The sequence below is a fragment of the Phalacrocorax aristotelis genome, chromosome 4 (genome assembly GCF_949628215.1).
Source record: "Phalacrocorax aristotelis chromosome 4, bGulAri2.1, whole genome shotgun sequence".
Classification (NCBI taxonomy): Eukaryota; Metazoa; Chordata; class Aves; order Suliformes; family Phalacrocoracidae; genus Phalacrocorax; species Phalacrocorax aristotelis.
In genome coordinates, this window is record NC_134279.1 from 58920908 (window position 1) to 59042803 (window position 121896).

The 121896-nt window shown below is 40.2% G+C and overlaps 1 protein-coding gene across 5 annotated transcripts; it reads right to left on the reverse strand.

Moving 5' to 3' along the window:
• Window positions 1-3022: 3022 nt before the first annotated feature.
• On the reverse strand, window positions 3023-118744 carry TBC1D1 (TBC1 domain family member 1). Of its 5 annotated transcripts, none has more exons than XM_075091678.1 (22): window positions 118503-118744; window positions 110373-110888; window positions 68368-68901; window positions 65237-65326; window positions 61388-61492; window positions 60643-60775; window positions 59065-59156; window positions 57338-57448; window positions 54610-54738; window positions 52471-52557; window positions 50476-50765; window positions 48609-48737; window positions 46124-46243; window positions 44787-44926; window positions 29297-29482; window positions 25380-25541; window positions 22409-22567; window positions 15295-15539; window positions 14691-14850; window positions 10234-10403; window positions 7200-7370; window positions 3023-5105 (listed from the first exon to the last, which is right to left on the reverse strand). In XM_075091678.1, the coding sequence occupies exons 2-22, from the start codon at window positions 110787-110789 to the stop codon at window positions 4905-4907; spliced, it is 3831 nt and encodes a 1276-aa protein (XP_074947779.1). In that variant the 5' UTR covers window positions 110790-110888; window positions 118503-118744; the 3' UTR covers window positions 3023-4904. The 5 variants fall into 5 exon arrangements, with proteins under 5 accessions (XP_074947779.1, XP_074947780.1, XP_074947784.1 ...); XM_075091679.1 differs by lacking the exon at window positions 118503-118744 and adding an exon at window positions 118050-118214; XM_075091683.1 differs by lacking the exons at window positions 110373-110888; window positions 118503-118744 and adding an exon at window positions 87182-87457.
• Between the last annotated feature and the right edge of the window lie 3152 nt (window positions 118745-121896).

The window sequence follows — 121896 nt, forward strand, 5'->3', positions numbered from 1 at the left end:
GTGTGGCCATTGTGTTGGAGGTCCCTAAGCAAGCTCTAAGAGAACTGGCTTGCTTGCTTGCTCAGTGAAGAGCAGTGGCATGCAGAGACACTTAAACAAGCTCTGACTAGCCCAGCACTGGAATCAGAAGCAATGTAGACACGTAACGTAAGCTGTGCTATGGGGTTGTGTGCTGGGGAGCAGCAAGGGCAGGCACTGCTCTGAAGGGGAAAGTGAGCCAGGAGCTGAGGGTGACAGGCGGGCAGGCAAGGGGGGCAGCTTACTGACAAGGGGGCTGTCCTACAATACCCAAAAAGGACAAGCAAGGCAGGTCAACAGTCCAGGTCGGCAGACAAGGCCATGGTGGTGAGGCAGGTCTGAGGTCAAGCCAGGAAGCAAAGTCCGTTGGTGAGGATCAACAAGGGTACATGGCCAGACACAAGTGTGGCTGCAGCACAGCTCAGGCAGGGACCGAGCACAAGAGCCTCAACTTAAATGCAGCTCCTAAGAGATGGTGGCAGCACATGGCATCTAGCTCTTTGCTGAACGGCTGCAAGGCCAGCAGGGATTGAAGCCAGAAGCCACTGGAGGCCAGAAGTGCCTCGCAGCTAGATGTCTGCATTACCTAAGTTGCAGTATCTAATCAAGCAGCCAAACCCCAAGGAGAGAGGGGAATGCACCGAGGGCGCTGACACTATCCCAGCTGATTTGGCTAAGAAGTGGCGGTGTGCTCTGCCATGTTGACATAGCAGGCTGTTCCATTATTGTGGAATTGCACCAGCTCTTGTGGTGGACTTGAAGCCAAAAGAACTGGATTCAGCTGCTTGCTCCACTGAACGATGAAGATCACAAAAGAGAAAAAGCAATAGCTACGTTGTCCTTTTTGCTCTACAAATATTACTGTCTTTCATTCAGAGTCCTACTAGCTGCAGCTTCATGACTTTGTCCTGAGTAATCGCAACTCTTATCAAAGATTACCATGTTTGAAAAAAAAATCCCAAGAAGATTGGTGATGCTATACTACAATCCTTGCTACTCCGGATTGCTGGCACTGTACCTACTCCAGCATATCAAGCAAGAGCTAGAGGGTGCCAGGTACCTGCAGAGGAGGTACCTGCTAAGGAGACAATATGCTTTAGTAGGACTGAGAGAGTTACCATTGGGAGGTATAGCTGCCAGGAAAGGACAAGGTTCCAGTGACTGTGCTTCCTATTTTACATTGTTTTGGCAGAGCGTTGCAGGACTAGTGAGTACCCGTTACAGACCTTCTGGAATGATCTTTCAGTCAGCCAGCAAGACAGTTTGACCATGACTTAGAAGATTTGGATTTCAGTGCCAGCAATCAGTGAGAAGCTGAAATATTTGGTGCAAGTCATTGAACTTCTCTGTGACTCAATTATCACTCTGTACAAGGGAAGACCTGTAATATGTGCCTTTATGAAAGTGCTTTGACCTTCCCACATGATAGGCACTGTATCATCATTCTCAGATTCTGTATTAAGTAATGATCTCTGGAAATAGACAACAGGGCAAAATATAAAAGTATATCTAACAGCCAAAAGCGTAGGGAGTCACAGGTACCTACCACAAACTACCACTTGCACTAGTCAGAAAAAACAAACCAGAGCCAGGTGACGGCGGCACACCACAGCGGGTCCTCCAGCCACGCAGCTGCTGTTCACTGCTATGGTTTTAGAGGAGCTCTGCCTTTTTCATCTTGCACATGCCAACATTAGTTCTTACCACATTTCAGGCTAACCCTCTCTGGATTACTGCATCAACGTCATTCACTAGCATGCTCACACTGCGCACTTTGCTGCCTTTGTCATGCACCTTTGGAAGCCTAGGCTGCGCATACAAGTGAACTCCTTCCTTCCTTTTTCACTGTTTTTTGTTTGCTTCAAAAAGTAAGCATCACTGCTGCGGATTTTTAGCTGTAGAAGTGAGATGCAGAAAATTTTGATTATTTCAACTTGGCTTTTCCAGGAGTGGTTCATTCAGGATTCCTGCTGAGGGCCGGTATATGGATTTGCAGGTTTGGGGTTTTTTTCTTGTTTTGTTTTTTTTTTTCTCCCAGAACATTCTCTGAATCAGAAATTACTGTTCATATGGAAGACAGTATATGATGATAATTGCTGGTACTCAGACAACAGGAGATCTCATTTTACATATCCTTAAGGATGCTCAGCTAGAGTGTAGCTGGAGAAGGATGCAAGTACCTGCGACTAGCTCTAGGGTCTATTACTTTTTTCTCATACTTCTGAAGGGAAAAGCCCCAAGCTTTTCCAATGTTGGGAACTGGGTAAGTGATATTACCTTCCCCCAAACTCCTCCAGTTTGGCCCCTTGAACTGGAGAGGCCTGATGACAAAAATCGGCACAGTGTGGGGAAAGACATACTGGAGTGACGTACCATGCAAGTGCAAGCAGCAGAAATTCTTAGATCAACTACTTCATTCATGTTCAGACCCTGGACCAGTGGATGGCACGATCCCTCACTTTGCCAGGTATTTACACACGTAACAAAATTGTATTAATTTGCATATGTACAAATAGAAAATTCATTTGTTCCCACAGAAAATTCAACCCCCTGGTACAATGAAGTAGTTACATCTATATAACCCCAAAAGCAAAAAGTCGCTTCTTATCTATTTACCACATATGTGCATTCTGAGAACAGTGACTTTAGTTCTTATCTAGGTGCACGCACTTCTGGAATTACACAAATTCTCAGTAAAAGGCTTTGGACTAGAAGTAGCCCTCCACTTGTATTGGCAGCGAAGCAAAACATCGCAAAAAGGAATGTGTCCCTGGAGTCATGTGGAACATACTTCACCTTGGCCAACCCATGTAGATGCAGGTCCCAAGATCACAGCTGGATCCTTAGCATGTTTAGAGGAGTCTGAGGACTAAGAGTTTTCATTAATAACCACTGTAGATGGTACTGTACTTTCAGGAAAAGTCTCGTCTTACACGGTTCTGAACTGTTACCCCACCAACTATATTTTTGCTTTTAAAAGTCAAAAAATGTACAGACATAGACGTAAGCATAGATTATTATTTTATTATTGCTCTTGTTAAAAAGTCAGTGTATGAATTATGGCACTATGCTGTAAAAATGCTATATTACTGAGTGCTCTAACAGTACGAGGTCCATTATGACAGGATTTTAAATGTGAAGCATGAAATATGGATTTCCAAATAAAAAAACAAGCCTAAGAGGTAAATGGATTAATAACAACTGATTTATCTGGAATTTCAATACTAAATGCATTCAGAGTGGATTTGCAAGAACCAGACATATTCAAGACACGACAGAGTCAAACAAAGCTTCTAGAAATTGAAGAGTAAATTCTCTTTTTCTTTTTGCTCTACATGGAGGTATTTGTTTTGCACAGTGGATGAATGTTACAGCTCTCCTATTAAACTACAACCACAACGTATCAGGAGGATTTGCATGAGACAGGAAAAAGTAAAACAAAACCTCTTCTACATGGCCAGTCAGAAAAAAACCTGTGTGCTTTGATACTTCAAAAATAAAAACATCAATTTAAGAAAAAAAAGAAAAAACCCACCCCAAACCAAAAATCACTCTCCTGGGTGAATCTCCACCATAACAAAATACCAATGCCTATTAACTCTGTGCTTGGGGACTGAACAAAACTATGGCACTGTTCGTAATTCTGAAGCAAACCCAAAAAACTGGATATCCATGGATACTGTTGCACTTTAACTGGCCTGAAAACTACTTTCACTGTATTAAGGAAAGTGAGATTTTTTTTTCCACATGTGCAATCTGACTCAAAAGATGCATTGTAAAAATAGTGGTGTCCTAAATCAAACTGCCATACCCTTTACAAAACAGTTTAAGCATATCTGGCACAACATGAAGGTCTTGAAATACCTCCACTACTTCAGAAAAACTCTTAAAGAATAAGATTTCCCAGAGGATGGGTGGGCACAGAGTACCAAATAAAAGCAAAAAAAAAAAACAAAAGACAGCGGGCATTAGTTTCCCAGCAAAAGGATGTCTTACATCACACAGCAGATCAGAAATAAATAAGATGAAACTTGAAGCGTCTGAATATAAATCCTTAGATGATGTTGCAAGAGTCACAGGCTTCACCAAGCCAATGTCAGTGTATTTTGTTAAGCATAATGCAGTTACTATATACAGTATGTTTATCAGATAATGCCAACTAACAATAGACTAAATTAACAGTTGTGAAACAAAAAATGTATTAAAGCAACATACTTATAAAAACAGATGGCAACCCCCCCCAATTATGCATAGTTACATATGATGAAGTCCAGCTCTCTGGAGTCCAATGGACTGATACCTTCAAGCGTCAGGAAGCAGTTTTCTGAAGCGTAAACAACATAATTAACAGAACCCAGTCAAGCTGCAGGGGAACTACACTGCCAAAAATATCTCAAGTCCAATCACAAGACTCTCTGTAAATGTTACCACCACATAGCTGCAATGGGGCAGTCATCCGTTCAAAGGTTTTACACTGCCATATTTCTTCAAAGGACCTTCTAAAGGATGTGCTATTTAACATGGTGGTGATCTGCACACAAACAAAATATGTGACGAACAGAAAGCACTTAGGTTTAGAAGCACTTAAGGAAGAATCCATGACATCTTCACAGTGTTGTGTATGATGGCACACACTCTTTTCTCCTGCTTATTATTATGTGGCATCTTACACGTTCATCGTATTTCTACATACTAAGAAGAGCGAGCCTTCTCCCCGAGAAACCAGCTTCTGATATGGGAAGCCACTATGCCAGTATCTTGCTTTGCTACAATGAGGCATGTACAATGAAGGTGACAATGTCAAATCCCCATGGATCATGACAAAAAGACCCAGTTCTTCCCTTTGTTTCTTGCTCAGCTTCTCTGCTCCATTACAAGTCTGAATGTCAGTCAGCATCCATGTGTTCTTGTCTAGTAAGTAGAGGCTTCCCATCTGTATCATCAATCTTTTTCCGCATCTCTTCCACTGCTTTCAGCAAAGTTGCTCGCTCCTGCTCAAGAGTAAGAATGGACTGCTTCAATTTGCCTTCATTGGTCAATAAAAGCTCTACTGTCGCTTCAAGATTTTGGATCTTTCCATTAGCCACCTTTCAAAGTAATAAGAACAGAGGAGGGGAAGGAAAGAAGGGGGGGGGGGAAGAAAATCCATTAATAACTGAAACCAATTTTAAAGTATTTTTTGAGACACACTAATAAATATAAAATACTTTCCAAATAATGAAAAATTGCAAAGGTAAATGCAAATATGAACGTTTAGATCTGTGTACTTTAGACTACAACTATGGTTTTGCCTAATAACAAGAAACTTCCCTCTCTCAACTTGATTGCTTTGATTAGTTCACAATTAAACTCAGAATATAATGCAAAGTAATGACACTAGAAAGTTACTAAGTCTGCAAATTATATACCGAAGAGCTGCAGGTTAAGATAAGCCTCTGTACGGATCAGTAGGGAGACAATTTTGGCCAGCCATATTTGTTGAATTCCACGTGCTTTGCAAAGCAAAGACATTCGAGCCTGTCAGCTGCATCCTCCTTTCATCTCAACATTGATACCAACAAATGCCAAATTCGGAGGCAAAGGGGGAGGAGGCGATTTAGTGCAATATGCAAATGGACAACACATCTTGAAAAATTCCTAAAATTCTCCTTCGAAAGGCTGCATATATGGGCATTCTACTTCGTGGCGACGCAAACTATTAGGTCATTCAAACTCATCACAAGAGATCTGTAGCTGAAGTACTTAAACAAAAGCAGAGATCTGTTTGGAAGTCTCAGCACTGGGTAACAATTGGAGACAAGAGCACCGGATGGCCTTGGCTTTCAGGGAAGTATTTGCCTTTCTCATGAGCTCCCTGCCCTTCGTGTAATTACAGTAGGTTAAACAGTTCAGCCTTTGCAGCCAAATTAATGACAAACCATGACCCACATTGTTTGGTGATGCATTCTCCTCCCATAAGCAATGGGTCACCTTTCACCATAGGAAATGAAGGCTGATGAAGCCCACCTCCAAGACAAAGGGATTGCTCCAACACTACCAACAGTTAAGTTCCCCATTATGATGTTAGGTGCTGACTTGCCAGCACTCAGGTGGAGATGGGCTTTGTAAAAAACTGCTTAGGGGCTGCAAAGTCTTCACGGGCAGTAGGGGTTAGAAGATCCCCTGATGCAGCTATCTATAGGACATCGTATCTTGATTCTCATCCCAGAAATCCCTCTCCCCCATGCTACATTCAACAATTTTCTTGCCCATGTGCCTGAAGTTTTATGAAAATATCTTGCAGGGAGTATCTCTTCTGACTCCTCTAACACTCATCTTAGACACAGGTTCAGATCTCACAGGATCAGAATTTACAGCTTACGCAAATTTTTTTAGGAGAGGCAATGTAAATCTGCACGGTTGGCTAGCTTTAGTCATGATACAGGACCAATGGCTGAGAAACCTGAACTCCTTCCCCCCCTAATATCTTACAAAGTCTATGTCTTTAACAATAATCAAGAGGCTTGAAGTGTCTGCTTCCTACCCTTGAAGTCCTTTTCTCCATCAAACTATAACAAATATACCATAAAAAAGCAGCCAGTAAGCTAACTTCTTGAACAGTTAAGTGAAGAATAACCCCTACAGAGACCAGGTGTACTGCCTCTGAAAGAGCTGCAGACTGAACAGGCACTAAGCATATATTAGAAATTACTATTTCACATTTTGTCTAAATAATCTGGATAACAGTTTTAAAAAAATCTTGTAAGAAGGTGTATTTCTTTACAAACAACATATTCCATATCTAATGTATCTCTAAGTTGTGACACTGGCATTAGCTTTCCCATTTGTAATAGACCAGTATTCCTGCTGTAATAGAGCAGTGTCTGAAAACGTAAAAATGAAGTTGAGAAAGCACTTTGTGTATTTGTAGTTATCTTCTACAGGTGTGATTTTCATTACAAGGGAAGAGACAGTGTGATGATTCAACTTTTCACTAATTGAAAACACATGCTCTATCCATGCCCCTATCAGAATTTCTTCTGCATTTAAACTTTAAAGGCTAAACTAAATAAAATTGAAGTGGTTATGCTTTAAACTCACTAGACCAAATGCCAGTCTGTCCTGTGCCTTGGTGGAGGACAGTCTTTTCTGAAAAGGTGGATAAATTATAATAGTAATTAAATATGAAATAGAAATTGTACCTGCAGTTCTTCCAGGAGATCAAAGTTTTGTTTGCGCAAGCTGCTGTTTGCCTTTTCTAATTTATCCAGTCTCTGATTGTCATTTAAAGATGAATCTATAAGCTCATCCTGAAGCACATGATATTCAACTTCGTAAGCTTGCAACTGCTTAGCAATGTCCATTTCAAACACCTGTTGTACATAAAAATATTATTAGGTGCTGTGCAGATCAAAAACATAGCTCATTCAATGCTCTAAAAATCTATGGATCTAGACTTAGATACCTAATCACTGCATTCAAGAAATGGACTTAATTTTTTGCATTCACATTTCATATTCCAGAAATGGCAAGACTGAGGCAGTAGAGTACCATATACTAACACTGGATCTACTTAAAAACTTTGCTACTGATTGGCTGCCTGACTTTAGCAAAACCACTTGCACTAAAGTTTTCAAGAACTGTAGACTTTGTAGGCTGTTCCCTTTTTTAGATTTCAAATTTAATGCATGTCAGTTTGGCATAAACCCTTCTAGACGTACTTGGAATTAGATGTCACTTTAGAAAAGTGTGGTCCAAGCCCATGTGCCACATGTACAAATGGAGGGCTAAGTAGGATGAAAGCTTTAAAAGAAAAACAGTAAACATGGCTAGGTTTATTTATGATTCTGTGGTACTCCTAGAGACTGAAAGAAAATTAAATAATCCATCCTTACCCTAACACACTTAATGGAAACATTATGTAATGTCAAAGCAGATTTCTATTATTGTTAACTATGAATCACCAAAATGAGTGCTCAGTTTTATATATGAATATTAAGAAAACCTTTTATTTTAAAAGCTGATAAATAAATTGAGGTGCACAGAGTGACCCACAGGAAAACTACTATTGTATTTTCTTTTTTCTAGGTTTTGGGAAAATTATTCAGGAAATATGTTTCCAATGTCCCTCAGCTAGTTATCTCCACTGAAAGCAGCAAAGAAGGTGGTAAATTAAAAGGACAAGCATGCCAATCACAGATCACAGTAGAAACAAAAATTGATTTAAAAATGCATCTGGAAAATAGCCCAAGAATAGAAGTTCAAGGTTTATTCTTTATTTTTAAACGTCTTGTACTGTATTCCTTTTGGAAATGAATCAAATATCAAATTCTATTTTAAATACCTGTTGAAATAGCAAGAATTATTTCCTATTTTATTTATCTGCTTTGTCTACAAAACTTTAACTGTCGGTTATAGCTAAAGAAAACATCAGTTTATGAGATGTTTCTGACATCTGTTACATATGCTATTAAAAATTCTCTCATAATTGTATAGTAGCAGAACCACACATACTGAGTATCTAAGTACAGAATGCTGAACTACAATTTTAGTCTGAGTTTGGTTACACATATAGAGGTTTCATTTTCTGTAGATCTGAGCATTTCTGGAGAACACACACTTGAAAATTCAATAAAACAAATGGTGCAATTCAGCAGGGCAGAATGCTAGTTTCTCTCACGACCTCTGCCGCTTCTAGCCTCTGTGCTTTTGGGAAGGAAGGGAAATCCCTGCTGTCATACCCAGAGTATCAAATCTGAAAGGGGGCAAACATGAGGCAAATCAAAAGCTTGACTTGAAAACTAGCTAACTGAAGGCACGTTGGGGCATGCAAACCAAAGGCCGTGCTGCAGAAGGCGTGAGGAGGATGGGCATTAGCCCAGGAGCTGTGTGTGGACTGCATGGCTGGTCAAACAGCTGCTCTCTTCAAAGGCGGCTCTGATCAAAGCAGGGGAAGTGCTCTCCCTTCAACTCACTTCTACCTGCCCACTTTAAATTTAGAGCAGTCACAGCGGCCTAAACAGAGTATCTCTCCCTCCTTCTGCTCAAAGCCAATGGTTTTCTGCAAGTCCCTTAAGCACTGCAAGTCTCTGCAGAGCTGTGCACTCCAGGTCTTCAGCCTGGCAGATAACATATGATCCCCTTTAACCCCCAGAAATCATTTGCTTTCCTTCCCCTCACACAGGCTTTCTAGTTCTCCCCTCCCTCCTTTGATAGTAAGCACTAGAAGCAATTTTTCTGATCCTAATTTGAGCGCATGTTCCCTGGGACCTTTGCTGCCAGGGAGGCCCTTGCAAGCACTCTGCAGTGTACTGCGCTGCTGCCTGCTTTCTTTATCAAGCCACAGGCTTTGCAGATCTCCTGCAGCCCTTGGTGAGTGGCAGGCATTTGCAGTTCTGGACAGCACATCCCCCTTGTTTTGGATGACCAAAGGCCTTCAGAAAAACAGGCTAAAACCTGTCTTCTATTTGCCTGCTGCAAACTAGATCACAAGTGTAACAGTTAGGGCTTCTAAACAGCCACACCTTAACTGCAATAATTTGTGATTTTTTTTTTTCAAATTCCATGGTTATTTTCTGGAGCCTTCTGCTAGCTTAGCAATATTGCATAATTTTCCTGTCTGCCATTTTGAAAGAGTGTACTGAAGATTCCCAGTTTTTGCTGTCTAGAGTCACGGCTCACTGCAAGAGACTGCACTGCCCCACGTACTCGTGGCAGAAATACAAAGGCACTGTTGTAACACACTGAACCAGCACCATAAAAGCCTGTACAAAGCCAGTGTAGGGAGGCTTCTAATTTCATTAAGTAAGGTCAACATTTGTGAGGCTCTTCTAATTTTGCTTCTGAAATGAAACTTGGAGAGCCAGATTCTTTGGAGACGGGAATACTCAGAAGGCTTTTGGCACACATTGCTGCTTTTTTTTGTGGAATGCACTGCATATGGACTGTAATATTGCTGCCAGTAACAGTGTTGCACACACACAAAAAAAAAACCAAACAAAAGTAAACTAATTTTCATTAAAGGCTTGATAAAGTGACCATAACCAACATGTAGATGTATGAATACAGAGGTGCAATACAAGTCGTGCTTCCAAAAGTTTTCAACATCTTCAGAACTACAATAACAGAATTCTCAGCTTGAAGTAACACAATACACTGTCGTGATTTTTCTGTCAAGAACTTGTTAAAAAGAGCTATTCCTTTGCATACTACTCATATGTTCAGGTTATTTCATACCTGACTAATGGTCTTTTCCATCTGTACCAAACCCAAGTTAGGGAGAGTGCTTTTAATAAAATCAACAATAGTTTCTAGGTTCTCATGCTGCAGAATCAAGGGCTTGTGGCTTCCTAAAAGGCTTAAAGCCACTTTAAATATAGCCTCTGATCCTTGAAGAAAGAGCATATCTGTGAAAACAAAGAAAAAAAACAGAGTACATCAAGCATGCACATCTTTTGACAAGAATATTAAAACAGTAAAACATCCAAGGACAACAACATCTCACAGGAGCAATCTGGAGGCTAGATACATTGTGCCAGACACATGCTTTTGTTACTGTGGCTATGGCTTTAGAAGTTTTGTAGGATCAAGATTACTACTGTGAATAGCACACTTGACTAACACAATCAATTATTAATTTGTTTAGTGAGTTTTCATCCAAAAAAATCCAATTCATATTTAAGCTAAATACACAATAAACCAGGTAGTCAAATTTGTCAGTGTTGCCACTTTCTGTCCATGTAATAGTTTTGTGGGTTTTTTTCTTCCGAGATATTTATGGGAATCTGAATTTGAATAGAATTCTAATGCCAATGCCATTTAAAAATCCTAATACAACAAGCAAAATCTACACCTGAAGGCACAACAAGATCTGAAGTTCTGTTCTTTTCTCATCTGGTAGAGAAAGGTACAAAATCTCAGTTAATACAACATTGAGCACATGAGGCTAAATGTGCACTTTCCAGCAGCCTCAAGTTTCATGTGCATGTGCTTATTTTTAGTATGTGCCTCAACCACTTATGTTAATATTCTAATAACTACATTAGTAAGTACCCTGAAACCTTAATAATACAGCTTAAGCATTAGTACTGCAGGTGGCCCTGCAATGACAGCACCTGGCGTACATTCAAGCACACTGAAACCACAGCTTATAGTGACCTTTCAATGCAACTTCCTTTCTTTTCTTTTCCTTTACAAATTGCCTATGTCTTTATAGAGGAAAGAAATAGAAGACTGCAATGAAAGCATCAGACAAGAAACCCATCTTCATAAACAGCGTAGCCCTGCATTTGACTTTTCTGCTACTGTAACTCAGAATCTCGTCCTGGTTTTATTGAGGGACTCGCTACAGGCAAAAGCATCTAACATATGAAACAATACTGATCGAGGTAGAAAAGGAAGAGAAGATACTGTGGTTTTATCCATATTTCCTAAATATGCTTTCATTTTTGAAGGGCTTCTCTCTTTTTTCTTTCCCTTCTTTGTATTTGAAGCTGTGAATGAAGTCACAATCACTTATGAAGTAGCACACTGACACCAAATAAATAGTACATCTTAATGATAAAATAAAAGAAAGAAGAATGGGGAGGGCGGGAGAGAGAGATAGAGAACCACCACACAATAAGGGAACAGCTACTAGCAAAACCACAGGTATCTCTGATGCAGTAAAGAACATATGAAAACACTGTCTAACTGCCTTTCTTAGTAAAAGCAACGCCTCTTTCCAAATTTGTATAAGAATGAAATTCCCCCTTGCGCTCTTCTGCCTGTAATGTGAAGCCATAACTCATTTCACTTCTCTTTCTCTCTGAGAAAGAAAAGCACAAGTAATAACTAACCATAAATCTTGCACTTTGCTGCCATTTGTCCTAAAAGTGGTGTAAAATTTTTTAACTCTGATTCAGTGTTAAGTCCAAAGGCATGAATGATTGAAAAGTGGCAAGAGAGAAGGCATCTGCCTCAATTCTCTATTGATACTGAAAACTATGGGAAAGTGCTTGGTAGGGAAAGCTCTACATTAGGACAGGAAATGCTGAAGAACAGCTAGGAAACACAAAGTGAAAAAAACCAGAGCTGAAAATAACGCATACTTGTGATTCAGCACCTGCCCCATAAAAACATGTAGATTAACTCAAGGTGACCTATAAATTGTTAATGAATGTGTGTATGAGCTGAGCTGGTAATATAAGGCTATTTTAAATGAGAGAGGGATTTCAGCAAGTACTTAAACAAAGACCTGTTTGTTATCCACTCCCCACACTTCCCGTTAAGTGGGCTGCTAGCCAACGACAGTACAGTGAAGGTACCCAAATTAATGTCAGCATGACTGGCAGCCTACAGGATTAAAAACAAAAAATAATCAAGTTTTATCTACAATCTTGAAACAAAATAAACACTATTCTACCAAGTCTAGTCCACTAATAAGTAAATAGGGGTATAAAGAACACATCTTTGTTAATGCTGTACTTTCATTAGATCATGTTCAGGAGAAGGGTTGAAAATTTGGACAGATAATTAAAAAGTTAAAAAGAGTTTGCTATTTGACTCATAAAACAGTCTTCGGGTTAACCTCTTTCTAACTTACTTCTTTTACATATTACTTGTAAAATGCTTGCAGAAAGTTCACTCGGTGGAAATCTAAAGGAAGTAGTCTGTAACAATTATATTATTAAATAGAAGTGGGGCTTCAAATATCAAGGGTTCAGTGGTAACATGGTAGAAAATGGCAGTGCAACCTTACAGTCTTAGTAACCTCAGATGAGTTACTTCAACATTAAAAGGCAACATTCTTTCATCCCAAAGGTTCTAACAGTGAGCAGTGAAAATGTACGTATGTTCTGCAAAAGTGTGTGAACACATGGGTCAGAACCGATCAGATCCTTACTTGCCATGCTGCTGATGACAGCTGCTAGCAAAGTGACAGCTCTAGTCTTTTTTTAGGTTTATAGTTGTGTTTCAGTCTTCAGCATGGGTGAAGATGAGATTTTACTTTCTAATGTAAAAGTATGTCCAATGTTTTCAATTTATAGTTCCAGTAAACACTGTTTCAAGGAAATTACTAAATACTCTGAAACACTAAAAATTGAAAGTATTGGTCATGTTCAACTTTCTCTCTAAAAAAAAAAAAATCCATGATTTTTAAGAGGTGACAGTTTCAGTACCACATGCTTTTCTGTTCTTGACCTAAAATCAGTCCTGTGAAGATCATGCATCTGCCTTCTATTCTAATGTAAAAATATTTGCTTTCTAAAGCCCTACAATCCTTCAATGACAGATAAAATACTAATCTGTGTATTAAGGCAGAAATCCAAATATACTGGATACACAAAGCACTTTTATACCCTCTCTTCAATCAATTGTCCAACTCAAACTCTTCTTATCATGTACAATACCATGAATAATTAAGAATAATTGAAAGGTGAACTGATAATAAACTCAGTATATGACACTCGCATACAGCACTTGATTTAATTTCTACAGATTATGTTTCTCAGCTGGATATTTGTTAATGTACATTAGCCTACTTTGAACTGTTCGGAGTGGGGGGGGAAAGCTATTTTCCCTGGAGTTAAGATGCTAATCACAGGGCAAGTAGCTCTACTTAGCTATACACCATCCTTTCCACTGTGGTTTCTTCTAGCACTGCTTTTGGCATGTCCTTAGACATGTACATGTCCTGTACATGTACAGGATTCTTATTGGTTCTTCTTGGAATCTATATTCATTATTTGTTATTGTGGTAGATGAGACTATAATTTTTTAGGTCAGGAAACTGTCAACACTAATACCCTAATAAATAATTGCTTCAATACATTTCTTAAGTGAGACTAAGGAAAATTAAAATAGCTCTCATTAGAAGAAAGGAATCAGGGAGGGAAGCTCCAATCCACTCTCCTCATCATGGATGATCCAGTACTACATAATAGAATTGAAAAAACAAACAACTGAAAATGAAATAAAGCATCTTCTTAGATATCAAACAATTTATCTATGAAATATACATCCATAAGATAGCATCAATGTAAATCCTTCATTGGAATTTAATTAAAAAAGAGAGCTTTACTTCTGTAGATTCTAAAAACAGGTAACAGAAGCAACTTTAGAGCCTAAACCCCTTATGCTTCCAAATATTTTGGGAAAATTAGAGTATCAGTCAGGCTGAAATTGTAAGGATAGGAACACTAGTTTAAAAGCCCTATGTTTCTGCAGACTAAACCTGTGATTAAAGTGCAAGGGCCATCTCTGTGTGTGTTTTAAAATCATAACCTTCAAAATAATTTTCCACTGACACTGTTGGAGACAATGATAATGGTGTAAATGTATGTATTTCTCAGATGATGCCTTGTTGCATATCTTTTCAGTTTGAAACTAATTGTCCATGTTGAAGTGCCGTTGTCACAACACCATGCATTCATACCCTCTCTACAAGTGGTTACAGGGTGGGAAAAGGTAACAACGAGGATGAAAAGACAGGACAGTTTGGGACTGTCATATGCTTTCCTCCTCTCCTTCCATGTTACTGTAAATACTACATGCTCCGTAAGATGACTTCTGTTGTTCTTCTGTTCATCAATAGTAAGTAAAATACTTCTCCTGGGTATCTGAAACAGGTTGGATAATAATGCTGTTCCTAATAATAGGATTCCAAATACAAGACTTCAAAAAGAACAGATAGAAATTTTATGAAGAATTACCAAACACTCTGGCTACAAATCCGAGGGGAAACTGGGAGGCAAACATGGTGAGAAACCAGGGAGCAGCATAGAGGCTGGGGCCAATCTCATGTTCCTCTAGGTGGTTATAGAGATCTCGATGGTAGTCATGAAGTAGTCGAGACAGTTGATACATCTGGATCTGCATGGAATAAGAATGAAGAGACTAAAGACAAACATGTTTTAACACTCACAGCAGCAAAGTTCATGCTCCACACTATTATTAGAAACAGTGAAAGTTGCTTGTCAATTTATGTTTGGATGGAATTATGTGAAGAAAAGACATACTCAGAAGCCACCTAAAAGACCCAGGATAGGTCATCTGTGAGCCTATGACAGGCTCATTTGCAGGGTTATTTGAACCTCACACAACACGTAACAGAATTCTTCCTATTTATGGTTTTCACAGTTTCCCCGTTCGTCTTTTTATTCAAACTATTGCATTTAAGATGATGTATTTTTTTCCCAGATTATCCTTCCCCATTTTTGAGAACTGAGTTCAAGCCCAGGTTTTGACAATGTTATCTATATTGCATTATTATATTTTAGCATTAGCATCCTTTTGTTAGAAAAATTGAAATCCTACCTGTAAAATTGTCATGTCAGGACGATATTGTTTTCTCAGGCCCATGTCAAACATGAGAAACTTTAGCATTTTAAAAGCATCTTCTTCACTCATATGAAGTAGTAGAACTCCTGCTACAAAACTAAGGCCCTGGCAATATCCTACTTCCTGATCCAGAAGTGAATAGGCCTTCAAAATATTGTAGAGTGACAGCTGCCCAGCTCCCAGCTGCGCTGAGAAGTACGGATGTGTTGGAAATGTGCGCCCTGTGAAAACAACTAAAGTTAGCAACTTAAACTAAAAATTAAACAAAAAACCCCTTGCCATGTTATCAAATTAAATAGTCTTTCAAAAAGGTAGATTCTTTTGAATGGTAGATTCTGAGTCAACCCACAGGAAGACTGTAAGAAAGTTAATAATATAAAAATTGACTCATACTCTAGTACTCTTTTCTTACAGTAGCTGCAAAATTAATTTAGAAATTATCAGGGGGGTGGGGACAGTCTGTTGTTTAGAACAGTTGAGTAACTGGCTCTTAAGACTGGCCCTTGATCAGTTTGTTATAGGACTTACAGGAGCTGGCTGCCTATGATAGTGGGAGACTTGATTCAGCAGCTTGATGAGTCACCCAGTCATCTTTCCTTGATTAGAAAGTGTTAGCTTTTAGACAACGATTAGGATCCAGGCACAGACTTAGAACATCTGAGCTCTCTGGGTTGGGGCCCCTTCCCTTTCTCTTCTTGTCTTTTTTCCCAGTAAATGTGTCTTTTGTCACCTCCCTCCTTGCCTTGGTCCCTCCCAGTCTTATGGGTCTTTCCTCCTTTCCTGCAGCATGAAGTGCAGACTCTTCCATGAGATGATCCAGTTCACTAACCTGGCAGAAAAATCCCCTTTTACATGGGGTTAGTTGTTCTGCCCTGGCGCTCAGCTGTGTCAGCTCCAGGAGGGGCCGCATGAGCACCAGCACAAGTGACAAGTGCTTGGAGAGTGGGAGTCAGTGGTCGGAAAAAGCTTTCTTGTGGTAGCAAGGGGCTTTGGATCTATTCCCCACATCTCTTTAAATCCCAGCCTAAGGTAAACTATACTAATTGTAGAGCTGTAGGAGCACAACCTTTCCAGTCCTTCAGTTCTAGAATGAGATGACAAATTCCACCCCAGACTGGCTTATCTGTAAACTTTCATACAGAGCTAGGACCCACATGTCCTTAAGCCAAACCAATCCAACTAAGTAACTTACACAATCAATTTGACCCAAAATATTTACTAAGTAAAACCTCAATTTGTCTTTTCCTTCTGCAGCCCTTAAAATATCAAGAATTGTATAGCTATATATGTGCTATGATATATGCTATATACATGTTATATGAGAGTGCAGCTAGCAGAGGCAACCAACAGACACAGCACTTTGCACAGCAGTTTCTGGGCTTTGCTTCTTTGAGCTCCTGAGCATCTGGATACTTTGTCCAGGACCACCAGGGGACTGGCAGGTAAGGCTGAGGCTGTCATAAGGGTAGATCTGGCCACCTCTAACCGACCCTTGTCAGGTGCCCTTGATGACAGGATACCTGTAGCCTTAGTTCTAGCTGATCCCTGATTAGGGAGGGTCATTAATGACCTGGGCAATGGGGCATAGTGCACCCTCAGGAAGTTTGCAAATGATACAAAGCTGGGAGGTGTGGCTGATACACCTGAGGGTTGTGCTGCCATCCAGAGGGGCCTCAACAGGCTGGAGAAATGGGCTGACAGGAACTTCATGAAGTTGGTGCATCTCTCCTATGAAGAAAGGCTGAGAGACCTGGGACTGTTCAACCTGGAGAAGAAAAGGCTCAGGGGAATCTTATCAATGTGCAGAAATACCCAGTGGGAGGGAATGAAGAAGAGTTCATAGAATCATTAAGGTTGGAAAACACCTCTAAGATCACCAAGTCCAACCATCAACCCAACACCACCGTACCTCCTAAACCATGTCTATATGTTTTTTGAACACCTCCAGGGATGGTAACTCAACAACTTCCCTGAGCAGCCTGTTCAAATCCCTGAGAACCCTTTCAGTGAAGTAATTTTTCCTAATATCCAGTCTAAATCTCCCCTGGCACAGCTTGAGGCCATTTCTTCTCATTCTATTGCTTGTTACTTGGGAGAAGAGGCTGACACCCACCTCATTACAACCTCCTTTCAGGTAGTTATAGAGAGAAATAAGGTCTCCCCTCAGCCTCCTCTTCTCCATACTGAACAACCCCAGTTCCCTCAGCTGCTCCTCATCAGACTTTTCTCCAGAGCTTTCACCAGCTTTGTTGCCCTTCTCTGGACACGCTTCAGCACCTCGATGTCCTTGTACAGAGGGGCCCAAAACTGAACAGAGTACTTGAGGTGCGGCCTCACCAGTGCCGAGTACAGGGGCACAATCACTGCCCTGCTCCTGCTGGCCACACTATTCCTGATACAAGCCAGGATGCTGTTGGCCTTCTTGGCCACCTGGGCACACTGCTGGCTCTTCTCAGTAGTGCCCACTGACAGGATAAGAGGCAATGGGCACAAACTGAAATACAGGAAATTCCAGCTAACATAAGAGAAAGATCTTTTTTATTATTATTGTAAGGGTGGCCAGACACTGACACAGGCTACCCAGAGAGGTCGTGGAGTCTGTGGACATATCCAAAACCTGTGAGAACGTAGTCCAGGACAACGTGCTTTAGAAGGCCCTGCTTTGAGTAGGGGGGGTTGGACCAGATGATCTCAAGAGCTCCTTTCCAAACTCTACCACTCTGTGAATCTGTAAACAGAGACATTAAAGGCGCCACTTCTACAGATTCTTTTAAAAAACATTTCCAAAAGGGAGTATTTTCATTTCTAGGAAAAAACCCTCCCCCTATCACATTTCCCCTGTGAAATACCTCAACAGAGAAGAAATTTGAGTACTACTTTTGTTCTAGTATTAAGTGGAGCTTGTTTTTCAGTTATGCACTTGATAAATACTGCCCCACCCTTTAGCTACTGGAATGCTGCTATACTGCCAGATAATATCGGAGCTCCTGTTTCAAGAAGACAAAGCCCGGGACAGAGACCTTCTGATATCTGGTAGCTGCTCTAGCCTGTCACATGGGACACTGGCATTTGTTCCTGATCAATTCTCCCCTGGCCAGGCTGTCACAGTTGAACGTTACAGAAGAAATATTTCTAGCTTCCAAATGAGAAGGAGCTTGTGTTCCTTTGCAAAGGAATCCTCTGCCTGAATGACCAGTTATTACAGCATAATCTAAAGGTGGACCTGTACTGCCTCACTCACACAGCAAGGCTCCTTTCATACAAGTCATGAAGAAAAGTTACAAGCTGAGCAAAAATAAAAATGCAAAGAAGTTCTAAAAACACTCAATGGAGGAGGAACAGAACTGCTGAACTCACAAGCTGACTTTTTTCTGAGAGCCCTGGTGATGACTTAACTAAGAATTTTAGCTTTTACTTAGGAGCAAACAACTCCTGGCATTGCTGAAAAGAGACTCTAAATGAACTGATACCTCAAGAGTGCCAGAATGAGAAAGTAAGTACCTACGACTTTATTTTGAAATGTAATAAAACAAAACATAATTTTCAACTGCGTTCAGCAAACACTCAGTGACGACCACAGTGGTTTCTTACACTGATAGCATCTGGAAGTCAGTTTACCCTACATTACTGGGAGAAGAAATCATTTACTGGACATTACTTTGGTGTTCAGGACCTGAAATCCCCAGTGACTGCAGTGGTTGTGCAGGTCGAGCTACAAAAGGAAAGACACAAAAAAGCCCTCAGGGAATCGTGGCTTTGTTCTTGTCCATGTAATGAAATCGAACTGTGACACAAACTGGGCCAGGAAAGCGGCTGCTGTACCTTACCTCTGCATCCAGATACACACTGCTGTCCTCGTTCTCAGGAAGCACTATTTACAGCTAAAGATGCATCGATTTGTCTAAGTGTGAGCAATACTATTACAGATTTAGCTCATACTGTGTTAGCAAAACCTCTTTAGCTCAATTTGGGAAAGCTTTTTTAAATATTAAAACCACATGTTGCAAGAACATAGGTTTTTCTCTCAAGGGAGAAGTGCATGCTTTCAGAAGGATCCTTGAAGAATTAAGAGAAAATGCTTCTGATAGCCTGAAGGAACACAAGTCAGATCACGCAAATTCCTTCTAGCTGCCTATCCAGTTATGCTGTCTGTTACTGTGCAGCACTACTCTATTTCAATGTGAATCACTAGGAAACTAGGAAGCCCTCAGCTTCCTAATTTCATCTTACTGAAATAATAGGGCCCAGTCCTTCCCTCATTAGTGGCTAGCAAATAGCTCCCCAGCAAAAACAACACTTTGCATGAAAACCACCATGAAGTTACCAATTTGCCAACACATACAGTCATTTGTTTCTACAGGCAGAGCACATGGCTAAGATGAGAAAGTATGTGTGTGCAGAACCAGGCAGAAAATATGAACAGTTTGCTGAGCCAGCAACCCCCAGTCTGCTGTGTGAGCCAAGCAAACTCTGACTGTGCTCTTTACTGTCCAGGAACTGTCCCATTCCTCTTCCCTCTGCTGAACATGTTCAATTCACTAACCCAGCACTAACCCCTTCCAGTGAGGCGCTTCAGTGCAACAGAACCCCAACGGTCATTGCCAGGGGGTATCAAGAGCCGATATGCTGACTTGACTGATAGGTACTTGCTTGCTGCACATCAATGTGTCTCTCAAAAACGAAAGACTCCTTCTGGTGCTGTGCAACCAGAGAAATTCCTAGCATTGGTGTGACAGAGTCTGGAAGGAAACAATTTGCCTACATTGCAACTGCCTACTCCCAGCTGGCATTATGGCTCCTTGGAGTGTTGCTTTCCCAGTGCCAAGTCAAAACCTGGCAGGGCTGTCAGGCAGAGGAAAGTGAAGGTGGCATCAACCATCACCTCCCCACCTCAGCTCAAACCAGTTTCTGCAGAAACATGCCTGTTCCACCAGATTCTTGTTTTCTATGCACTGTCTTGATATTTTGACTCACTTTACCAAGTGTTGCAAAAAAGGAGAAAATATTCTCATTTACCATATAAACCTCAGGCCACGATCTAAACTTGACAAATTTTCAGTTTAGTACCCACTGAAGAGAGTGTGCACATTGAGTTAGTAAGAAATAGGTCCCCCTGGGGAGCTCTGGGTATAGCTGATCCCTCATCAGTCAATTCTTCCACGTGGAAGAAAGGGGGTAGAGCCTTTCATTTGCAATGAAAAACACTCAGATACTCTTTGAGTAGTTATAAATAGCAGAAGTATGATGGGACAACTCTGTACTACTTCTTACAGAAAAGACATAAGTGCAAATAATACAATAGGTATTATTCATATCAAACCAAGTACAGATTTTTCCATAAATTTTTACCATTCTATCATGTAACATTTGGTTACTTGCAGTGCATAACATTTGGTTACTTGCAGTGCATAACTTTCCCAATGAAGTTTTTCATCGCAAACTCATTCAATCAAACTCAGTGATTATGGATTTATGAATATAAATTGCCTCACAACTCCTCAGACCCAAACCACAAACCCCACAACACAAGCCTGTTTTAAGTTCTGCCATGCCCTGGAAGACATTATTAATTTTTTTCCTTTATTAGGAAAGAGCTTAATGAACACTGAGTTCATTGTGGGATTATCCCACACACAAGAGCTGCAGTCCTCTTGGAAAACACCAGCTCCTGGTTTCTCAGACTTAACAAACTGATTTAAAATATCCAAGGGAGGAGAAAACAATATCTTAAAAAAATACCCACAACTGTATCTTTATGAGCCTAATCTGTATATCATCTGTAAAAACTTCCAATTCAGCCATGTATCAGTGAGGTGTTATAAACTTGCGTCAGATGGCTTACATTCACACACAAATACTTTCACTTGGGGGCAGGACTGGAGAGAGAAGTACCAAAAGTACCTCTGTGAGGTCTACGAAACAAAAGGCTGACTTGTGGGGGCTTTTGAGTTGGAGAGTTCGCTGGTACTGATACAGACCTTAACAAAACCATCTGGGAGCAGCAGCAACCAGAGACAGTAAGAGTGTTTAATCCTGATCCATATCTTACAGAGCATACTGACTTTTGGTCTTATTAAATGTTCCTGAGTTTCGTTTTCGGCTTAGTCTAGCAGTGGCAGGAGTCAATCAGTGACAGATAATCTCACACAAGGGAACCAAAAGTGATAAAGGAAGAGGACCAGGAAGAGTAAAAGGAAGGGTTAATAATGTCATAATTTTTCTGATGTATATGAAGACTGCTCTTTTACAATGATCTGGAGCGGTCTCTGCTCCTGCCCTAAAACAATAACTTTGTTCCATTTAGATCTTCTTTCTCATGTTTCATTCCAATACTAGGAAAAAACTTTTGAGCTTTGAACAACATATGTGAGGGGAAAATGGAAAAATCTACTCAAGAAGACCAAAAGCCTGTCTGAAGCCCACCTACCAGTCACTTCAAATTTAAGAGCCTTGATTCCTAAATTCTTTCTACCAAACTCAGTGGACTATAGTATATGTGCTTCCACAGACCAATTCACTGTCCCTAAATCAGGAGCCAGCTACTGCTTAAAAATAGGCAGTGTGAATAACCTGCCTTAAAAAGAGCCTTTTTATTATTAAAAAGAGCTTCTTTCATAATTGTTTTAATACAAGCAAAAATACCAACCGCTCACAACTACGCATTTAAAAAAGAAAAAAGCAAAAAGCAAAACTTCTGCATTATTTCAAGTCAAGTGTCAAATACTGGACATCAGGAACGATTAGCACATGATTCAACAGTCTGCACTTAAATATTGACTTCCTTTCTTGACAATTTGTGTTCCACAGGCCTGTGGAGTTCACTGTCAATATCTGAAATGCAGATGCATTACAGTTACATTCAGCAACCTCTTTTACCACACATTGCAACGGAGTGCTGCGCTTGAAAAGCAGATTTTGCATTTTCCTGATGGTGTCAAGTAATAGTTCTCATCTACACCAAATTAAAGGCAGTTCTTGCCAACAACCTATTAAATGGTGAGAGGCTTTTTCTGTGTTATTTTCTTTTATTTAATTCTCTTCCAGAGATCATAAAACTCTTTCTTTAATTCCAGAGCACTATGGTACTTACCTAGGTCAATAAGTATTGCATGCTGCTGGGAGGTTAGTTGTTTAAGGAGCTCTTTATAAGGTGTGTCCTTTGGCTGTTGTTTACTCGGAAACTGATGTTTAAGATGGTATTGCTCTGCTAGAAACTTCCAGATCTCCCCACGGTGGTGACGTGGTACTCCTGAGAGCAGAAAGTAATTAAAACAGTAATTTGTACTCATACTGAGGGTTCAGCTGTAGTTGAGCTAATGGGATTGAAGAACTGAAGATTGATATCTGCTAGATGTGCAAGCAGATCCCTATCTGCTAGATCCATATCTGTTATCCCCAGTAGACCATAGAAGCAGATCAAACTACACTGCTTATACTGCCTCAACCAAAAAAAGACATCAGCACCTTAACAGGAGAGATTTAAGGTAGAAACTGGGTGAGCTGCCTAAGTCTAAGGTTACTACTTATATCCAGTCTGAGAAGTACAGAAGAGGCAGCAAAAATTGCAATACTCATCTCTGAAAAATTTATATGCTTATCTCCCATTTTTTCATGTAAAGTACACAATAAAACACTGCAATAGAACTAATTAACGTTTTTCAGTAATGTAGCACTGACACTGTTGTTAGGAGTACGTTTTAGGAAGGTAGGATGCACATATACCAAAAGTATAAACAAGTATAAATGAGAGGTGTTCCAGAGACTACAACAGAAGGTGGATAATCAGAAAGCAAGTATTGTACCTCTAGTTTTGCTATTGGTTTGCTGAATGACTGGTACATGTAAAAATGTTTTAAAACTTTAATTTCTTTCTTTATAAAAAGGGATGATGCTACCTAACTATTTCACAAAGGTAATGGTAGCCTTCATTTGTATTTATATGCAAAGCTCTGAAAGTAACAGAAAGGTTGTTACATGCATACTTTATTCAGTACAAGACTGCCACTATTAAATAATCTCAAAAGAAATCAATACACTATTCTTTGGGAAAAGTATTCTGTCTAATCCATGATATACTGGATATATTACAGTTTGAAGTAACTTGGAGCTTAAAAGTTTTTGGACTGCTTTTTTTCTTTTGGTATATATGTAACATATGGATGACAACAACAGGAGAAATCAAAATTGACTCAAACATACAACTTACGTGGAAAGATGACAAAACATATTAGAGCAATTTCACTGCCTTCTCTCATATAAGCACAAAAGGAGATTAATTTATCTCTGTAATACTTATTTTTACCACACCACCATAGTCCAGAGACAATTGCTTGAAAATTAAGTGCCAGTAGAAACATATAATATTTGAATCCACATCAAAAGTGTATTTAGGGAATGTTTCTGTAAATTACTTTAGGGAGCTTAAATCCAATCATGTCTCCAACATGAAACAGCAAGGGAAAGTGCTGTTTCAGACACTGAATGAGCCAAGTTCTCCTCTTCAGATACACATCTAAAATCCGATTAGCCTCAGTGAAGTTGAATGTGCCGCATAGGGTAGAACTGGCTTAATACTGCACATTTACTGCTGCAAAATTACAAGTTAATTAAAACTCCCTTTAAGGAAATAGTCCAATATTAAGTTTATCTCTGTATGCTGCATTGTACATGTATAATAAATTATTCAGTTTACTAGATATTTAAACATCTACTACAGCATACATTACAGGTCAACACTATAAATTTGTTACCCTAATTTAAGTGCCGTGCTTATAGAAACCTGCATTTCTTTCCTGTTTGCCCAGCTTACTGAAGTTATTTTAATGGTTTTGGTCTAAAGTAGAACTTACTAAACTCAATTTTTCATTTCTGCATATGTATGAAATTTGACACCACTCTAAGTACTCTGACACAACTGTGCTCTAGAGAGCAGAGCATAGCAATAGCATCAAGAGCTAGGGATAACTTCCCCATCTACTGGCTACTTGTATGTGCTTCTTATTAGCAATCCACTAAGCAGGGACTTGCTTATTTATTTATTTATTTTGCATCATTCCAGTTTTTTAAGTTTTATTTTGAACTCTAACACAGACCAGCATCACTAGACTATCAAAAGAAACCATGTTTTTCTCATGCCCAAATACTGCCTGGACAGAGCCCTTTACCTACACAAATGGAAGGAAACTTGTGATAATGAGCTTTCCTTACTCTGCAGAGCTTTGTGCTTGGGGCACTAGATACTGTTAGAAATCTAGACTTACCCAGTTGTCTTAAATGGACAATTTACTTGGTTGAGTAATTGCATATAGGTAGGTGTACTATTTAAAATATTAAACTTCTGCTAGTAGTGAATTCTTTACACTTCCTTATTGCAGAGAACTAGAAAGAGTTCCTTGGAGTAGCCGTCTTCACCATCAGCTACATACAGCACTCAGCGTAAGACCTTTGGGTCCAACCATGGCACAAATAACATTAAGTAATAACCCAATTTCTTAGAGCATTACTTCTGATGCGGTGGAGAGAGGGGCTGGTTGCTTAGCCCTGCAGTTGTGAGGAAGACCGTAAGTGGTGTTTGAACTCAGAATAAAAGGTAGTTCTACAGGGATATCCATGTATACTGTTTGTATGCACACATACTACCCAGGCTGGAACAGAGAATTTCAAGATAACAGTGCAGACAGTTTCTTCAGTTATTTACATGGTCATTTCTTTGGCATTATCCAGGCTTTTTTCCTTAATTATAACTTTTAATTTATAAAATCAGATTGCAACAACTGTAATACATTGAGGTACTGTACAACTGTCTTGTAAGGACAAACGTTGTTCAAAAATGAATACCAAGTACTGTAACACCAGTAAAACAGTTGTAACTGCCGCTGAAAGGGACTGTTACTGGCATACGCATAACCGTGAAGATACCGAACACTGTTACTTTACTCAGCAACCTGAGGAACAGCTCTAGTGAGAATCTGCTTACAAGGAGTGGTTAAGAGGTCACCCTGCTCCTTTTCTAATACAATTTACATGCATTTCAACAGCTCAAAATAACAAACTGTTCTTACCTTGCCCAACAGCAGAGTGTATTTTTTCCACATCAAATTTAATCTTTGACCTCCCAGGTGCACTCAACATTTTTTCCCAAATCAAAGTTACATCTTTTAAGCATGGTGTGATTTCTTCATAGTCAAGTTTCAGACGTCTGCTCTGCAGATTGTTTTCTGAAGCTAGGAAGTGATATAACAAATACAGCAGTTCATATTCTTTCTTATTTGTAAAATGGATTAATTTAACTTAGAACTTCATTGTGCAAGCCACATAAAATTATACCCTATTAATTCTGAAACATTTCATGTCTAAATTTTTGTTATTGCAAGGTGTTTTTTTGGGTTTTGTTTGTTTGGTTTTTTTAAGATATTATATGCAATATTAACTCTGTTTGGCCTGTTAATTTAAGTTCCTTACAGCTAGTCAACTCTTAAATCTGAAGAAACATCAGAGATGATGACTAATGAAATAAACCCAAGATTCTCCTAATGGGATTTTTCAATTTTCCAGCTCTTAAAAAAATTAGTGCAGAAGACCTACACCAAATAAAAATACAAAACCAATATACTAATCTTTAATGCATACAGTTCCATAATATTAATAACAAAGTAAAAATTTACTTTAAAGGTGATCATTCACATGTCCATTTTTTTAGACTACATAAAATGGAAAGGTCAATTATAGAAAATTTCAGAACCTGGAACACAAAAAGGACTGTAAACATTCTACGTACATGAGGCTCTCAAAGTCTCCACTGAAGAAATCATAACTCAGTCTTAAATAAGACATTTTAGATCATCAGAGCTCCTGAAGCACAGATGCACTGTAGTATTGGTGATTTTCTCAGCATTCACATAAACTAAATAATAAAGCACCTTTTGGGACAGTGGATGAATTTGTGCAGGTCACAAAATCAGAAAAACAGAAGCAGTCTTTCAGCTCAGATGGAAAAAAAGAGTGCAGTGTAGATGAGATAGATGGCAGACATCTATTCCTAAAAAAGGCATGAAACGCTGAAAGAAAATGCTGTAGGGAAACCAAGAGAGCTACAAAGAGAGCACTAAGGACTGACACGGACTGTGGTATGTCTATGGGGAGTTTAACAAAACAGGTATTTCAACTTTTTAACTGGGCTGTAATGTGGCTGAGGCTCAATGAACCTAGTTCCAGAACAGAAGTCAGCAGCTCTATACTTCCAAAAATGAGCAGAGCACAGGTTCAAAAGAAATGAAGGACTGAAAAGGTTCTATAGCATTAAACAAAAATTCAGAAATACTTCTCCTCAATAACACCTGTCGAGCAAATTACAAATAACACAATTTGGAGCCATGTTTATGAAACAGTATATCATGAACTGACTATGATTTTTGATTAAGTTGCCATGATGTACTCACAGTACTTCATTGTTATGATGATGCATTACTGTAATGCTAACAAGATACTCTCATTTTGAGGACATTCTGCCATATATCATAAGCTTACTGCTACTTTTGATGATTTCATAGCATGAACTCACAAAATCACACTTCTATGTGTTACAGTCTTGAGACAATCTACGTGGAAAAGATGTTATGTTTTGTTAGTTTTACTCTCCATTGTTTGTATGTTCAACTTGTTTATACAAATTTACTAAACAGTTAAAAATCACCTGAAATCTACATGGCCCATAATGACACTAAAATAGCCAACACACTAAGCTCATCTTGTTCTGAGACCTGCATCTGCCATAAAGGTTTTTTAGGTTATAAAATTCTGAGAGTCACAAAGGGTTAGCTTGTCCTCTACTCCCATTGGCTAAAACAAGATTCTAGATTTTAAAAATGGAAAAAGAAAATAACTCTTTGTATTTGGGAAGTGTCCACCTTACCTCCTAATCCTGTAGTTGCTTTCACATGTGAATGATTTCATTCAGTGAAGTTATTCATGTGAGTTATGATGTTACCTAAGTTTTTGCAAGATCTGGACCTCATGGTATTTCATTTTGACATTTTCTAATTTAGTTTTTGACTTTTCACTTCAAAGTAGTATACTTCATTTTAAAACATGACTTTGGCTACATGTGTACTGACACATGCTTTACGCATCCTAATATAGACAGCTGTACCTTAATTTGACTCCTTAGGGTTTTTTTTATTCCTGGTTTCCTGTTGTTTTTGATTTTTCCCTGTAGATTATATTCAGCGCGTAACCATAGAACCATGTAATTACAAGCACTGATGGGTTTATTGGAGCCATGCATCGGCACTGAAAGTGATTCTGTCGATCTAAACTGTCAACTTCCTCACATTTTCTTCAGGTCAAATACAACACATTTATGTACTAGAGCACTAAAAAATCCTTAAAACACAGATGTTATTGTATGAATATTACTAAAAATGGCATTTATGTTTCAGCTTATACAAAACAAAGTCAGAGAACTCTTTCAATGTTCCACCTTTTGCAAACAAGTGTTTCCTGGTGCTTGGCAACTCTTCAGTCTTTTCAGATTTTTCTGCTTTATTCTTATTTATTATTTATTCTTATTCCACATACAAAAACATTAGAGTGGGAGTGATATGGAAGGACTGAAGAGAGGGTATGCCTTTATCAAGAAGGTATTTTAGATACTGATACAACCCAATTCCTAATATCACACCTAAGCATTATCAGTAAAGATGCAACATACATTGTAATTTTTTTTCAGTATTGAACAGTGGTACTCTGAGAATTATTACCACACATAAAATATGTTTTTACTCCCCAGAGACAGAAGCATCAGAACATGTGGCATTACATTACAGAGCTGTGCTCTCTGCAGCATAGTCGCCCTTTTTTTCAAGTACTGACTCGTCATCTGAGCTCTTCATGCAACAGGTACCTAGGACAACTTCAACTTCCTCACTCCACCGTTCATACTGCACAGCCTGGGTTTTCAGTCATGCCAACACCCATCTCATTCATTCACTAACTAGCTTCAGACACGTTGATCTTAGTGAATTTGTGGTGGTTCTGCAATTGTTTCATTTGGGCAGACAAAATTGGAGCATCTGATTAAACCTGTTAAAATTTTTACGGATATTCATGTCCAAAAATTTCAGCAGCTCGGCCCTTTCTCTACACAGTTCTTCCTGGAAGATAATCCTTCCTCAGTTTTACACAAAGACAAAGAAGGATTGCCATTTTCATGCCAGCTACCTCACCCCTTGAGGATCCAGGTGCCTACTCCCTTCCTGAACACCTAAAATCAGCCAGACAAACATTTCTGTCCTCATCATATCTTCAAAGGAGCAGCTCTCAAGGGCAATCACTTGTAATTCTGCATGCAGCTGCTCGAATAAAGTGTGTATTCTTAATTAGCTCCATTTTATGTGTAAAAATTGTCACCAAAACAGATTTGTTGCAGCTACACATTCAGCCACAGAAAAATTTTGGTTAAGAACAATTCTCCAACTCCAGCAAACTCCAGTTTCTCAAGCTCCTTCTCATTACCCTTCTGACTGATCTAAGTCATTATTACTTCATACAAACCTTGCTTGCAACAACTAGCTCCCTGAGAACTGCAGTTCAACTTCAAGACTGGCTAAATGGAATGTTGCAATAACCAATACTTAGACAATGACCTATGGATGCAAACGTAAAGAATTCAGTTCATGATAATGATTGTGCTGAATTCCTTGTCAGAGCTTCTAGACAACAGACTAAGAAACTCCAGCCATGGTAAAACTAGGAGTACCAATCAAGATCAAGCAAAGAAATAATAAGGTGAAGTGATAAATAAAAAGGTGTAAATTGTAACCTACACTAATGAGAGCTGAGGGAGATGCTGCTAAACTGATTTACCTGTATGTTCCTAAAATGTTTCATTAAGGCTTGGTCAAATCCACTGCCAAGGCCACAGAGCAAACCAAAAACTGAACTTGCATTGCAGTAGGGTGTAATCAAGAACTTGACCAACCTTGTAACTTCTGGTTTTCTTTCTCCATTCTGAGGAGCAGTATCTGCTGAATAATGGCTTTCTTCCACAACTCGCGAAGCTCACGGGGGGTCCGTTTCCTTTCTTCTTTCACTGGCCCAAAGGGGCCATCTTCACACACTGGTTCCAATGGGGATCTCGGTGGAAGTTCTCCCAACTCGGAGTAATCTTTAAGAGAGAGAAGCTTTTGTGAACTACTTAGATTTCATGAATAGGTGAATGAAGGGACACATTTTCAAAGATTGCGTATATATATGCATATGTATCTACATAAATATGCACACATATACATATAGGAGATAGCAATACCAAGCAAGTTTTCCTAAATGACAGTTTCAAGCTGATTTACAAGCTGCTTCTGAATAAGAATCATATGGGCCAAAGCCTGGAACATTTGTTTCAATAACCTGATTAAAACACCGTACTATACACCAAGGCCGTGGCTTGCTAATTACAGCTTTACAAGGACAGAACTAAAAAGGAAAAGACAAGTTTGAGAAATTGCAAAAATACAACTTACAGCTGAAACCTGACATGATTCAAATAGCAGATCAAATCAAATATAGCACCCACATAATTTAAAAAATAATCTCTAAACTGTGTTTAACAAAGAAAACACACCCTTAGCTGCACAAACACACCACCACCTAAGGCCATACAATGGGATGATTACCAGTTCTTAAAGTAAACATGCGGAAGGGGAGACAGGCACCTAAGACATGTTTGCTCTCACTTCTAATTTTTAACCATGTCATAACCTTCTGCACTTTTTCTTTTGGCTTCAGCTGGTCTACCACAAAATGTATCTCTTTGTCAAGCATGCAAGGTAATTCTAAGAAGACTAAAAACACCACAAAAGAAAGTGAACATTAAATAAATCTAGGCAAATTGAAAAATGTTCTTTTTAGAGAAAGGGTAAACAACATTGCTTTTAATCAAGTTCTCAACATAAGAAGCGTAAGTGCTTATACTTTGTATCTTAATGCCTGCTGTAGTATCACTTAATATTATTGTTGCATACAGCTTCTCTGAAGGCTCTATTGTCTTTGATATAACCTGTATCTAGAAAAAAAAAATTACTCGTCACCCTTAAAATGAAGGGTGGTTTTGACCAATCTCTTCCTACCAAATCCCAAACAGAAAGCCATCACAACAGCATTTCTCCTTCAGCCAAACAGAATGGCTGTGAAATGTCTCCCTGAGGATAAGCTGACCAGTTATGCATGTATGCTTTAAAATCAGTGCAACAAAAACCATTCCCCAGACTTTCCAGCCAAGGACAAGCACATCTGTGTGTGCTGTTTCAAACAGCTCCTAGAGAAGGGACACTCCTGAAAGTAATATTCTGCGTGGTAGCTCAGTGGTCCATTTCTTTATCATTGGCTAGCATAGTGATAAAAATTTTGAATTAAACACACGCACACAAATGATCTCATCTCTACAAACAAAATAGGAAGGTTTTCACCCCTTCAAAATCTGCTCAGAAAGCCACCATATATTGACTCACATGGTTCATATTCAGCTATTCTTTTGTTTGTTGAAAGGCACTCACACAACTAAGCTCAGATGGCTAAATAAGAATGGAAATGTTCACAGCTGTTAGCTTCTGCTTTTCTAAGTTTTGTCACTGTCAATCTTTTCCTCTCAAAGAGGCAGAGACAAATAGGGTGGGTCCAAAACCACCTGTTTCCTTATGCAACATTTATTTGTTTGTTACCACAGTTAAATTCAAGGGCTAAAATATACATATAAAAATAAATGCAACATTTTCAGCTAGCAGCACAAATGAAACCTTTAGAAATGTTCACTCTGGATGTAAATGTGGATACCCAGACTTTGGGTATCTACAGCATTTCAGAGGAACTTCACAGGAACATGAATTAGGCAGAGGACAAATATTTGACACTTTAATAGTGATCACCATTTGTTGCAAAGAGAAGTAGGAAACACTGACAGAAGCATTCAAAAATATGTCTGGTTATGAAAAACATCAATACAACTAAAAAATTATATTATATCCCTTAAAAGAAACTGGGAAACATTCATTTAATTTTTTTCTTTACAGGTAAATGGAGAGACTTCCGTGGGCTATGATCTGTAATTATAAATTAGGTTTAGGTTAATGTCATCAGGTAAAGAAGGAACACACACTTGATAATCCTCAACTTGTGCAGACACTTAAAGGAAAATTATTTTGATCTGATTGTTGTTTTTGATGCACACACTATACTGTCAACAATGCTCTGTACATATAGTAGTTTCCAAGTTTTCATGCTGATTTTTCTTAGTGCATATTAAAGAACAGCATAAGGGAAATACTCTTAAGGATAATGCTAGTAGAACCTCATTCATTTGCTTGAATAAAATAATAAACTTGAAAAACTTTCCTTCAGGATGGTATTTTTAATTTTTTTTATTTTCTCTAAGGCTGCATTACATGCATTACATGCCATAAGAAAGAGGAATTAACAAAAATTGTCACTAAACAATAATGCAAAAAGTAAAAGTGATCCAGATAGGTACACCCTTATCCACTGTACACTATCTGTAGTCCATTCACTTCTTATTACATTCTTAGAGCATCCGATATAGAATGCATGTACAACTTGAGGGAAACAAATCTCTTCTCAACTACACATCCTCTCAGTGGTTTATGGATCTCCTTTAGAGTCAGATATGTATTCTGGTTTTATGCATGTATATATGTATGTGTTAGAAAGTAACAGACTATCTACAGAGACAGTTTATGGTTACCCACTTGAAAAAAAAACCAAGCTGCCAAAACACATGCAAGGAAATGCATTAAACACAAAGCAAGAATGAACATATCCAAGACCTAAAATCTTCCTGTTTTCAACATGCATGTTCTACTTTCAGTGCAAATTTTGTGGATTGGTCTTCAAGTACCAACTTCAAAAAACATTACCTTGTAATTTGTTGGAAATATTACTCACTACTTGTCCTCCAGTGATCAAACTTACTGTGGCAACACTTGAACCACTGCAAAGCATTAATTACTCAAGTCCATGGTCCTGCTTCCATTTAAGCTGAAAATTTCTTGTCTATTACTAACCCAACAAGATCAATATTCACAAGAAGAAATTTAACTCACAATGCTTAAGGTGCTACAAATAAATGAGAAAGGTTACAAAATTCTACAGACCGAACAATTATGATTATCAACCCTACCTCTAATTCTTCTGTGGAATAGTCCTAGGCTTGATTTTGCCTTCCAAATGGCAGCTCCTTTTCTATCCTTCCTTTCTTCTTATCACTTGTGGACATTTAACAGAAAGTCTAAAGTCTACTCTGATAAAGTGCAGCACATGCACAACCTGTCTTCCCTTCCATTTCCATGCTGGCATGGAGCAAGATGTATAGAAACTAAAATGAACCTGTTTAACTGCTCAGAGGGCTTGTCTCACGTTTGCAGAGTTGCACCAGCTGTTTGGCTGGTAAAAGAGGTGGGGGAGGTAGAATGCACAGGTAATCCCTCAAAGCAAAGTTAAAAACCTGACGTTTGGTAAGTCAGCACTAACCCATGTCCATGAATAAACAACAAGGTGAACAACAGATATGCCATCCGGCTTCCAGATCCAGAACAGACAAGAGCAGAGAGACTGTAACAAAAACCTGAGTATTTCATTATTATGCACAAATGATTTGGAGGATAGCAGAGAAAGCAAAGATAAATAGTAGAGCAATTCAACTGATCACAACTGGGAGCTCATGTTCCACTGAATCAAAATGCCATGTGTTAAAATCCAAACAATGTGCAGCCTTCAAAATATTTATGAGATTAGTAAGAGCACTTAAGCAGGATCTGAACGCTTCAGCACACACTGAAAGACTGCTTCCCTGTTCATCTGCCAAGCTCGTCAGCTTTTGTTGATTCCTGTTCCATGCTTGACCTGTACTCCTTTCAAATATGTTACTTCCTTCCCATAAGTTCCATATAAAATTCTACCTCCATATATGGTACTTCTACAAGCCTACCACACTTCTACTCTTTGAGGTTCAGCATTGGGCAAGCTGACTCAGTAACTATTATATTTTAATCAACACACAGGTTATTTTCCATTTGAAGTTCATACTTGGACTACCCTTCAGAACTACTCTTCTGCGCAATGCACTTCTACAAGTCTGTGGGTCCAAACTAAGTATTCCTTGAGAAACAGTGTACTCTCCGTGCTCATGAGAAGTCGTGCAAAGTAACAAACTGTAGATGGAAACATTGCACAAATGTACTAGTGCATCCATATGTACCTCAAAAGCACTGCTCTAATGCTCCCACCACTTTTACTACCCAAGAAAAGACAAGACCAATAAGAACAATGGATTAAGATAGAATTTGTACAGCGGATCCATTCATTTATATTCAGCTCTTTGGCTTCATGTGGCAGTGCTTCAATCCTAAGACACAGAGTATCCCTACACTCCAAAAGGATCAACAAATGCATTACACAAAATCCTCATGCACAAACATGACACACAAAACAAAGTACAAAAGATTATGAAGAAAGTATCACAGTATAGTGCTACCAGGGACCACACTAAAGAAAGCTGGTAAATTAAAAGTTGGTGATTGACCGCAGCAGTACTTAGAACAGACAGTATTTGACTGGTAGTGATATAAACAGGAAATTTCATTAGCTCCAGAAGCAGCTATAATTAATATAGAGAATTTGCATGGAGGGGGACCATTAAAGTATTCCAACAGTGAGTTATTAAAATGTTGCCTTAAACCTTAGTTTTAGGAAATTTCATTTGTAATTGACTAGAAAAAAAGTTATCAACAGTTTCTTATTCAATCAATCTCAGTACTAAGCAAGGCTTTCCAAAAACAAAAAGAAAAAAGGAAACCCACTATGAGAAACCACCCACACGAAGTAAAAAAAAAACCAACAGAAGTGACAAACCCACCTAAAAGCCTAAATTTTAAAAACATTCTTTTAGAAGCACTTAGTCTAACCAACCTCAAATACCAAAACCAAGACAACACTCGCCTCGGAGCTAAAAACAGCTATTCTACAGAGAAATCCCTAGAGATATCTGATGCATCCACCCAGATGGAACTGGTAAGGAAAGAGAATTTAGTACAGGCAGTACGTTGCAGAGTGCCCAGACCCTTCTTCTAGTGTAAAGGTAAGTACCTGCACAAGGTGTGCATGGGTTGATGATCTGTTGCATCAGGTGGCTGAGTTACAGGAAACAGTTAAAAGGCTGCACAGTATTAGTGGAGCCAAGGCTGAGATAAACAGATGGTTTCAGAACCATGTTCCTGCAGCAGACACCACTAAGAAGGAGGCACCTTGGACCCTGGTGACCCACAACAGCAGGGCTCCCCTTCAGCCTCTACCCTCCAACATCACTACCAACAACAGATATGAAGCTTTAACAGCTGTAGACACTCATGAGCAAGGTTTGCAAGGTGCAACTGTACCAGCAGCACAGAGTGGGTGTCATAAAAAGAAGAAACAAGTGCTTGTAGTGGGTGACGCTCTGTTAAGAGGCACTGAGGCGCCCATTTGCCAACCTGACGGGGAGTCACAAGAGGTTTGCTCTGCTCCACGAGCTACAATCTGAGACATCACTGAGAGGGTGCCACAACTTGTCAAGAGCACAGATAACTACCCACTATTACTCTTCCATGTGGGCACAAATGACGCTATAAAGCAGTGCCTGGGCAGAACCAAGGAAGACTATAAAGCCCTGGCAGAGCAAGTGAAAAATATTGGTGCTCATCTCCTCCATTTTCCCAGTTGGAGAAAATGGGCAGCCAGTAATTGATTTGCATTATTCATCTACTTCTGGCTACGTGGCTGGCGCCATTGCAAGGGTTTTGGCTTTTATGACAATGGGACATTCCTCAGCAACCATAGCCTGTTAGGGAGGGATGGAATCCACCTGTCTAGAAGGGGCAAGTGAACCTTTGGCAGCAGGCTGGCCAGCTTGGTGAGGCAGACTTTAAACTGAAGGAGTTGGGGGGCGGATTCCTAAGTGGCAATGCTAATGCCATCACATCCAACAGGGAATAAGCCAGGCCAACCAGAGCAGTGATAGAGGTGCCTTAGCTGCCTCACGAGGTGACTATCAGAAGACCAACTGCTTCAAGGTTAAGTAAGGCTATAGTGGATCCTTGTGCACCCCTCCAGGGAAACCTGCGTGCTCAATTCCCTCTCTGAAATGCCTGTACACCAACACATGCAGAATGGGGGATAAACGGGAGGAATTAGAGATCTATGTGCAATCACAGGGCCATGATCTGACTGTAATTACAGAGACATGGTAGGATAGCTCAGATGACTGCAATGCTGTCAAGGATGGCTATATACGTCTTAGGAAAGACAGGCCAGCAAGGCAAGGTGGGGGAGTTGCTCTTTAGGTGAGGGAGCAACTAGAATGTATTGAGCTCTGCCTAGTGGTGGAGGAAGAACAGGTCGAGAGCTTATGGGTAAAAATTAAGGGGCAGGCAAATATGGGTGACACTTGTGGGCATTTGCGACAGGCCACCTCATCAGAAAGAAGAGGTCAGTGAAGCCTTCTACAGACAGCTGGAAGTAGCCTCACAATTACAGGCCCTGGTTCTCATGGGGGACTTCAACCACTCTGGTATTTGCTGGAAAAGCAACATGGTGAGGTGCGCACAATCCAAGAGGTTCCTGCAGAATATTGAGGATAACTTTTTGACACAGGTGGTGGAAGAGTCAAGGAGGGGAAGGCTGCTGCCGGACCTTATACTAACAAACAAGGAAGGGCTGGTTGAGGATGTGAGGGCTGGGGGTAGCCTTGGCTGCAGTGACCATGAGATGGTCGAGTTCAGGATACTGCGTGGTAGAAGCAGGGCAACAAGTAAGATTACAACCCTGGACTTGAGGAGAGCTAGCTTTGGCCTCCCTTGGAGGAATCCCATGGGCTAGGGCTCTAGAAGGTAGGGGAACCCAAGAGAGCTGCACAGTATTCAAGGACCACTTCCTCCAAGTTCAAGATTGGTGCATCCCTAGGAGGAAGAAGTCAAGCAGAAGAGCCAGGAGACCTGCATGGACGAGCAAGGAGCTTCTAGAAAAACTCAAATGGAAGAAGGAGGTTTACAGTATGTAGAAAAAGGGACTGGCCACTTGGGAAGAACACAGGAATGTTGTCAGGATATGCAGAGATGTACCGAGGAAGGCCAAGGCCCACTTGGAACTAAATCTGGCAAAGGATGTCAATGATAAGAAAAGTTTCTTCAAATGCATCAGCAGTAAAAGGAAGACTGGGGATACAGTGGGCCTGCTGCTGCAGGAGGTGGGGGCCCTGGTGACCCAGGATGCAGAGAAGGTGGAGTTACTGAATGTCACCTTTGCTTCAGTCTTTACTGCTAAGGCTGGCCCTTAGGCATCTCAAACCCCAGAAGAGAGAGAAAATCTGGAGAAAGGAAGACTTCCCCTGGGTTGAAGGGGATTGGGTTAGAGATCATTTAGGCAAACTGGATACTCACAAATCCATGGGCCCTGATGGGATGCACCTGTGAGTGCTGAGGGAGCTGGCAGATGTTCTTGCTGAGCCACCCTCCATCTTTGAAAGGTCATGGAGGACAGGAGAGGTGCCCAAAGACTCAAGGAAAGGAAATGTCACTCCAGTCTTCAAAAAGGGCAAGAAAGAGGACGCGGGAAACTATAGGACAGTCAGCTTCACCTCCGTTCCCGGAAAGGTGATGGAACAGTTTATTCTAGAGGTCATCTCCAGGCATGTAGAGGAAAAGAAAGTTAACAGAGGTAGTCAACATGGATACACTAAAGCTAGATCATGCTTGACCAACCTGATAGCCTTCTATGATGGCGTGACTGGCTGGGTCAATGAAGGGAGAGCAGTACATGTTGTTTACTTCAACTTCAGCAAGGCTTTTGACAGTCTCCCGTAACATCCTCACAGTTAGGCTTAGGAAATGTGGGTTAGATGAGTGGACTGTGGGGTGGATTGAGAATTGGCTGAACAGCAGAGCTCAGAGGGTCATGATCAATGGTGCAGAGTCTGGTTGGAGGCCTGTAACTCGCAGTGTTCCCCAGGGGTCTGTGGTAGGTCTAGTCCTGTTCAACATATTCATTAGTGACCTGGACAAAGGGACAGAGCGTATCCTCAGCAAGTTTGCTGACGACACCAAGTTGGGAGGAGTAGCTGATACACTAGAAGGCTGTGCTGCCATCCAGCGAGACCTGGACAGGCTGGAGAGTTGGGCTGAGGGGAACCTGATGAAATTTAACAAAAGCAAGTGTAAGGTCCTGTATCTGGGAACAACCCCATGTACCAGTGCAGGTTGGGGGTTGACCTGCTGGAAAGCAGCTCTGCTGAGAAAGACCTGGGAGTGCTGGTGGACAAGTTGACCATGACCCAGCAATGTGCCCTTGTAGCCAAGAAGGCCAACAATATCCTGGGCTGCATTAAAAGGAGTGTGGCCAGCAGATTGAGAGAGGTTATCCTCCCCCTCTACTCTGCCCTAGTGAGACCGCATTTGGAGTGCTGTGTCCAGTTCTGGGCTCCCCAGTTCAAGGAGGACAGAGAACTACTGGAGAGAGTCTAGTGAAGAGCTATGAAGACAATCAGGGGACTGAAGCATCTCTTTTATGAGAAAAGGCTGAGAGACTTAGGTTTGCTCAGCCTGGAGCAGTGGTGCACAATGACAGGACAAGGGGCAATGGGCATGAGTTGGAACACAGGAAGTTCCAGCTAAACATGAGAAAAAACTTCTTTCCTGTGAGGGTGCCAGAGCAGTGGCACAGGCTGCCCAGGGAGGGTGTGGAGTCTCCTTCCCTGGAGACACTCAAAACCCACCTGGACACAGTCCTGTGCCCCCTGCTCTAGGTGTGCCTGCTCAAGCAGGGGGGTTGGACAAGATGATCTCTGGAGGTCCCTTCCAACCCCTGCCATTCTGTGATAGCAAGATTCATCTTTGACTAGAAACTGCAACACTTCACATAGAAAAGAAGTGCTTGTTTTATTTTTATAGGCAGTTAATAGGGAGGAGGCTCAAATACAATGCATTACCACCATCCTCACTCTGGAGCTGTTTATACATAGCTCCCTAAATGCAGTGTTTACCAGTCACATCTGCTCTCCAGGGTTAAGCAGTCAGGCCAGATATGGTGAGAATGTGGATGGAAGAATTCCATTAAGCATGTTATTTTCTGCATTGCGCTGTTTTCATTTGTTCCATCTTAAACATTACAAAATTCAGCCTAGCAAGCAAACAGGATAATCTTCAGAGTCATAAAAGATTAAGTTGCCCAAAAGAAAGGACTTCTCACAACATCCTTAGTTCTCTTCAGATCTTCCATTCAGGTAGCACAACACCTTCTTTCATTCACGATACAAAATGAAAGAGGAACTTCTATAACCAAGGATATATTATATTCCTATTATTTTTACACATATGCCTGGAATATTTTACTTCATAGCCAAATCTTGTAACATGACCAGGAACCTTCAGTTACCAGAAAGCTTCAGATAGGGAATCACAAGAAGCAACAAGTTCTTCTAGTCTGGCATACAGCTTAAGGCAAAGGCTGAATGAGGAATTCTAGAAAAATTATGTATTTCAATACAGTTAATTAAAATCAACTTTGAGAGATGCTTTAGAGTTTAATTTTTCTTTCAAATCTAAGAGCTTCTTAAAAAGTAATCACTACCTCCAAATTCACTTCATTTACTAATATTATCAAGCCCTGAGAAATTAATGCCCAGATACTTCATTGGGCACAAAAGCTGTTACACATTATATGTGTCACTGCTTATAGCCAAGCTCCTATGCTGCAGATCAAGATTATGAGCATGTATTTGCTCTGAGAGGGATGGAATTGAGTGATCAGTTGTAACCGACTGGCTTTATTACAGCATTTACAAAACTACTAATTAGTTAATAATTTTTTGCTAAAAGAGAACCATTGAAAAAGTATTGGAGAACACATTACAATGGTGGAATAATTTACACCACAAACATTCTAAGTATAAAATGCAAAAGCAACAGTTTACAGTATTTTCAATACTACTAAAAATGATTAAAAAAATGTTTTTTCTTAAATAATGGAGGAGATATCCTCACCACAAAGCACATAAACAGATAGGTAGGTGCTAACTACAGCTGGTTCTAAGAATAACAGTTCTTCAAATCCAAACTTTTCTTCACCATTTAGGATTTAACAGTTTGCTACCTCTGCCTGCCAGAGACTGAAACCTAATTCATTTTCATGAATGAATCAAATTTTTGTTCCTGTACAGAGACAGTTGTTCTTTCTAAAGGAATTTTTTTTCTGCAAGTGAGTTTGTAAAATACATTGTAGTTGTTCTGGCTAAAGTTCCTTTTTCATCTGAATCTATTTTCTGAGTACTGCTAAGCAATACCAAGCATCTTGTTCCTCCAAACTGCAATTTCTTTCACTGTTCAACATGTAACTCCACCCCACTGCCCACCTTAAAACAAATCACCCATTCTCCAACCAAAAACCGACACAGCTGTTTTAAAAAATCTTGCTGTCTACTGCCAACCCACCTCCCGCAGCAGGAAAGCTCATAACAAGCACCATCACCTTCCCACCATTTACTTAAGAAAACTATTCACATCCCCTTTAAATGTAGCACTTGACTTTGCTGGGAGTTTCTGAAAACCTGCAAAACAGTTCTCCCACTATGACCAATTCTGAACAGTCAATATGTGAAAATTGTAGTGAAAACAGTCCACTGCACAGAGATTTGTAGATCCTGAATAAAAGTATGCAAATATTCTGCTGCACTGCAGTGCAAGGTGAAGTTTCATGACCACTCTGCGCTGATCTAAGTGTGTCCTGCTCCTGAGCAGTGTAAGGGCACCCACCCTCAACTTCCAGACACATGTCCCTGCCTGCCTCCCTGTGCCTACTCAAGTGCTTGTGTAATACTGTGAGTGGGACTAGAAAACTGATCCAACTGAAAACTAATCACCGTTTTTGAGTGAGCCTATACTTCAGCTGGTTTAAAATGATCACCAGGTTGTTCCCCTCACTTTTTTACCAGCGAAGCCCTTAACAATTACCAGTCCAACCTTAACGATTCTATGATTCTAAGACAGAGAACTAGGAAGTCCTAAACCATTTGCATAACCACAGAATGTATCTGTTAGAGAGACTCTACAAAAGCATGAAGATCTGGCTGCAAATAAGGTGGGCAGGTATAAAGGTAAAAACCAAAGAACTGAAGAAACGCTTTTATTACTTAAAATGTTTGAGACCGTGAGTGGGAGAGCCAGAGTAAATTTTGTGTAATCGGATACAGAAAACAGGCCAAAAAAGCTTTAGAAAAAGAGATTAATGAAAGCCTTCTTTCAAAAGAAGTATAGTATTGTAACAGATCATGTGATCCATTTTGTAAGTGACCTGTGCTCCTGTTTTTCCATCTCTCCACTTTGCATGATACAACACTCATTCCACCCCCACAAACAAATAAAAAAAAGAAAAATAGCAGAGGACTAGACACTGAGTGTATCTCAAGGTGGTAGTGAGAGAAACGCTGCCCCCCAGTGTTCCACACCACCCGCAGCAGCACAACCATTCCATGGGAAGAGGCAAACAGCAGCAGGTAAAGGTTGGATGTTTGAACTGTAGCTTGCTACAATAGAACTAGCATAATTCAACCGACCAAACCTCCAGCTATGAGCTGGAAAGCCAAGTTCTCTACAGATCATTTCACCTATGCAGAAGATCCTATCCAAATCTCCAAAGTGGAGATCAGCCTCATCTTCAGGCTCACCAGAGATCACCTGGCTGTCCTGCCAGGCAGCAAATTGCATAATGCTTCTCTGATGTGCTTCATCACAAAGTTATGTACAGAACCAGGGGAAAACAGCGGGGAAAGGGGAAAGTGGCAGCACCCACAAGCAAGAGGGGGCTGGAGGAGGGCCTGCACATGGGACATTGCTCCCATAACAACCAAAATTAATGGTTTCCCTGTACCTGAGGCTTTTGTCCCAGAACACTCACTGTGCTTGAGCACAGCTGGACTGAGTCCAGTCCTCGGGCAAGGCAGGAATCTCAACTGGCAAGAAAAAAATGGCTATCTATTTGCAATATATATTTTTTTTAATCTACTGATTTGGGACTGGTTTTCTTTTTACTCCGGAACTAGTAGAAGTGACCACCCTCCTTCACATATGGTAAAACCCTCCTTTTACATAATGGCATCTGCAAAACAAACAGCATGCTCTCTGCCTGGTAATACACGATGCAACCACCAAAGCATACCCGATCACTTCTCTCCAGCTGAGCTGCAGAAAATAAAGTTTTAGCTCAAACTACTTACGAGCATCTCCTAAAGAAGTAAAGGATCCAGAAGTACAAGACAGTGGAACTCAGAGTGCTTTCACCTTCATTTGGGAACTTGGGACACTAGACATCTCTCAAGTTCAGAATCTCGTAAGATTAAGCTCAAAGTTTCTGCAAAGCCTATGTACCAGTTGTCTGGTGTTTTTCTGAGTGTTTGGTTTTTTTAAAAAAAAACCACAAACAACCAAAACCCAACACTTTTAGTAAATACACCTTCATATCCTGTTGTGTTACCCACACAGAGAGTGGCAATGAACATGATGCATCTTGAGATTCAGCTCACCACCTGCCTATAACAAACGGAATCACAAATGTCAGCATCTATATCTTTCTGTGTGTATAAAGCTTAAAGTTGTCTCTATTTCTTGCGACATCTTACACATGCATGTTTACCTACTACATCCCAAAGAAGTTACAGCCACAGTTTCATTTTGTTGACAAAAGACACACATGATCAAAGCAATGCATAGTTCAGGAATACTGGTTGATTTTACGTTCGTTACATTTAATTATGTTGAATGGATTGTTAATGAATGTTAATGATTATGTTTAATACAGCATAATCATAAAGCAGACTATGCTAAGCTTGAAAAACTTGACCATCTCTGACTGACAAAGATCTGGGTCTCTTGGTTGGCTGACTCACTGACTTTTAAAAAAACCCTAGCCTTTTTTCTTACTGCTTTCCTGCAGAGTACCGTGGAGCGGCATGTGGGCTATTGCACTTGAATGGAGAAATTGGTCAGTGGAGTCAGAGCTCCCGTTTCCCTCTCTTCATGCTTTCTTTTGCAGAACATGACAAAGCATGTTATCTTTAATACCATTTCTGCCCTCTGTTTTGGCTGAAATTGATCTTTTGGTGATATATTAGCTGTTTGCATAAATTCTGTTTCCAAAGGAAAACAGACCAAAAAGAGTGAGAAGGGCTTTTTTTTAAAAAAAAAAAAGTACAGGTAACTTACCAAATCAATAAACCCCACTGCATGTGCTGCTTCTCCTTGAGAGAATATCAAAGAAAGAGGAACAAGATGATGCATGATAGATAATTACATTTACATTGGAACTACAGAGGTTACCAAGTTAACTGTGGTGGTGAGTCCAATGTAAGACCATCTATCTGTACAGCAGCTCTCTTAAAGGCTACAGAGACTGGACCGTGAATGAGTATCCTTTACTGCCAGAAACGTTCCAGGAGATGCATGAAAATCCAAATGGAAAAAAACAATCCTTGTTATAAATAACAACACCCCTCCCCAAATCTGAGTTTTCTCCCTCTGTTCATAAATTGAATATGTACATTAGAAGAAAAGCAGAAAATGAAAAAAAAAAAGAATTAAGAAAAAGGCCAGATATTTTAAATTGCTCCTCCTGTTAATAGCACTTCCTGTTTTCCACTTTGGCCACACTCGGTTTCTCCAACTATTCACTTACCCAGCTGTAGGTTGTTAAGATTGTATCTTGCAGATATTATGTCTCAGAGGAAGTGCTTGAATAGGCAATTTAGGGTTATATTTCCTATACAATATGGGAAGGTTTTGTGCTTTCAAGAACAAGTAAGACTATTTCCAGTCACAAAAAGAGGCATCAAACTTGCAAAAACAGTAGCTTCACAGAACAGCTGAGGTTGAACAGCTCCTTCAGATTCCTTGAAGTATAGGACAGCATTTCACATATATGTTTACACAAAATGCTCGAGACCCCTTGTTTTGAAGTACACTAAATTTGAGGCATCTATGCTCATATACAGCTTACCCCATCATCAGTCAAATTAAATTGCAAGCAATACATTAATGACAGAAACACTTTTGTTATGTGCTGTGCCAGTTAATCAACATTTCTCTTTAAGATAAAAAAAGAGTCTCAGTGACATTAAGACGGTTACTTTTTACTACATTTACTATAATGTACTGTTCCCTCCTGTTTCCTTACACTTTTTCTCATTTCACAGAATCACAGAATGGCAGGGGTTAGGAGGGACCTCTGGAGATCATCTTGTCCAACCCCCCTGCTTGAGCAGGCACACCTAGAGCAGGGGGCACAGGAACGCATCCAGGCGGGTTTTGAATGTCTCCAGGGAAGGAGACTCCACACCCTCCCTGGGCAGCCTGTGCCACTGCTCTGGCACCCTCACAGGAAAGAAGTTTTTTCTTGTATTCGGGTAGAACTTCCTGTGTTCCAACTCATGCCCATTGCCCCTTGGCCTGTCATTGGGCACCACTGAAGAGAGTCTTGTCCCATCCTCTCAACACCCGCCCTTCAGACATTGATAAGCATTGATGAGATCCCCCCTCAGTCTTTTCTTCAGGCTGAACAAACTCAAGTCTCTTGGCCTTTCCTCATATGGGAGATGCTTCAGTCCCCTGATCATCTTGGTATTTCTTATACAATGGCCTTAGAGATCAGTCAGGAGGTAGAACTTGCAGAGCTCAAGCTGTGAAATTCAAACTTTAGTGAGGCAGAGACCATTACCTAAAGACACAAGTTTCTCTGAGGCATTCCTGGCCTCAGCATGTGCTGTACTATCAGGCTCACATAAAGTGAGGTGCATAAAATGATGTACCTGCATGGTCATGTGCAGTGACTTTTTTTCTAGTCAGTGGTTCTTTAGCTCTACAGAATTTCAAGAAATAAAATATGAGAACAGTGCATAACTATGGCTCAAGGGGCAAATGTCACAGACTGGAGCAGCACACATGAGGTCAAATTCAGTCTGGTATGGAGTGCACGCTACAGAACTCAACCGAGGTCATAAAAGAAATGTAATTCCTTCTGCTAGGCCTGGATTTTTTTAGTCCATAGTTCTATACTCCAGCATGGAAAGATGGAACAGAAGGATCACTTTTTCTTCAGAGCAATACTTGGTTATATATTTTCCCCAGAACTCATTAAAATAGTGCACGTAAGAATAATTTGTTCTCTGGTTAGTTAATTTGACACAGTTGGGACTACGCTACATACAAAGCTGAAAAATAAAAACTCAACAGCTGATGAACTTGGCATGACCGAAAAGTAGGCGGGAAACTGCAGAGACAGCACAAACAGAGCACTGGGCTAGTATGTCTGCTTGGTACACAAAATAATCCACACTTCAGGGACCACATCCATTAACAACATTCATGGGAGCAAATAAACACAGACTTTACCATCATATCGGCTAGGAGAATCACATGCTTTCTGAGGGGTTGCCACTCGCAGGAATATCTGTTGCCTCCACGAATGCCGTCGAGTCTTTACAGGGCTGTCCGCACCAATGGCCTGCTGGCTGTGTTTGGATTCATAGTCGCTAAAATTGCAGAACACAGAATAGCTTGTGAGTAGGTCACCTGAATCGGCTAGTAACAGTGGCACAGTCTTCAGTGAATACAATAACATAAACCATCAACTAAGAAGTGCAGCGCGCTGTGCACATGCTGGGTCAAGCTCTTAGCATCAGGTAGGTGAAGCATGCTTTGTGGCAGCAGGCTTATACAAGGCCGCAAACATCACTTAGGTTCACCAAAAGGGGCTGGCAGCTCTGTGCAATCTGCTTTCTCCAGTTTTAATTAATTTTCAGCTTTCTTTGTGGCAGTATATTAAACACAATGCATTAAATACACATATACCATAATGTATCTTTACCACCCTGCTATTTAAATGCCACCCACAAAATCCAGAAATTATTCATAGGAGACACAAAGAACTGCTGATGCCTTTTATCAGCACACATCAAGGAGCTTTATAAACATCAACTAAATTTCCAACCTTCTGTGAACTGAGTATGTAATATATTCCTTCAAAATACAGACTTGGAGCAAAACTTTTAACCTTGTGTTCACAAGTCACAGTTTGAAAAAAAGCAACAAACTCAGGAACAGTGTCCAGAAACCTTGGATGTTACTCTTTTGATGTAATCCACGAACTACATAGAGGTTTTTATTCAAAATATTAAATAAAATAGTGAACAGCAATGTTCTTTTCCTATTAAAAATCCCACTAACAACTTTCACCCATTACTTCTTTAAACTATTAACCATTTTATTCCAGCCATTGGCTAAATGGTTGCATGAGTCTCTGTTGAAGCTGAAAGGGATAACTGAACTTCAAATAAGCTCTGGCAGCAACTGCGAGGAGCATTTTACAGGCTATCCTCTCCTTCCAATTTGAGGACACTGACATTGCTTAGGATGAATGAACCCTGTATATTTTCTTAACTGAAAACTGCTAACACAGTCCTTTGGCAGGAATAATACTGGAAGTACATAGATAGAAGTTGCAGGAAGTTACATGACCAGTGCAACATAAAAATGGCTAAGTTCTGCAGTCTTAAGGGGAGAGAAGTCTGGGATAGCTCCATCCTTTTGACAGCAATCACATGCAGAACATATGTAAGTGACTTTTTGCACAAATCAGGTTTTGCAAGTGTGAGAAGCATTTGAAATATTTCAGACAGAGCAACCTTTGAAAATGCAGTTTTTACCTCCAGGCTTTAACAGGACCCTACCTTGTTGTGCTCCTAAAGTCAGAGGTGTTATTTTCATCTACAGGAGCCAGAAATTTTAAGAAATTTGGCACAGAAGAGGAAGAATGAAGCTTTTTCCTTAAGGCAGTACGGTAGGAGATGCTGAGAGTGCAGTTGGGAAAAGTATAGTTTAGCACAAGGAAGTATAAATCCACAGAATAAAAATAATACATACTGCTGAGTTTCAAACAAAAAGCAGCTAAATCCTGAAGGCCTGAATATCAAGGAAACTAAAATCAAAACTGAAACTGCTAACAAAGTGCTACTTTGAAATACATATTTGTTTGGGCAAACTAAAATGTTCCAGTATAAATAAATGTACCTCCAGTAAAGTTGTTATTCTTCGATATATCCCAAGATTTTTAGTGCGTGTTTCAAGTAAATTCCTTTAATCTAATAAGAACTGATGCCAACTTAATCACTGCACATTAATATCAGTTTCAATGACTAAGTTTGGGGGAAAGGTTAGGAAAAGCCGACATTGATAATCATGTGCTAGCAAATGAAAAATAAGACTTTGACAAAAAAACATTTTGTAAAGCATTAACAGCATTCTATTCAGATAAGCTTTGAACTTTCAAGTTAAAAGTTGAGCCTTATGACTGATCATTTAGGATGTGGCTTTACTTATGCAACAGACAGGAGCACTAATCAAATTTCATCAGTCTTCTGGCCAACATAATTCTGCTCTTTCTTTTAAAATAAAAAGCCCTAACATAGTTGGAAGAAGGTTAATAGAAGGAAGTGAGAACAACTCAGATAAGGAAACGTTTCTACATTAAATGAAAACATAGAAAATTATTTAGCTCATGATACTAGAAGACTTTTTCTCAGAAGAGTACACAAAAACACGTGAGTAGGAGAACTTACTCCTGAAAAACTAAGCTTAAGAAAGATGTGCTTCTGACAAACCAGAATGATATATCTGGATGGCATTTAGCACTGTCTCCTGAAAATGTGAATGGGATGGGGGGATACTCTGGAATAATGGCTAGTATGAAATGAAGCTTTTTTTTCTAGCTGGTACTGAGCCTGAAGGAGATAAGGCTGTAGCATGGTGCACCCTGCAAACAGGTTTCACTTCCAATCACATTGTAAATCCATCACATTTACACAGTAATGTCACTTAGAGAATACAATCAACTTGGGCAGTTTGACTTTATTGATTTAAACTCATCAACCCATTTGATATTCTTACTAATTTCAGTTTTCAGTCTTGTTGCTTAGAGGTTCCATACAGTATACGCTTAAATGACAGGGAAAGGAAAGGAGAAGTTGCTACCATGCATGTAGAATCATTACCAAATCTACTTGGAAAATCTGCTTTTGAGAATTTAAACTTCAGGACTCAAGTAAGTCTTATTAAAATGAAGAGTAAAGAGCACATTGTAGACTCACATTTTCTCCCCTGAGCTATGCCTTACTTCTGAGGTGAAGCTAAATTAAGAGAGATGCTAGTTAGTACTCAGCAAATACAACTGAAGGAACTAGTGAAACAAGGTTCTCGGTTGAGTATTTTCTCAGGATCAGAAGAATCAGCACTTCCGGGAAACAGGAAACCTTCACCCAAGAGAACAAAACCAAACAATAAAGAGCAACGGCAACACAAATTGCTTACCAATGGCCAGTGACTGTTGACAATGCTTCCAAGGACATCTGGTCTCATTAGCCTCCTGAGCTAAAATAGCAGTTTTAGCTTAAGAGGTTAAGAACGGGTTTCACAGTTAAGATTTTTAGGGAGCTACTTGTTTCAGGTTCTCAGGGAAATGACAGGTTAATATCCTTTTCTCAACATTCTCCCTATGTATTTTTGTTCTAAGAAAGGAGGCACAGAAAAGTATCATTTGATGTTGCTCAAACTAACCAAGACAAATACATGAGCTGGTGGTTTGGGGTTTTTTGTTTGTTTGTTTATTCTTGGTTTTTGGTTTGGGGAACAGTCGGGGGGTGTGGGAAGGTTTTTTTTGTTTGTGGTTTTTGGTTGTTTGTGGGGGTTTTTGTACCGACTTTCCACGGTCCTGCTATTTCTTGCCTCATTTAGTTACCTTAGTCAATTTGCCTTCAAATGTCCTGCACAAAAGAACATTAATATGTTTCTGTGTTACAATGAACAAAGCAGAACAGAACTGAATGATTCAGGAGGGACAGAGTGAGCTGGATCACAGGTTGTTGGCAACTTATCCCTCACACAATTTAAGCAGTGCTGCTGTCTGCTGCATAACAAGTTGTTTTGGAGCAACTGTATCTGAAGTCATGTGTCTGAAAGAATTCTACTTATTAAAACAAAAAGTTATATAAGTAGCAGCTCTACACTCAGTAGTGGAGCAGTTAAAGAGTTTGCTCTCCCACAAAAACCTATCACCTTTGGTCTACTGTAAATGATTTTAAATATTTACACTACAGAGCTTCATATTTATGGCATGGTAAAACAAACCCTACCCCAAACTACGTATAGGTGCTAGCTCACCTCTTTTGTGCAAAATGCCCACTTTGTTCTCCACTTGAATTATGCCTTAGATACTTTAAAAAGTTGGGCGAAGAGGACGAGGGATTAAGACGAGCTAGAGTATGAGAACGCGCAAGTTGACCAGAAGAACTTTTAGATTCGCCGACAGATGTGTTCAGATCGTACAGTGGGATTCCAACCACAGCAATGGAGTTGAGGTAGCACAAAGAACAAAACAAGGTAAGAGAGGAAAAGGGATGGGGAACGACAAAAAAAAAAAAGTGAAATCCCTTCTCTAATAGTTGAAAGGTACCTGGCATATACAAATAAGCCATTTCCTATGTTTTTCCCAGTTAATGCACTAACTGTAAGAGTCTGAACATTTTAACTCAGTCAGCAAAGTCCCAAATACACACAAGCTTGAGCAAGGTGTTTCAGTGTATGACTGAATTTCAACTCCCCAAAAAACTGTCAGTGACACACCCCTTTTTTCTCCCTCCTATGTGCTTTCCCCTTGGTTTCTATGCTAAAGTCAGACTTTTGTTGAGAGTTCTAATGGATGAGAAGTAAAATGCTATAGGAAGAACTGAATTTAATTACACTTTGGAAACAATTTATGAATTGAGGTAAGCTGTTCAAAAACACTCATAAAACATACAAGACTTGTTAAAAGTCTATCATCCAGTGATTTTTGAGAACTTTTAAGTATACTTTTCTTCTAAGTTTTCCATTTCCCCTGGTTCAGTATATTTGCAATGAAAGGGAAGTGATTTATTTTTAGTTTGAGTTATGTGAGGATCAGGTACCTGCAGGTCTTACTAAAAATTACATGATCAAACCCAAATAGAAGTAGCCAAGGAAATGAAATAGGTACTTAATTTCTAGCTGCATTCCTATAGTAAGATAGGAACTGACTGAACAAGCAGCTACAAGCATCAGGCAACTCTCGTGAAGATAACAGACCAAGAATGCAAGCCCTAAACTGCACTGCAAAAACATTCTAGTATTTTAGAATTAAAAAGGTTCAAAGAAGGGACAAAAAGGCAACCCAGGTTACGTTTCCTTTCAAATATTATAATTCTCTTCTTTTCACTGTCATCACCTATTTCAGGCATGTTCATTTACTGCTCTGCCTCCTGCAGGGAAAAATGAGCTGGAACACATACAGATTTCCTACTGTCTAACTTGTGTAAACATGCAGTTTTGGCAGTACAACAGCAGCCTACAGACAGAAATGTTTCCACAGTAATTGGAAACAGCCAGATAGAGAGAGGGAAAAAAAAAACTGCCATAAAGTTAAGAGGAGACTTAAGAATTGTAGAGGCAGGCTTTTGAAGGAGGATAGCTTGAAGAATATTAGCATGAAGGCAAGCAATAGCTTGTTTTTCTGAGTAAATTCTACATAGGCTCATTGAAAAGCTAGACAGGAGCCTCACCTCTGTCAATGATTAGGCAATTTATGTCAGTTTTTTTTAAGGTCACACATGAATTCACCAACTAGCAAGGTTTTCAGATTCACAAATGCTACTGGATTTTTCTCTAAACAGACAACAAGTAGCAGCCTTTATTTATACTGCTTGCAGAACAAAACAACAAAAATGACTTGCAAAGAAAAATGGCTTGTAAAGAAAATAATCGAACCCCTTAGAAGCAATCCTACGTTGCACTTACACTTAGTTTTGTGACATATACATCTCATGTTTTCTCTCCCCTGTAGTGCACATAGGGCTAAAAGTGTTTTTAAACAGGATACCTACAAACCTCCAAAGAGTGACACACTGCTGCAATACATTTCTTATCCATTGCGAGGACATACCTGGTATACAATTATCATCCCCAAATATGCCCTCAACAAATGAAATCATAGCCTGCTTTTAGTAAGTCTTACTTTCTTTCATGAGGAGTCTCTGTGCTCACTGAGTGATACCTCATAAGTTTCCTCTGGGGAACAGACGGTGATGTTTCAACAGGTACCAGAGATTCCTGGCTTTCTGTTGGCAAATGACTTAGTGTGTTTGCTCGCCTCCGAAAGGTTTGCTGAGGTAACGTAAGAGACTGCTCAATAGAAGAATCATCTGCGTCACTGGAGAGATCACCCGCTGATCCACTGGCCTTTACAGCATTTTCTGTAGGAAGCACAGGAAGTCTGTCTTTCTCCTTTTCACACAATGGTGGTTCCTAGCAGTGCAAAAAATAAGGTTATCAATAATGTGGGTTTAAAATCAGTCTTTGAGGTTGCAGTTCCATGTCAGTATTCACATCCCAGAGATCTGCTTCAAACTTGCACATTTTTATCATCGTAGCTCAAAGAAAGATTTTTTTAACGTGTTATGTCTTTGTTATTAACCATTTAGGTCAACAAATCACAGTCTCCATTTTACAGAGAAAAAATCATTTTGCGAGTAATTGTATTTTACAGTATGTGGCACGCAAGTCAGAAGAAATGGGGTCAGAACAGAATAGATGGGTCAGGTTTGACTAACAGTGAGAGCAATGAAAAGGGTGGCATTTCAGAGTACTGTATATTTAGCACTCCATCTAACAATGTAATATTCCTCGTCTACCTGAAGATTCACACAAAGGACTTTAATCTTATGAGTAGATGCCTATTTCAGTCCAAACCCATGCATCTTCCTTCATTCCTCACCTCATGTGTTTCCTGCAGAGTCAGCTGCTCTTTCAAAAACATAAGCAGAAAGAGCAGACTCTTGATTACCTGAAGTCAGGAATCTGTAGGTGACTAGGCACTACAGCAGAATCAAAAGCTATATCCAAGTCTGCCGAGTGCTGGGCTGCCCCCAGGGAAGAAGAGTGGCTGCTTTTATGCTATTTGTTTACATTGTTTTATTCAGATCAAAACCCTTCTAATCACACAAAGAGGGAAATTAGTCTACTACTACAGTTTTGTGTTTCTTATGAACGCAATCCTGCATTCACAGTAGGTACTTCCAGTGCTGAAACCAACCAGATTAGGATCAGCAGCATGGTAATTATTGTGTTAGTTTTGCTGCACATTATTGCAAGATTCAGATTATGTTATATTATATTTAATTTCACATATATAGACTCACCCATGAGATAGATACACACAGATTTATGTTTAGATACAGTACAAGGCATTTCTAATTCAAATGGAGCCCCAATTGCATGCTGCTCTTTTCTATAGCATGGGGAACAGAATGAAAGGCCTGAAAGCAACTTGAAACTTCTGGGAACAGAAACACAGGTTCACTCTGAGTCCCATCATGTCAAAAAGCATGGAAATCTGCAGTGAAACTCTACAGATAACAGCATCTTACACATAACCATTGTATTGACATGGGACTGCTATTTCTTAACCTGAATCTCTGTTACCAGAGTAAACTGGGAAACTACTTTGTTCAAGTTGTCCCTCAGAGGACTCTCACACATTCTAACACGTTACATATATGAAAAATTATTTGGGTAACCAAGTTGCAAATTCTAAAAAGCTTAAATATTGCTTCAAGCTGGCAGGGGGAAGGAAAGGCGGTAACTGATCCAAGAGGCTGCTGGTAATGAATGCGGCCCCACCACCCTCAGAAGGACTCAGCACAGGAATAGAGACACATGCTATGGATCAGCAAGTGGCATGAGGACTCTTACAGGTAGGAAGAAAAGGACATACCTACCCCCTACTCTGTAATACTGTTTTTACCATACTGTTTGGCTGTTCTGGGATTTATTTCTTTTCACACATAAGTTAGCTTGTCTACTCCCAAAAAGTAATCAAACCAAAATGCAGGATGTTAGAACAGAAAAGTTATATGAGCAGCTGGTAACCACATTTCACATCTGACTAGTTGTTTCAGGGAATATTATCTGAAGTTTCTAAACATGTACATTCACTCCAGGCTTTACTTACTTTTCTTGTGCTGCTTAAGGTATTGGACATGGAGCTGTCCAAATCCACAGCACCAGAACTGTCCAGCGGACCTCTGGCTTTATTGCCCTGCAGAGATAAAGCACACCGGCACTTAAGATTCTAATATATGGGGCATGCCAAAATAGAGATTTGTGTAGCAGAGTCAGAATCTATAATTTTCAAAGACAGTATCAAATTGATTTCCGGAAATGCCTAAAAACAGCCTTTGCCCCCTGTGAGAAACAGAGGCTTCATTCAGGACAGTCGCTGACATTTTCCAAGGATCCTGTGGAATTAAGGAATTCTCGTCAGCAATGATGTGCTTCCCATGATATTTTCATAACCACATACTGCACGCATGTACTGTAACTACTGTTAAAGTACCTCCTGTATTCCCAACAGGAGATTTTCACACTGGATAGTTCTTACCAAGACACAAAGAAATGAGAAGTCTATTACAAGGGACTTAAACCCATGTAAATTCAGTACTCAGCAAAACAATTTCTGGTATTAACATTTCAATGCCTACAAATCAGAAAGCAGAAATATTTTTGTATAATCTGTTCAACCATTTTTTTAAAAAACTTGTTTGGCTCGTGTTTTAATGTAACCAAGAGAAAAATCAAGAAACCTACTGATAGATTCTGATGTGCTAACAGAACTATGGAACTTGTATCTTCCTAACCTTAAATGGTATCATTTTTTTATGTTCTGAAGTTAAGGCTTATGTTCCCTTTGACCTGTTTTTCCAGGTAAAATATAAAATGTTATCTTTACACACAATAGTGAGTATTCTCTCCTTGAAGCTCAGATAAAACGTTTTGCCTCAGATCTGATAAAAATCAAGACTTTCCATCTAATCATCAGCCATGACCATGAAAATGCAACCAATATACAGCTGTGCTTACATAAAGACAGTTTACAACAGTCAGGATAAACTGGCAAAAGCTAGAACCGTAAATACTATAGTTAGTGTAAAAACATTATGTTTCACATACTGAACACCCACAGCAGGATTTTACGGGGGGTGAACTCTAGAAATCCTTGTTGGGAAGTAACGACAGGAGATATTCAGCTAAAAATCCTCTCTATATGCGTAATTGTAACAGGAAGAAGACGCTTTTGCCATCATTTGTTTCACGGTAACAGGTTAGATACAATGTCTGAAATAAGCTTTGAAAGCCTAATTTTGTCACTACAAGTTGCATGTCTATGAGCCAATAAACTGTACTAGATATTGCTTCAAGTTCAGCTGTTTGCAGATGAGAAGCGAGAATTCCCAATTGTTGTTTGGCATTCTGTCACAACTCTTTTTTTTTAAAGGGAAAAAGCCTGATTTTTTTAATCCTTTGTCAAGCAGAAGTCTTTCCAAGTCTCCTATTACTCTCCTCAGACTGTTTCCATGAGATGCAAAACAAAGAATATTTGAGTGAGAAGATACTGTATAGCTTTCAGTAGTGCTTAAACTTAACATCAGATTTGTTTTCTTAACCACTATCGTATACTTTCAGCAGATATTTTCAGCCATCTGTTCATGACAAACATTTTCCCAACATGTTTTCTTGGGGATCACTATCACACAGGAGCTCAAGTTCTCCCCACTAATAAGTATTGCCAGACACTGTTTACAAATAATTTTACCTGATGCGATATTACATAAATGCCTTTATATTCTTTGTGCCTTCTGAAGTTCTTTATACTCCTTGCCTTCAAATAATCTCTAGCATTTACAAGTTCAGACGCCCCATTATTCATCAGTTCTGTGTCACTATTAGGAATGCTTAGTCAGTTCCCTAATTATTTCCTTCTACATAGAAAGTGAAAAATTGTAATCACTTTTTCAATTTTCTAAATCCAAAACAGAAATAAAACAATAAAACAATGGTTGCCTTCCGTAAGTCCTCATGCTCACCTTCATACTAATTTCTTGAAATGCGTATATACACTATTTCTTATCTAGCAATTAGTTCACTTCTTCCAGGTTTTGGTATTCTCTCCACCAAGTCCTGCTTTGTTTTGTCTCCTTCTAACATGTACACTCAAATATTTTTGTCACCATGCCTTTAATAAATATGATCTTTCTATCATTCAAATAAATAAAACAATGAAATTATGTTCAGCAATAAACATGATACTTACACGTGATAAAATACTTTCAAATGATTCTGTCAGAGATCTTTTTGCTTTATTCTTTAACATATCTAATCTGAATCTCGGAGCACTGCTGGGCACCTCATTTACAGCATTCTCAGCAGGGGGTTGTGAAGTCTGCAAGTGTTTAAAAACATAAATGTGAAATACTTAACAGCATGAAGCAGACTCTTACTGAACAGTCTGAAGACATCTGTAACCAAAATCAATACTTTCTCCTGGTGTCCTTGGCTTCTCATGCCTTTTTCTCTACTGATACTTAGTTTAATGTTTAATACTTAGTTAAATTGAAGTTTAATGGACTATCCTAACATAAGAGCAGGAAATCCCTTAAAGGAAACGCATTGAGTGTAGTAGCATGCTTCAGAAGAATTGCCGTTTTGATAGGGATTTATGGTTGCGTTGACAAATTTTCTGTAATGCCAAAGTACAATTGTACAAATTCTAAATGTTTAAGTGTAACAGATTGGAGATTTCTGATGGATCTACTTTTGTTCAGCCAAGAAATTAATAAAAACTGATGAAGCTCAATTAATGAGAACTCTCAACTGTCTCCATTATATTAAAATGGGGCTTTCTAAGGGCCAGGAAGATGTATAACAATCTAACTCTTCTTTATATTTCACCAGTAGAAACACTTCCACCTTAAAGCTAACAGTCTATTGAGTTTTGCTTTTTAATTAAGTATTTCAGTCCATTTTTAGAGCTTGTGAAGACTAGTGTAGTGAACACAAAAATGACACTATGATGCAAATACTACCATCCAAACCTAACATCTGCAGTAGTAACCAGAGCAGTTTTTGGTGTTATTTTTGGGGGTTCCTCTTGTGTGTGCCAGGCACTGTAGCCCTCTCTACCTGGCCCTAATTTCAGAGAACTGAATGCTTGATCTATGTAACTATTAGTATGTGGGCAGCTGAGTAGCACATCATCACCAGATAGTCCTGTCTAGATATAATTTTAAAGCTTCCGATTTCCGGTATGACAAAGATACAGGCTTCTGTATTTTCTTTTTACCTTCACTCATCTTATCCTCAAAGGGCAAATCAGATGCTGCCTGCTATTATGCTCTTATAAAAAGACACTTATTTTGAAGGCCATTTTTGTTAAATAAGATCCATGTACTAGCATCACATTTTGGTTTTTTCCTCCTGATTTAAGTATTTTAAAAAAATTGTGATGAAAAGCACAAAAGTGAATACCTCTGCAGAAAAGAAGGGAACAGGGACATCAGAATGTCATGTGTTAATGATTGCTGAGACAAGTAACACTGCCAGAGTACATGTTCAAAGGTATCTGCTATTACACAGCTCTGGAGATAAATTATCAGAGTAAATATAAAATGTTATGCTAAGACAAATGATGGACTGAGGGCAAGTCAACTCTATTCTTAGAGTACTGGCATCTTTGCAAATATCAGATTAACCAGTTTTGGTTCCAGGAACTGAGCAAACAGACTGCAGCAGGCCTTAGGAATTTTCAAATCACACTGAAGACATACTAAGTTATTATCTTGCTTCATATATCCCTATTTCCAAGCCATTCGTGACTGACAACTATTTGCTAATCAGCTGGCATTAGACCAAATAGAAGTATTTCAGGTATGATGATAGAGGACCTCAGGCAACATTTCCTCCTGTTGTGCCACAACAACGTTTTTTTTCTTGAAAACCTATTTCTGTTGGAGATGCCCAAGACAAGAAATCAGAGAATGAAATATGCAAATTTTTTCTTCCTGCTTCCTCAGGGAGGTCAATAATTAGCCAATAGGCCATAAAAACAGAACAGATTAACAAAGTGAACAAACTGTAAATGAAGACTTGCTCGTATTACCCCAATTTCAGCAGGGATCTAATTACTCTCCATATATTAATTTGCTAGTTTATACCACAAATGCCCAACAGCAGTCATCACAGTTACCAGCCAGCAGTAGTGAGACAGCCAAGATTACTAAAAGGGTCTAATAACTGGAACTGGAAATTTCCAGAGAACAGGGGCTGATCCTTTTATAAATACAGACCTCCTCAAGGTGTCTCAAGCTAGTTAGTCACAAACAAAGGCATCCAAAATCATTAATCCTTTTTGAAAAAATCATAACCATGCTGTATAAACAGCCAGTTAAACAGCACTGATGCAACCTGATACAGAATGAAAGGTAGCTCAGCTCTTTGAAAACAGATGACAGTCTTTTGCTGCTGTTTCTGCAGCAATCCTCCTCAGCTACCCCTCCTAGTGGCCACTTCAAATGGTAGTTGCTCCCCAGAAATAACTTCCAGCTATCAAGTAAACATAATAGTCTTTATCAAGGATCAAATCCAATGTGTTGTCAGGACACTGACTCGTACAGACATCAGGATGGCAAATGCCATAGATCAGCTGAGAGCAATTACAAATTCATTATATAGTCTCTCACATACATTGAATTTTCATTGTAGTGAGAAGAAACAACCAAATCGGTGGTCTACCTTGTTTGCATCTCTGTCTCTTAGGCTTGAAATCAAACCGTACCAGGTACCTCAAAATCTGAGATATGCCTGTTCTGGCACATGACAATAGCCTATGAATCATTAGTAAAAACAGTGTTCACCACTGCCTACAGTTTGAAGTTCCAAAATGCCAGTTATGGAAATTTGCCTTTGGAAAGATAAGAAATGGAACGGAAGATTTTTTTTTCCTGGCACCTCCTTACATGAACTAAAACTGAATGATTACTTACCTGTTTTGCTTCTCCAGCATGGACGTGGTCTTTCTGTTTCTCTTCATACATGTTTCTCAGAACAGAGATAACCAGCTCATTCTCCTCTTGATCATTTCTTGGTCTTAATTTCTTTAATTGAAAACACCACAAGCACAGTAATTATACATTTGTGTAAGAGTTAGCAAACATTTACTCTCTTCATTTTGTCACTGTCAATACGCTGTTAGTGTAAGAACAAATTTAACTTGGTTAATGCTACCACTCCAGTCCACCAGAGGACACCAGTGTCCCATGCAAAGCAGCAACACAGCCAGAGAAACGACCTCACTTCATACAGGACAGATTTTACATGAAAGATAAAGCACAACAATATCAAATTGCCACAAGCAAATAAAAGAATTTAAAAAATATTTCTGCTAATTTACTTTTGATGTAAAGAAAACCAGAACACTAGTTCTAAGTTTGTAGCTCAGATGAAGTACTGTCCTGTAGTTACGATGCACAACTCTTCTCCCAGCAATCCTTCTCATCAGCCATTTAATTTTTGGGAAACAACATCGGTTATTTTAAAAATTATTGCACAAGGTGAACATATTTGTCTCTGCTGCATTCTATTTAGATCTGAATTGTTTTAAGAGAATTTTTTTAAAACAATTTATTACAGAATTTAATCCCAGAAACCTAGCTTTTGAAAAGCATATGATGTTTTAAGCCCATTGATGTAATGCAGAGGATACAGTATGAATTAGCTAATGCCAGGGTAGCACATCAGATTAACAAAAATATCCTTAGAGAGTTATCTAAAAATGCAAATCATGGTTACAACATATGGAGCTGTAAGAATGCGACAACTAAAATTCCAGGCAGTCCAACTCAAAAAATCAGCTGAAAAAGACAGGCAAGAGAGATGCACTTTACCCTTGGTTTTACCAAGTTAATCGTTTTCAGAGTGCCACCAGAAACAATTAACAGTTTCCTGTGACTACTAGAAGCTTTAGACTGTTAAAATGTGTGCAGAATACTGAAAGGCAACAGTGCCAGCTAGCTGCTGTATAGTAAGAAATTACTTAGCTCATGGAATCACTCCCACAGAGTAATTTCCAAATTTGGTACTGGATGATTAACTGCCACATGGAAACACACAAAGAGACTGAAATGACTCAAGAGAGGAAGGAAACATTATTTTCAAAAACATCTAAAATTTCCTTATCTTCAATAGTGTGCCAAGCCAATGACATTTCCTACAACATTCATCATCGGTCTTAAATCCAGCTATGCTTTACTCTGTGCTAGAATGGATTTTGTTCAGAAGATAGAAAGTTAAACTTTTTTAGTTAGCTTGACATGAATTAAGATCTAGTATAAATTTTAGGCAGGAAGTTTTCCAATCCAGGAATTTGTTTTGGTCAAAGTAACAGTGGAACGTTCTCACAGTACAAGTTACTGCCTTTGCCCACAAAAGAAAAGTGTGCCGTTTTACACTCAGTGAGAAGTCAACATTTTCATTGAAAAAAAGTAGTAGCAGGAAGAAAAATGAGTACTATAAGCCATTTTCATCAAGACAAGTTTTGAACAGCTCTAGAAAAATAATAATATTGCAATTAAAGTACAAGGTGATTAACAGTCTATTGAAGATAATTAATAATTCACAAAAAAAAAGAAAATAACTTTGGTGCTTCATACAGGTGTTCGTGAAAAACACTGCTAACATTGCTTTAAAATCTTGTAGGAAACAAAGAGCTTACCTTAACCTCTTCAAAAACAGAGGCCTGCTCCTGGTTATTTAGTGTTGTTAGATGCTTTTGTAGTTCTAGTTTAGTCTTAGAAGGGTGTAACCCTACCAACAGGAACAAAAAGGAACAAATCACAGGATGGAATTTGTCAGAATTTATCCATCACAAACAGGCACACAATTTAAGCCAAAGCTTGCAGTTACTCAAGCTGACCTGTTGCACTGATTTAATAACAGAGCATTAGAAAGAACTCTAGGTTAATTTAAAGGTATTACTGAACTCATGACTTTAAAAAGAGGGCCACGAACTCTGCAACGAGGAGATTTACTGAGCACAGACCAGGATTATACTCTTAGCTGAAGATTCCATTATCACACAAGATAAAATAAACCCACAATCTACTGCATTTTAGGAGTCTGCTTTGTTGGTGTCTTATGCGGTACTGCCTGGATTTGCTTGTGGTGTAAATATTTCCATTTATTTTCTCTAATTTGTATGCCTTGGCCTCTTCTGAAAAGAGTAAATTTATTGCATGTTAGTGAAGTTCTTGCTTTGCCTCTTGCTGAAACATCTACTGGCAATCTAAGGCAGACTACCCTCTCATTCAGATTATTTTTTTTCTGCTCTCATCCCAGATTAAATTCCTTTCCTCTATTTTCTATGGAAAACCAGCAAACCATTAACAGTATTTTGTACTTCAGTTTCTGGTCATGGCATTTCTCCTTCAGAAGCAGGCAATATGATTAACCAGATGGCACGATTAGAGGCATTAAGAATCGTTTATCTAAGAAATTTCTCAAAAATCATAGCTAGCTGAAGACCAAAATAGATGGAAAAGTAGTTCTGGAAGTTCTCCAGTTTCATCAAATTAATACTAGATCTGTTTTAGTCCAACAAGCTACTGTCACGTGGTCTGGCAAGCTGCTGTTGCCCTTTTTTCACCTCAGACATCGTTTAAATGAACAAAACATAACTGTGACATTTGCTGAAATGCAAAGAGGTTTCTTGGTTTTATGGGTTTTTTTTGTCTTGAACTTGTTTTCTGGGCAACAACTACAATTCTAACTGCTGCATTTTCATAAAGGAGCATAAATCAACACCACAAACATGCATATTATAAGTTCACTGTTTGGTTCATGTTTAGTGACAACATAATGCCAGTATCTAAGTAGATTCAATAGGACAGCAGGTCATAGCTATTACAGCTCATATTCTTGAGAAGTTCCTTACCTACAATCCTCTTTTTATAGAGGATAGTTTAGTTTTATAGTTACAGTTTTTATAGAGGATAGTTAGATTTATAGTTTATAGAGCCCTGATAGCTGCAATTCAGTAATATTTAGACTCTGAATTAGTTTTCAAAAATTCAACTGAAGTAGAAGAAAGGAGCTTAACTTTGTTAGAAAATTCTTATTACCTTACAGATAACTTTATACTGCAGACCTCTAAACAAAAAGACTGGCTTTCAACCTCCATCCCAAGTCCCAGGCCCTTTTTAAGCATTAATTCCCTTAGAGTTTCACAAGTAAGACTGTCTCCCAGTAAAAGCATTAGAAAAAATATTTGACCAGAAAGTTCTTTAAATCTCACCTTCTATCTTTTCACAGAGTTTATGCAAGCTTTGCATAGGACATCCTTCGCAGAGCTGGGGCTGTGCCTTGGAAGTTTGTTGCACAGCAGCTACGGTGAAAGCCTGTTTCAATGTCATCATGATTTCATCAACCTGAAAAGAATCGAGTGCAGAAGAAGAGAATTTCATTCCTCCACTGAGCTTCTCTTTTCCTTAACACAAGCACAACAGTCATTTTGAATGATATTGCCACTTGTTTGGGAATGTGCGTATGATTAAAAAGAAAAGCTGTTCCTGTGCCCTTTCTGCACACAAACACACAAGCAAGACAAAACTCACTGTGAAATCATATCTCTTCCACACCACCCAATTTTATTACTGTTATTAATAAAAGATACTACTTCTATCTAGAAATCTTTTCTTGCAGTTGTGACACACTGACCTGACCTAGAGCACAGTAGTGTAGTCCTGATTTTTTTTAACGGGTACATTATGAAAAAAACCCTCTTCCAAAAAATGAGGCACACAGTCTAACTTAGCTTGTGCAACAAAAGGAAGTTTTATTGGATTTTAAAGAGGATTTTAACTTCTGCTTTCAAAACAAATTAAAAGCTCCTTTGCAGACTGCTACATTAGTCACATTTTTGAAATAATTATATTTGAGCGAAGCAGAATTTAAAGGCATTCAGTAAAATATAGAGCACGGAGCAACAGAAGACTTCTGGGGCCTAATATTCTACTAGGCTCTTCTTTTCTTTCACTTACCAGTGCTTCATCTGTACACTGAAACACGTAGCAAACAAAGTGAAAGCCTCCATTTTCTGAAGACTCTCTGCAGATGAACCCGAAGTGATCCACGTGTCTAATTCCCTAGCACAAAAACAAGAGTAATGAAGCACTCATATTTACTTTCAATATTTTGTACCCATATTTCTTCCAGTAACAAAAGCATAAAAGGCCCAACAGCATTACAGATAGGTCACATCTCTCTGTTCAGCTACATTAAAGTCATCTGGCCATTAAAAAAAAATCTCTTCTGTTATAGAACCTAGTACTTAATCTTTTAAATTTCACTTAAGTCAAAAACTGTTTGGTTTTTTGGGTTTTTTAAATGACTGATTTATAATGGATCCATCAGAAAACAATTACAGGGATGAAGAAATACTATTCAAGATGGTTTTTACTCAATATCGGAAATAGCAGGTGAAAAAAACTCACTCTGCTTTTCTTCTATTTTGCATAACCGATCAACAATTGCTTTACATGTGTAAGAGCAAATCAAAGCAATAGTGAAAATGGATTAACAATTTTTTTTTCATCTAAAAAAAAACCCTGGTTAGTTAAAATAATGAAAACAGTTAAATATATTACTTGAAGATCACTCACAGAAGCATTTATTTCTCGTAAAAGGCATGCAAATTCAGGCACAATCTACTTGCAGCAGTAGATAAACACTACATCCTGGTAAAATGCTAAGAAGGGTTTTTTAATTGCTGAGAATTTTATCTTTTGTAAAAAGACTTTCAGATGAGTAGAGTTAGGTGATCCCAGTGAACATCTCCTCAGTGCACCATTCTTGGTAAAAAAAAAACAAAAAATACAAAACAGAAAAAAACAAACCAAAACAAAGTTATGAGGATTAGTTACATGCACAGTGGTAGAGCTGTTTATAGAAATTCCATTACAGTCAGCACAGTTTCACTACATCCTAGCTGTCATGGCAAAACTATATTAAAGTCGGGTAAAAAGAGGCAATAAACTGTTGTATCAAAAATCATAATGATGAATCACAGTAAATCAGAAATTTCAGTGAAATTTAAACAATTCGAAGATACCAAGCAGGGCTTCTTTGTTTGTTTTGGGGTTTTTTTGGTTGGTTTTTTTTTTTCTTTTCTTTGTTAACACAGCAATAACCACTGAATATTCTCTTTGTCTTTTTATTAAGAAGAAAACATTTTTAAAAGCATTTAAAAAGCATAAAAAGTGAATACTTCCATAAAACAGAATGGCCAGGTGTCCCAAAAAGGAACATGTTGTAGCATCAGATATCCTTAAGCATTCTGAACAATGTTGTCTTATCTGTCGAAATACTAAAAATAAACCTTCAGAGCATGCCAGCTGAATGAAGGAAAATAATTTAACTTATATGGAGATACCCAATTTGTTGGAGCATGACAATTACACATAGATAATAAAGGCTTTATTACACAAACATCATACACTAATACCCCATGAGAACAAAAAGATCAGGAGGACATTCAAATGACGTAAAGCCTGCAGCTTCTCCAGTGCTAGCTCCATTGGATGTCCAGGCTAAGTAAGCACTTTAGGAGGCAGATATGTGATAAAGCAAGAACCGGCTAATGCAACCTGCAGACTCTCTCCTCCACCATCCATCAGAGATGTGCACAGAATGTGCTGAGCCCCTTCTCTAAACCCCGAGCCCATGTTTTTTTTCTTCTGAAAGCTCATTTCTTCTCCTGAAAACCCAACTACTATAGTGGAGGGAGACCAGCTGGGATCATGGCCGTGCCCACAAGACTGTGAGGTACCAGGAGCTGGCAAACGCGCTTAGCTGTTTCAGATGAGCTAATTCAGATACCGCCCAGGACCACATACGACTTTCTGCCATTATAATATCTCACTGACAGATTGGGCATTCTGGAAATTATGTATTGATTCTGATCTCCCTTATAACTTAACTCTAATGACTTCAAGAAAAGATTATTGAAGCTCTTGTATGATCAAGGTGAGTCCTTAAGATCATTCCCTCAAGTCTTCTGAAATGTGCATAACTTGGAGGAAAAGCCTTCTGTAACCCAATAGCAGTATTTGCCCAACTGACGTAACATCTGCCCAGTAGCACATTCTGCAGACAGCAGGGGAGAATTCAATCAATCTCGCTCCTGCTGCTCTAAGGAGCACAACCGTCTGCTGACCTTCAGGGATAGTCAGGAAGTCTACCTAACCAGCTCCTGCCTAAGGAGACAGCCTAAGGGAACATGGGGATAAAGATTTTTCTGCAATCAAGGAGTTCTCTTCAAAGCTCTTGATCTGACAGCATGCAAACTACTTATGTTTACCCTGAAATTTTCAGAATAGGTACCTGTATGTTTAGTGATGAAAGCTATCCTCAAATCAAAAAATGAAATAATTTATGTAAAAAAACCCACCCAATGCAAAAAGGCTAGAAGTAACAGCAAATCACATTCCTTATATTTAAAAATGGGTGAACAAACCTACTGGGGAAAAAGTTTTGCCCCAATATCATTAAGACCACAGCCTGTGATGCACTGAGTAGACCTGCACTATGCAAGTAAGCCAAGTGCAAAATAGTTCCTAGGGCAAGAAAGAGTGGCAAAATTCACATCCTGGTATACTACATCTTATTCCCACAGTACAAACAAGCATTACATTGATTTAATTCAAGGTGAATTTTATGCAAGTTTATATATATAATTATAATTCAGGTTATTTTCTCAGAGTTTTAAACTAAAATTATCTATAACATGTTTTAATGGAATTAAGTGTTTTCTAGGGACTCTCTCCTAGTTCAATGAATTAAATTCTATTTCCCCGTTCACTTAAACTGAACCAGATCTGGTACACAGACAAACTAAATACAAATAATGCCCTGCAGGACAGAATATGGCTAGCAAAAGACAAATCCCTGCATCATGACACTGGTTAGTTAACAAAAACAACTGGTCTATGAAATGTCTTTATGAAGCCTTGTTTCAGTCTGCAGGTTGATATTTGAGCAACTCTCAAAGGAAAGTCCTCTGCTCCTGTACACAGACTTGCCAGCAGTTAGAGCAGCTGCCCATACAGGAGTGCTGTAACTGCCCGAGCTGTCCCATGTCCTTGACGTGACAGTGACTACTCTGCCCTCACACTGCTGAGCTGCTGCAGTAGCTAAGCGTGAATCACACGCCTGTGTAACCTATGCAATGCCATTACTGCATCTTCCCATGCGTAAGCTGCATCTCTTTCAAAACATCACCACTCAAAATAAGTCATTAGATAAATTGCGCCCTCACATAATCCACGCAAAGTCAAAGTCAGAGCCACAAAAATGAGTGAAGGACAGGGAAGCAAACTTTGTGGGCTAAGCAACAGGGATTAACAGTGAATAAGGAAGCTTTGAAACATGCTTGCCCTCAATGAGTTACACACACTACCTCTGCACAGCAAAGGGTTCTTTTCTTTTACACACATGTAGTTTATATTCTTGAAAAAAATATATTTCTGAAGTATTTTTCAGAGAACTCTTACATATCATTTGTCTCCTTTCACTATCACTTCTTGAAAAATCTGGCTCAGAGAATCCCAGATTTGCACAACTGTGAATCACACCCACTGAAATCTCAAACCAGAGCTGACCTCCTAGCTCATATTAGTCATCCACCATGCACAGAAGTGAGTCTTTATCTCAGTAATTACAATGCAATACTTGAGAAAAGAATGACCGTTTTACAAAATTACTGATTAACTAGCAACTTGTTGATAGCAATTACTGAAACTGCTGGGGTGAGAATCCATTTGAGGGGAAAGGAGTACATGAGCATTCACAAGTGGAGAATATTTAAACAAAAAAGAGAGAAAGAATCTTACCTGAGAACAAAAGGATATTTCTTTAAAGCTTTTTTCAATTGCTACTTTTTTTGTGTCAGGACTGATAAGGTAAACTTCAGACTGGCCAATCTAAAAAGAGCAAAATAAATAGCAAGATGATAATGAGTAACATTATATTTCCTTTTGTCTCAATATAAGTGTTTCCTGGATATAAATCTCAGATTTTTTTCTACCTGTGTATTTGGACCAATTAGTGGAAGAGAGAATACTGAAACATCTGGCATTCAGAGCTCTGCACACTACTGAAATGAGATTTAGTTTCACATTTGAGACAACAGACTGAGAAAAGTGCTTAATTAGATCACAGTAATATTATACCACAAGTAACTTAATTTGCACTGAGAAAATATGCTCACACTCCCTTTTCTTATTTTCTGCAGGTTTGGCACATACCACATTCCCAAAAGCTACTTAATGAAATTATTCTAAAATTTAAATCCAAGTGTGTTCCTCTACCTGTATTCCACCTAATTATTTTTTAGGGTTTTATTTAAGAAACACATAGCATTTAATTTAAAGGCTTTCTCTCAAGCTATAAAAATTATCTTACTGGAGTATATTTTCTACCTTAATTTAATCTGTAGGCCATTTGTACAGCAGTGTTCCAAAAGCTGATGCTAACTTTTGATGGGCATTTTAAGGTGAAACTATTGGTTCCAATTTTTCAGCTTCTGGCAATGTCTTTGTAACATTTTAACAAATAAAATTTAATTCCTCATAGTTTCTAGCACATTAGAAAGTCTGCCAAGGACAAGTCTCGTATCAGGTTTTAGGAAAGATGGCTGGAATCTGGATCCATTCATGAGCATGACTTAGACAAACCTGCTGAACCTTCAACCACTACCAAATCCCAAAAGATGCACATAAAAGATCAGCAGAACCAATATACTTGTAATTTCTTAAGGAAAGGAGAAGGGGGGAATCCTGTGTTTAAATGGATCAAGTGAGACACCCCTGTGTGTCTAAAAATGGTCCTGTGCATTCACCTTCGACCTCTTCTTTCACTTCAACCTATCACAACAATTCTCCCCCGACTTGCTGCTGGCTTCCTTGTATTGTCCCGAGGGCTGACCTTGCACATGTTCATGGGGTTATTCCTTCCAACACCTACTCTGCAGCCTCCTCCTGCTCCCTGCTGCCTTCCCCTCCCTGCAGCGAGAGGCTCCTTTCTGCTCAGCCCTGCATACTCCTTCCACACTTGGTCCCAGGACAGCAGGGATCATTTGAAGCCAACTGAACAAGGGAGAAAAAAACCAAACCAATACATCCCCTCACCAAATACAGCCAGGAGAAAAGCCTAAAATAAAAAAAAAAAAAAAACCACCTACCCAATAAAATCCTAAGCAATTGGCTAGGAAAGCCGTTCTTCAGGAAGAGATACCAAAATCAGGGCTGTCTGAACCAGGTCAGAACAGTCAGCAGATAACTTATCTGAACGTTTTTCACACCTCATACACCAAACTGCTGCATCCTGGGGAAAAGCCAGGTAAGAACTTCAACTGAGAAAAAACTTTTTTTTTCTGGATATAAGTTACTTTTAAGCGTTTCATATGTAGCCACATACAAACTGATGAGCAAAGATGAAAACCTGTGCACGCTATACGCATACTGTTACTTAGAACCTGCAGAACACAGGGGATGGCTAACCAAGAAACCCTGCTCTGCCATGAGCCACTAGCTGGTGGATACTGGAGGCACAAACAACAGTTACTTCACTTCCTTATATTCAGCTGAATTCAGACTGGCTGAATGGCAAAAGAATACAACTGTGCATACTAAACAGTATTTTCCCAGGCAAAAAGCAACCCAGGATAGAAAGCTGGATCAGCAGAGCCCCACAATTTGGAAACGAGCCTGTCACCATGTGACTGATGTTATATTCAGGCTGAAGCTGTATGTGTCTTTGAGAACCGTTGCATCTATTTAATATGCATTAAAAATGTACTCGCTGGAGTAAGAGGATCTAGACCTAAGTAGTCCATTTATAATCTCCCTATCTCTAAAATACACGCCATGAATTAATAATGGAGTCAGGATTTCTTTAAAAATGAGGCACTGTTACAAAGTGTGTCTGTATTTTCTGTGTGAAATACATTCTCAGGGGAAGAAGGTAAACATGGAATTGTTTTTACTGGAGCACAAAACTTCTCTCCACCTTCTTCTACTTCTCTCTCAGATGCCAGCCTGCCACAAATAAACTGAAGTTTAAAAACAGGTATAGATAACTATACCCCTTTATGTGTGTTACTTTTTACAGACATTAACACTTCGGCAATCCTTAAAGCAGCACTTCTCTTTCCCCCCTCCAAAAATCCTGCTGTAACTGCACCCACTCCACTCTGTTAGTCCCAGCCCCAACAGCAGCTGACAGAACCAAGATGACCTTATGATAGCCAGGCATCGCAATATCTGCTCCTGGTTTACATTATGTTCATAAGATACAAGATATATAAAATATATTACTTATCTATCATAAGGATTGTAAGTGGAGCAAATAACACATTCCTTACTTGTTTCTCAGGTCTTGAAAAGTACTTTTGCTGCTCACTTATCACAGCAAGGGCATTTTGCTAGCCACAGAAAAGTAGGACAGGAGTGGAGGCAGGTGTGGAGTAGCCTGGAAAGTTACTACACTACTCCGTCATTACACAGACATGTTGGCAGCAGGACCACCACCACAAATTAAGCTGTTTATCATGGGTCATAAAGTCTACTAGCCCACAGTCATGCTTCAGTCCTGTTCTAGTTACGGATAATTAATTCACCTGGAAATTTATTTCTTCTGTTACTAGTTAGTGTAACTGTACATCTAATTTTGCAATTGTAAAACTAATTACTGACATGCTGTAGCTTTCTAAAAACTATCTTTAGAAGCCCTATGTTTCATGTAGTACTGTTTTAAACTACTTAATGTAAACTAATTTTGACTATGTAAAACAATTTACACTGAGTGGTAATGCTTTCTAGAAAAATACATGAGTTAAATTCTGGTAATTGCAATGAAGTTACTAAAGAAGGAACTGCCATCTGTCAGAACATCTGCTTTGGTGTTTGCCACTCCAGATTCTGAGGTGTGAAAATGCCACCAATAGCTGCAAGTCTTGCTTTACCGTAAACAACATCGTCCGGTTTTCTGCAATGTCTGTTGGCTGCACAACACTGTGTCCACAGATAAGTTGACTTTTAAGATTCAGTGAAATTGCATCTTCTTCAAAAGACCTGACAAAGCTGTTACTCCTATGGCTTCCCTCTTGCAAGTCCTTCTTAAAAGCAAAGGAACGAAGCCCAGGCTGAGAAAAGGATTTCCTAATTGGCCTTTTCTCCTCCTCTTCACTGACCAAGGGCTGGAAGACAGATCGTAATTTGTTGCTGAAAGAGAAGCCTCCAAAGTTATTGGCAGTTTCATGTTGCTGGGACGATGAGTTGAAATCTGATTTTTTTGTACCACTTGCACGATTAAATTTCTCTATGCATTCATCTATGAGTGCTGGAGGTGCATTTTTATGTGCTACTGTCACCCGTCCACAGAACAGCACCTCAAACTTTTTGGCAAAAGGGTCTTCAACATCTGAGAGATTATTCTGAAACTCTTCTTGACGAGCAATTTTTCCAGCTTGTCGAATAGAGCTTATAATCTCAGGCACCTACAGGAGGGGAAAAAAAATACACAACATTAGCATCTAGTATTTTATGAAAAACAAGTTGCAACACTAAGAGGTGCTCCCTGCATTTTTCTGGAGTGATTAATTGGGTTTTGTTTTCTGAAAAACCGGTTTAATTGATCTTGTATTTGTCCAATAGACACATTATAAAAGTTAAACACTGACTAGATTAACTGCTCATTTGTCTCCTTGCCAGGAGTTTACTGTCATCAATACGTTGTCAGAAGAGCTTCATCTCTTGTAACACTGTGTTTTCAGTAAAACTTTTGTACCTGAAGGAACCAGTATAATGTGACAAATTAAAACTCAAAATGAAAGATAAAAAATGCTTCAGAAGGCGTAAGAGAAGCCACAGACTAATTAATTGGGAAAGCTATTTAGTCTCCGTTATTTTTCACTCCCTTCTCTCACTCAAGCATTCATGTCATGTACATCAATGAATCTTGCAAATTTACTTTGAACTTTACAATAGCACATTAAGTTGCTATGGCAATCTGGTGTTTGGTTTTTTAACTGTAAGTCACTGTGTTTTTTAAAGAAACACAGTCACTATTTTAGATACTAATTTTTATTCTAGCATTCTAGATGACACTCTCAAAAAATATTAATTCCACATACAGTATCACTTGCAGAGCATTTCTATGAGAGAGCAGTCTGCTACAGCCCACAGATGTAATTATAAACAAAACCCAAACTGCCATCTGATATATTGTAAGCAACAGTAAATGGTCACAGTTTCCAATATGGTTGTAAGGGAGGAATACGCATATACTGTCTGCTAAACTGCTGCGAGACTAATGCTTGGTTACATCCCACTGCTTTGACTGGCCTCGGAGATTAAGGTTCTTCTGCAGCATATGCTGCTGCCCAACGACAAATGCAGGGCCACCATCTATGATTACAACAGATAATTCTGCCAACTTTTTAATTGTTCCAAATTACTTCAGGAAAAATCCATGTTGAAGTGTGCTCGTCTCCTGACAAAACAAGTTTCCTCTGTCAAGCATCAGCTAGAGCTTGCTTGCTTACAAGTATCTGGCTGCGGATAGTACAGAAGGAAGTCTGAGAGCAGCAGACTAAAACAGCAGCCCAGAAAAGCCATCTCCCCTATGATAAAAGGCATCCCTAAGCCTAAACAACACTTTGGGAACACCACCTCTGCCTTTTCCAGACATTTCTATGGTCATCTAATGGCTTAAGCATAATGCAATTATGTAGATAAACCAACGCAGGAAACAGCAAAGGACTTAGAGGAAAAAAAAATGTTGAATGGTAAAAACTGAATGGTAATATTCTGGGCGTTCATAAAGACCTCAGCAGGATTCTTTTTACAGACAAGGAAACAAAGATGTACAGGTGTCTATAGACAGACACACAGACATATAGCTAGTGGATTTAAGACAGTAAGTAACAGATTACAAAAAAATGAAAACAACTCAGGAAGCATTACTTCACCCTTGAGGACAAGGCATGAGTCATCAGCTAATCACCCAGCAAAGACAATGGGGGAAAGGTAAGAAAAGCAGGGTCATGACTTCAGAAGTCTGTTCTCAGCTATGTCACCAACCAGACAAAAAGCTTTGGGCTTGGGCAGTGTCGTGCTTCATATTTGAATCATATACAAGAAGAACGTAAGGGTATAACGAACCCTTATTACCTCAGGTAATATGCATTTGCTCCACAGTGAGCTCAAGGTTCACTACAGTTTTATTTACCTCCTTCAAAGAGACAACTTTTAGTCTCATACCATATCAGGATGACAGTGAAATATAAAAATTTATTCTACCCATATTCCAAGCTGCAAATGCTTTAGCATTTTTTAAAAAAACATGTTTTATTCTTGTGGGACTGTCTAGACTCACCAGCCATGGGCAATTTCACTTCTGAGTTGCCCAGAATACACGCAGAGACCTGCGATCCCACCTCCACTTTTGCTGAGGCTGCACAGGTGACAGCACAGGAATGAAGTATTTCCTGGAAAACACTCACGTTGTCAAAGCCAAGAACATCAGCCCTCACCCAGACCAACTGTGGTACTGTCTCAGTCAGGGCTAAGCTCCCCCAGCACCACCCATGCTGATGACTACAAGGAGAGTTTCCAGCAGTGCAGGTGCTGCAAGGGTTAGAGCTGAGCTGAAGTCCAGACAAGACATTAAGGATCCATCACAGATGCACAGCTATTAAATTTTATTTCTTCAATGTATTTTGTTATAAAACATCTTGGACACTGACAAAATTGCTGTGCAGCAGTGGCTGGACTTCATGTACAGACAGTAGGTGAAGAACAACACTATACCCACCATACAGAGTGATTTTGCAGTAGTTAAAAAACTTCATGTTTGAGGAGACCTAGCGGGCCTGTTGATGAAAACCAAGTGGAGCATTTATTTATTTATTTTCACACATGCTAAGGCTTGAATTACATCATTTATAAGTAACCCCTGGCTTCTGTGCTACACTTACTGAAAAACACTGACTCCGCTGTTCCTGCTTATTAACCTAGAAAAATTCACAGCCTGTTAGTATAATTTTATTACTTCTGATTAGACAATTATGCAGTATTGCTCTAGCAGAAGCAGCAAATCACCACCTCACTTTCCTGTGACCCTTACATATGTTAAACATTAATCCCTTTTTGTTAGTAAAGACAACATTCCATGATGAATGAGAAGAAAACCCAAAATACATATTTCTCTGGAACTGTTCTTGGCCTGATCAAGATTTGTGCTCTTTTTATCTCCTTGCACCTTTCTAGTCCTTTTATGCAAGTATCTAGAAACAAAGAATCCACTCGCTCCTGTGTGTCCTCTGACCCTGGTTTCCTCAGCAAACAGACTTGGATGCTGAATACATGAAGATCAAGTAAATGTTTTTTTTAAAAAAAGAAAAAATCTGTGGAACGTAAATAAGTATATAAATATATTTATAATTGTTTCAAATTATTAAAATAAACAATGTAGGTTCTATCCTGGCAAATGTTTATTAACCACAGCTGAATTTTTCCAGATGAAGAAGCATGCCACCGGGCAAACAGTAACCACAACTCTTGCAAACCTCCAGCAATTAAGAAAGATGCAAACTTAATTAGGTTTTATGGCTCTTCAATTTGTATCAAAAAGCAGCGAGGATGAAGTTGCTCCTGAATTAAGTTAATGTTGCTTGGAGTTTTTTAAAGGTTGTTGGGATCTTTCTGTACATAAGAAAAAGTCTTTTTTACTGTAAGGGTGGCCACATGCTGGCACAGGTGGCCCAGAGGGGCTGCAGAATCTCCATCCTTGTATGTAAGCAAACTTTAACTGGACACGGCTGTGACCAACCTGCTCTAGGTGTCCCTGCCTTTAGCAGGGGGCTGAACTAGGTAACCTCCAGAGGTCCCATCCCATCTCAGCCTGGAGACTTAGATACCAACATCTCCTATCCAGACCTACAGGTAACTGCGTCTACTAATCTGAACTTGCTAAGATGATGGGGGAGGAATGCTGCACACATGTAGGTTCCTTCCTGCTGCACAAATTCTCTTTCCTAGCATACTTCTATTCTTAAATGTTCTCTGACTTGTTTCTCTGTATAAATATGTAAGTAGTGGATAAAGATCATTTATGTAATCAGAAAAACAACTGCCGATGACCTAAAATTATTTCCCTAAAACCAAAAAACTAAGTATAGAATGACAGTGTAAGCAACGATGGAACTTTACCAAACACAGAACATTACCTTCTCATCACTCACTCTGGGCCAAACAGGACTGGTGAACAGAAGACGTAACAGAAAGGTATTAGGAAAAGTTTTTGCATTTAGAGTGTCTGAATTAGATACAGAAAAAGAAGATGTATTTATAACAGTTAAAATTAACACTTGCATTTTTAAAAGACTGCACAAAATCTTTGATTTCAGTAGTTTGATATGTACTAAAAAGCAGTTGGTCCATTTTCAGCACACCTCTGACAGTGCAGCCCCCCACGTAAAACAAGGCAAACTTTCAAGTTAGATCCAACTTCAAACTTAGATGAGACACTGCAGGGCACATCTAGCTGAGTTCCAAGTAACCCCAATGACAGGGATACCACAACTTCTTCTCAACAGGAAACTTAGAGTTGCCAGAAAAAGACGGGCAAGATACAATCAGCTGAGATTTCTTTTGTGAAAAGTCCTGCCCACTAGTTTAACCAAAGAACAAACTAAAAACTTCTGGCACAAAACCACAGTCTTTAGTCTCTCACTGAAGTAAGAAGAGCTTTAAAAGTGACAGAATTTCCTTGTTCCTCAGCATTAGTTGGAATTCAAGGTAGAGGAGAGTAACAAACTTCTCAAGCTAATTTCCATTTCAGTGAAAGACTTTTTATATTCGGGTCCTACCTCAAGTGTCTTCACGTGTTTTTTTTTTTTCTATTATCTTGCTTGGAGACTGCTCTACAGCCTCCTACATCTCACCAACTTTTTCCAGTCATTAACTTCAATTCTCATTTTCCAAATTTTACCCCTTGACTCCTAATCAACAGTTCTATGAAGTATTTCAATTATTAGCTTTCTTCCTTTGCTATTTGTTGACTTTTATTCTTCCCATAAAGCCACTTTCAAACCAATATTTAATTCAAGAAGAGATGCAGAAAGTTTATAGTTCCTCCTGTCCCTGGATGATGACCATTTACAAGCTCCTGTCAGTTCACTCTGGTTTTCCATACATAACAAGTGCACCAAGAGTAGAGCCAAAGTGAGATTCTTACCACTGGCTGTGTAAGTACTTAAGATTGATGGGTGAATGGAGAGACAGCTCACCTTTGCTCCATGACTTCATGCCTCAACACACATGATCCAAGACTTCGCTGCTGTATCCTCACAGCTCATAAAACAACTATGAACCACACCATTCCCAGCAGCTTCGCTATCTGCATGTGTCAGTCTAGCTCATTTCTCTCTACAGTACCTAAAATGCACTAGGTGTCTCATTTAACCAGAGAACTTGTGGATATCTTTTGAGAAAGGAGAACAAGTCAGAGCAAAACCAGTGGGCTGGGAGGGGTGGCCAGGCTAGCAGCCAGTGGGGCTAACCACACTGCAGGTGTGCTGCTCAGGAAGGACTGTAAAACCAGACCTGCAAAGGAAGACAGACGTGTCATTTCAACCTCGATAAGGGGAAGCTCAATGGCTGAATATCGTCGCAGACCTACGAAACGAAAAGCAGTCGTACACATGTCTACTTGCAGGTGGTGTTTGCTTAGTTAGGTTTGAATGGGCATTATACAGAGAGTGGAATACGTGAGGGTCACAAGGCTAAGACTCAAATTTTGCAGGGATGTATGTAAGAAGCTGATGATCAAGAGTGTACTAATATTCAAAGGATATTCGGTGTGGGGCAGGAGAGTGTCATGTGTTTAAATCCAGTTCTTCTTGACTTGGAGCATGGTGCATGGGTGACAGTAGTGTCCTCTGAGGCAACTTTGACACTACGCACCAATAGCAGAGCTCTATGGAGCCAACACGTACTCCTACAGTTTACAAGTTATCATAAAAAGCCGTAAAGGTGACTAGACTTCCCACGTACACTGAGCGTTGCCTCCAGAAGATTGCCAAGTAATGCAGACTGATGACACAAGTACTGTATGCCACCTTCACAGCATCACATTCCTTTTAATATTACAGACAAATCTCAGCTCGAGAACCTTCCTCATGACTCCTCAGCTAGATGGAAAAGGTTACACTTTTTGCAGTCACGTGAATTGGAGCACTCCATGCAATTTAAAGAGGAACAAAAAGGCTTTCTTTCCTTTCTGAAAAAAACAGTATTTGCAGAATCTGTTTATAGATTATTGTAAACAAGATCAGAAATAGAACATAATTGTACTCCGTGTTCTAGTGAAGTTGGACTGCTCTATTTTGTGGTGATGCTTCCTTCCCAAGAGAGATGCATCATGTTGCCGATACACTTAAAGATTTTCTTTCACAGCTCTCAAGACATACCCTACTTGAAGCCCAAAATACAAAAAAAACTTGGCTACTCTCCATAAAGGAACTGCCACATCCCACATTGCTGCTTACTTTTAGACCCCTCCCCATGAAAATGCATGATCTAAAACCAAACTGCAGCTAATCGAAGGCCTCTGCGGGCTTTTGGTGCAGCTCTGAATGCAGTGGCACCTGACCGGCTCTGAAGGGGGTATTCCTACAAAATCTACTTTTGGGAAGCCTATTAGTATATTCTGCTCTATACCTGGAGGGCTTATCATATAGTGTTCATTAATTCATTTTTCCCTAGCACCCTTCTATCCTAGCAATACAAACTAATTCTTTTCATCTTGTACTGCTTCATCAGCTCCTCCATTCAGTACCATAAACTTTTAAGCAACAAATGTGAAATAAAGTCAACAGAGATTTCAAAAGTGCATTAACATCTTCACAGTGTTATCTTCTCCGTCTCATACTGTTTCAAAGTTTTCTTTTCACACAATTTCACAAATGAAAACAGCACTTGAAGACATAACAGTGGTTGCTGGTCATACCTACGGGATTCCTGGCTCACATTTTACAAGGTAACTATCAAACAAGGAGGCAATAACTGTTGTAAAGTAACAGCTAGAAACATCTGTGCTCATTCATTATCAACAGATTAAAGCCTTTATTTTTTTTGGTGGGAGGTGGCATGGATTGCAAGCAGCTCCCTTCACCGAGTTGAGACAGGCCTGGGGCCAAATTGGAGGATAGGGGTGGGAAACAGGAGGAATTCTGTTCTTATGTAATTATAAATGGAAAAAGACAGCAATGGTATTTGAAAATTTTCAGGACAAGGGGGGTTTTGTTGAGTTGGGCGTGGTGGTGGGAGTTGTTTATTGTTGGGGTTGTTTTTTTTGGTTTGTGGTTTTTGGGTTTTTTGTTTGTTTTTTAAACTGAAAGGCAATAATGGGATTTAAACCAGGAAATGAGTTATTACAATAGGCGACAGGCTCTCTCCAAGTCTCCTTTGCTCTCCGGTTTCTGTCACAGTTATCAAAATTGGTACAACTGGCAAAATAGTGGCCAGCTAAACAGACAGAAGTAAATGTAACTTCTTTTCAAATTATTAAAGCCTCAAATCGTTCTGTCCTTTTTAGCAACATCCAACTCCACACAAGAAGGGAGGAAAACTCCAGTTGTGATGCTCCAGCTTTTTCCAGCATTCTGACTGGTATAAAATGCAGGTGAACTGATTTGCTCATGGATGAGCACATATTTGCCACTTTGTCATGCAGCGGTAGATTTCAGCTGGCTCAGGTCAACTCACAAAAGAACAGGATGAGAAAAGTAATGGTTAAACATTCCATGAAAACTACCTTGACTTCCACTTAAGAAAAGCAGCTAAAATTTAGTTCACCAGTTTTATTCCTTTTTAGATGTAAAACAAATAGTTATTAATGTCATGGGGCTTTTCAGATTATGGTGGGATTTTTTGTAAGGTATGTTTTCTAGTGATGGCTTCTCATCAAAAGGTATAATGGGATTATTCAAACTTGTCAATTAACTTCATAATTGCACAAAATCCACACCTGTGGTTGATACTAGTTGTTTTGTACTCATTTTTTTCTAATACACGTTGTAATCCACCCAAAATAACAATGTATTTACTTATGAAAATTAACGTCCTTTGAAAACAAGGTGTTTGCCCACCTTTGATTCCTAAAGGAATGGTTGCCTTAGGATTATCTACAGATTTTACAGTACTGGTTAATTACAGACAAAGTACAGGTTAATTACTGGTTAAATACAGACAAAGGTTAAATTAAAGTTTAATAAATTTAAAGTTTAACGCTACTGATTTTTATAAGGCATTCCTAATGTACAGTGCATTCGATGTAACGGAAGAGAAGGAAGAACAATACAAAGATTACACCTAAATTGCCCTCAACTTCTAGCAAGACCCTTATTATATAAGCAGCATACAGGGAAATTGCTAAAAACCTACAGAATTAGACTATTTTGAAATGAACGACTCACAGAAAGCTTACTGATGTGCCATGATTCACTAAGGAACTATTTGCACTAGAATATTTATCATGTAATTTGAATGAAAACCAGTCAGCTTTTTGTGAAGAAATTTAGCTACAACAGGATAGATCATGTTTTAACTCTCTTGGAAATAGTTATCAAAAACAGTCCAAAACACATTGATTTCCTAAGGATATCTTGCATTTACTGGAAGCTATCAATGTAATGTTGTTGGGAACAAAGGGAAGATCAAGCTGTTTACTCAACATCCCCTCCATTAACATATAGTCAGATCACATTATGGAATTTTGCCAATTTTTCCTCTAAAGGATAATTCTCCTAAAGGGTCAGTCCTTCCAATGATAGACAAATTAGACCCTGCTTCTCTCCTATTAAAATATAAAGCTCTTCAAAAATTTACAGTAGGTGGAAAGTTCAATTTTTCATATTCTGTTCTTCCTCTCGGATCCAGATTTGGCAAAAACCTTGAAAGAAAAAAGAAAGAGGTTGGAAAAGATGCTTTTGTAGAGTGGTCATTCCGTAAATCCTTATATCAGGTGCCTCTGAAAGGTCTTTCTGTAAGAGACCCAGTATGTCTGCCCTAAGTACATCCTAGAAAAGTGAAGACAGAAAGGAAAAACAGATGGGATAGTAGATATCTGAAAAAGTTAGTTAATGATGTATTCAGAGGAAGATGACCAGTGTGGAAAACATGTCGTTCACTCACAGACTGCCTGCTGACCAAAATTATCATGTTTATGTCCTGTACCAAATTCACTGCAGACCTACAATGGCAGATCTCTAGATCTGCAGCCTGTGCCAATAACTATTTTGGTCATCTCAGTTGAATACTACTACCTGGCCTATGCAAGCACTGCTAACTGATCTCAGATGCAAAGCTCATTGGGGAAAACCCTGGTAACTAAAGAGCAACAGCTGAAATTCATCTTTCTGTTACTTCACCATTAGCCATACTATAGTATTATCAACAATTCGCTAAAGCTGCAGTCAGATCATTTACCTCCATCATCTGGTTTATTTAAATAAATGCCATAATAACAGCAACCAGTATCCAACTCCTACATGATGCCTGTGAGGACTTTGGAAATACTAATGATGCAATTAATTAACAACAAAAGAAGTTCAGGGAACTTAATTAATTTGAGTGTCAGTCTCAAAATTCTTCTTACTCCTACGTAAGAAAGCAATCCAGGAAAAAAAAAAATAAAATCATAGCATGGAAAAGACACAGCACCAGGCACTGAAAATGGAAAATATTCTCAAGATATTTGCTAAAATAGTAATGATGCTCTTCTATCACTACAGTCAGAGCAAACTAGCTGTCCTGATGGGAAACAAAAAATTAGAAATCATCAAACAGACTTAGCCCCTGTGTCTTTCCAAACAAAGTGTCTGCATGATAGTGCAATACATGGAGACCTGTAATCAATAGAAAAAGATACCAGTAAGAGTGTATATAAAGACTTTCAATAATACATGCTGGCCCATGATCATGAGTGTTTCTGGAGTTCTCACCATTTGTCTGTATTACCACTTAACAAATATCAAATTTGATCCACATCATACTTTATTCAGCTAGAAATCATAACAATACACACAAAATTTCAAATTCTGTTTTCTTTTCAGGGTTATGAAATTACTATTTTAAGCCTACCCAGTCTCTTCCAACAGTAAATTTTCCATTATTCCTTTTTGTTCTTCCACTCTCCTCCACAAGCTAAGATTAGGTTTCTTTAGAATATGGTAAATCAGACAACTACCAAACACTGAATTGCAGCTAGGCTGGACAGTTCATTCTGTCACACCCTTCTCAGAGCGACTGAATTCTGACCTTCACAGTATTTCTAAAGTGTTCTATATTGAAACAGTTGCTCGCCCAGGAAACCCAGAAGGGAGTGGCAGGTATTGAACATTTCTAAAACACAAATGCCACAGACTTCCAGGATCTCCATGAGAAGCTGGAGGGGGTTACAAGGACGATGCTCTATGAGATACACAGATTAGCTGAAGGAAAGCAGTAAGAAGGGAAGGAAAAAAATATTTCAAGGGAAGACTCATCTTAATGCCAACTTCTTCCCCCTCCCCCCCAAATTATCTCAGCACTAGGGACTGCTGCCATTTCAGCCACACCTAATATACAAGTGGACTGTAGGTCTTTTTGTGCGTTTTGTTCATTTGGGTTTTTTTTAAACATATGTGAAAGCATTATCGAACCTCTAGAAGTACCAGATAAAAATGCTGCCTGAATTACAACAGTGTACAATAAATAGTTTTGTATACAATTCTGCACTTTATAAACAAAACATAGCACCAGTTCCATTAACTGCGTTCACATCTAAAAGAACATTTTTCTTAAGTCTACAGAAGTCAGCCTCTGATGACTGTATGTCAAACAGAAGTGTCAATCGCTTCCACAGAATGATAAATCCTACAGGTTATATTCCAGCAAGACCTACCCAAAATGTGAAATTCCAGCACGTATTTTTCATTTAGGTTCTGGGTAACTACCACCAGAGTTTTAAAGACAGGCCTCTTGTACACAATCGTCTAAAATTCCAAAGCACTTCTACAAGTGTCCTTTTCCATGGCTTGCATTTGAGGAGATTGGAAGCTGTAAAAAGGTCCAAAGAAACAAGACCAGCATGAAACATTTAGTGTTAACCATCCAAATTTCCATGACAAGGGCTTCGGTGAGCTCACCTCATTGGTACTATAGCAGTAGACCAACCCAGTAGATGTAGAGAGGGAACTGTTATGATCTAATAGAAGGAAGATATTTGGTTACAGAGTTCCTTGAAATAAACACACAATCTCCCCAGAACATTTGGTTGAAAAAGAGGCTGTTTAGTTTAGCTTTGCCATTTTCAGTAGCTGGGAATGTGCCTGTGTAACTATGCACAAGCAGTCTCTTCTCCCCAAACCTGCAATTTCACATGATACTTCTACCTGAAAATCCTGTTTGGTTACTGCATAGCAAAAGTTCCCCCTGGAAAAAAATAACCCCAACATGTATTTTTGGTTACAGCAATGATGATGTAAAGGCAGAAGGAGAAGGAGGAGCATTCATGTGTCCAACGCTGTCTACTTTCCAATCGGGAAGAAGCTTCCAGATATTTCAGCCAAGGTGAATTTTTGTTTTGTCAACATGTGTGCTTATATGCACACTGCCCTGAGAAAGGAAGGCAATACATGTTTTCACTCTCCCTTCACAGTGCTTTGGTTAGTGACAAACAAAAATCTAGCTCACAGAAACTCTGGACAACCTCTTCAGGCCTGAAATTCTCACAAAGCAGTAGCCAAAACATCAACATCCCAATACAACAGAAATTCTCTGATGGGCCCCATTCCTTGCATCAGGGCCATCTACTGGAAAGCTGTGGGTATGCTGTTTGTCCATCTTCTCTAACTGGACTCTCAAGTATTATATAGGTGTGGCTACTTCACTATTTTAATATGGACCAGGAATGTGTTTGAGTGTGGATTCTCCCAATCCACTTCTGTGCAACAGACCGCATTACGGAGCTGTCTCAAAGTGCCTGAACTGACGTCCATTTGAATAGAACTAAACCTTCATTTTGTGACACATTTCACTGCAAACACACATTCGGTTCACAGCACCAAAATTAGGGCTAATCCAAAGTAAAGCCCACTTCCTTGAATCAGGCACACAACCTGTCCTCAGCAGCAGCAGTTTCCCTTGAACTGTCTGTCACTGTATGCTACTTACTAACATAGATGCAACCTACAGGTGATTTCATCCAGGCTAATAACTGCAGCTTTCACACACCTGGCCAGCTGATCTGCAAATGCCAGCCTCGCCTTTCAGGAACTTGCAGACAGAAGAGAAAAGTGGTATCAGAAACCCAGCTGTTACTCTCTAGTCCACCTCGACAGGGTGAAGGCCCCTGAACCTCCCTCTCGCTTCTCAGTAAGCAAGCCATGTTTTTCAGAAAGATTTTACTTTAAATCTTTCCTATTAAAATTTAATATTTTATGCTTTAATTGCATAAATTGCATAGTTGCAGAAAAATTACCTGTTATTGTAAGTTAGATAAAATGCAAGAATAACTGAAAACAATTCAGATATCACCGAGTTATTTGTACTGAGTTGTAAAACCAATACACAGTGGCTAGTATCACTCCTTGCCTCAGCTTCTCCTCACTTAGTTCCAGCTGCTCTTCCCAGCTTTGCTGCCTTACCTCTCCATACAAATTAGTAAGCAAGCTCCTATTTGGGCATGCCTCTTGACATATTTTGTATATCTTTACTGATACGTAAAATACAAAACCAAGGCTGGGATTTTTTTTTCCTCAGTCATTGCTGTCCATGAGTATTTCAGCTTGAACAGTTAAGCTGCAAAGGCTTCTAATTAAAAAAATAAATTATAGCCAAACTGTAATTCAATTAAGTGTTTGTTTTGAAGACTTACTTGCCAAGTCGCTTGTCAACCTCTGTACACCATACACAACCTTAGCTCCTTCAACTTTTAAACCATTTTACAAGATTAAGTATTTATTAGTTGGCACGATAAAAACATTCCAACATCCCCCAAAAGCAGAGGCTTCTCAGAAATGCTGCAGTTTCTACATTCATGATGATGGGAACTTACAAACTGGAATTGTTTTGCAGCTCTGTGAGCTGATCTCTGAAGAAAGAGGTGCTTTCCCCAACTTTTTCCTTAAAGATAGTTCTACTTGGGGAACCCAGAACCAAAGTGCTGCTTTTGTATTCTCAGAAACACCTCTAGTGGACATAAAAGACTGTTTCATTATAGTAGCCTTCCAAAAAAGCAGGCTATGATGTGAAACAGTATTGTAGATCATCCAATGTAAAGCAAATAAAGTTAAACCGCAGTGCCCGCAGTTTAAATGGCAAAAACCCATCCGTTCATCTCTGATGGGACCTGGAGTTCTCCCTGATCCTATAGGATTCACTAATATTTTTGCTATTGGTTTAGCCTAAAACATGTTAACCACATGAAGACAGCTAATAGCACCAATTTCCAGAGAGTTCTTCAGCAAAGGAAAGCAAACCATTTTTGACTGGAGCCTGAAAGTTCTGTTTTGAATTGCAGAGGGCAGAGTCTGTACAAAACAGCAAGATCAGCTACCTCGTAGGGCTTGACTCGTTAAATCTGAAGGTCAAAATGAACCTGAGAGTAGATACTCATAAGAAATTAATTCAGAAAGGCATAAATGATTCAAGATAAAACCCTTGGTAAGCTGCAATCTACATGGCCATGAATTTCAGTATTGAAAACCCTACTCCTTACTAAGCACCTGTAATGTACCTTACAGATGCAGATGACACTGCCCTACTACTTCTGCCCAGCCACATAAAAGCTGTGTGAGCCACACTGGCACTCTCCCATCAAATTGGGGACGCCTAAGCAGAGCGGGTACAATTCAGGCCCGGCGTGCAGAAAAAGAAATGGAAGAATGAAGAATAAAAGCAAACAGCTCCAAAGGGAACGTAACTGCTGAGTAACAGAGGGGTTTCACCACAGGACTGACTTAATTTCAAATGCTGAGCGCATATTCCTCAGTCATCACCCAGATCCCCGCGGGGGAAGGTGGGGAGTGACTGGCATACAGAAAACAGCAAATTTCAACTGCTCAGCATTTTGTGATAATCTGTGCTTATCTGAAAGCTGTCAACTGGCAACAACATTTTCTCCCCAAACAAAAACTGACCTGGAAACACACTGAGCAGCAACCTAGTGTCCTCTGACAAGGGCACTGTGTGAATTCGGGCACCAAAACCCAGCTCTGGCAGAAATCTGCACTTTTTGCTGCATTGCCAGCATTCAGCCTGAGACATAGCAAGGGTCTGTCCCTCCAGCCCCACCCGCAGCCTCAAGGGCTTCAAGGAGATTCATCTACAAGCGATGCTGGGGCATTTGAGCCTTCCCTCCCCAATGATTCCCAATTCTTCCCTGATAATAGTTCTCCATTAACACTCTGATTTTTGATACAGTATCCAAGTATTCAAATTCATTCATAAAAGGGTTACTGGGGGTAAAGGCACCAGCACTAACAAGGGTTGTACACCATAGGATACCACCACCATTTATTCACCTCCCCAAATAATTTACCACCTTAGAAGGAAGATGGCTTAAAAGTGAGACAGGCTTAATAAACTTCAAGGTTTTTTGGGCTTTAGATAGTGTTAAAATGCCTGGTTATGAGGGTTCCTTAAGAAACCAAATCCCAATTCATTTGGCTAAAATGCAAGTCATTCACTGAGGAATTAAAGACACCTGAAGGTGCTCAACTTTGCTGGAAGCTGTGAGGAATAAAAGAAAGAGATGCGTCAGTACACCTGGAAGAAAACATCCTCATAAATGAGTGTCATATACCCTAAAACAGACCAGGAAAAGAGCCAAGATCACCCTTTCAGAACACACTTTAAAAAAAAGGAAGGAAAAAAAAAAAGAAAAAAGGGGGGGTAGGGGCTTCCAGGGCATCCTGATTTTCAGTCTCTCATTCCTTCTCATTCTCTTCCAGAAGGCAAATTAATTTCATTTGTAGCTTCTGACCTAAACTAAGAAGTGGATTGTTACTCCCACCCATTCTCCCCCAGAAGGCTACTAGGCACTCTATTATTTAGAAAATAGTAGAAATAACAGCAAAACGTCAGCAAGGTCAATCCGAACATGGCATATATGTTTGTTAGGATTCCAAGAAAAAGAAGTGGCATTTCCAATATTATAATTACTACTTCAGTAATGTTTCATGGCACAAGCCAAGTAACCAAGCCTTGCTGCACTGAATAGCATTGAAAATTTCTTTTTTGATGTCTTGACAGCTTCCCAAATTGAAGAAAGCTTATAGGCAATTCTGACTCAGCAGTCCTTGGGAAAGACAAAACAAATCAGGAAAAAAACCAATAAACTGGTACTTCTTGCTTTGCTATCGGGAATATCAGAGCACCTATTGTGAATATGCCCTAAAATCTGATCTACAGAGAAGAAATCCAAACAACCAGCTTCTCAGTCCAAGGTCCAAGATTAGCCAAGCCAGCTGGGGACAGCTACATCGTAAACCCACCCTTTTCTGTCAGTGTTGGTGGCCCATTCTTGGACGTTCCTCAGGCTGCAGCAAGAAACCCTGCTGCTCTCAATTCCCCTCAGGAGGGAACTGGGAACATCCCCTTCCCACCTGCTGTCCTGCAGGTTGGAGGCAGCTGACCAGAGTTGATTGATCCATACCAGCAAAATCATTATAGAAGAAACCTTGATTTAAATAATGTAATCTTGCTTTGCATTTTACCTTAGTTATTTTCTTTACTGGTTCCTTGTTGGTTTCTAATCCTTTAGACAAAATAAGCTGAAGCTAAACACAGCTTTTATATTATATAGGGCACTTCTTTGTAACTAGAAAGACATACCATGTATAAATTGCTTAATTAGCAGAGAATCTCAGGGCACATTTACTCAAATTTTCTTTTTATACAACTTGCTGTACTAAGAACTGTTTCTTATTTTCTGTTTCTTCAGCAATCAATTCCCTTTCAACCTGCAATTCTGTGATTCTTTAATTCTGGTTTCTGCCAAGCTGCTTCTGAACAGAAACTTGCATTATAAAATGAAGTCAGTTGTAGACAGCTAACACGAAACTTGGGGTTTTTTGTGTTTGTTTTTTTTTTAACTTAAACTAAAGCTGTATTAAATATTATGAAATGGAAATAAAATTAATCTTAACAACTATCACTGCACAATTATCTCCTACTAATGAATTAATGGTGTGCAAGTACACCATAAATCAGTAAAAATTTGCATTTCTATCCATTTCTTATTTGCAGACTAAAAGCTTTGATATTTTGACTCTAAAATTATTCCTTTACTTTTAGTAAGTTATTGCAGTGAACTAAACTGAATATAGATTAAAATATCTCTGTGTATCTACAAAAGTGACTGTATTGGCTACCTACAACAGTGCAAAGTTAGCTTCCACTTTCAACAAACTATGTTTTAAGGTGCTTAGTTAATAAAGGTTTCCCTGAAGTCAGTTGTCTAACTTCATATAAAACGGTGCAGGAAAAACAGGTATAACTATTCTTTTTTTATTTAAATAACTTTAGGAGACTAAAACAAGTCAGTACTTAAGAATTCATTATCCACTGAGTCATCATTCAAGTGGTTTAGCCAGCATCCGTAGCGTCAATGTGGGCAACACCAACCCATGTAAGACTCAAGCAGGGCTTTACCCTCCAGCCCAGAACAGGCCCCACGTCCTGGCCTGGCAGCACCACAAAGCTCATCCCCAAGGAGCCTGCATGTAGGTAGGCGACAAACTGGGTAAAACAGCACATAAAAACATGTAATGAAGGCATACTAAAAGGCAATGTTTATACAACCGCTAGGAACCAATTTTATAGCATATGGGAGTAAATTACTTCACTTCTGTGAGGGCCCGGGGACTTGCATGGTGGCACTAAGGACTTATGTTACTGGATGGGGGCGTTACTCATTTTTAAGTAATAAATACAGGGGGGCAGCTTTGTTTTGAGAAGGGCAGTTTCCTCCCCACCATGTCCTGCAGTCGTTCCCCATCCTGGAATGGGCCACCATCTTGTAAAAACTGGAAAGGCTTGCATTTGTGTTGAAAGACTACAGCAGCAGTTCCTACATTTTTACTGATCAGATTTTGGCAGGCAGGAAAGCTTTCTCTGTTAACAAGCCTCACTTTATATTTCTAAACACACTGCTTTGCTTTCCCTCCCAAATTAGTGCTGATGATTAGCGGCCATTAAAAGAATAAAACTAAATACTTGCAAGGAACCAGCATTGCAATAATTAGTTCTGAAAGCCTAGAAAGTACTCCTGAAAGGAGAGTTAGAAGTGGTTTTCTGCAAGAGCTTCTGTTACTCTCTCTAAAAGTGCAGCCAAGTCTGTGTGCTACAAGTTCTGCCTCGTAGCTCCTCCAAGACTAACTCCTCTCTGACTAGCTGCTTTGTCCAGCTGACAAGTGAACAACAAGGGGGAGAAAGAGGCCACCCCTTGGTGGCATCCCTGAAGTGTTTACTCAACAGCATCACTAATTTTTGACAGCAGCCACCTGTATAGGAGAGTCGCACATTTGTAAAAGTCAGCATAGAAATCAGCCAGTATCATTCCCTTGGATAACAGGGCAGATCAGGCCTTTCATCACCCCCAAGACAACGCCACAGTGACAACAGGAGAGGGAACTACTTCAACAAGTACTCTACCTGGTAGCTCTTTAAACAGAGAGAAAAAAGCCATGTAGGAAAAAGAAAGGATACATTTCTATTTTTCAGGCCATGGCTAAAATCAAGCAGGGTCCTTTTAAGACAGAATATAGTACATTCTTCTGTCTGAGAATCTGAACTAAGGTAACAGTCACACATCAAGCACTTCCCTCTTACTATCTTCCCAATTACATAGGGAGAGTAATGCATAACAGTGATTAAGCAACTGACCATTTACACCTGGCAAAATGGAAGGGAGAACCATGTTCCAAGTGGTCTGCCTAGTAGGCTAGGCTAGCCTGCCTGTTAAACTTCAAGATCAAGTCTTCTCCCCCAATAATCCCCAATTGTTGCCTGTCATACAGCTGTTTCACCCACTTGTCATCATCTACACTTTCTACTGTGCCTCATGACAGAAGATTATGTACAGCTCATTTTAAATTCAGAACGACTGCTACTTTGGAAAAAAAAAATTTAAACATCAGCTAAAACCTATATTCTAGATCTCTTGAATCATCCCTACTGCTTTTCACCCACATGTAGCTTTGCAGCTACAGCAGAAAATTCTCCTGAAGCCCTAGACACATAGATGCAGAAAACAGCACAACACACACATTATCATACTTAAACAAGTAAGTCTCCCATTAAAAGCTAACTTATTGCTCTTCATAAATCCAGAGTATGACAAAAACCAGGAAAAAAGTCCGGAACAGCGGGAGTGCTGTTACACATTATCCAGAGCCCACCAGGAGCGTTAGACTCGAGCAGGCAGTAAGACCACACCTTCCGTGCAGTTTTAATCACAGCTCTCCCCTTCCACAGATCCGCAGCGAGGCAGAACCGCCGGCCGGAACCACAGCTTCATTTTTCACCCCTCTACCCAAGCCACCAGTTGTATCAGTCTGCCTTTACTGCCGAGTGCTTCTCCTTTTCCCTGGCTGAACAATACCGGAGGACTCTGCTCCCTTCCCAGAGACGGTTGACTCGCCTTGAAATGAAACGCGAACATCTGCAAACTCTTAGGCTGGACTTTAGCAACCGAGAGCGGAGGCCGGCGGGCGCGGCGCCGCCTACCTTAGCCACCCAGCTGAACAATGGTGACATCCTACGGGCTCCGGCGCGGCGGCGGCCGGTGGCAGCGGCGATCCCCGGCTCCGGCCGCTCCTCTCCGCCTCCCGCCTGCCGCTCCCGCCGCCTTATGCGCGGGGAGGGGCGGCAAGGGGAGGGGACCCAGCCCGCTGGCCCGGCCTCAGAAAGTTTCTCGGGCGGCGGGACCGTGGGCTTGCCGCGCCCGGGAGGCCCCCAGCGGCGGCGCCGGCTGCTGCTGCGGGGCGGGAAGAGAAGGAGGGATGGGGACGGGAAGGGAAAGGAAAGGAAAGAGAGGGGAGGGGAGGGCCGGGCCGGGCCGGGCCGGGCCGGGGCTGCGTCCCGCCTCCGCCGTGCTCCGCCCCCGCCGGGGTGCCCCGCACCGCGCTGCCGCCGCCCGGCCGGCCCCGGGAGGGCGGGAAGGGAGCGGGCTCGCCCCCCGGCTGCTAGCCCGAAAAGGCGGACAACAGCCCGCTGCCTCGCTGCGCTGCCCTTCCACGTAATTCAGCGCAAAAGCCAGGATTCACAGCTCTTCAGAAAGAAACATCCCACGCGGTCCGCACAACTTGCTGGGAACATGCTGGCATTGAAGTCAGGCGTAATGTTAAAACATCAAGGAAAAATCACCTGTTTGAAACCACCATGAAATGTTACACTTCCTGTCAGGCTTGCCATTCACGTTAGCTAATGGCATTTGACATCACACACTACCAGCTCTACTTCCAGAAATAAGCTGTCAAAGAGTATTTAAAACCCAGTATGGCACAAGTCAATAGCATGCATGTTTCCAGCAGGTCAAGGGATGTTACCTGCCACCCAGAGAGGAAATCTGTTCATCCCTGTTGTCGCTCTGGCTGGACTGCCTGCGAACACATGCCCCTACTCCGTGGCTGTAGGGCTGCCTGAAAACAACTCATTTTCAGGCCCTCAGTTTGGAGAAGGGCACAGAACTTGGACCTCGCAGGAAATAACCCACTGGGCTCAAAACAAAAAGCCCTTAATTTTCCATCACCTCATAGAAACAAAGTGAAGAACTAGATTTGCAAAATTGTAACAGGAAAGCATAGAGGCCTGTTCTGTACTTGTTCCCATTAAAATTCTGCTGCTCAAAGTTAGGTGTCGAAGTGCCAAATTCAGCTCTTCACTTTGCCCACAGACACTCTCACCGAGACAGCCACCCCACTGGGCGAGTGTCCTGCATGTGCTTGCACTTGCTCACTCAGGGTTGAAGGAATAATCTCCAGGTTTAGAGCCGATGCTGTCCCACTCATCTGAGTTATGAAACATCCACTGGAGCACAAGAGTGACACCCACGCACACAGGCCAGATTGAAGCACAGCCAATCTCCCAGCTCACTGAGGCAGCAAAGGGGCTGTTTTGCCCCTGCCCCAGACTGCACGATCCTGCAGCCCTGGGTTTGGCTCACACAAAGCAAACGAGGCAACCACCTGTACCACCTCCTAAAGCTGCACTGGCGAGCACTGTAGTGCTAGCCGTGTGTGTGAGATAATGGGCCACGGTGGGCTCAGGGGGCAACACAAAAGCAGTTCTTCTCAGGTCGTACCTGTGGCATCCACAATACCTAAGCACGACACTTCTATCCACTTCCTCCTAAGGAACAGAGAATCACAAAACAAACCAGAACGCTGATGCAGAGCACTAACACCTACCCAGGAAAGGTGGCACGAAACAAAGGATGGCAGCAGTGAAGCGTGATACCTGTCGTGGCCAATGCATCCCTGACAGTCCGAGAATGGAGGTATCCAACTGTGGTGGATGTGCGCACCGGTACGCAGCTGTGCATGCCCAGCCCGGGCCCAGCCTGGCAGCACTGTGGCCCAGCTGAGCTGGCGGTGGTGGAATGAGGGAAATCTGCTGCTACTGGATGCTAGACTCTAGCTAAATACTAGTTTACCCATCTGTAAAATAAAATCTTGACCAGTTTTGTTTGCTTGCTCAAACGCACGCATATAATCAGGGGAAGAAATTTGATGTGGGAATTTGAAATCCTTTTCTTGAGCAACATTTTCCAGGGAGCCACAAAATACTAACCAATATGAGCTAATAAACCAGCATGCAACTTACTTATGGTGACCTCCTCATGGTTGGAGAGCCCAAAGCCTGCCTGGACCTGTTTTTTAATCAACTTAAAACCTACACTACAGTTTCAGGAATTAATACCACAACGAATACATTGCATGTTTTCTTAAAAGGAGAATAGAGATCCATTTTCTAATAGTTCTACAGGTTAAAGTAGAGGTGATTCACAATGATGCCCAATGGCTGATTCTGTCATTACAATAGTAGTCACAGGCAGTTTGATTACATGGGTGCTCTTAGACATAAGCCAAATAAATGACTAAATATGACCAGCACTCACTCTGGTGGTGGTCTCTAAAGGTTTACTGGCAAGATAGAGGAAAGAAATTTTCACTGCTGATACTGTTCACGACATACAGAGTACATACATGAAGAAATGACATCTGTTATTAGGGCTTTAAACTACGCACCTAATAAGAACATTAGAAGTATTACCATTTGAAGTGTGGAACCGGGTCTGCTTTTATTTCATAGAGCAAGCGAGGGCAAAAGCAAGGCAGAATGTTCCTCGTTACGTGCTGCTTACAAGTTGTACAGTATATCCACTGTTTGGGTGATAGCATTAGAGCTCCATTTCTCTAATGCTGTGAACAATATTATTTCTAAATAATTATTTCTTCCCTTTCTCTGAGGAGATGCTGCCTCTTTGGGATATTTTCCAGCTCTCCCTTCCTGACTGGCACCCTTCCACAGTTTTAAACTAACAATGCACACATCTCCTCTGAGTCCGCATTAAATGCTGATGTCAATCAGGAGATCTGGCTTCTCACCCTGGCTGCAACTGGCTCAAAGCACCATCCCCAATGTGTTACTTCACACTATTTAGCTTCTAAACCTGTTGCACATAATTTTTATAGTGATGTTCATATGATTTTAAAAGCACTGTGAAACCTTCCACATGCTTCTACAGGACTGGGAGGAAAGGTGGCCTTGTGGTGAAGACACTGAATTAGGAGACAGAGTAACAGCGAATGAATCCCAACTTCTGCTGTTAACATGACTTTCAGGCATACTACTTCACTCGCGCTGCTTTAGTTCATCTGTTAAATGGAGGTGATATCTACCAGCCTTGAAGGAAGGAGTGGGCACTCTCATTGGCATTTGGGAAACAGCTGGCAGCTAAGCTTAAGTGTTCAGTGATTGCTGATTAAGAGGTTAATAATGCATGAAATTCTTTAGTGTAAATGAAAAGGTCACTGTGTTGCTCACCTTCCAAAAAAGATAGATTTAGCAATGTATTAGAAACAATAATGACATTCATTTTTCAGGATGTTCAACTTTCTAAAAACAAAACCTCTGTATTTTCCTATTTTAAGTTTGGCTTGTGCAAATAACTGCCTCTCCAAAAATACTATATAACCATTTTGGGTAAATGGAAAAACTCAGGGCCAGGGAATGACATCTGTATTGCATAAACAGTAAGTAGCTCTTGATACCACCTTATCTAAGTGTATGATCTTTTAAAATCCAAAACAAAACCCTCATTCCTATGAACTGTTCCATGTTATCATGGAAAATATTAGCAAGATATTTGTGGCTGCTTTTGAAACAGTGGCAATTGAAACACTTCAAAGCCACAACTTAATGCTTACACCATCTGAAAGATGATTTTTCAGTTTTATAGGTGTCCTTCATAAATTTACACAAACACAAATACCCCCATCATTTCTCCTCCAACAAAGCTCTCTATTAAAAGAAACTGTTTGGAGATAAGGAGAGAGATGTGAGACATAAGGAAATATTAAGAAAAAAGGAGACTACAGTCAACATTTTAACTCAAAAGATTAGTATTTTCTTACTTGTTCTCCTCTGATTTCAGCTTTCTTTAGGTTTAATGGCTGTAAAGATTTTTGAGAGTCTCCACAATATGTCACCACTGAATGAAGTCTCACAAGAAGCTGAATTAAGAGTATAGCCACAACTGCTATATTAAGGGTATAGCCACAACCTGCGACCTGGCCTCTCCTGTTGCTTTTGTGTTAAATCTGGTGGTGGTTTTACAGCAGACCCCATTCCCTTCTGAAGCTTTTTCCTCTGAATTGCACTTAAATATGTTTCAGCAGCTATTCTTCTCATTAATTATGCCCTCTGCCCACATTCACTGTTAGAGGTTTTGTTTCTCTTTTCTTTCCCTGTACACATGAAGGTCTTTGTAAATTCAGCTGAAAAAATGCAAGAAAAGAATATGCCTACCAGTAATTACGAGTATCCGTTATTTAGCCTTTGTTTAAAAACACCCACAGTTTTTATCCTTTATTACTTAGTTTTCACTTTTCATTAGGATTTCCTCGAGTCTTGTCTTACCCCTTCCCATTAGCAAGCGAGATGGTTTCTCCTTTATCAGAGGAAAAAGATAGAAAGAAAGTAACTACTATGAAAGTATTATTTGTCACATGAGTTCAGAATGTAATAATATTTTGATTCTTAGATACAGCTGTATTAAAAGATTCCACAACAAAGGTGTCTATTTAAGGAAACCCCACACATTTATGGCACCTCCATATGAGGCAAGATGAGACAAATGCTTCACCTGGATCCACCGATGGAAGAGAGTAACGAAATCATCCGGATTTCATCCTATCCAAAGACTTGATCAAGCCTGTCTAGCTGGCTTCTGAAAAGAAACTGTGGTGAAGAGAAGTGTGAGCTTTGTAACTTCTTTTGGCTAAATTATAAGCAAACTCCTTTTTTCTCAATACAAAATAAACTAAAAGATTAATCACAAAACCAAACTACATTACCAAACAAGATCTACATCTGCCCCCTGATGAGAAGCAACAGCAAGACCTGCCAGCTAACCACTGAGCAGCAGTGGCTGTCCCCTTAACACAAAGTGCATAGGAGCTCACTGCCCTGAGCTGCACATCCACATGAAAGACGAAATCCAGGTCTCACCAAAGAAAATGAGATTATTTTCTTGGTGGTCTCCAGATACTCAGCAGAAACAGCAATGGCAATGTTTTGGGTAATCTTCTTTGTACTGTTAGTGAGTTAAAAAGTGTAGGTTGAAGTGTTTTGGCTATCTGCTAACCAGTAGCAAATACGAAAAATGCAAGACATTGGGCCAGTGCCCAGAGATAACATGCAATTCACTTCCTGTGTGGCAGCCAGAAAAGAACAATTCCTCAGCAGAGTGCTGGGCACTGAGTCAGCAGTGGAGACCTTTCCAACCTCTCCTGTAGGTTTTAGCTTTTATACAATTGTCTTTTCAGCCACAAAATCTGTAACTGCTAAAATGCTTTGGTTCAAGTGATATTAGCATTCCATTCCCTCTCAGGAATGAAAAGCAATGTTGGTGATGGGTTATCTGTCCTCTTTCCTACCAGCAGTATCCATCCTCTCTCCAACAGATGTTAGAGCACAACAGGGTTACCATGTGCTGAGGCTCATTTAGGATTCTGGATCTCAGCAAGAGGATGGAGGGAAGGATGGATCTGTGAAGGGAAAGATGATCCCACAGTACGTAGGAGAGAAGCACAGAGCCCAAGGGTCATGTTGCTCAGCAGACAGTGGAATGAAGCCCTCCTTGGGCAAGTGTTGTCCTGCAGGCAAGGTTAGATCAACTAGAGTGAGGTCATGAGAGGATTAGATTATAAAATGCATCATGAGGTGTAAGTAGCTTTCCTAGTTGCTGCCATTATCCAAAGATTCTTCCCTGTGGGTCTGTTTTGGACAAAGAAGTGTTCAGATGTTCTCTTTCCCTTGAAAAGGTATATCTAGAGTAAATGGATTGTTTTCTTATGCCCTATTATAAGGCAGTTCTGGGTGATAGCTGATGCAGAGCTGACCAGTCAGACATCTTGACTAGAACAGATCATCTCTTAGCATTTGATTCAGAAAGTTCAGAGTAAAAAGGTTTTGGTGAAGTCCTTAATCAAACAAGTGACTGGAGAAAATACTACTCATGGAACATGGAACCCATTATTCTGTAGAGGACCTATCTTTGCATGACGATGAATGTTACAGAGAATCTAAAACTAGGGTAAAGTAGCTTTACCTTCAACACCTGAAGTTGGCTACAGGAGGAGCAGCTGATAAAAAGACGCCTTTAGGTGTACAGTATCTGACCAACAAACACGATGCATGCCAAAGGTACCTGCAAAATCCAGGTACAGAGGGAAAGCAACATTACAGAGAAAGAGAGGTAACCAAGGCTATACATACTCAGTGTAACAACAAACACAATCTAGCTTTAGGATGGTAGTGCCCATTCATAAACATTAAGGCCATCTGGTGCAAAACACTCCTCAGGACTGAAATCATCCTGGCACTTCAAACACTTCCAAAAACATTGATGACTACAAGCTTTATACTGGATTGAGTATTTTTTGTCTTCCCACAGCCAGCAAAAAAAAAAAAAAGCTTAAAGCTGTTGGGAACTTTGCCATGGGTTGTGACTAATTCTGCTCAACCATGACCATATGTTTGCGTTTGACCAAGATCAAATGTGCACTGCTGAGTGATCCAATTTGATCAACCAATGTGATCTCTATAAATGAGCAAGAAAACACAGCCTGAATCTGCAGATAAGTCCAGGCACACTTGTGAAGAGATCACTTCGATCTGAATTAGCTGGATACAAAAAACCCACAAGGACAACATGGCAAATGAGCAACAGGTAAAATTCAGTGCATAGCAGGGAATTGCCACACAGAGACATCAGAGTTGCCACACATTCATTCTGTCTTGCGACGGAAGGTTTTCCAGCAGCTGTGAAACTGGAGCAGGAAGAGTGGAGCACAAGCAGAGCAAACTGACAAATTGCAGAAGCAGATTACAGAGTTGAAATTAAATGGGGATGCTCCCAGTGCACAGTGACAAAAAGAGGTCAAGCCCTTGAGATCATAAACTAGGTCTTGACTGTGGTTGAAACAGTTGGAAACCTCCTGGTTTTCTCCCTGCAGGGCAATATATCTTGGACTTCTCAGTGTCACCAAGCTGAGGGACAACTAACGGAGCTCTTCAGGTTGCTGAGGTGGCTCTTGTGGAGGGAGCAGCAGCGCCGCAGGGATGACACACCTGCACACACACTCCGACACAAGTGGATAAACCGCAAAATATTAATGATGCAAGACTTCTTATTTTAAAAATCCCCTTGACAATGGGATGTGAAGGATGTGACAATTAAATGGAGATTAATGTCCAATGGCACTGGATATATGGCCATGGAAAGACTTTGCACCCTTTTCCTCCAGCCTCCCACTGCTTCCTTACAGCAAGCACTGAAATGTCTCAGGAGAAAAAAAACTATCAAAGTTTAAGAAGTATTTTCTGAAATGCAATTAATTAAAGGTTATACTTAAAGTGTTCCTTGATCTGGAAGCTTACATGGCTAACCCAAGTTACTCAGATGGGAAGAAAGAGACTTCATTTGAAAATATGTCTCATTTCCTTTGTGGAGAAGCACTACCTCACACAGAAAAAAAAATTAAATACTAAGCACTTCTACTTCCAACAACAAATAAGTGATATAGTAAAAAAAGTCTAGAAAGTGTTGAGGAAAACCTGACTACAAAGAGAAAACGACAACCCACACTTAACTCCTTAAAATCAAAACATAATTATAAAATGTATTGATTCCCCATGTGCTATGGGACATACACATACTATGAATGCCTATTTCCATTACATGGGATTTCTTGATAGTTAAGATGTCCATATTCACTTTATCCTATTAGAACACTCTAGTAATGAATAATATAAAATAAGCAATTTTGTATGCATAAGTTTATGGAGTTATAGCCTTGCTCTTTGTTCACATCATTAACTATAAACACAAAAATACTGCCACAGCCCTAACCATTATTTTGTGTACTTCAATTGCAACAGTAGGAGACTGGGAAAGTAGATTGGGTTCCACAGTACAGAGAGCCATGAATAGTAGCCAGTCTTCTCAGTTCTCCACAACTTACTCAATGACTTAATAAATATATTTCTAACAGCATTCATATATGTAAAAAGCATATTGATCTCTCATAACTGAATTCAGCCGCAATCCCCATAGACAGTACACAGATTCTATTGGACTTTTACTGTAGTTCAGATACTGTAAAGCAACATCCATTTCAGTAAACAGAAAAAACACAACAGAATAAAACTTCAAGTGTTAACCACTCCACCCCCAACCCATAACATTCTCGGTTTTGCTGGAAAGAGCTTAACAATAAAAACTATTACACCAGGTTTATCTCTCAGCAGGTTTAGGGTCCAGAATTTAACTACAGTCAATGCAGCTATATTGCAATTTACATACGATGAGCATGTGGGTGTAAAAGCTATTCATCTGAGAAGGATCCAGTCCTGCCTCCACTAAAACCACAGACCAAGCTGCTATGCATCTTAAATGTAGATAACAAAAAGAAGAAATACCGTATCATCCTGTTCTTTTGCAGAATCAAGCTGAAAAAATTTTAATTTCTGCCACGTTGCCCTCATATCATAAGCCGCCCTGTGCCAGTGCTCTTGGATGAAACCCCAGTGGGAGAACTGCAGCAGCCTGTGGAGGACTCATCAGGCCCTTGTAGCTGATTAAGAGGTGCACTCAGCAACCCGCCCGGCCCTCGCTCTGCGCTGCTTCTCATCACCAGCCTTTCATTTGATTACAAGCTGCAGCACAGTCCTTCCCTAGATATTTCCTGTGTAATGTGGAATTGAGAATACCACTGGAACCTACTAATATAATCATTTGCATGTATGGTAATTTTGTACGGTGCATATAAATCTGCCTTTTTATTAATGTATCTGCATTTTTTTATTTTGCCAAGTTGTGCTGTTGATTATATTCCTTCTTAGCTGTCTGAAAGTGTTAAGTTTTATCAGTGACATTCCTCCACACACTTATAACTTACTGTTTCGTATCTCTCCCCTTCCTACCCTCTTCTCAGGGCTTATTAACCCATTGAGTGTATCTTTGGCAATGATGTGGGCTCTTTTGCTCTTGTGATTTTATATATTTTTGGCTAAGTCATACTGTCTTTCAATAACAGCAAAAGCCACGAAATGGCAATAAACCATCTTTAAAACCACTCTCTCTACCAATCTAAAAAAACACCTTCCCCACGATTCAGTTAGCTTTCCATTCAGAAGTTTGCAGCTCCTGGTTTCATTACAAACAACGCTCCATATTTAGTTATTTTAATAATTCCGTTTGACTCCTAAAAACACGCTGGAAAACATTTGTGAAATGTAACACACAATACAGAGACTTTTAAAATGCAGCAATAGGATTTGTCCTTACAGCTCTTTTGTGGTTTTGATAAAGCTGCAATGCTTCGAAGGGCTCAGGATATATTACCCTAAGACACTGCTGCATATTTTGGCCACATGTGCTGACAGCGCTTCCGCTCCTCTGCCAGAACAATGGAAACCGTTGTGTGCTGAGTCAGCTATCCCACAACCACGGATCCATGCAGACTGAATGCATTCACTCACTACAGGTTTCTTTAACCATGTCTTATCACTGAGAACACTAGATAGCTGTGTCATTTCACATAAGACTCTTGGAGTAGGTAAAAATTTGGGAAATATGTATATATTTTCAGGAATAAAGACCAAAATATTATTTGACTTGTGGTAGGCTACTGAAATAGATAAAGTTACAAAAAATAATCAAGGGCCATTTCTGCCATTTCCTCCATCCTGGCTATTTCCATACCCAACAGGGAATTCTGGTGTTCCAGGAGAAACCTGCAGACAGCTGGATGCATGGGCTGGACAGCTGAACTCCTCACTCAGACGACCTGGTAAGTTCAGATACCACTGAAACTTGTGAGCCTGAGCTCACATCTCTGAATGTGTTCACAGGCACAAAGACCCAAATAAATAAGTGAACCTCAGCTGGGCAGGGTCTTTTACCCCAGGATGTAATAAATTCTCAAGTCTCCTGCTGGTTTCAATCAATTTATGAGCAGAATGTAGGCCAGCCTTAATTCATTTTCCCATTTTGTTTCTAACATGCAAAAAGCTGTAATATACAGCCAAACAGCGAGAGTACAAAAAAAAAAAAAAAAAAGGAGAGAGAAGAAGAAATCAAGTATTGTAAATGCATAATATCATACACACACGTTTTGATCTCCCTCACAATTCAGCTGGGACTGAACTCCAGCTGAGTCTACCTCAGGTCTAATTCACATGCAGTTGAGCTGTCTCAAGCTGGTATCAAGACTTGTAGAACAGACTGACATGCCTGTGTGTGTAAATGTCAGGTCACTGATGGTTATCTGGGTAAGGAAAATTTGTCACATACATAGTTTTTATACGGCCTGTTGGAAATGTGCAATCTCAAGCTGTGTGAAAGGATTTATCCCAAGACCTTGACAGTGTGTAAATTTGACAAGAAATGTACCTATAAATCAGAAACCTGTGTTTTGTTTGTTTGAGGTTCCTGGGAACTTTTCTGACTCTTCCAATCCTTGCTTGCATATGGACAGTCTATTATAACACAAAAACTGAAATGGAGGGGAAGACTTCATTTTGAAGGAAAACTTGAAGCATGCCTTCTGCAATACCCAACCTATTTGCAGAGCACCCACTGAAAATCTCCTCCCAGCAAAAATTAAGCCTGCATACAATCAGTGCATGCACTCTGAGGTTTATTGTCCTCTAGATGTAACTAGTTCATTACGCAGTTAATAACATACATGTAAAGAATACTCTGAAGTTCTGAAAGTTTATAGAAGAGAAACTTAGTCCTTAAGCAGACAAAAGTGTATTATATCAAGCTCAGAACATGACTGCAAGCTAATGTTTTCCCATCTGTCAGATATCCTCCTGAGGTGAACTGAGACGTCCCAGAAGATCAGCTGATGCCAAACAGTAACCCCAGTTAAGCATGTGTCTTGCTTTGTGAATTTTAATACCTAAGAATCAACTCCGGGAACACTAGTATTCCAGATCTAGAGACAGCACGTTTACTTACTTGTTCTTGTGCTTCCTCACTGCATAGCAACATATCAACTCATTACAATACTTTTACAGGCCAAAAAAGCCCCATAAGGAGAACTCAAACAGAACTTCAAAGGGACAATTTGGGAAAAGGAAGGGAAAAAAAAAAGGGAATGATGGTACTGAAATACTTATTGAAAGCCCACCGGGGTCTTTTGATTGATTTTAACCAGTCTTAGATTGAACCTTCAGTATCTCTAAGATAAGGCAAGGAATTCCTCTGCTGGTGGAAAGCAACAGCAGTAGAGGTGAAAACTGCCACAGCTGTCCCATTATCTTACATTGCTCTGGACAGCCACTAAGTGGCACTTAAACACCTCATCTTAAGCTATGGTGAATCTGCAAATTGTTGTGAAGAGGGTGGCAGAAAAAAAGGAGTTATGCACTCTGCAGACTAATCCCTTTTAAGAACAATGAAGTTCACTTCCTGCAATTAGAGAAACTTTCTGAGGGCCTGACTGTATGAAAATGTAACTGGCAGAAATGCTGTACAGTGTTCCATGCAAGCAGAAATACTGCACAGAGCTCCGCAGAAGCAACTGCTTCCTCTCCTAAATCCCAGTCCTGCTTTGGGAATCAGAGTGCCTCGTTCCAGTAGATCAGTACCCACTATTGTGCCATTTTGAAATATGGACTTAAATCAGGAAAATGAAAGTGCCTGATTGCTGCAGGGTGAACTAAAGCAGCCCTAACATCTTAACAATTTCTAGAAATGCCTCTGAGTTCAGTTGCAATTACAGATCTTTGCAGGGACCAATGCTATGTGATACACATTAGAACAGGGTTCTAGTAGTCGGCAGAGAATCAGGTGATGAATGGAGCTTTGCTCTTCTGAAGAATTCAGTACCTTATTTCTTCCTAGACATATGCCATACTTTCATTTGCATTTTTAATCAAAGAAAGGAACCCAATTTTCCTAATAGTGGTGTTGAATCAACTATGTTAAACATCCTGAATATGCTAATGCATTATAGTTATCATTTTTCTTTTTATTCCGTTCTAAAAGTGCTTCTGTTTCACTAAAGGTCTTTCTAAATGAATTAACTACAGAAATTGGAAACCATTTTTTCCTATGTGAACAACATAACTGTCATTGGAAAAAATCTGAAGATAAAACCAAGCAGAATAATATATTAGTTATTTCAGGTGCTAACCAAGCAAATACCAACAAGCACATGCAATGCCATTATTGCAAGTATTTCAGTTGTCTTCAGTGGAACTAGCCTGAACTTCGAGTGCAAACAGGTTTTCAGCATCGAACCTTCAAAATATTTATGTACAATTTCCTTGTTAGACTCTCAAAGAAACACCTCCATTTCAGTTAGCCCCAGGTTTAGATGTAAAATACACAACCAGATGTTACCTGCAAGCTCTATTTTTAACCTTTTTGCTGAATGTGGCCTCCAGAAGTCTCAAATTAAGAGTTAGGAATTTAATCTTTTATTCTCTCTTCATGTGAAAGTTCATTACGTTAAGATCAGAAGCACAGCATCCAAGCAACAAAGCAACTCACCAAGCCACAGTATATCATGATTACTAAGAATACAATTTTTAAGCACGTTCTGCATGTGTGAAACTAGTTTTGTGGGGTTTTTTAAAGACTGAAGCAAGAAGCTTGCAAATGAAAAGCATTCAGTCAGTTATGTAGAAGAATCAAACTTAACCCAGTGCAATAGGAATCACCAGCACCGGAGCTGTTTTTATGACCAGCGATAGATCTCAATCACTGCAACTCTGGGAAAAGTATGGTGAGGGTGGGAAAGAAAAAAGTCCACATCAACCAGCAGTTTCATACAAAGGACAAACCAAGTATAAACTGGCATTATCCACTCAATCCTTGTATCAGATCCTCGATAATCAACCTCTAGGGCAGACACACATATCCATTTAAGCCTGTATTAGTCCAGTCACACAAATCATTCTTTAAGAAAATATTTCCCACAGCCCTTCCCATAACTTGATGTCCACAGAGAGGGTAAAAAAACAGAAATACAGAACAACTGTGTCTACACCGGGCAAGGGAAAGAACTGATTTTATGACAGTGATTTGTTACCGTTATTCACTTTGACGTATAGCAGGATGGGAGACTGTGCTGCTAAAGTAAATACAGTGGTTATATATTCCTCCTCTGCTTTGGTTTTCTGCTCCAGTACAGCCAAAGAGCCTGCATCTGATGACCTTGCGGGCACATCACAAATGTCAGCCCAATGCAGGCAAAATTCTAAATTAGAAGCCAATTGCATGGAAAAATAAGGAGCTATTTCAGGAAGGTGATTTACTCAGTATCATAATTTATGAATTGGCTTCTTCATATTTTAATGTGGATGGCTTGAATTTGTCTGTTAGGGCCATTTTAGAATCTGAAAAAAAAAAAAAATACAATTGCCTGAACATTAATGTCTATGTTTAAGTAGCTCCAAGTGAGCTAAAGCCCAAGCCTTTCAGAGAAACTCATGAAGCAGAGAAAATAGAAAGGTTTTGTTTTTACTAGTGTTGCGGAAAGATCACTGATGTAGGACCCAGTCCTACAATCTGATTGATGCCAGAACCACTCTCGAGTCTGTCTGGAGAGATTGTACTAACCTACATCACAGATTTGGCGTTTGTTTACTCATATATTTGACAAAAGCGATCTTCCCACATGTTTAAAACCAGATAGTGAAAGAGAACATTCAAAGTATATACTAACTAAATTACACTGTCCTCAATATGTTATTGTACTGTGTGCCATGAAAACTGACTGTATTAGGCAAGACTGATTTTTTATAAAAACTGTTCTTTTTCAAATCAGGTTTTTTTTCCCTCTAAAGTATCCTTTCTGGCTTTAAATGGCATACAACTATCACTGCACCATGTACCCACAAAATTAATTTAAAAACATCACAACTGTGAATACTTTATATTCCTTAAGATCATTAATTAATGACATAAAAAATAAAAGCCATCTACTGAATCTAGATTAGACTTTCTGACCTGTGTTTGGAGGTCAATAAGGTAGCATTCTTCCAGATGTCCTCTAGTCTTAAATTAACTTCAGCAAGCCACAGCAGTGGGTAACTGCAGGAAATACACTGGAGTTCCTTTACCATTAATTATTCCTCTTTGTAGCATCATACATTCACCTTAATATTCAATGTTGCTATAAATCAAACAGTATTTTCTGAACTCTTAATTCTGTATATGAAATCTGGGTTTCTAGACTCATTTTCTTTCTCACTCAGAGCTTCTCCACAGGTACAAGTCATACTTTTGGTTTTGTTTTTTTTTATTTGCCCAGAATTTTCTGCTGGCTGTGAGTTGGTTTGAAGCTGTGGGTCTGGACAGGCTGCAAAGCAATGAGGAAACCCATTCACTTACTCTGTGCATATTGCATCCAACACCTTTGCGAAAGGTAGGCTTTACCGCACTACAGTAAGGTGAGCTGAATAACTTTGCTGTTGCCTATTTTGTTATTGTCACCACTTGTGAAGCTGGGGGATTTAACATGTTTAGTGCTGGGGTAACGCGTGGATAAACATAGTCTCTCAAGTGAAGACCTACATTGTACTTTGAGAACTGTGAGGATTCAACAAATTCTTAAATTTTCCAACTCTTCTTCCACACTAAGTTATCTTCAAGCTTTTCAATCAAATTTGAAGTCTACAGCATCACCAAACTCTTGCAAAGTTTAGGAAGTTGGTCACAGAGGATTAACCGATTTCTCAGTGAGGGTATTGCTCAGCAAAGCAGAAAGAAATTATTCCAGGTGAGAAAATGAAATTAATAAAGCACAGATGAGTACCAGAAAGTTAGTGCCGGAGTGAGGTTGAAACCACAAAAATGAAGAAATTGTCACATGACAATATTTCACAACACATTCAAGCCCTCAGGGGCTGTTTCACTAGTAATTTTAAGACAATTAGGTGTAGATCATGGAAATGTACTAGAAGCCTTCCATTCCCATCACCATTAAGAGCAGCAGACACAAGACTATAAGAAGATATTTACCAGCACACAGACTGTTCCCATGCTGTTTATGTCTTCTTAAAGCAAGGCTACTCCATCTTTGGACTCACTGGGCAGGTACACAATGTTTTCTTCTCACACAATGTTAGCAGGACAGACTTCAAAGTCTGTGACACTTTGTCTAGGTGGCTCTGTGTACAGAGGCCAAGTAAGCCTGCAACTCTCTCTGTGCCCTACTTTTTAGGGTCTACATCACCATATGAAGAAACAACATCAGGTTTCCTGCTGCACAGCCCAATCCCTTTGGAGTACCTCTGGTGCTGCACTCTACTTCCACCATCTGCCTGCAATAGTACCAGGAAAATTTGTCCCAAATTACTTTATGTCCTCACTTTAGTTTCCAAATTTATGTCAGCTTGGAATTTGACAAAACATCTACGGTGATCTAGCGAGGTGCACTGAGTCAGTTTGGAGCAGAATGCAATTAATATTTTTTTTAACCTTAGCCCCTAAAGCAGCTCAACACATTGCTGGAACAAACTTCAATGCTAGCACAGGGGAAAACACTGAGAATGTACGTCAAGGGATGGATCAGAAGAGAAAAGAATAACAGAACTGCCTCCTTTGACAGAGGACAGCTGTTAGATCTCCTCACTGTATCACCACTTGAACTAAAATCCCATGGCAGTTTAAGACTGACTGAATTGGGGATCTGAGGTCCAGCCTTCTCTCTGCTCTAGATAGTGTGGCCTTGCTTCTCCATGACTCTCACAAAAGTGCTTATGAAACTGTTCTGGAATCAGGTTAGGATGCTAATTTAATTGAAAGTGTATCACTTTTCCTTTTGGAATATTTAAATTTATATGATCCACAGGACAGTACAAGAGTAGGGGAAATGGTGAGAATGTGCAAGTTAGCAACCAAGGAAGTGTAAGGCCACCAAAAGCGGGACTCAGACTAGGTTAAGATGTTAAAAGCAAGCTTCTCTTTGGAGATATGTAAGGAACCTCTTCTCTATGTGAAAAGGAAGTTTCTGAAGGAAAATCTACTGTAACTCTGGAGGACGCTTGGATACTATGGCTCCAATTACCCGCACTGGATTTCATAAGCCACAAGCATCAGACCTTTTAAGACAAAAGGAATGGCTAGTAGTCAGATGAGAAGCCATCATAAATCCGCTAACTATGTTTTGGCCTCAGTTCCACTTTTTTGTATCTCTGCTACAATCCCCAACAGAAAAAGTGAAGGAACAATAAATAATCTTGGAATGAACTCTGGCTCTAAAATGAAGTGCACATGACAGCACAAGTAACACACAGCTACTTTCAATATTATTTAAATTGAAGAATACACTAACAATGTCACCTGATACAGAATACTATACTGTTGAAGTCATGATAAGAGTTCTTATTAGTCATTCAATAGCAGAAATTTCTGTATGATTTAGTATTTTGAAGAACTCAAAAGAAAATATAATTTTTTATGTTGCTGTCACTGTAAGAGTGGGAATAGGCATGTCTTTTTACAAACCATGTGATTAATTTCATCTTCCTTGGTACGACATTGTCTCTGACTTTAAGTCAGGAAACGGCACTGGTATTGCACAAATTACTTCCTCCATGTGGCAATCACACATGAGGTTAAGGGAAACCACACAATATTTCTTATAAAATGAGGGTTGAACACAGGAGCACTTAATTGAGACAGGATGTCACAAAGTCACTCCAGGGTCTGACAAGAGCCCCATAAAGGCTTGGGATAATGCTGCTAGGGACAGGGTCATTGGCCACTAAAGACACCTGAAAGAAGAGTTCACATACACGAATCATTTGAACAGATCCCAGGATAGAGCTGGTGTAGTCACGGTTACGCTCGAGGCGTGAGAGTGTCCAAAGCACAGCTGGCTGTTTGCATTACAGCAGACACTTTATTAAGATTTACACAGCTAAACTTTGACCTACTTTATATACCGGACTATGTATGTGCACAAATATGTATTTGATTTTTCAGTTGTTCTGTTGGATTTTCTCCTTCTGTTTTTTACATTAATTTCTTCAGTTAGCATTTGGGAGACAAATCAAGAAGCAGCGCTAGCAGTTTGTAATTACATAAATTCAATCAAAAAAAGTGCACATGAATAGGAGGCAAAAACCAGCCAAATTAAGCTCTTTGTTGCACTGAAACAAGTCCACTTACCTCATTTTGTTTCAGTGTTTTAGGGTTTTTGCAAAAGAAGAACCACACTTTAATGTCCCTAGACTCATCAAGCAGTAAAATACAGCAGAAAAGATCACCTATCTTTAAAATTATCTTGCCTGATTTCTTTTAAGAACAGGAGACGGTGCTATTAAAAATGAGATACTTAGTGAGGCCATAACTTAGCGTCTAATGTGAAAACAAGTTGTGTAAGAATCCTCAGTCACGAAGCTAAGCCTCACAACAACTGCTTTGGAGTTCACTGGGTCTCTGCCGTTCCTTTTATAGATGAATAATGTGAAGTTCACGCACGGCACCAGCTCTGTGCAGCCTCACAGAGCTAAGTGTTGATTTTCTGAAATCAGCTTCTCCAGTACATAATCAGATCACAAACATGTAACAGAGTACTGCATTCCAGGTAATACAGCATGATCTAGTTAAGTGCATAAGCTATTGTAACTCATAGAATTAGGTGAAGGTTGTTTAAAAACATAGTAACTGTTAAAGCAATTGGTGGCCCAAAAAAATGAAGACTTCTCACAAAAGGAGAGATCTCTGATGTAACCAAACAGCTCAACAGGGCAAATGCTACATTTTAAAGAGTGTCTCAGTATAGAGAGATAGGGCTTATCTCTGTCTGCTATGGGGCAGATTCGGCACAAGCAAAGTCAATGAGCAGACTCAGGTCTTGAGCAGGTGTCCCAGACTTCTGCAACTGTACGGGCACTGCAACTCTCATGGCAACATGCCTGCAGCTGCCAGAAGCCCAGTTCCTGGGCTGAAAGCTGTCCCTGATTTATGCATTACAGACAAAGATTTAGAAGAAGCAGACTTGTGGATGTCTTGTGCAGCTGTGATCCTACTAAAATCACATGCAATATTTCTCTATAAAATAGAAAAGAACAGTTCTAGCCAGTGATTTTCCATTATAGCACTAACAGCTCTGGTAAACACAAGCATCTATTACAGGCTGTTATGACAACTTGTGTCCAGACTCTTAGGAAAGGAAAAAAAAAAAAAAACACAAAAAGACCACTAAACTTAGCCCTTTCAATGAACTTTTTACATTTCTTCATACTCTAGTTCCACATCAGTCATTGATAATGTCACAGAAATATTTCTCCTTATATTGAGAGAAATCAGAATCAAGTTTCTAGGGTCACCCTCAAATCCTCTATACCTCCAGTTCATATCACGGAAAGAAAAAAGGAGAAACTTTCAAATATTCCGAGGATCCGCTTCACTAAAAAAAGGTGACAGTGTTGTCTACTGACTTTACTCTGCATACAGGAATTTATTTTATGCTGTGACCCGGAAGAACAGGTGGAGGACGCACTCTACAGGCAGCTGGAAGTAGCCTCACATTCACAGACCCTGGTTCTGATGGGGGACTTCAACCACCCAAGTATCTGCTGGAGGAACAACACAACAGGGCATAATCAATCCAGCAAGTTCCCAGAGAGCATCGATGACAAGTTGCTGACCCAAGTGACAGAGGAATTGATGGAGAGAGGTGGTCTGCTGGACCCCTTACCAACGTGGAAGGGCTTTTTGGGGATATGAGGGTCTAAGGCAGCCTTGGCTGCAATGACCATGAGATGGTGAAGTTCAGGATTCTGAGAAGCAGAGCAAAAAGCAAGATCACAACACTGGACTTTCAGAAGAGCAGATTTTGGCTACTTCAGGTACTTGAAAAAGTACCATGGAGCAAAGGCCCTGGAGGGAAGAGTGTCCAAGAAAGCTGGTTGTTATTCAAAGACAGCTTCCTTCAAGCTTAAGCGCAGTCGATCCAAATGGCCAAGGAGTCAGGTAAAAACACCTGCATGGATGAACAAAGAGCTCCTGGCAAAACTCAAAACATAAAAATGGAGAATACTGAGGGTGGAAGCAAGGGCAGGTAACCTGAGAGGAATATATAGACATTGTCTGAGCATGCAGAGACATGGTGAAGAAAGCCAAAGCCCACCTGGAGTTGAATCTGGCAAGAGGTGTCAAAGGCAACAAGAAGGGCTTCTACAGCTGCATAGGTGACAAAAGGAAGACAAGGGAAAATGTGGGCCTTTGCTGAATGGAACACAGGACTTGGAAATGGCTGAGGTACTGAATGCCCTCTTTGACTCAGACTTCTGTGAAACCATTTTTAGAACTGTTATTCTTTACGTACAACAAATATAAAAGTATAATAAAGGACAGTACAACCAACTAGTGACGAGTATTTAATTTGCCAGCCAAAACATCCATCAAATAAGATTAGGCATACCTAAGCAAAACAAACTGATACACCAAAGAAAGATCAACACAATGGCATTTGGAACTACTTTTCCAAACTGAAAATAGGAACAGAAATTACTTTTCCACTGTAATGTTTTGGCTACTTTGTATCTGCTGCAGAGGGATATTCTGTGACAGTATGCCATTAGCTTCTCATTATCTATCTCTGACTTCTCAGAGGGAATGACACACTGAAAAATAAAGCAAGGTGTCCTACAGAAGGAGGGTGGTGCTGTGTTTGCGGAGAATAAGCTCATGAAGGAAACAGCACACCTACCTACAGTTCCAAACATTTTCAAACTACCACATCTCAAGTGCAGGGCAAAAATGTGAGTAATTTTTAATGTCTATAGTTTTCAACACCAACAATGTCAACAGCACCACATTTGTGTAGAACATAAGCAAATGTCAGACCAGAGGGTTCTGGGAAGACACATAGGCTGGTAGCATGTATGTTTTCACTTAAGCCATTGCACTCCTACAGTACCCAAGCACTCTGGCCAAGCTGTTCAACAAGGCTATGTTCTTATGACGAAGGTGCTATCCTGCAAGCACAGATTTTACCTGAGGGTTAATGTTTCCTCAGTTTCCACCACCATTACTCAACACAGTATGCATAATCCCCATCTATGATCTATCAGTAGTCTTCACAAGCTCCCTTCAGGCAATACAATTGAATACAGCTCCATTCCTGAGCGCCTACAAAGAACAGGCATTAATTCTTCAGCCCCAACCTCAGGCAGAAATTATTCAATCATGAGGGCCCATCAGAACCTCCACAGAATGAGGGCGAATGGATAAGAAACACCACTATCTGTAACCAGTGGAAATTTACTGAGGTTATAAATAAAGGAAGGAAGGCTCCAGATCCCATATCTGACAGATCTGCTAATTAGAAAGGGAATTCTAATCCATGAGAGAAGATCTCCCTAGGCAGTGTAAACCCGTCCTTTTAATACCAAGTGGAGTGGAACGATCTCTATATGCACTGCTTGTTTTCAAGTAACATGCCAATGAGCACATCTCCCATTAACAAAATGCTGTTGCATTAAACATAAGATAGTTCCTCACTAATCAAGTATATATTCTCACTCAATTTGTGTATATAAAGGAGTACATTACAGTTAATGGACAGTCTATCTGCAGTGCTGATGCCAAAGGCCTCACCATTCCTGGTTTTCTGTACTTTCTACCACCTCCACAGCTACTCCTCTGTCTGCATAAAGTTCAAGTTTCTTGTCCTCCTCTTCAAAGGCCTTCACTGTTTTGTCTTCTGCTCACCTGCTTTTGCCTTAACAAACTAATCTTCCTAGTCTACTTCTCCCACAGACATCCTTCTGCCCTCTTCTATTCTACTTACCCTAAGGTAGGTATACACTCAGAACTTATTTGCAAAACCATGAAGTACCTTCTACTTCAAATCCTCAGTCAGACCTGACCTAATCTGAGAACTCTCTGTCGAATATAACCCTACCAGAGATTTACCTATGCAGACACAAAGAACTGTGGCTCTTGCAGTTTACAGTATCACTGCAATTAGTAACCGGTTGGATTTTTCCAAATAAAAATAATGAAGTGCAATTATCACAAAAGTTTGGATGTCCCAGATTGCTTGGTAGAGTTGTTATGAACACGTAAACTCTGTGACTAAACCTATCTGGACTACTGTGTTTCTTTTACAGAGCTGAAGCAAAGGGAGAAAAGAGTCCTCATGAGCAAGAGCGCCAGCACAGGAGTTTGCTGAGTCACACAGGCTGCAAAGGTCCAGTTTCTAAAATTTGTCTCTCCTGAAGTTGAACATAAGCTGCAGCAACATAGTGCGAAATTCTCCATCCCAACTCTCTTGCTCTTAACAAACAGCTCCCTCGGTTTCTAACAAGGATATACAGTACACTCCTATGCTTTTAGTTGGGTATCTGCACAAAGGTAACAACAGTTCAATCCTCTTCATAAATACACAAACACCAATTAGCTAAAAAGGCATTACATGACAATATTCAGGTCAGAGTAACAACACCTTATAAAGCATAAGGGACTTACTTAAAAGGTAGATTAATCAGAAATTAAAATGAATTTACGTAAAACAGGCAGAGCTTCACTTTAGAGGATAAGAACACTTGCTCTTATCTAAGTCAAGAGAAACAACCCTTGCAATCAAGGGAAGTTAAGAGACCAAGTGAAGGGTAGTTTTGAAAGGACAGATAACTCTGCAAATCTGGGGCTAAGCAGTTAAAACAGGCATCCAAAAATTCTGGGTATTGTCTCCAAAAACCTGTAAACACAGAGACAAATGTAACTAGAGATTTATTTTGTTCTATTTCATTTCAAACATGTCTAGGAATTTGATCAAACATAAGGAAAAAAGTACTTCAATCTTTCGTTACAAAAGAAAATGCACTGGAGGTGGTCAGCACTGTGTACTCACCATAATCCTGTAAAATCACAAGCAAAGATAAGTGCATAAGCAAACTGTAAAACGCATTTATCAACTCCTATTCAATGCCAAGTTCTGAAACACCTATTCCTTATTTCTGCTGCCTTACATAAATTTGGTATTCTACATTCTAACTCCATGGGATTTCTCACTTGAATGCTTATGATTTACAACATACTTGCCTTCTAATTTACCAGAACTGCCTTTTTATCTGAGGGGGGTTTAACTAAAGCTGTTTCCATATGTTTTGGTCTCTTAGCTTGAAACCACGGATTTGGAACTGTACAATGTTCTGCTGTTGGGTAGGTTGGCATAAATCCCACGCATGGTGTATATTCACATAATACCTCCAAGGTGCTTCAGCAGGACGTCTCCTATGGGTCAAGCAAGCAGCATGTCGCAAGATGCTGTTTTCCAACATTATAACTAGAGTCTACACTCCAGAGGTGAAGGGTATGTCACTGTTTTGTCCCCAGCAGATCACAATAACTTTGTGCCAAATCCTACTCACCATACTCATTCATGAGAGTTATTGTCTCACATTACTCTCAAACAAAAGAAGAGATTATTTCTAATGCTTCCACCTTTCAGCAAGGACACAACTTGCTCCTAGGAAAGGCAGACTGAGCCAAATTTGACCCACAGTGTGACACGCACGCTCAGCTCCTGTCTCATGCCATGCAGCAGTGAGCCTGCATGCCACAGAGTCGCAGCACTGTGCTGTGGCCTCTCTCCCATTCCCTGACACCACCTGCAGGCTCTGCAGATTACAGAGCTAGGAAGGTTTCCACAGTGTCCTGCCGTTGGAAGTATATATATACGAAGGCTCCACCCTACCCCCTCCTCCTCCTGAGAAAGGAGGTGTCTCTATTTCAGTCACATAGGTCTCAAATCAGGAAAACAGAAATTTGAGAGGTCCAACCATAGGATTAGATAAAGTTCACAGTGACTCAAGGATGAAATCCCAGCCCTAGTGACATCAACAGAAAAACTCTCACTGACTCAAGGGCCAAGATTTTAGCCCATATCCCAAACTAAAGTGGTTTTTAAGCTGATGAAATTCAGGCTATCATCCTATAGGAGATTTACACACCTTTCACTTCACATACTGCACAGTTCATATTTAACCAAACCATTAACATTAAGTAAAGTGACACTTGTCAGTAAGTTTTAGTGAGATCCAGTCTCATTAAGGTCTCATTAGGACCGTACACTGTAGTGAAAGGTTTCAAACAGCACAAAAGCAACTCTGGGGTTGTTTGCTTTGGGTTTTTTTCCTGTTTACTTACTTTTGTCTGATCATCAGCTTTAAACACATAGCAGATACTTCGCTGATTTGCAGCTCCATCCTTTATCAGACATGCAAAGTAGCTTGGATCATGGCTGTTGTGAATCAGTTTGTGGACATGGTGTGGCTTATATTCAAACAAACTTGAACAAATCAAAGGATCCCACTGCTGGATTTTCCCTGTGTCTGGTTCACATCTCAAACTCGCTGGTGAAACATAAAGTCGGATTTGGCTGATGCTAGGTTCTTCTTTGGAAGACTTTGTACTAAGCATCCGGATCTCTGCCACAATCCAAGGCAGCATTGACATGGTGGTTAGGGAATGCACTGGCAGAGAACCAACAAGCTGGAGACTGAAACTTGCTGAGAAATCACTAGGTGCTTGATACTTTTTAACTTTGAATGTTATTGGCTCCATTTTAGAGTCCTTTAGGGAACCTGGACTAATTCACTAATATTTCAGTTCCATGGAATGACGATATCTGGACGGTTCCTTTGGTTAAGGGACATGAGAGTTCTGAAAGGAAAAAAAAAGTAGTTATGTAGGTGCTAGAACTCTATTAAAGATGAACTGTCAGTAAGGCAAATATTTAATAGCTTAACATTAGAAGAAACATACTGATCATCTACTACGACCTATCTTGCATTTTTCCCCTACATCGGACATTACTATTTCAGGTCCAACAAACATAATAGTACATAGTACTAAATACATTGCTTGGAAAAAAGTCAGTGCCGATTTAAAAGTTGCTTTATGACCCTTGCTAAACCATCTAATGAGCAACTAAACCAGAAAATACATGTTCTTTCTGGCCTGTGTCTGTTCCATGGGCAGGCACATGTCGATCACACTGACCTATTTCAATCCTATTATCACAGAAAGAACTCAGCTGATCTAATCTGACCTTCCTGACAGCTGTAGTCAGTGCTTGCTGAGACACCTTCACATTGGGGGGGGGGGGAAGGGGGGAAGGAAATAAGGGTGATCTTTCTTGTTCATAGGTGGATGATTTTGAATTTGGCTACTAACATGAAGTTGTTTTCTCGGGTCTAGTTTGCCAAGTGATCATGGGCTGTTACCAACCAGACTTTTTCATTAAATAACACCCCAGAAATTGCTGTCATCTGAAAAAGCTAGCAGCAGTCAACTGACCGACTGCTGACAAACCTGACAGATAGCGGAGATGAGGAACAATCCTTACAGCATCCCACTAAAAAACAGATGATAATTCACAATTCATGATTACATTTTAAGGCCTGCCAGCTAGCCAGGAATACTTACTGTTTGCCACATTGATATTGTATCATTTACATTTCTTAAAATATCAAATGGAACCAAGTTACATACGTACTGTTATAACCCTGTTATACCCAGCATCTACTACCACTACTGTTATTACTTGTCAGTAGTTATAGTAACAGAATCCAATAATTGCATTTATCTATCAATTTTGTTTTGCAAAATATAGTCTATGACAACACATAGCTTGGCATTTGTTATACTACCATGTTTTAACTCCTCATTAATTGAACCTGGTTTCAGCTGTTACACTATTTTGTGTGAGACTGATGGGAAGCTGACAGGCCTATAATTGCCTATGGTTAAATACCATGACACTAGTTTACCCTCAGCCTTCTGAGTTTCCCATGAAAAGACCTATTAAAGACAACATGAACAGTCCCAAGAACTCCTTACAAAACATTTTTAATTATATTTGAACAAGTATTTAATAAATGGCATCTGTTTACTGTGGCAACAGTAGTTCTTGTCTTTGTTCATGTACAAACATGACCAAAAATAGCAGTATTTTTCTCATGAGTTTTCATTAAACTTTGTCCTTTATTTGTCCTTGTAAAAATATTTTCAAAATTAGTTTCTAACAGCACTTCACCTTGTTGAAAATGAAAGGAAATTTAGGGATTAAAACTTAAAAACAAAATTCAAGATGGAAATTAATTTTTAACTAAACAAGTGTTTAAAATGAAACCGATTTGCAAATGTGGGGAAAAAAAGTGGGGAAAAACATTTCTGCAGTAACTGGCAAAGTGTAAAAACAAGAGAACTGCAGAAACCACATGTTTGGGCACACTTACTTTTTTGGAACTTTTGCATCTTTTGACAAATGAACTCTGTGGCAACATTAAGAGTTCCAAGGATGCCAAATTTAGCAAAAGAAACAAATAGTGCAGGTTTTAAAGACACTATTTGAAGAAATTATCATAAGTAGCATTCTGGATGTGTAGAACAGTTCTTTAAAAAGCCTTTTTATAAACCTCTGTGCGTGTGTGTGTGTGTGTCTGTCTGTGTGTGTGAGGTGTGGGAAAAGGGGCCATGAAGATCCAGAACTTGTATGCCTCATTTCAACTATACTACTTTTTTTTTTCCCCCCACAAACAAGCAAGAAAACAACCACCTTTAAGATTAGTATAAATGCATTGCATCATATGGGATAGCAGCTTCAGGAAGCACTTTTACACCTTATCACAGACTGCTTAACACAACTATCATTATAGTTTTACATCTGTCAGGAATTGAAATGATCTCTTCTTTGATGAACTATGACAGATTTCTTCTCCTTAACTGTAACAATGGAAAGTAGTTCAGCAACTGCAGGGAAGATTGGATTCCTTCATAACTACAACTGTGTGTAGTCCAAAACACATAAAAATCGAGGTTTTAGCTTTTAGTGTTCTCGTCGTTTAGTGGCATACGTAATAACCTCAGGATAAGAAAGCCTAAGAAAGCTCCATTCTTAGTTGAAAACAGGAGAACAGAGCTACCGCATGGATGATGACCTATTAGCCACATACTTTCTGTAACCATATTTCTCAGTTGTGTTTACTCAGAAGTCTTTTTAAAAAAAATGCAATTAAACAAAATGCATGTAAAAATACAATGAAGTCGTCCTCATTTAAATCAACTTTTCAAGGAAGAGAAGTTTCATTTGGATTACCACCATCTACCATGCTCTTTCACCCCAGACCTACAAGGCACTGCAGCCTTAAATAGGAATAAATATCACAATATAGCACATTATTTTGCATGCTAACTCTAAGGACTGAACAGTAGTAAAAAAAAAACCAGGTTGATACTCTGTCATACTTCAACAAACACTGTACTGCTGGAATGTATTTAATATAAATGCAAAGTTTCTTGGCATTCATCTCTTTTTAACAAAATAAACACCTTGCAAAGTCAACAGCATAAATACTCCAATGTCTGCGTTTGTTATTTCTAAAGAAAAACAGTTAATACTAAATCAACACAGTTAACTAGAAGTCAGAATGCTAGGGTTTTTTTCTAATGTTAAGATGGGCTAAAAGTACGGTTTTTCAGAGCACAAATTTAGCAGCCTCAGAAGGTCTCCTCATCTACCCCAGATCGTTCTGTATGTTACCGTTCTGCATGTTTCATCACCCTTTTCCAGCCATTCTGTCTATGTTTCCTTCTCCTGTCATCCTTACCTTAATTTACACACAAATTGCACCAGAAATTATACCATCATGCTGCTGGTGTTAATGTCCTTTAAGTTTACACCAAGGACTAGGTTTTACTTCAAGACCATGAAGTATTTATGTACATGCTTAATTTAGACCTAAAAATAGTTCTGTTCATCTCAACAGACCTATTCCCAGCCATAAAATTAAGCATATGTTACAGCCAAAGATTGTCCGTTCTCTCAGCCCATCCATGTCTGCCCTGACTCCACCACTCGGAATTCTGGCACCTCCACCCATCTCTGGTTGCCACCATGCAGATCATCCCTTCTAAAACTTGGCGGCTCTGCAGACGCCATACCCATTTACCATTTGTATTAGTACAGTAGGCTTGAACAAGCTTCCTCTTCCTCCCTAGTGCCTGACCAATTAACTCACAAACAGCTTCTTCAAAGCAAATGCTTATTTCACCTTTGATCCAAGAGAGAATAGAAAAGGTATAAAAATAAAGCCGTCCACTAATTTCCTTCCACCTAAACTTTGATCTTCCCTTGACAGCTCTAAGTGGCATTCAACTCCATTACTCTGGGCTGGGAGAAGACTGCCAGGCTTTGCTTTGCACACAGGCTGAACATCTCCAGTCTTTCTCCCATTGCTCACGGACAACTGGGACAACTCGTCTTCCTCCCCGCCATCGGCATCTTCTGAAGGATCTCTGTTGCCCTTGCACTCAAGGCTAAGAAGAGCTTCAGTGGCACTCCTCAGCTAACAGCTTTGCTGCTGTCTGAGAAGCGTTAATATTCTCCAAACTGTATCTTAATGTTGCCACTGTTTAACCTGCTTTGATTTAGCTGTATTTGCTCCGTCAGCATAAAATCAGCCAGGCAAACTGTAGCACATATGATATTTACACAAACCACACTAATAAATCTAACCCCACCTTTTATACTAAGAGATGCCAGACTGACTCACTGATGTGAAAAACACACAGGGGAACGAACATACGTGTGCTCTTTTTCCTCAACTTCTCTGTCACTGTGATCAACCTGGCCACTTCACACAAGACGGAAGATGGCTTAAAAAACATGCAACGCTACACTCAGTCTTGTTCTAGCAAAATCTGATATGGTGTTTTAAAAAAAAGAATATATATATTGGGCTCTTGTTCTCCCAAATTAGGTTGTATACTCATCTTTCTGTGTCACCAGAAACTAAAACGGATGCCTTCAGAGGGAAGTCAGGGTGATGGCAGGACAGCATGAAGGGGACAGCTACAAAAATTAGTACTTCTGCCATTCTGGGCCCCGGGTTCTCCCTACACGAAGGCACATGAAGGCAGCTGTGCATCATGCAGGACAGTATTCCTCAAAACTCACCTTCTCTCAAGAGAGCAAAGACTTTATCACAAGGACAAGGTACAGGCTCTGTATGCCAGTTGGGGTAGATGGGGCCAGGTCACCTTTGAGGATAGGAAGGAGAATCTTGTGGGGTAGAGAGAACAGACTGTGTTATTAACCTGGGAGGGTGGGCCACTGGAAATCAGGTTTTGGCAGCTGTGGGGAAACCAGGCAGATTTGGGATGGACTCAGACTAACAGAGAAAAAGGGCAAAGAAGGGAGAGAGATTGGTGTAAACCAAAAGAACACACACAAATGAGAAAAAAGAGAAGAGTTATCCTTCTTCTGTTGTTTCTTCTGGCCTGGACTAAATTCAATACAGACATGGAGCCAAAAGTTTTACACTCTTGTTCAGAACATGGGTAACTATTGACCCAAGCAATCTTTCACTCTCCTCCAGCTCTTCCCTGGTTTGGTAGCAGGTGGAGTGCTGGCACTCACAGCAGAACTCACGAGCTTAGAAGAGGTGTCAAGCACAGAAGCAGTTGGAGCTTCCACACATCAGTGATTCAATGAGGAGTTTGACCTGTGAGCTGTTGAACAGAACAACTTCCCCAGCTTCCTCAAACTTTGCAGTTCATCTGAGAGACAACCGTGCAGTTACTGCACATCAGGCTGCTGACATGATAGCAGCTTTTTCTGTAAGTCAGTTTTCTTTCTCCCCTCCAAGAAGCTAAGCAAAAATTCCAGTGATATAGCATGGTCTTGTGAAAAACAGCTGGTCTTAAAGAGCACAAATTTGTCCAGCTCTTCTCTACCCGGCATTAGTGGTGAACCCTGCTGACAAATGGAACCAGAGGCACTGGTGCTGACTGCACTTCACCACTGATTATTTTAGCAGAAATATCATACTACTTAAGGATTATGAGGAGCCCTGGCTTGCAGCCAGAGCTCTGGAACGCAAGCCAGAACTAAATACCACTCCCCTCCCTCTCTGTCTGATCCCTGACCGAGATTTACATTGTCTTCGCTCATGCTGACAGATTTCTCTATCCACCCAGCAGGATCTATAGAAAAACACAAATAAGAACATGTATTAGGTATGTCATGATATGGTCACTGCTGAGAAGAGGTCCTTTTATGTTTCCGTCAATATGCATGAAATTACTTTCTTCTCAGGTATCACAACACAGCATCTACCAGATCGTTCTGTGGGGCAGCTAGTTGCAAGCTTTATCTTTTTTCTTGAGGTTGCAAACAACATTTTTGGCCATTTTTCTATAGTTAAATAAGATTGTTTAGATATCATACCACAGGTTGCTCTCAGTTTTCAAATAGTTCGAATTTCACTCACACTGGCACATGGAATCATGATGCGCCCTTCTGTTGCAAGAATGTTCTTTTTATCTCATAGCTACTTATTATCTGCTGTTTCCTTCCGGAGCTACGACTTGCTGTGGGCAACAGCACATGCAAGTCCAGAAGTCAATTCACCTCAGAAATTATTTTTAATTTCCATTCTTTTCTCACACACATGCATTAAGTGCTGACTTTTAAAAGATTCTTTTCAATGCCATCAGCAGCTTCACACGTGGCTCTCAGTAATGTTCCATCACGTACTCTGAGCAAATAATTTGTTTTCGTGGTAATAATCACACCTGAAATATTTACCAATACAGCCAGTATTTCTATCACTCCTCAAATAGGTTAAAAAAAATAACTAGACTAGTAATTAAAAAAATCCAGCAAAATGGTAACATGCTCTTGAGTATAAACATACAAGTTTATAATCAACTATCAAATAAAGAAAATAGCTCACTGTTCCTGCCCTTGACACCTATTGCTACTTCCTTAATAGAGTCCACAGAAATTAATATGCTGATAATTGAGGTGGTCTGAGTCAGCCTCATACAGACCTGAACAAAATATTGGGCTGTTCTACCACTGCAATACACTAAAAAAAATCTCTGTAAAAGAAAGCTTCCTAGGTAAATTACATTCTGAATGCCATTCCTTTTTACCCAATTGCATATCCACAGCCAAAATACTTGCATCCAACTTTTCAGTTAAGTGCATTATAAAGTGAAAAAAGCGTTAAGTCATCTACATATCATTGAATGTGCTTCACGTTCCTTCCAGCTGCACATTTTTCTCACCTGCATTTCTACTTCGGCATATTACCTATGGCTTTCAGCATTTCTGTAGAAAAAGAGATGACAAATTTCTATTTCAGCACTTACAGGTGTTAAAAGCCTAATAATATTCATCAGCTCAGAGGTATGTGCTATTCAGGAGATATATATTTTTATTAATTTTGACCCATGATGTTCCATTCAATCTCTGGGCTTAACGGCAGGCACAAATTCCACCATCTGCACTGCTAAAGGTTCCTACAGCGGATCTGCCATATTAGCCTCTCTCCCAAACACAACACAGCACACAAAGGTCTCAATCTTTTCAAAGTGCACTATAAATAACTACATTTGTTTCATACCTCTCATGAACGCGGTTTCAAGAAATCACTCTCCTGTTAATTTAGTATGCGAATCTAAAGGGACATAAAAATACTGCGCCAATGTGTGGGGATTTTAAGGATAAACTCCGAGGCGTGCTGCTGTAGGAAAGGTTAGTTTCACCCCTCTGGGAAGAGTCGCTGTGTTGCTCTAAGGAGGAGCAGGTTCTGGGAGGAGCTACACCGGCGAGGTTGCAGTGATGGGTGAGGAAGGTGCAGAGAAGAGCGGGTAAAAAGAACTAAAAGCAGACCATGGCACATTAGGTCAATCTCAGATTAAATTCAAGCAGGTCTTTTGGTTATTCTGGCGAGAAGCCAGCTCTTCCGGGACCCTGCGAGCTGAGAGACGCGGCACCGGCGCCCCGCCGCCCCCGTTCCCCCTCAAAAATACCGTCTCCAGAGCAAGTCCTGCGACTTCACCAGGGGCTCCGTCACGACCGACGGCGCGATCCCGCCGCGGCAGAGGGGAGGGCGGCAGCCCACCCTGCCCCTGCCCCAGCCGCTGGCGGGGAGCGGGGCCGCGGGCCGGACGCGGCAACCGCCTCACAGCCGTCCCGCCGGAGGGAGGGACGCTTGCGCCGCCTCAGAGCCCCAGTACAGCGCCGGGACCAGCCCGCGGCGGCGTGCCTGATTTCTCGCCTCAACTCTTTCACTTCCTTAAAGCTAAAAACCGCTCTTCCTCCCTCCCTCCCTCCCTGCAGAAACGCGGCTCGGCTCAGCCCGGCCAATGCCGTTCCCCCGCCCGCCCTCAGCGGGGGCACGGCGACCCCCACCCGCGGCCCGCTGCCCGTCCCCCGCCAGGCCCGGCGCCGGGGCCAGGGGCTGACTGGCCGCCGCCGCTTACCGCCACTCCGCCGCCGCAGGATGTGCTCGCTACGAGGAAGTGCCTTCGGCGGGCAGCCGCCGCGGGCCGCCGCCTGCCCAGCTCCCGCTGAGAGGAGGGGGGCAGAGAGCCGCTAACGGGCGCCGGGCCGGGGGAGGTGAAGCCACACCACCGCCTCAGGGCACCGGGGCCGGGCCAGGCGGGGGGGCTGTTCGCCGCCTCCTGCCGCCGCCCGCCCCGGTCAGGACGGGCCGCTCCGCCTCGGGCTGCCCGTGCCGCGCCGCCCCTACCTGCCGGTGCTCCTGGCGGGAGGAGGCGGGGGAGGCCGGACCGCACACCCGGCCGCCGCCGCTCGCCGCCTCCCTCCTCTCCTCCCGCCGCAGCCGGCGCGGGCGAAAATAGCAACAGGCGGCGGGTCCGCGTCCCGGAGGGGGGGGGGGGGGGGGGCAGGCGCCCGCCAGGGGCGGCCGGCCGGCGACAAGCGCGCGCCCATGTCGCGACAGAGGGTGGCTGAGGCCCCCCGCCCCCGGCCCGTTTCCTCCCTTTCGAGGATTTCGGCGACGCCGCGCCGTGCGTCGGTCACAAACCCTCATCTCCCGCGGACAAGGTGACCACGTCGGCTTGCCCGGGCGGCCCGCGGGGCTGGAGGTGCGGCGGGACCCGTTTTCAAAGGGAAGTTCGCTCACAAAACTGGAACGAGCCCGGCACCTGCGGTCTGGAAGCAGGGAAGCCTCCCTCGGGTGTGGGCCCAGCCCTGGCCACGGGGCAGCCTTCTGCGGGCTCACCTTCTCTGAATCACCTTCATGCCTTCCTCCATGCACGAGAAGCCACGCGTGCATATATATATAGGTGTATATATGTATAAATCACTGTAAGAGTTGGCTGTAGTTGGTCTTTCAGTTGCTAGAGAGGGTAAGGAACGAATGGATCTGAAGACTTAATAATACCCCTCTGCAAGTGCTCTTTTCAGACGATCAAGGCACCCTACGTTCCCGTTCTGCAAACCACTTTTGTACTCAATCAATTCCAAGTCTTCTTGGCAGTATGACCACTGATTCGCTTTTAACTCTGCACGCATTTGTAGGACCAGAGCTTTCTCAAGGAAATTTGCTCTGCTGCTGCACGTGTGCTATGCTGTGAGGGAAACAGTCAAGTAAGCTGCCAAATGCAAGCACAACGTTGTCCCACATTATGAAAAACAAGTCACATTTTGGAATGTAAGCACAGCCCCTGCCTGCAAAGTGTGAGGTGGTTGTATCTACATGGCTCTTCTTGCTAGGTGTACTTTTACAGGATCATTGATGTGTGAATCAAAGTATGAAAGCAGCAGTTCCCTCAGAGTACTTGCTCCCAGTCTGTACTCAGTTCATGGTTTGCTGCTGCTTCTTCACCCTTGGGAATAGGAATGCCACCTCTCCGCAAACCGTCCTGACACATCTTTAAACCATCACTGCTAAGGACAACACTCTTACCCAGTTACCACCCGCCAACCTCAGTATCTGAGACAAGTGTGTCCTTTTGCTCATTTTAAGCCCGCTGCCCAAGCATTTCGTGCCTCCAGTAATCGTGTTACGGAAGATGGCAAACTGCAGTCCCCACCCAGACAGCTCCAGCACTTCAGCCAAGGCTCGTCCATTCCCAGATTACCAAACAATGATCTTAGGAAGCCTTTTTTACTGCTTCATAATGAAACAGATAAGGATCCTACCGAACTATTTCTTGATGCTTGGAAAATCCCTGAACAACAGAAGCCAATACTAGAGCATCACAAATGCAAATCCTTCTTCCTTCTCCTCTTTGATAGCTGAGAAAGAAATAGGACTCTGCTTGAACTCATTTGTGGGCCCCTCTAATTATTCTTGCTGTTATCTCTGGCTCACATGTTTTTATTCTTTGCCTAGCAGAGTTTTGGACAAATTACTCATGTTCTGATACAATATTTTATGGGCAAAGTGAAATGCCTTGGTTAATTGCTTTAAGAGTTCCATTTGGTTCCATTTTGAATAAAGTCCCTTTTTTTTCATTCAAGTAGACATCAAAATTTTCCTTACAGTTAATAAGAGACAAAACAAAACTAAAGTGTTTATAACTTGACTTAAACACTTTGAAAAACTATCCAGGAACAGTCACTCATCTGTTTAATCCAGCCAATCTTCTATAACGCTTATTGGTAAGGTGTAGTAAAAATGTAGTATCTGAGTACCTCAAAAAGAAAATAAATTTTAGTATAATATTTGCAACATTTTGTGATAGTTTTGTTTTATAATATTTTACCTTTTTTATTAAAACTAACTAAAAAATCCAAGTAATAAAAACACAAGACCTGTCAATGGTTTTAGAAGGTATTAGTCTGATATCTGTCACCAGCTCAACAACAGATGAAAATGCCATAATAAGAACAACATATTACTAGTGAGACAGAGTGGAGAAACACAGGGGTCACAGTAAGCATCTGGAGCAAACTCCACCATGTTCAGCAGCGCACACCTAGGTGACCGTTCATTTCAGTAATACAGACTTAAACCACTCCTATGGCAGAAATCAAATTGTTTGCAGAGAGGGTTTAGAAATTTTGCGCAAGAAAGGATTTAAAGCTTTATCAGGTGAAGCAAGGACAATTTAGGTATGAACACAGTTTGGTGTGACTGGTGATAACAAGGGAAGAAAACAACTCAGGACAAAAGAGTGCTTCTGACTAGCCATGCAGTAAAGCTGTTCTTGCAGTAGAAGGGTTTTTTAAAGTTATGTAGCTCATGAGCTACAAAAGGTGATACGGAAATGTAGAAGATGGGATTGTGTGTAAAGTCACCTCGTTCTGGTTTTAGCACTTATCAGGTCTGCAAGATGCGGTCCCCTGGTCTCATGATTCAACATCCACACTTTCCTGAAGATAGGTATTTAGGTGCTTTATTTGAAGAACTAAAAGGTCATTCTGTCTTTCATATCAGTTCATCCAGGTTGCAGGAAGACCAGTTTTTTTCTACTCAGCCTGAGAGTGTTCAGCCTGTCTCCCATGAAAGCTTCCTCATCACCAGCCTCCAGGCTACACTGGACAGCATTCCTTCTCTCTGCTTCCTGATGAAACTGGCTTATGTAGGGGGAAAAAGAAGTTTCATTTGTGAAAACAGGAAAACCAGAATGGGGATCATATGTTGCAGTCCCTAGAATGTAAACACTTCCATGTGTTCCAGGGACTGGGATCCCTGTATTCAGGTGAAAGCCCTGAGCACCAGACTTCCTAATGTTCAATTTTCTGAAACAGTAAATCTCTGTTCTTTTTTCCTTCATAGGCTACTTTGTCTTTACAGTAGGCTATTAACTAAAACATACTACCATCACAATAGCTTCTTCAGACTGAGGAGGAAAAATCAGCCTGGGCTTTCCACATCCTGCAAACACAATCTATAAACGAATA

What these genes read in the sequence shown, in the direction of transcription:
- TBC1D1 (XM_075091678.1), bottom strand. Translation starts at nt 110,789, where the DNA reads ATGGAGCCAATAACATTCAAAGTTAAAAAGTATCAAGCACCTAGTGAT. An exon ending in TTCTCCTAGCCGATATGATG is followed by an intron (nt 29,483 to 44,786) that starts GTAAAGTCTGTG and finishes TCTCTCTTAAAG; the next exon opens with ATTACTCCGAGTTGGGAGAA. An exon ending in CTGACATGACAATTTTACAG is followed by an intron (nt 14,851 to 15,294) that starts GTAGGATTTCAA and finishes TATTCCATGCAG; the next exon opens with ATCCAGATGTATCAACTGTC.